Source organism: Myotis myotis, unplaced genomic scaffold (genome assembly GCF_014108235.1).
Source record: "Myotis myotis isolate mMyoMyo1 unplaced genomic scaffold, mMyoMyo1.p scaffold_m19_p_43, whole genome shotgun sequence".
NCBI classification, from domain to species: Eukaryota; Metazoa; Chordata; class Mammalia; order Chiroptera; family Vespertilionidae; genus Myotis; species Myotis myotis.
The window spans coordinates 603,015-747,193 of record NW_023416350.1 but is presented as its reverse complement, the minus strand read 5'-3'; the positions used below and the strand labels follow the sequence as shown (position 1 = coordinate 747,193).

The following is a 144,179-nucleotide window of genomic DNA, read 5'->3' as shown; positions in this document are numbered from 1 at the left end:
TGCTCCCAGCACAGGCACCTCCTAAACTCGGCATCTTAAACGAGACCCAGGAGGCAGACACCTTAAAGAGCTGCAATGCTGAGAGAGAGGCCTGTGCACAAAGCAGCGAGTCCCTCATTTCAGGACAAGCCCGCTCCCCATCAGCCTCTGTGAGTTCCCAGGTACCCCGCCCATCAGCTGCCAGCCTCCCCACCAGGAAGCCCACCTGCTCCTCCCAGAGCAAACTTCACTCAGAGCTGCAGCTCTGCCCCAGCCACACCCCCTCGGCCCAGCCACAGCCCGAGAGCCACAGAGACATGAAGCTCGCTGACCTAGGGCAGAGCCTAGTGCCCTCGGTTTAATTCTTCTTACAGGTGATTTTTTAAAAATGTTTGGCAAGCCCTAGCCGGTTTGGCTCAGTGGATAGAGCGTCGGCCTGTGGACTGAAAGGTCAGGGGCATGTACCTTGGTTGCGGGCACATCCCCAATAAGGGGTGTGCAGGAGGCAGCTGATTGATGTTTCTCTCATTGATGTTTCTAACTCTCTATCCCTCTCCCTTCCTCTCTGTAAAAAATCAATAAAATATATATTTTTTAAAAATATTTGGTCAAATTTTAGAAAAACAAGACCCATTTCCAAAGGGTCTTAGAACAGAAAGTTGGTGCAACTTTGGACCTGAGGACACGCAGACAAGGCTGTTTCTGGAATGCCGTGGCCCGACCCCCACCACACCCACTTCTGAGATACAAGGGTGGCCTCAGGGTGTGGACTCCACTAAAGCACAGGGGCCTCTCCATCCAGAATAGCGTATGAAGCAGTGTCTTCTGTCTTCTGTGTTTGATGAGCAGACAATGCCACACCTCCGTGAAAAGCATCACGTGTTAAAAACCAAACATGATATTAAATCCCTGGATTCAAATGGCCAAATGCAACTGAGAGGAAATTCTTTAGAAATCCAAATGTCCAGGTACAACTTGGTACCTCTGCGCATCTTTCCATGTCGTCGCATCCCAGCTCCAATTTAGTAGGTCTTTCCTCTAAGGGTCAGTCCGCAACCCCAGGCTTAGCCACTTGGGTTAAGGTCACAGAGTGAGAGCTGAGGAGCTAGGGCAGGAATCATGGGGCAAGGGGGTGGATCAGGCAGCAGGAGGCACTGGAAAAGCAATGGTTAAATCAGATTTTGAATCAAAATACAGCCCGTATAGTCATCCACAGCCTGGCCAGCATCCCTCTCCTGCAACCTACCCCTCCCACACTCACCCCTCCCTCACATCCCGCGACCTCCTCCAGTCCCTGCCGTTATCATGCCTGCCTCCATCACCACAGTAGTACTCAGTGTCTGCCCAGTGCAGGCCCCCTGCCACCACTGACAGCAATTCATTCAGTTCATCCAGCAAATACTTACTGCACAGCTCCAGATGCCAGACTGTTCTGGGCGGGTCCTGGCAAGACTCAGAAAAGAAGACAAAGCCCTTTGCTCTCATATCCTCCTATATAATAAAAGGCTAATATGCAAAATGTCCCCACAACCAGGAGTTCGACCGGGAGTTCGACCAGGAGGCGGGGCCGGCCATCCAACTGTCCTCGGCTCCTCCCCCTATCCAGCCCCGCCCCCAATCGGCCCCAATTGGGGCTGGCCAGCAGGACCTCACCCATGCACCAGGCCTCTAGTATTTCCATAAGAAGTAACGAAGTGCCCTGACCAGTTTGGCTCAGTGGATAGAGCGTTGGCCTGCAGACTGAAGGGTCCCGGGTTTGATTCCAGTCAAGGGCATGTACCTTGGTTGCGGGCACATCTCCAGTAGGGGATGTGCAGGAGGCAGCTGATTGATGTTTCTCTCTCATTGATGTTTCTAACTCTCTATCCCTCTCCCTTCCTCTCTGTAAAAAAACAATAAAATATATATTTAAAAAAATAAAAAATAAAAAAAGGAAGTAACGAAGTAACTTCACGTGGCGATAAGTAGCAAACAGGCAGGGTTCGTTAAGGGATAACAGAATGACGGAGGGTTACTTTATTGCAAAAGTTCACCAAATTCCTTGGGTAACAACTGACCGCTTAGCATCCACCGTGAATCTGCAAAAGCAATGAAATTCTTTCATAAACTCAATTGAACTAGAAATTGTTGGAAATGCAAGTATCTGAAATAGAAATGTTTTGTTAAAAGTTTCACTGTGTTTTGGTATTTTAATAAGGACCACATGATACGGAGCTTATTTCTCGGTTATTAAAAAAGAGGAAGGATGGGGGAAACTACTATTTTACACAAAGTTCCTGGCAAGGCCTGTGTGGTGAGGGACCTGAAGGGAATGAAAGGGCTAGTCATGCAGCTCTCAGGAGGAAAGTGCTCCCAAGAGAGAAAGCAGGTGCAAAGGCCCTGGGGCAGGTGTGTGCTTGCTTTTAAGGAATGGCAAGGTGTCAGATAAAGGAGAAGAGTGTGGATGGAGTGGACTGAGCCCGAGGTGAAGATCCAGGGGCACCACGGACCAAATGTGCAGAGCCTTGTGGGCTGTGGGATGTTATTCTGAGGGAAATGGGGACCCATGTGAGCACTTTGAGCAGGGGAGTGACACGAACTGACTGGCTTTTAGAGGGTGGGCAGAGCGACCTGCAGTGGGGCCGGGGAGAAGCAGGGAGTGCAGTGGCCCAGACAGGGTGGGCGTGGTGGTGGCTCTGAGTGCTGGTGGGGGAAGCGGGTGGATTCTGGGTATGTCAAAGGGAGCCCCGATCTGAGGGATCACGTGTCAGGGGTGAGAGGATGCCAGGGTTTTCACCCCTAGCAGCTGGGAGATAGGGTGGCCTCTTGCTGAGGTTGGGAGGGTGGGGCCTGGAGGAAGAAAGGCTGGGAGGGAGGGTGAACCAGGGCTCAGTGTGGGAGTGCTGAGCTCAAGATGCCCGCGAGAGGTCCAGGCGGAGCGGTGGAGCGGCCGCTGGCTGTGGCGTCTGGGGCTCAGGACAGACTCCAGATGGGAGCCTGCGCTGACCGGTGAGGAGCAGGGAGCGGATGAGCGGCACGAGCGCACGCACACGTGCACGCACACACACACACACACACACACACCCATACAGACACACATGCACACGCACATGCACACCCACACACACGCACGCATACACACACGCACGCACACGCACATGCACACGCACATGCACACGCCCATGCAAACACATGCTCACACACATGCGTGCGCGCGCACACACGTACACGCACGCACACCCACACATACACACCCACACACACGCACACGCACACCCACACACACGCACACGCACACACACACGCACACCCCCACACACACACGCACACCCCCACACACACACGCACACACGCGCGCACACACACTCCCATCGGCAGTGCACACACTTGACTCCAGTAGCTGACGGGACAGAGGCGCCTGACAGCTTCCAGGAGGCACTGAGAGTCGACGCAGCTCCACTCGGGGTGAGCCTGGCCCCCAGCCGTTTGCCTGGCACGGAGCTTCACTCCTCCTCCAGAACCATCCGGACGCTGCTGCCCCACCGCTTTGGGCAGCGTCCACGGGGTGGAGCATGGTCTCCGCTGCCATTCCTCCTGCCAGAGCCTTCGGAGGCCGGGCCGCCTGAGCGCCAGGGCACCGCTCGCCTTCGTTTCGAGGGCCCATTCCTGTCTGCCGTCGAGCCCATTGTGCCCAGAAGTGCTGCTGTGAGCCTGCCCCACGGCGCCGTGGTGTCCCCTCCCGGCCCGGTGTCCCCCCCCCGGCCCGATGTCCCCTCCCGGCCCGATGTCCCCCCCCCCGCCCGATGTCCAACATCCCTGGCCCGATATCCCCTCCCGGCCCGATTCCCCCCCCGGCCCGATGTCCCCTCCCGCCCGATGTCCCTCCCCCCCCCCCTGCCCGATGTCCCCTCCCGTCCCGATGTCCCCTCCCGGCCCGATGTCCCCCCCCCGGCCCGATGTCCCCTCCCGGCCCGATGTCCCCCCCCCGCCCGGCCCTATGTCCCTCCCGGCCCGATGTCCCCTGCCGGCCCGATGTCCCCCCCCGGCCCGATGTCCCCTCCCGGCCCGATATCCCCTCCCGGCCCGATGTCCCCTCCCGGCCCGATGTCCCCCCCCGGCCCGATGTCCCCCCCCCCGGCCCGATGTCCCCTCCCGGCCCGATGTCCCCTCCCCGGCCCGATGTCCCCTCCCGGCCCAATATCCCCTCCCGGCCCAATGTCCCCTCCCGGCCCGACGTCCCCTCCCGGCCCGATGTCCCCTCCCCGGCCCGATGTCCCCCCCCCCGGCGCCCCCCACCCCGGCCCGGGCATGTCACGTGCTGCCCTCAGGCGGGCTCCTCTCCTGCCTCTCTGTCGGGCTCCTCCACTGGGCACCGCCCCCGCCTGGCATTCACAGCCGCAGCCGCGTGTTCCCAGTGCTGAGCGTGTGGGCGGGGGAGGGCCCCACGAGGCCCCGGGGTGACCAGTGCCCCCCACAGCCCTGCGAGGCCCAGGCCCAAGGCCGCCTTTCGGGGCTGGCAGAGCTAGCTCTGGGACTGCCCTCTGGGTGTCTGCGTGGGCTCCCCTGGGCCCCTCACAAGCCTGGGACCACCTTCCAAGCAGAGGAGTGCCCTCCCCCCCCCCCCCCCCCCCCCCGCCCCAGTGGAAGGCCTCCTCTCACTGTAAATCACTCTGCATTGTGTGCCCCGGGCAATGTGCTCCAACAGAAAGAAAACGCTCCTGCAACATCACAGCCACTGTGTCAGCAGCTCCCAGCTGCCCGGCGCCTTCCCAACCTGCTCATTGGAAAGAGAAAAACCCTGCCGTTTCCGTGTCCTCTGCGAACGGGCCAGGGGGAGGGCAGGCGGCCACTTCCCCCCGGGAACCTGGGTTAGATAAAGCAGGGGCACTGCAACGGCTCTTCTGGGGAGATTTCAAAAGTGGGTTTAGGTGGTGGTGGGGCGGGGCGGGGGGGAACACCCACACAGGAGACAGGAGACCCTGACCCAGGGGAGACATGGCACCTGGGGGTCAGAGGGCTGTGCACCCCAGACGCTCCCTGGCCCGCAGGCCGCTGGGGTGGCCCTGCAGGTCTCCCAGCGCTGGAACAGGAGCTCACACCTTGGCAAAGGTGGAGCCTCTGTCCAGACATCCTAGTGTGACATTTCTAGTGAAAAGATAGAGACACCCCCAATCAGGCTTCAGATGGGGGACCTTACCCTCCAGGTGTGTCCCCAGCTGAGGCCTAGGTTCCTACTGCTGAGCCAGGAGTGAACGAGGGGTCCCGCAGCCACCACGGCCTCCGACACGCATGCGAACAGTGAGGCAGTGCCGAGCGCTCAGGACACTGAGAGCGCCTTCTCTTCAGAGGCCGGTTTGACCTCGTGACAAACAGCAACACGGTCAAGTGCCACCGACCCCATGATGTGGGGACACCAGGAGGCCCGACACGGTGCGTGCCTACCATGCCGTCAGCAAGCTCACACCCACAGCCCGCCCTGAGGCGGGTGAGGGGCCGGGAGGAGCACCCAGGTCCCCGGGAGGCACAGAGGCTTGGCGAGCAAGTCTTCCCAGGGAACCGCCCGGCGGGCTGCACAACCTCCAGGGCCGTGGGTTCTGACAGCCTTGCAGGAAGTTCTAGCCCAAAGCCGGGTCCGCCGGTGCTCCCAGCCCCGTAACTCCTCTTAGAACTGGGAGTCGGTGTCACCAGGTGGGAGGCACACAGCCACTGGCCCCCAGCCAAGCCTGGACAGCAACCTTGACCCAGACACTCGTCATTGGGCCTGAAACCTGACCCCGCCGGCCCTGCCGCACAGGTAGAGGCAGGCAGGACAGGTCAGCGTGCCGGGCCGGACTCCATGAGTGATCACCTCCCACCTCACTTGACAGCCTCAGATAGTCTTCCCTCGCTTCCAGGCGCGAGCCCAGCCCAGGGCGAACCTGAAACGGGCACTGGAGGCTCACGTGCAGAGCGAGCACGCGAGGGAGCCTGCCACACGCGTGCCACGCCATGTGCTTGGTTTCCTCAGGAGGAGACACAAACCTGGTACAGCCCCCAGAGCTCAAAACTGGGGCCATCTCCTTTTCTCTAAAAGCCATTGGCCTTAATTACACGTGGACCCCATACAGCTTCTCGAACCATCACATACACCAGTGGTTCTCAAGCTTGGCTGCACATTAGAATCACCTGGGAATCTTTTTAAAATCCTGATTTCTGGGCCCCATCCTCCGGAAATTCTCTTTCTTTGTTACTAATATTGTGGCCCCACCCCATAACAAAGAAACAGAATTTCCGGAGGATGAGGCCCAGAAATCAGGATTTTCAAAAGATTCCCAGGTGATTCTAATGTGCAGCCAAGGCTGAGAACCACTGACATAGACAGACACCCGTGGGTGTCAGGAGGCCAGTTGTGTGTCCTGGACTGAACGTGGCCATTTTGGAAACATAGCTACTATGACCCAGAAAATCTTGCATTTGCCCTCGAGAAATGGAGACAGAAGTCCACATTCATCGTCACCAAACACTAGAAACAGCTCGGATGCCCCCCAGCGGTGAACGGGAGGTCCCACAGTGGTGCGTCCCTACAATTCCAACTGCTCAGCAATGCAAAGGACTGACCACTGACACAGCGATAAGTGTGTTAATCCCACTGAGTGACAGAGGCCAGACACAGACTACATACTATCTGGTTCTGTTTGTATGAGAAAAGGCAAAACTAGTGATAGGAAACGGGTCACTGGCTGCAGGGGCCAAGCAGGGGTGACACCAGAGAGATGGAAGGGAACTTCTTGGGGCAATGAGTGTCTGCATCTTGACTTGGTGACGGCTACACGCCTGTGTGGAAATAGCCCAATACGCCGAGGGTGCACTTGAAATGGATCAGTTGTATTTTATGTCAATTAGGTCTCCACATTTTTTAAGAGTCCCACCTCCATTCTCCAAAAAAACAGTCTTTATACTGTGTGCCTCTCCTCCCTTATTGCACTTGCTGTAGATGAGTTCCGTGGGACGAGGGGCTGGGAGGGAATCCTGGTGACCTGACCCTTTCCCGGCAGGACAATGACACCCCTCAGAAAGCCAGGACAGAGCCCTCGGCCTGGCCTGTGCTCCCCAGGAAAAGCCAACAGAGACGAAGCGCTGACCCCAGAGATGATGAGTTCATGACCCACAGGAGAGGGGTGTGTCCTGGCCAGTCACACGGTCAGCATCACCTGCAGGTGTTCCAAGCGTCCAGAGGGGGACACTGGCCTCAAGGGTCAACCCCATGAGGAGCCTGGACCATGAGAGAAAGGTCAGCATGACCTTGAGAAATCCGCCAGAACTAGCATGAAGGACAAAGAGCGCGAGCCATGAACATCGCAATTCAAAGGACCGGGACGAGCCCGTGACGGCCGAGAGGCACAGGAACCCAGAGAATGAAGGACTGAGACATGTCGCCTGGAAGTTCGGCCAGGTTCCGGCCCAGAATCCTCTCTTCCTCACTAGGAAACAACCAGGAGCTTCTTACTTAGGGAGCAACGATGAAGGTTGACTGTGTTATTTCTGCAAATTTACACAAACACCGAGCCTGGGAAAATTCTTGAGCAAGAATACGAGGTGCCCACGGTTGGAGTTTGCAGGTCAGCAAACTGACCACACTCCCTCCCCACTGCCTCGCCCTCCTGGAAAGCTGCTGGGCAAACAGGAGAACCAACGCCACCACATTACATGCCAACCGCTGGTACCCGTTTCTGTGAAATCACAAAGAAATCATCGCAGATTTTCCTGAAGCCAAACCCCTGAATAACACCAACAATACCACAACAGTCCCCAAATGAAAGGTTGCAACTGCCAGGCCTGGAGGAGCTTGGGCCCCTCCCTCCCCGGCCCCTGGCCTCTGTGAAACACCACCCACGCTCCCAATTTCACAAGTCGCCGGAAGGTCCTGGGCCTTTGCAACTGAACTCCAGTGAATCTGCAGAAAATGCCCCGCTCAGCAAAAAGCATCCAACCTCCCTATTTCCCAGGGCTCCTGGGCAAGCGACTGGCCCTGCGAGCTGCTCCCCCCTCTTACGGCCTCACGTTCCTTCGCCCTCCAGGAGAGAAACGGCCCTCCCGCCTGCCTGGTTAGTTAGCAGAAGAGCTGTGAGACGGGGAAGGCCTACACCGCAGGATAGAGCGGGAGGGTCGTGGAGCCCATGGGAGACCCCCACACCTGCCTTCGGTCGGCCCTCTCCCTGCGTCCCCCTGCCGACAGGAGGAGGTCGTATTTTAAACCTAAAGCTGAGATGCAGACTCGGCGTCTGTCCCAGAAAGGGGGCTTCCCACAGGCCAGCAAGTGCATCTCAGAGCCACAGCCAGACAGGCCGCGTGGCCCGGGTTAGGGATGGTGGGCTGTGGAGGCTGCGAGCAGATGGCACGTCCTCGAGAGCCGAGGCCTGCCCAACCGCCCCTCGCAGCCTTCGTCCCAGCCTCAGTTTCCCCATCTGGAAAGCAGGATGCTCTGCTGTCACACGGGCGTGTCATAAAGAGAGAATGAGACAAAATCCAGGAGAGGCAAACTGTGAACTGGACGGCTGATCAAGATTATGACTGGACCCACCTTATTAACGTCCACTTAATAAAGCCATGAACACAAGTGGCCCATTACTAGCCAGCAAACATCTCAATGCTTACAATGCTCAATAAGTTAGTAATCTATAATAATAATATGCTAATTAGAGCAGACAGCCAAACGACCTTCTGGATGAAGCCGGGGCTGCGAGGGTCAAGCCCCTTGCACGAATTTCATGCATCTGGCCTCTAGTTATTTTAATAATAAAACTGGCATTCTCCTGCCCCTGAATGAGTTGTGACAGCCCTGAGCAGCTGCCCCGTTGGCCTGCTGCAGGAATAAAGCAGAATCAGGACAGAAGCCTAGGGAAGCTGAACCCTCCCCCAGCCTAGCCCCGAGGTGAGCCAGGAAGTGAGAGCTTCTATGCGGGGACCTATCCCTGGAGGGTAGGGGGAGAGTCCACCTGAGCTGGAGCCGGGCTCCCCGTCTCCCTCCCCCACTGCAGGGAGCATGTCTGTCCACCTGCCAGTAGTGGTCACTGTTGGCTGTCACCTGAGTGCGGGGGCGGGGAGCAAGAGGAGGCTCTCACACCCACCTCTCGCCTCTCTTTGCCAAACTTGAGCTCAGCAACACTCTGCTCCCATCTTGTGCTGAGCAGATGACTGGAGGGGGAGGGTGGCAGCACCGAGATGCCCCAGACACTACACGAGTCATCAGTTCACTTAGATCTCCTGACAGCTCCCATACAGCTACATTACCCTCTTGTGTGGAGGAGGGAGCGGAGACACAGAGAAGGGGAGGAACCTGCCCAGGGCGCAGAGCAGGGCCCAGGTGCAGGCCCGGGGGCACCAGCTGCCCCCAGCGATCCAGCACGTGGCCATTCCCTGAGGAACTCTGTACCAACCACGCATCTGCCTCCTCCCTGACCTCGGCCCCTGCCTGACTTGTGTGGGTCACAGAGTGTGTCTCTTAAAGACACGTGAGAACATCTTACTAATAAAAGCCTAAGTGGCTCTCACGCCATCACTCCGTCACAAGATGGCTGCACCCACAGCAGAGGCAGGATTCCCATAACACAAGATAGCTGAGCCCACAGAGGAGACGGGGTTCCCGTATCGAGCCATAATGAGCGATCAACAGGGACTTGAGGCTGTGCCCCTCACCCCTGCGCCGGGCTGGGGGACCTCAGCCACACCCCCTGCCCGGCAGGGCTTGACGGGGGACCTCAAGGCACATCCCTCCGCCCAGTGGGGCTTGATGGGGGTGGGGCCAGCTGAGTCTGGGTCTCGCACAATTTTGAGGCTCACGGGTGGTGGGGACTTGACTCTGGGTCCTGTGGCACACCCCAGACTCTGACTGGAGGAAGATTTTCATACACATTTTACTAACTTTCATCTCTGACACTTCTATTATAGAGAAAGGGCAAATAGCAATATTAAAATATTTCCTCAAATTAATTCCCCTTTAACGTGCACAAATTTCGTGCACCAGGCCACTAGTTTTTAAATAAGTGAATCTAGAGATAAGAGGCCAATCCACAACAATGATGGCAGGGGACCCCAAGAGAATTGGGAGTGACCACACTCCGAGGAGGGGACTCCTGGGACCCCATCAGCCTGATGTCTCCTGTCCTCAGACGATCTGAAGCCACATTCTCCTCAAAGCAGTGGCCTGGTGAAGCCTCGGGAAATGCCAGGGACCTGAGATTGGTCCAAGTGAAGCCGCCCTAAATTGTGTCCCTGGGTGGAGGAGCCGGATGTGCCCACACCCAAAACTCTGAGGAGAAGGCAGGGGCAGAGGGCTGTGGGAACGTCTTCTTTACCATCATGGAAAGATATCGGGGAGCCTGGCCCACACAAGATAAAGTCCTGGAAAACAAAACAAACTTAGTGTCCACACACCAGCGCACAGCCATTAGGGTGGCCACTATCCCAAAAGCAGCCCAGAAAATGACTGTTGGTGCACTATTGGTGGGAATGTAAAATGATGCAACTGCTATGAAAGCAGTATGGCAGCTCCTCAGAAAATTAAAAATAGAATTAACACACGGTCCAGCAACCCCACTTCTAGGTACACACCCAAAGCAACTGGAGGCAAGATCTCAAAGAGATATTTGTACATCCATAGCAGCACTGTTCACAGTGACTAAACCATGACAGCAACCCACGTGCCCTGAACACACGCATGGATAAGCACAGCGTGGCCTATACGTGCAATGGAATGTTATTCTGCCTTAAAAAGGAAGGGAATTCTGACACGTGCTACAACATGGGTGAACCTTGAGGACATCATGCTAAGTCAGATGTGAGTCACAAAAGGGCAAATTTTAGACGATTGCACTTATATAAGGCACTTAAAATAGTCATATTCACAGAGACAGAAAGTGGACGGCGGTGCCAGGTGCTGAGGGGAGTGCAGTGGAATCACTGTTTAATGGAGACAGTTTCCGTTTTATAGGAGGAAAGCTCTGGAGATGCAGGAGGTGATGCCGCACAACGATGCGAGGGCTCTTAATGCCAGGGAACGGAGCACTTAACAGTGGTTAGGGTGGTCAGTTTCGCGTCTTGTGCATTCACAGGTCTTCAGTGTCCACACCTGTTAAAAACACAGGTGCCCAGTCCTCGCTGCCCCGCCAGTGATCACATTCCACTTTTGTTTTGCCACGGGGTGTCACCCCTTCCACTTCATTTCCATCTGCTGCCAATTCTATTAATGGCAGAATAAGATTCAGGTTAACTTTTCTCCCAAGAAAGGACCAACCCCAGAAGCAAGCAACTTGCCAGGAGCAAAGATAGGGACATAAGCCCAGGCCAGTCCTAAAGGTGCGTCCCTGCCCGAAGGGAGGGGATCTCATCTCCCCGGAACCTTGCCATTTGGGGCGAGGAAGGGCAGGGTAGACGGAGGGCCAGGTTACAACCCACAGCATGCATTATCGCTGTCCTTCCTGGTTCTAAATGTTCCTTTGGATGAGTCACAAAGGTTAACTGCAGGCTCTTAAATTAAAAACCCGCAGCGTGTTCCTTTTATAGCCTGTCCTCGGGAGACCTCTCACTGTGTTCCTCTGTCCTCATCCCCCCTGGCAGCTGCTCCTAGCACGCGTGTTTACAGAAATTCCAGTAGTCATTGCATGTTCCTTCCATGTGATTAAGTGTTGCCAGAGAAGGGCTGGTTGCATAGATCTTCCCTCAGGCAGCCGGAAAGCAGCACAGCCGGTGTGCCGCCTGTGCCACCTACTGGTCAGTGCTGGGATCACACACCCAACGCCAAAGGGGTGAACTGGTCAGATTTGCAGGGGTGGGCAAACTTTTTGACTCGAGGGCCACAATGGGTTCTTAAACTGGACCGGAGGGCCGGAACAAAAGCATGGATGGAGTGTTTGTGTGAACTAATATAAATTCAAAGCAAACATCATTTCATAAAAGGGTACGGTCTTTTTTTTTTTTTTAGTTTTATTCATTTCAAATGGGCCGGATCCGGCCTGCAGGCCGTAGTTTGCCCACAGCTGGGTCAGAACCACTGTTCCACCCACCCTGGAGGACAGAGGTGACTAGGAAATGACCCCAGCCAACTGCCCCACACTGGACCCGGTCCCCAGACCTGTGTTCCCGTCAAGGGAACTGATAGCCAAGGAAGCAGCCGTGGTCCCCTGCTCCCAGGAGAAGGGCCCTCGAGACATGGGGGCCTTGCGTGCTGGGACCTGGTGATGAGGGGAGAAGACCCACTGCGGCCTGTCACTGGCCATGCGGCATTTGACAAATACTGTCCAGACCTGGGCGTGATCAAAGAAGGATCCTGCACAAGCGGCCCCTAGGGGTTGGGCTTCTGAGGGCTTCACCAAAGCGGGAAAACACACCACATGACCAGGTAGCACTAGTGCTGCCAAGCCCCAAGTGACAGAGACCCGCAGGGCAGAGCAGACACAGCCTCTGAGCCAGGACCATGCCGTGCTGAGCCAGGGGGCGGGCTGCAGGAGGCAGAAGAGGAGAAACCCTCCCTCCGACTCTAATTCTCCTCAGGCTGCTTATCGCCCCTGCGAAAAGGCAGTCCACTTCCAAGAAGCCGGCCCCTGATACGGTCCTTGTCTCCTGGCCGACAGCAGAGCCGCCCTCTCTGACCTGCTGGCACCACAGGGAAAAGATGAGATGTCACCAGACGGGATGAGGTCCTGGACTTCCAGCTGCAACGGGAAGAAGGTAGAGCAACGCGCGGGGAGAGGGTGGCTTCTCCCCGAGGCTGTTGCACTCGAGTCGGGGCCTGGCCACTTCCCGGGGCGCGGCTTCTGGCTTCTGCGCGGGCCTGTTAGGTTAGAGCTGAGAGTGAAAGCCAGTGCCGCTCAGGGCTCCCCCTCTGCATACCAGAACCCCGGCTGGTTTAGGAGTAAACTGCTCGTTACAGGATCAAGATAGCAAGCAAATCACTGCGTCCTGGAGAAAGGCGGACGCAGGGGCAGCCCTGGCCCATCCTGAATGAGAAGATGACCGCCCAGCGGGTGGTCGGCCTGGCTCTCCATCGCAGCCACTCCCACAAACGGTGCCTGCTCAGGTTCTGAACCTTGAGTGGGCACACAGGACCACCGGCCCCCAATCACATTGGCACCTTAAAAGCAAGGAAGGCTGTGAATGCAGTACTTTGGGATTCGACCCTGGGAGGCAGGATTTACACCGGGGGCAGCTAACAGACTGCGAAGAGCATGTTGAAAAGATGTGGGGGAGCTACAAAGGCCACGTCACAGGAGGAAAGGGGACAGCAACACTGAGGAATGGGGCTCAGAGCCCCTGCCTGCCTTGGGATGACAGGAAATCAGCGCCTGACCTTGGGGAACGCAGGAAGGACGCTGTTCACCAGCAAAATCCTCCCCACGAAGAGACTCCATCGTCGGCAGTAACGGGGCGATGCTGGGGCTCCCCGCCTATGTCCCCCTCTCGCAGGGACCACTGCCCTGCAGGGCCGATGAGCAGTGCCTGGAGACTGGTCTGTTTCACTTTTCCATACACTTTGTCCTCGTTTAGTTATTTCTGGTGGGGGTACATTCAGTCCCCGTTGCTCCATCTTTGGGGGAGTGGAGTGCAGAGTAACGGCTCCTGCGGCTTGGGAACTGGGTGAACACTATGGCCTCCATCTGTCAGCCTCGGAGCCTCAGAGGCGGCGACTCCACCAGGTGAGCTCTCAAGCCTCCACCACATGGGTTTGGTTGGGTTTTGTTTCTGTTTTTGATTTTAGAGAGGAAAGTAGGGAGAGAGGGATAAAGGGGGGGGGGGGGAGAGAGAGAGAGAGAGAGAGAGAGAGAGAGAGAGAGGGAGAGAGAGAGAGAGAGGGAGAGAGAGAGAGAGAGGGAGAGAGAGAGAGAGGGAGAGAGAGAGCTTGTTGTTCCCCTTACTGATGCATTCACGGTTGATTCTTAGATGTGCTCTGACCGGGAGTCAAACCCGGACCTTTGAAGTATCAGGACAACACTCTACCCAACTGAGCTGCCCGGTCAGGCCAACACGTGGTGACTTTCAATCTGTGTGACAGAGTATGATGGTCTGTTTCTTCAGGCGTCCAGTTACATAGTCACATCCTTGTCATGCCTCAGAGTGGACGGAGTATACCGTTAACCCTTGGACAATGCGGGGGATAGGGCACTAACCCTGCACAATTGAGAATCTGGGCATAACATTTGACTCCCCCTCACTTAACAACAACTCTGCTTCAGGATCCATGTGGATTGGTTCCAGGATCCCCAGCAGATACCAAAATCTAAGGAAGCACATATATATCCTTATATAAAACTAGAGGCCCGGTGCACGAAAATTTGTGCACTCGGGGGGAAGGGGGGTCCCTCAGCCCGGACTGTGCCCTCTTGCAGTCTGGGACCCCTCGGGAGATAACGACCTGCTGGCTTAGGCCTGCTCCCGGGTGGCAGAGGGCAGGCCCAATCCCTAGGTGCAGCCCCTGGTCGGGCTCAGAGCAGGGCCGATTGGGGAGTTGGGGCGCTGCCCCCTGTCATGCACAGAGCAGGGCGATCGGGAGGTTGTGATGCCACCCTCAGTCACGCTCAGGGTAGGGCCGGTTGGGGGGTTGGGGCACCGTCCCCTGTCACACTCAAGGCAGGGTCGATGGGGAGGCTGCGGCGCCACCCCCTGTCACGCACAGAGCAGGGTCAATCAGGGGGTTGGGGCACTGCCCCCTGTCACTCACAGAGCAGGGCACATCAGGGGGGTTGGGACTCTGTACCCTGTCATGCACAGAGCAGGGCCCATCAGGGGGTTGGGGCGTCGCCACTCTCACACTCAGGGCAGGGCCGATGGGGAGGTTATGGCTCTACCCCATCACACACAGAACAGGGCCCGTGGGGGGGGCGGGGTTGGAGCGCCGCACCCTGTCACAGAAAGTGCAGGGCTGATCAGGAGGTTGGGGCACCTTCCCCTGTCACGAACAGAGCAGGGTGGATAGGGAGGTTGTGGCCCCGCCCCCTGTCACACACAGAGCCACAGGGCAATCAGGGGGTTTGGGCGCTGCCCCTTGTCACGCTGATCCCGGTGCCGGGAGGCCTCGTGGCTCCGCTGATCCCGGTGCTGGGAGGCATATTACCCTTTTACTATATAGGGTAGAGGCCTGGTGCACGGGTGGGTGCTGGCTGGTTTGCCCTGAAGGGTGTCCTGGATCAGGGTAGGGGTCCCCACTGGGGTGCCTGGCCAGCCTGGATGAGGGGATGATGGCTGTTTGCAGCTGGTCACACACCCTTCAGGGTGGGGGTCCCCACTGGGGTGCCTGGCCAGTCTGGGTGAGGGGCTGAGGGCTGTTTTCAGGCTGGGGGTGACTGAAGCTCCCAGCCACTCCTTTTTTTCTTTTTTCTTTTTTTATTCTAGGCCAGCTTTAGCTTTGAGGCTTGGCTCCAGCTCTTAGGCCTCCGCTGCTGAAAGTAGGTTTCTGGCCTTTGCTTACAATGTTGCGATCCTGCTGGCTGAAGCCTGGCGGACTAAAGCAGGTTTCTGGGGTTTTGTTTAGCTTCTATATTTGTTACATACTTACTTAGAGTTGCAGCTCAGAGGCCTGCAGCGGCAGGCGGGGAACGTTGGAGTCCTCCGTCACTGAAGCAAGCAAGCCTAATGTTAGTTTCAAGCTGCCTGGCTGCCGGCCGCCATCTTGGCTGGCAGTTAATTTGCATATTGCCCTGATTAGCCAATGGGAAGGGTAGCGGTCATATGCCAATTACCATGTTTCTCTTTTATTAGATAGGACTAGAGGCCTGGTGCACAAAAATTTGTGCACTCGGGTGGGTCCCTCAGCCAGCCTGTGCCTTCTCGCAGTCTGGGGCCCCTCGGGGGCCCCTCCCACTGACTGCTGGCACCAATTTTCCTCTGGCACCAGGAACCCAGGCCGGCGGGCTTTGATCTGCGCTGGCCGCTCGGGCCCCGGGGGCGGGGCCAGCGCGGCGGCTCAGTGCTTAGCTCTGCGCCGGCCACACGGGCCCCAGAGGCAGTGCCAGCGTGGCGGGCAAGGGGCTTAGCTCTTTGCAGGCTTTGCTCTTCGCTTGCCATGCCAGCCTTCACTCACTGCACCTGCCCAGGGCCAACGGGCTTCGCTCCATCACTTGGCGCCTACATATACAAATTAGCCACCATCTTTGTTGGCGGTTAATTTGCATACCACGCTTATTAGCCAATGGGAAGCGTAGCGAAGGTACAGTCAGTTACCCTTTTTGTCTTTTATTAGATAGGATGGCATAAGAGTTGACCCTCCGCATCCACAGATTCCCAACCATGGATGAAAAATACTGTTTCTACCTGCAGTTGACTGAATCTGCAAATGTGAACCTCAGGAATACAGAGGCTGATTGAAACAGGGCCCTAGAAGTGGACCCATGCCTTCAGTCCCTGCTGCTCAAGGGTCCCCTGGGCTTCGTGAGGCCCTCCCAGGGGAGCGGTTCACGCAGGCATCTCCATGTCCTGCTTCACTGCACCATCAGGATCCACAGCGTTACCCATTTGCCCAAAGCCACTCAGACTGGTTAGATGCCTTGAACCCAGAACCCCTGGCATCTGGCCTGACGTCTGTTGGGCCCTGCCTTGCTGCCTCCCTGTGCAGGGCAGAGTGGAACTCACTCGGGGCAAAGAGCAAGTCCCGTGGGACTGGCGCCCACTCACCCTCTGCTGTCCCTACTTGCCTCCTCTCCTGGTCAGCAGAGAGCACTGAGGAAGTTTCACGCCCGAACCCACCCCCCCCCGCCCCCCGCCGCCCCGGCCCCCCATCAAAGATGCGTTTCAGGAGATCTGATTGCCTTCGCCACATGCAGCCAGAGTAGCAGTGGCCTCTGCCTAACACACATGGGGCACATGTCTGTCCGCTCCACAGCTGCTGTTTGGTGCCTACCGGGGTCTTCAAAGGGTCATGCCCCAGTCACCCTCCTGACCCCTCCTGGACTCCCAGCAGCACCCCCATGGTGAGAACATCCTACTGCCAGCACCCGCGCCAGCAGAGATGGTCAGATAACACATGCAGAGGGAACCGGGGATGGCAGACAGAGGGCACACTCATCGGCTCCCACACACCCTACCAAGAGGCAACCCACAGCCACCTTCTCAGGATCAGCAGCCAAAGACAGAGCCCAGCAGCACCATTGCTAGCAAACCCACAGAGGAGGGATGCAGAGCCCACACCAGGGTGGGCACCGTGACAGTCCCACCACCGCCGCCACCACAGGAAACGAGCTTTTTGATGCCACTATCACAGGAGAGTGGAAATGGAGCTGGGAGCCTGCATGACAGACCAGGCCCTGCTCTTCCCTTCCAGCACAGGCCCGGCCTGGTGAAGAGCAGGAGAGGAAGACCCTGCAGCTCCCATCCCAGCCGCCCTCCCCCTCCCCCTCCCCCGCGGTGCGGGCTCAGTGCAGGTGTGTCCTCTGCATCCTCCATAGAGCACTCTAAATTTCTTAAGATTTCTCACTATTGTTTACATTTGGAGATTTCACATAACAGTTGGGATTTCTGGTTTCTTTGGAAATTTCACAAGACCCTGACCCTAGAACCTGAGCCAACATACAGAACTGGGGAGGGGATGGTGACAGCAATGCCCTTGACCCAGCTGCCCTCAGGCCCGCTAGCCCCAGCTCTGTGTGGGTGCTGACTGGTCCCAGGAGGCTCCGCATGGGGCCAGCTAGTGGTGATGCCCAACTGCTTCCCCTCCCCACATTCCAGGATACAGAGACTCCACAAAGCAGCCCCTGCTCCCCTTCCACTCTCCCATATCACACACACACACACACTCACACACACACACTCACACACACACACACACACACACACATTCACACACACTCACATACACACACACTCACACACACACACACACAGTCACACACACACACTCACACACTCACTCACACATACACACACACTCACACACACACACACTCACACACACACACACACACACACACTCACACACACACACACTCACACACACACACACTCACACACACACACTCACACACACACACACACACACACACACACAGTCACACACACACACAGTCACACACACACACACTCACACACACACACACACACACACACACACACACTGTCCTCCAAGAGTAACTCTCACTTGGAGAAACATATCTGGTGTGTTTCCAAAGAATATAGGAGCAGGAACCTGCCGTAATGCTGAGGGTAGCCTGGCTTCAGTGATGACCCCTGAAAGGGCTGGAATTGGGGATGGAGACCATGGACCCACCAGGGTCAGGAACACTGTCACAGGGAGGAGGAGACGCTGCCCCCACCTCCCTCAGGCCTGGCCCCACAGGGCAGGCTTCCTGGGGCGCCAGTTAGAGGGAACCTGCAGAGCCTGTGGCTCACTCTTTGCCAATGCCTGGCACCCAGGCTCCCGGTGGGAAGAGCACCTTCCAGGGACCTAGCTCTGCCATGCAAGGCTCATGTACTATCTTGGGCTGGAACCTGCTGCTCTCAGAGCCACTGTTTTCTTATTCATCAATAATAAATAAGTTTCAAATGACTTTTAATAGTCAAATCCAATTTTTTCAAATTAATCTTTCAAACTAATTCCTCTACTGGTCCCCAGTAAACAAAACATACACAGATGGAACTACTTGCAATGATGGAGGAAGGCAATTCAACCCTCCTTTCAACTTGACTCACACACACACTCCTGCCACCACCTCGCAAAAATCACACACAAGTTAGAAAGCCCGAGAGAGAGAGAGGAGAGAGAGGAGAGAGAGAGAGAGAGAGAGAGAGAGAGAGAGAGAGAGAGAGAGAGAGAGAGAGAGAGACCTCCGCCCATCTCCTTCCCCATGTCCCTCACATGCCTCAGACAGGGCATCTACACCTCACCAGACAGCCAGTTCCACTATGACCACTATTAGTTCCACTGTTATAGGGGAAAGACTCTCTTCAACAAATGGTGCGAGGAAAACTAAGTATCTACATGGAGCTGGACCTCTGCCTCCCACCATATACTACAAATGTTAACTCAAAGACCGAAGTACAAGAGCTAAAACTATTAAGCTCTTAAAAGTAAACACAGGCACCGTGGCTGGGTGGCTCAGTTAGTTAGAATATCATCCCTTACACCAACAGGCTGTGGGTTTGATTCCTGGTCAGGGCACATACCTAGGTTACAGGTTTGATCCCCGGTAGGGTGTGTATGAGGCAACAGATCGCTGTTTCTCTCTCACATCGATGTGTGTTTTTTCTCTCCCTTCCTCTCTCTCTAAAATCAATAAAAACATATCCTCTGGTGAGGATTAATAAATAAATACATGAAAACATAAGCATAAATCTTTATGACTTTGGATTAGGCAATCGTTTTTTAAATATGACACCAAAACCACAAAGAGAAAAAGAGATAAATTAGACATCATCAATTTAAAACTTTTGATGCTTCAAAAGATACCATAGCTATGGCCAGTGTTTCTCAGGTGGTTAAGAGTGTTGGCCCACACACCAAAGGTTCTGGGGTTCGATTCCAGGTCAAGACCTATACCTGGGTTACAGGTTCAATCCCCAGCCCTGGCTGGGACGTGTACAGGAGGCAACTGATCAATGTGTCTCTCTCTCTCTCTCCTCTTCCTTCCTCCCTTACACTCTCCCTAAAAATCAATGGAAAAAAATACCCTCAGGTTAGGATTAACATACACACACACACACACACACACACACACACACTAATAAAAGGGTAATATGCTAATTAGACCAGACATCTTCTGGACGTCCTTCTGGACATCCTTCTGGACAAAGCCATGGTGGCAGGGCCGAGGCAGAGGCAGTTAGGGGCGATCAGACTGGCAGGGAGAGCAGTTAGGGGGATCAGGCTGGCAGGGGAGTGCAGTTAGGGGGATCAGGCCAGCAGGGGAGTGCAGTTAGGGGGTTCAGGCTGGCAGGCAGATGAGCAGTTAGGAGCCAGTGGTCCCAAATTGCACAAGGGATCCTGGATTGGAGAGAGTGCAGGCCGGGCTGAGGGATTCCTCCCTGCACTCACCCTGTGCATGAATTTCATGCACCGGGCCTATAGTATGTGTGTATGTATGTGTCTGTGTATGTGTGTGTGTGTGTGTGTGTGTGTGTGACAGAAAATATTTGCAAATCATATATCTGATAAAGAAATTATATCTAGAATATATAAAGCACAATTATGATTCAATCATGAAAAGACAAATTACCTAATTTTAAAGTGGTCAAAGGAGCCCTGACCCGTGTAGGTCAGTTAGTTGAAGCGTTGTCCCATGCACTGAAAGGTCATGGGTTCATACCCAGGTTGTGGTCCCTGGTTGGGGTATGTACAGTAGGCAACTGATAGATGTTTCTCTCTCATATCCATGCTTTTCTCTCTCTCCCTCTCCCTTTTTTCTCTCTAAAATCATTAAAAGCATATCCCCAAGTGAGGATTAAAAGAATAAAATAGCCTGGCAAGTGTGGCTCAGTGGTTGAGTGCCAACCAATGTACCAAGAGATCACCAGTTTGATTCCCGGTCAAGGTACATGCCTGGGTTGCAGGCTCAGTCCCCAGTTGGGAGCGTGCAGGAGGCAGCCAATCATTTCTATCTCTCTCTCCCTCTTCCTCCCTCTCTTTGAAATCAATAAAAACATATTTTAAATATATTTTATAAAAGAATAAGATAAAATGGTCAAAGGATCTGAATAGACATTTCTCCAAAGGAGATATACAAATTGTCAATAAACACTCTACCACTAGCCATCAGGGAAATGTAAGTCAAAACTCAATGAGACACCATTTCACACCCAGGAGGATTGATAGCCAGCCATATGCACTATACTGCTAAACTGGTCATTAAAAAATTGAACTGCTTTCTTATACCTTACACCAAACAGCTGTTGCCCTTAGAACTCCTCCTCATCCCCCACCTTAGGTTCTGCCTTCGCAGTTCATCTAGATTAGGTTCTGATTGGTTGGTTTCTATTCCAGTCAGCATCAAAAGCTCCGCCTCCTAGCCAGCCATTGGCTCCTCGCAGTTCACCCAAATTTGGTTCTGATTGGTCAGTTTCTATGCCAGTCAGCGTCTCTGGGCCTATCTCCAGACCTGATCAGAGAGGTGGGGTTGATCAGTAGCCCCAGCACTGCTGGCGAGGCCTGGAGAGAAAGAGAGAGGCAAGGGCTGATCAACAGCTCCATGGAGGCTCTGGATCAGATCCTGCTTCTCTCTCCAGGCCTCTCTCTGGGCCTGATCCACAGCCCCCTTTGACAGTCAGTGCTGGGTAGCTGCACCCGCAGCGGCAGCAGTCAGTGCTGGGTCGCCATGGCTGCAGGACTGACTTCTGGTATTTGGACGTCCATTTGGTCATTTTGGATGTTACAGACCTTGGCTCTTTATATATATAGTCATTGTAGAGTCTAGGTCCTATGTATACAGGTGTTTATTGTACAATTATTTCAACTTTACTGGATATTTGAAAGTTCTTATAATACAATAATAGTGATTTTTTAAAATTTTTCTGCTGAGCTAGAAAATCAGAACCTTATACCATCTCCCCACCAAGTTTAATTTAGCAGCTTCTCCATGTGGCTGATCCTCAAATATTTTAAAAAGTACTTCTTTAATTTCCAAAAAATCTTATCTTTACCAGGCTAAATATATTTCACTAGCACAGATTACTGCACTTCCCAAATTAATCTAAAGATAATGCAATTCCTTTCAGAATATAAGAAAATATTTTTACATACAGGGATAATTTTATTGTTAAATTTATAAGGAAAGACATAGGACCTAGAATAGCTTGAACAATTTTGAAAAAGAACAATAGCTTATCCAATGTGAAGGCTTACTCTACAGCTACAGTCACTGGGACAACGTGGTCTTGGTGGAAGGATAGAAATATAGGTCATTGGGACATAGTGGAGGGCCCAGAAGAAGAATCTGACAAATATGCAGAAATAATTCAATGGAGAAAAGATTGCCTTTTCAACAAATAGTGCTGAAGCAATAGAACATCCAAGTCAAAAACTCCAACCTGAGCTAAACCTCACACCCACACAAACTTCACACAATTAACTCAAAGTAGATCATGCAAAATGTACAACTAAATATAAAATTTAAAACTTTTAGAAACTAAACATATAACAAATCTTTGGGATCTAGGTGAAGTACTCAGACTAACACCAAAAACACATTCTAAAAAAGAAAAAATGATAAACTGGATCTCATCAAAATGTAAAACTTTTGCTCTGTGAAGAGGGCAAAAGACAAACTATACACAGGTAGAAAATATTTGCAAATCACATATCTCACTTGTATCTAAATATATAAAAAGCTCTCAAAACCCAATAATAAAAAAGGAAACAATTGAATTAGAAAAGACATGCATGAACAGACATTTCACCAAAGAGAAGGCAAATATGCACATGAAAAGGTGTTCACCATCATTATCTATCATGGAAATGCCAATTAAAACCACCACATGGTTAAAATAAAAACTAGTGATAACACCAAATGCTGGCGATGATGTAGAGAAACTGAAGAGCTCATCATTGCTGGTGGATATGTAAAATGATAGAAGAGTATGGTGGATTCTTACAAAACTATGCACTTGCCATAGGGCTATGGAGTACTACAAAGCACTGAGAAGAGTAAACTGTTCATGTATGCAACAACTGAGTGATTCTCAAGGGAACTATGCTAGGGATGAAAAGCCAACCTCAGAAAACTATAGACTGTTTCTATTTATATAATATTTTTGAAATTAGAAAATGAAGATAGAGCAGATATGAGTGGTCCCAAGGGTTGAGGGAATACTATAAAAGAGTAGTATCCTGACTGTTCCGCATCTTGGTGACGGTCACACAGGTGGTACACATGATAAAATCATAGATCTAAATACACACTAAACAAGCAAAGTGCATGTAACACTGGGGATACCTGAATAAGGCCAATGGATTGTACAGGGCCAATTTCCTGATGTGACACTTGCTATATAGTTCTGGAAGTTTGTACCACTGGGGAAATTTGGTGAAAGTCACATGGAATCTCTCTGTATTATTTCTTAAAACTGCATGTGAATCTATAATTATCTCAAAATATAATTTTTGTCCTGGTTGGTTTGGCTCAGTGGATAGAGCGTCGGCCTGTGGACCAAAGGGTCCCAGGTTCAATTCCCATCAAGAGGCTGGTTGCAGGCTCCTCCCCGGCCCAGGCCCTAGTTGGGGCTCAGGCAGGAGGCAACCAATCAATGTGCTTCTCTCTCACATGGATGTTTCTCTGTCTTTCCCTCTCTCTTCCACTCTCCCTAAAAGTCAATGAAAAAATATCCTTGAGTGAGTATTAACAACAAATAAATAAAAAATAAATATATGTTAGAAAAATTTTAATCTTAATATGCTCATAGCTAAACACAAATGAAATTACCTGAGTAACTTATTTTGTATTTTCTCCATTTTTTGATACATGGATGTATCACTTTCATTTGGAGTCATTAACACGAGATGAGTTTCAAAGTGGAGGTAAAGTTGGGATAACAGGAGGTGAGCAGGTGTTCAGGCTGAGACACTAACTCCCTACACCCATGGCTTCTCCTTGAGTGACTGACATACCAGAGCGCCACCTGGTGGAATGGCGTGAGGTCATTGTGACCCTGGCAAGGCTCTGGAATGTTGGGAGCCATTTGATCCCAAAGGCTTGGCTATGGCCAGCACTTTTTCACACTGTTCTGAGGCTACACTCTGAGTACGTGTGAGATCTTGAGAGAGCCACGAAGTGCTCACACAAGGTGGGCGGCAGTCATTCCTGCACTAGACTGAACGTGGATACTGAACTCACTCCAAGAAGTCCCAAGAGAGGTGGATGGGAGCCCTTGTGAGTCTCCAGAGGAGTGACTGGGATGCAATAGGAATAACAACAGGTCTCAAATTTGAGGGAAGAGATAATAGAATAAGAGGTGGGCAAAAGGGAGAAGGAAGTGGAAACAGGAGAGCAAATCGGCAGTCAGGGGCTGCCTTGAGAGCCTCGGGCGCCAGGACTGTGGTAGGAGCAGGAGCCCTCCACCAGTCAGGAGGAGCGTGGTCCTCGGATGGAGTGCGTGGCACTGGCCTTCTGGAGGCGGGCAGGAGGCACTGCCTCAATCAGCCTCAAGGGTCTTTTAGACAGGCATGGCCACTCTGGTCCTATTTTTGCCAGGATTGATTGCCCATGATTCTATAGTGGTTCACAAGGACATTTAGGTAGAGCTGATGACAGAAATATAAGTATGGAAGGTCATCCAGCTTGACCCTAATAGAAATATGTCTGAGCCTCAACTGTCCCGGCCACTAGCCATTCTCCCCTTGAGCACCAGGCAGACATGAGTTCTAATCCCAAATCCAAAGTGTCCCACCATGGTCAAGGAGCACATCCTATACAAGTCATCGGTTCCTCCCCTGTAAATCAAGTTAGTCACACACCTTCCCTCACAGAGCATTACCAAGATTGAATCAGGTAATTCTTAGCACACTGACCAATATCTTAAGTTCAATAAGCAATTAGCAACTGTTAGCTATGCTTACTGCCATTTTAATTATAATTAGGTTTCACAAGGAGGTTAAGCAGAATCAGCCCGCTCAGAAACAGGTGGGGAACCTTCAATTGGTTTATAAACGAAGACAGGATCCCTCTGAGCTCCATGTTTGCTGCCCCAGACTCTCCAAGCCAAGAAGCGTCGAAGAAAAGGCTGCGCATGGAAGGGCAGGCAGGTGTGTGGTCATTCGTCCCTCCCCCTGGCCTCTGAATGAAAGTGTGGGAGCATCATCCCCAACCCTCATGAGTATGGGTCTGCGGGCGAGACAGGGAGGTCAGGATCTTGTTCATTTTGGTCACTATAAAGGACATCTGAGTACAGAATCTCTCACTCATCTCCAGAGATGTCCTCCGGACAGGATTCATGCGAAGAGACACAGGACAGCAGCAGCATTCCCTTGGAAGAGGAAGGTAAATAATAACTCAATTCCTATGCCTCTCTATAGACAAGTGCAAAGGGAAGGATGGTCATTCTTCTCATCCTTTCAGATGTCAAAGGCAACCCTCAAGGTGGGAGGAGCCCAGTATTTCCCAGGTGGGTCCCCCCGCCCCCCGCCCCCATGAGTCCACAGTCCCTCCTCTCCCTGCAGCTCTGTGGAATAGGAGCTCTCTGGCCTCCAGTTCTGCCTCTACAGAGGCCATCCCTAAGCACAGAACCAGGGGGACGAGGGGCCAGAACCAAAGGTTTCTGTAAGCCAAGGCGAGTATGTGTCCCGAGGCAACCCTCTGCTTCCCTGGCCTTGCACGGAGCATCAGTTACTGCTAAGTAACTTCTTGTCATCTTGTCCTCAGGAAGCTAGGTCCAGTCATCAGGAGGAGCTGAGGACACAGGGCCTGCAGTACCCCAGGTCCATGCTCACAGGGTCTTTTGTTCCTGCAGCTAGCCAGGAGAATGGCTCCTTGGCCTCCAGTTTGGCCTCCTCAAAAACCTTCTTTAAGCTGATGACCTGGAAGAGGGGGCAGAAAACCAGATGGACTATCAACTACTTCGAGGGAACAAAACTCTGGATAAAGAGGAGAAGATCCAGTTACCGCCCTGAGGACCAAGGAGCCTTCTACCGACTCCTGGGTGTGTGCTCAGAGCTATGGAGTGCACAGGGCCCTCCTACACTGAACTGAGGAGGACGGTGGCTCTGGGTCATACTTCAACCTCCTCCAGGTCCCCAACACCAGCTCTCAGCTGTGAGGCATCCAGGTGGCATCGAAGTAGAGGAACCCTGGTTCTACTGTGGTGCTGACAGGTTTTCCTCTCAGAGTCAAGTTCTTGGAGGGAGGGCTAAGAGGCTCCCTGCTGAGTGTTCAATTGTTAAGACATTTCAGCCCAGCTGGTATGGCTCAGTGGTTGAGGGTCGACCTATGAACCAGAGGTCAGGGTTTGATTTCTGGTCAGGCCACATGCCCAGGTTGCGGGCTTGATCTCCAGTAGGCAGGTAGCAGCTGATCAATAATTCTCGGTAATCATTGACATTTCTTTCTCTCCCTCTCTATCTGAAATCAGTAAAATTATATATGTATTTTTTAAAAGCCATTTTAGGACAAACCATACTGCTCACTGAAGTGCACTTTTCCCTCTAGTTAGGATTTTAGAGACAGGGATGAAAGGCAAACTAGAACTTGCTGGCTTTATGCTCAGAGAGGAGATGAGAAAAACCAGGTGGGCAGAAATAAGATGCTCTCAGCCAATGACACATGCAGAACAGGACATTTGTTAAAAGGCAATGACGCCTGGAGATGGGGCATGAACAAGGGTGGGAGAGCTTCGAGAACGGGGTACTTAGCTCAGGGAAGGCGCCTCTGAAGGTGACATCAAGACCAGAGTCAGGACTTAGGGACACACTAAGCATTGTCCAATACAGCCATGAACCACAGGTAGCTTTTTCAATGTAATTCCACATGAATTAAGCAAACTGTTGAAGTTCAGGTCCCCAGTCTCACTAGCCACACTCCAAGCACTCAGTAGCTGCACCTGGCGAATGGCTGCCACAATGGACAGCAGACACAGACAATTTCACCTGCACAGAAAGTGCTGTTGGAGTGGGGCAGGGAGGGCTAGTGGCCTCTTACCCCAACTTCCCGCTGGGCAATGTCGTAGCCCTGGGCCTGGGCAGTGCCCAGGGAAGGTCAGTGAGGACCCATCATCCTCAGGTCTCCCCTGGAAAATGGCACCTCCAGGAAACAAGTCTAATCCCAGATGAGCCTGCAATTCCCCTGCCAGGTCGCTGTCTGGAAGGGCGAGGGAGACCAGGAAAGGGAGGCAGGATGCTGCCAACTCTCTACTCCACACGGGGTGCTCTCTTACCGATGGGGCAGCAGTCACAGCACAATGAAGTTCCAAAGCCACAACCAAGCCTTTGACTTAAGGCAAATGTTTAACTTTGAGAGCCGAGTCACATGCAGCAAACACACCGCTTCCCATGTGTAATTGAGTAAAAATCGCAAAACCCACACCCCAGTTGAAACTCACTCAGCGTGTTTCAGTGGAAGGAGCAGCAGCTGTTTCTTCTAAGGCTCACAGCTCTCACTGCCACCAGAGGGCGGGAGGTTCTGGGTCCCCCTCCCCTCTGAAATGTCCCACAGCCATGCTCACTTCTTCCAGCAGGCTGCTCCGAGCTCTCATCCCTCTCCCTTCCTTTGCAGAGGACCCCGTTATCCAGAGCTTCCTGGAAGCTGACATTTTCCTCAAAGTGTCTGACAAGGTATCGGCAGCACAGAATGATGAAGGACCGAGGGGTCTGCAGTCACCAGACTATGGGGGGCCGGTGCAGAGTAGGATCCCTGCCTGGGCAGAAGCATCCCTGGAAAGAACTGCTTTTGGTGCCATCTCTTCCCCAGGCCTCCCCTCAGCTCATCCCAACCCCCCGTCCGAGGGCCCTGAGACCCTCGGCTGTCCCCCGAGCGTCCTCCCTCACAGCGCTGTGCCCACAGTACCTGCTGTCCATGGTGGTGGAGTACTTTGGCCGTGTCGGGCTGCCCGGGCATCTCTACAACAAGATCCACTTCTTCCTGGCCCTGTGAGTGCCTCCTTGGAAACTGTCCCCAGTTCTGTCCAATACTCCCTCCCCACAGACTCCCCCAGTTCCACTGCCCATGTCCTGACAGTCTCAAGAGGGGGTTCCCCTTGGCCATGAAGAAGGCAGGCCACGAGTAAGGTCCTGGGATAAGGAAAGTAGCCAGGAACCACACTTGCTGCCCAGAGATGAGGCACTGAGGGAAGACATGAGGGAAATGGGAGCCAGGAGCCTGGCCTGGGCTAAGCCCAGCAGAGACCCATCAGGCTTGCATTGAGGACAGTCCTGCTGCCCCTAGACCCGGGGCCCCTACAGAGAGAGCTCCCCCAGAGCCTCTCTCCTGGACAAACTGCCCGGCACCCTGTGTGCCGAGGCTGGAAGTCGTCACTGGGCCCATATAAGGTTCCCTCTTTCCCTGTGGCAGCTACATCGCCTCCGACATGGAGGAGGACAACCCCACCGCCAAGTGCAGCATATTCCAGTTCCTGCTGGGCAGGGAGCACTGGCTGGAGCTCTACAGGGAGTTCCTGGGTCTGAAGGTGAAGTTCTTCCATGCGATGGGGCACCAGGCCTGGGTCACCCAAGAGCTATGTGAGGAGGTGTGGCCCTCGGGAGGGCCGGGCCACCTGGGGTGCTGGGCTGGGCCCTTCCTCCAGGTGCTCACTCCCTTTGCTTCTCTTTCAGATCCAGGCCCAGAATCCACATCACTGGGTCTGGGGTCGGGGTCGCCAGTGTATCCCCTAATCTCCCCGGGAGTGAGCAGGGGGCTGCTGGTGGTCGGGTGAGTGCAGGCGGAGGCTGGGCTCTGCAGAGTCAGACAGCCCCACCTCTGTGTCCTATAGTCACCTCAGCTGGGCTGGCGGCCTGAGAAGGAAGCTACTAACTTCCTCAGTGCTCTGAGAACTCCTATGGTAGGAAAAGTACCTGTGTTTACATCAAAATATTCCAAATGAATGGTCTGTGGAATCATGTACTATGCAACACAAGCCCCAATTTGCATATTAATTGTTTTCTTTTAAGAAGTCTTAGAAATGCTGATCTAAGTAATGAAAACCTCTGCAGGGTTTTTATCTGCCTTGAAAGTTTTGAACATAAACACAAGAGAACACTGAGGTCACCCTTTCTGGAAAGGGGCTATGGCCATGGAGACTCTGGGAGGAAAGAGAAGATGGGCTCCGGCACTGCATTGCCGCTTGTGTTCCTCCCAGGTGAAGCGAGCGCCCAAGCTGCGCCCTGAATGAGGTCAGGGACAGGGACGGGGGTCCAGGGCTCTGGGCTCTGAGAAAACAAGATTGCTGGGGAGAGGAAGCAGGTGCACCATGAGCTGTGAGAAGAACACAAGACAACACATTTATAGAGAACGGCCTCCTCTATCATCACTCTTTGGAGAATGTGTTCTTCTTGGTTTAAATTTTGGTTTTACATTTGTTCTTACTTGAAGTGGGGAAACCCTTTCCCTGGGCAGAGGTGGTGCTGGAATAACCACGTGTGGGAGCCACGCTGCACAACAGGAGTGCTAGAGCCTTACTGGCCCTGGAGAAGGAAGGCAGGCCAGGTGCTCTGACATAAACCACAAAGTTTAATTCATCCACAGGCTTTTTATTGAGGACCAAGAACTACTGTATGTCAGGAATCTTAAAATTCTAAGAAAACAGCATTTTTAGCACAATAAAAAGAAGAAGCAAACAGAGGTAAGGGGGCCCCGCTGGGGTCTGGTCATTTATAGGAGCAGGAAGGCGATGCTGATTTTCCAAGCTTCCCAACATGCAGCCTGTGGTAGGGTTTGCCTTCCCCTCTGCTCTGGTCTCACTTTCTTGCTTTTCTTATAGCTCCCGCCCCTTCTCCCCCTTCCAGATATGGAAGCTGCTGCCTCCTTCCCAGGCTCCAGGTGGCACCAACAGGGGGCCTCCAGCTTCCTCAGAACTGCAGGAGGGACGATGCAGGGAGCACAAACCACAGCAGCCGTGCACAGTGGCCCCCAACCCCCCGGTAGGTGTCAGTCAGCAAAGGTCCCTAACCCCAGATGTCCCGGAGGGTCGGCAGCAGTGTGGAGGGGCACCCAAGGGAACCGAGAGGCTGGAGCAGGCACCTCTGTGAAGACTAAGGACCTGCAGAGGAAGAAGGGATGGACTACCGAGGAGGAAGAACCTGACGGGGGAGGCCAAAACATGACTGGAAGACAGTGAGGAAAGAGGAGATGGGAGTGGAGAAACACAAGAGAGAGGAGGCGGCCCACCCACTCTACACCATCAGCACGGGGACAGCTGTGCTGGAAGCCCCTCCTGACAACCTGCACAGCAGTCTTGTCCAATGGTGAAATTTCAGCCACAGGACTAATGGACACTGGAGCCTACTTACTGGTGTGTCCATCTGAGGCTGATAAAAGAGTGGGAATAAAAGGGAGAGACTGTGTACCATTGTATCCTCTGGCATTGTAGAAACAGCACGACAAGTGGAGGAGTAGGTACATGAGGTGGAGCAGCATGCCTACTTCCTGCCAACAGACTATGACTGGAAGTGCCGTGGCCACTTCTGGGCCAAAGCCCTAGAGAGGGGGGTGTTGTCCAGCTCTTCCATTGCCATGGCTCTGAAAAGGCTGGGATGGTGAGAGCTACACTCAAGATTTTTTGAGAACCCATTAAGTAGCTGGACTTGATTCTGACAACCCTGGCATGCCTGCCCAAGAGCACGCTGCCCAGAGTATCATTTTTGCTTCCTACCAACTAATCGCAAGGCCCAACATAGAGACAGGGTTGTCTCCAGATTGTGCAATCTTCTGCTCTGCTCCTGTATAAAGCCCTGTTTTTGCTTTTGTTGACAACATTGTAATGACCATTTTCCCTCACACATAAGAGTTCACATGGGTTAAGTCACTGTCTCTCAAGTCGTTCTTCAATCAGAGAAAAGCATACAAATTATAAACAATTGAGAGTGCAGGCAAAGCAACAGTAGTCAAGATACTGAGTTCTTTAAATCTAGATTGAAATGGAATTTCTATAATGTACCATTTTATCTCTTTTTAGGTAAAGAAGAAAAACTAAGCGTGAAGGGAAGCACATTTCGCCTTTGGGGCCAGCTGCATCTCGCCCACTGCAGGAGCAGTCACTGGGGCAGGAGAGCAGATGGAACCCTGAGCGTCAAGGGAGCCAGACCTGCTGCCTCTAGATGCATGTCTGGGGAATGGCAGCACCCGCTGCAAGAACCAAAGCCACGGGATTGTTGCCAAAAATCTCCATGGAAATGTTTCTATTTGCTCTAATTTTCACTTTTAAAGCTAAACACCACAGTTCAGGAAGTGAACATGTGATGTGACTACAGCTTCTACCAGTTTACGGTCCAAGTGGCCTCAAGAAGCACAGAGCACAGGTCACAGTGGAGACAGCAGGAGCTGGAAACACCTCCATGAGTACCTTTCATCTTCTAGTCCAGAGACCCCTAATACAGATGAATATTCTCTACATCTTGGATGGAAACAGACAATTTCTGAAGCTATATCTATAGTGGAATGTCATATTTTCTCTATCTAGAACAGGCTTCACATTGGGTAATTCTTCCTTAGGATATAAATCTCCCATTTAGATGATCAATCACACTTTCTGGTACAAACTAATTTAAACAGGACAACTGCGACATCTTAGAAAATGCTGAAGGACTTATGTTGATGGAGAAAATTTTAAAAGCTTTAAAAACTGCATTTTTGAGCATGAAGTCACTTCACTTGAATCACCACAGATGAAGGACTTTAGAAACCAATGCCCAGCCCAGACTCCACTGCTCAAATCTCTGGAACCCCAAATGAAATCATCAAGAGTTCTGAAAACAAACCAAAAAACTTTATTTAAAAAAGTAAATTCTAACTCACTTTTATAGATCATGTGTTAATGCTGACAGCAACAGTCTAGAATATTTAAAACACTAAGGTTTTAAAATACATTGAGGTTTGTGCAGCTCATTTCCCCTGATTATATTATAACACTTACAAATGTTTCTTTAGCTGTGTTGTTTGGTCATGTTTTTGTGCAGAAGTCACATTGCAGGACAGTTTTTCCACCAGAGGCAATCACATAACCATTGGCTGTGGGTTTCCAAGAAGCAAAGGAGCCAATCTTAGCAAAGCTCGCACAGGCATTTTCAGCTGCTTGCATTTAAACAGTAGTTCCGCAAAGCTTGTGCTCCCTAAAGAGAGGCAAATGGTGGGAAAGGTCACACCTCTCAATAGATTCAGCCCACATCCTCCTTCAAGGAGACAGCCTCAGCCAGGTTACAGTTGGCATTCTTCCCTTTAAAATCAACTACCCAAACACAACATTTAAATTATGAATTTCCCTAATGCACTGTAAAACATAATTTAATGTAAACATTTAAATTTATTCATTCTGTACTTCAGAAAGTGACCTATAACTAACTATATGTGAAACTATTTTTTTAATTACATATATTATTTAAATACAATTTAAAAACTAAAAATAACTTTAAAAAAATCAATTAAGAGAAAAACAATATGAACATTTAGTTTGTTGGTACGTACAGGTTGTTTGGGCTCTGTGAGGAAGAACCCAACCTTTTTTTTTTAATGCTTTTTTTTTTTTAACTTCTTTATTATTAAGTTATTACATATGTGTCCTTAACCCCTCATTACCCCCCATCCCCCCCACTCATGCCCTCACCCCCCTGTTGTCGGTGTCCATTGGTTAGGCTTATATGCATGCATACAAATCTTTTGGTTGATCTCTCCCCCTTACCCCCACCCTCCCCTACCTTCCCTCTAAGGTTTGGCGGTCTGATTGATGTTTCTCTGTCTCTGGATATGTTTTTGTTCATCAGTTTATGTTCATTATATTCCATAAATGAGTGAGATCATGTGATATTTATCTTTCTCTGACTGGTTTATTTCACTTAGCATAATGCTCTCCAGTTCCATCCATGCTTTTGCAAATGATAAGAACTCCTCTTTCACCACAGTGTAGTATTCCACTGTGTAGACGTACCACAGTTTTTTAATCCACTCATCTGCTGATGGGCACTTAGGCTGTTTCCAAATCTTAGCTATGGTGAATTGTGCTGCTATGAACATAGGGGTGCATATATATATCCTTTCTAATTGGTGTTTCTAGTAACCCATCTTTTTCTGAATGTAAACAAAAGTTTATGCACGTGTAAAGTTTAGAGAGTTTTTATCAGAAAAGGTTCTAAAAAGTAACATCCACCCATGAATGAAGACAAAACCCCCTAGAGAAAATAACTCACTAGATATGTCTCCTACCAAGAAACTAAAAACTTAAGTGATACTGAAAGAGGGATTTAGGTTTGCAGTACCTTCCAGTCCTACTGATGGCAGGTGCCGCGGAGCTGGTACCGAGTGGTAGACAAGGAAACAGGCCAGCATACTCAGCTGAGACTCTTCCCAGGGCTGCCCACTGAGATAGGCATGCAGGCACACATCACCCCCAGCTGTAAGAGAAACACAAATGAAACTACATACCTGACAGGCAGAGGGAATGCCTTCTTTTTATTCTTTTTCATCAAGAACTCAATGAGCATTTACCATACACTAGCACATTGTTTGCGGGTAGTTTTTATCGCGCGCTAACAGGTGGCGCTGGCCATTTTTGCTAATTTTTTGCGCAAATGGCAACATTCAGTAAAATTACGATAACTTTAGTTTACGTATTTATACGTTACCCGCATTCTACTGCTAGTCTATAAAAAACGTATTAATACGTGTCCCGCGCCACTCTACTACCAGTCAACGTAAAACGTATAAATACGTTTCCCGCATACAATGTGCTAGGCAGGGACTGTCGCTGTGGAGTTTAGAGTTGGGGGGAACAGAGAGATCACACAAACAAATGCATAACTGCAAATTGTGATGAGTGCTATAAAAGTACAGTGGCACACTAGCTGTCTCCACAAACACCCACTTTACCACACTTCTCTCCACTGTGTAGCACTGGAAGGGACTGACTTCAGCTCCAAGACTAGATTCTGATTAGTCTTAGCCAGAGGTTCTCAAACTTGAACCCAGAGAGCTGATAAAAACACATCCAGAATTTCTTGAATGAGACCAGAAAACTTGCATTTACAACAAGTGCCCAGGTGCTGCTGCTCCAGGGACCTCACTTACAGAACTAGTGGTCTGGGCACCAGGCAATCCCATTCTCCCAACAGGACAGGGTCAGGAGAAGGACATTCTCTGTCACGGGAACTGACTGAGGAACGTCCAGGAGTTCCAGTTCAAGTCCCAGATGTGAGATGCTGGATAACCTGTTAGGTGAAGGCTCTGGGAAACAAAAATGTCCTAATTCCTGTGGCAAAGCACCAATAAGCCATTCTGTCCTTCCTCTGAGCAAAATGCTGAGCCTGAGGCAAGGAACTGTTAGTCACTAATCGAAGTTTTTGCTTCAAGAAAGTAGAAAAAGAAAAGCCTGCTTTAGGTTTATTTTGCTTTTCGTTTTCTAGTTTCTTAGAGCAGGAACTTAGATTAGTGTCTTGAGACTGTTCCTCTTTCATATTGTAAGCATTTAGTGCTATAACTTTCCCTCTCAACATGATGACTCCTACTACCAGATTTCAGATTTTACTCTGAACCTGCAGTAATTAGGACAGTATAGTCCTGGCATACAGACAGACTGACCAACCAAGGGTACAGCACTTATAGAAACAGATTCACAATGATTATTCAGCATATGATTTTCAACAAAGTCTCAAAGCAATTTTATTACAAAGAAAAGTCTTTTCCACAAATGGTCCTGGAACAACTGGACATTGTATTAATTTTAAAAAAAATTTCAACTCGTACCTCATACCACATAAAAGATTAATTTGAGATTAATCATATACCTAAATATCCTATATAATAAAAGCTGAATATGCTAAGTGTCCAGTCGTCCATTCAACCAATCAAAGTGTAATATACTAATGATATGCTAAAGCCGCTCAACCACTCGCTATGACATGCACTGACCCCCAGGGAGCAGACAGTTGATCATCGACTAGTTGCTATGAGGTGCACTGACCACCAGGGGGAAGATTTTCCGACAGATAGGTGAGCTTGCTGCTGGGGTCCGGCAGATCAGGACTGAGTGAGAAGGGCTAGACACACCTTGAAGCCCTACCGGGGTCCCTTCCCGGCTGGCCAACCTCCCGCATCCCTCCCCAGCCTGATGTGCACCAATGGGGTCCCTCGGCCTGGCCTGCATCCTCTCACAATCTGGGACCCCTCGGGGGATGTCAGAGAGCCCATTTTGGTCCGATCCCACAGGCCAGACTGAGGGACCCCACTGGTGCATGAATTTGTGCACTGGGCCTCTAGTAAAAGATAAAATTGCAAAGCTTTTAATAGAAAACTTTAAAGTGTTTTCATGACCTGGAGTAGGAAAGGTTTCTTGGACAGTATTTGCAAAGTAATAACTATACAACAAACTGAGAAATTAGACCTCATCAAAACTTAAAACTTCTGTTCATCAAAAATCACCCTAAGAAAAGGAATAGGCAAAACGTAGGAGGACATATGTGCCAGCCATCTCACAAAGAACTTGTGGCCAGAATTTGTAGAAGCTCCTGCAACTCAATAACCAAAAGAAAGACAATTTAAAAATGGGTAGAGGTTAAACAGACACTTCACAAAGGGTGTATGAGTAACAAAGAAAGCACATGAAAATAATCAACACCATGAATTACCAGGGAAATGAAAATTAAAACTAAATGAGATACCACGACATCTTCACCAGCAGCCTAACATTAAACGGACTGACAATGCCAGAAACTGCACTGCAGCCCACTGCTGGTGGGGACAGAAAAATGGCACAATTTGAGAAATAACTGAAGGTGGCAGGTACAGATGACAGAAGGATGGCAGAATGCTGGTGACTGCTGAGGCCAGGTGACAGGCTTATTAAACTACTGTTTACTTTATTATGTTTTAATTTTCCATAATAAGATATTAAAAAGTTAATAAAACTTCTCTACGTTCTTAACTTAAAATCCATTTTATTTTGCTCAGTTTAAAATCTAATTGAGGAGACATATACACATCTAGACAATATGGTAAACCCAATGCATTTTTGGGTGGATGAGTGATCTGGGTTATTACTGAGTGACCTTAAAAGTAAGGCAAAACATGAGGACATTTCCATGATGATGCATACATCAGTTCTACATCTTCATTGAATTTATTGTGCTTTATCCCAAAGCCAACAACTAGTTCTTCTGAGAGTGGAGATCATAGATTTAAGAGTTTTAAAAAATGATGGTTCCTCACTAGAAAATAAATACACATTTTTGGGAACTGAGGCAGCAAAATTTGGTGGAGACTCAGAGCAATGCTGGAACCATCAAGTGTCCTAAAGAGCAATAGGACGAAAGCAGTTCAGTGCTGTTTTAGAGAATGCTCTAGAGCAGTGGTCGGCAAACCGCGGCTCGCGAGCCACATGTGGCTCTTTGGCCCCTTGAGTGTGGCTCTTCCACAAAATACCACGTGAGGGCGCATACAGTGCGATTCAAACTTTGTGGCCATGCGCAGAAGTCAGTTTTTGGCCTGGGCGAGTCTATTTTGAAGAAGCGGCGTTAGAAGAAGTGGGGGGTGTCGGTCGGGCGCGGCGCAGGCAGGCGTGGGATATGCAGCGCGGGGGAGGCGCGCGATTCATGTTGAGGACGGGAGAGGTGGAAGGGGTCGAAGGCAGTGGACGTACCTCAATCAGACTGAGGACGTTTTTAGCAAAGGCCAGCTTCGGAGTACCCTAATTAAGTTAATAACAATGTACCTACCTATATAGTTTAAGTTTAAAAAATTTGGCTCTCAAAAGAAATCTCAATCGTTGTACTGTTAATATTTGGCTCTGTTGACTAACGAGTTTGCCGACCACTGCTGTAGAGTCACTGCCAAAGTTTCATTTCATTCTATGAAATCTGCAAATCAGAGATTTAAGGACATATTTCTTAACAACAGCAAAGGTCTGCAGTACATGATAAAATGCTAAATAGAAACAAAACAAGAAAGCCTATAAAATAATTTGTGTTTTTCCCCAAAGTAAGAAAAAATATATTTAAAAAAATTTGTGATCTTTTAAATGACAAGAGGAAATGATAGGGTACAAGTGTTAAATATAAGCACTGGGAGCTTGAAATTACTGTTTCCCAAATCTGGCTTATAATTTAATTTTTTTTCCAGAAATTTATGTCATAGTATTTTATGATAGGTAGGTAGCTTATCTTTGCTGTTTTTTCTTTTTAATATATTTTTATTGATTTCAGAGAGGAAGCAAGAGAGAGAGAGAAATACAAACATCAATGATGAGAGAGTATCATTGATCAGCTGCCTCCTGCACACCCAACACAGGCATGTGCCCTGACCGGGAATCAAACCATGACCTCCAAGATTCATAGGGTCAACACTCAACCACTGAGCCACACCAGTTGACCTAGGTAGATAGTTCTTAATTATAGTTAAACTCTTAGGTTCTTGATCGCTAGTACATGAAAAAATCAAGAATGTTACCACTAATGTTACTAGGGTTAGTATTTACCCAAAGCAGATTGCTGTCAGAAATGTTTAAGAAGTATCTGAATGAACAGAAAAGACTAAAATCAAGGAGTTAACTACTAAAAACCAATCTCAGCCATATGTCACACACAGACAGCTCTCCATAAGTCAAAAGGCTCCATCATTTGTCTCAGGGGGCAGACTCACTTTGACACTGTTATGAGTAATGTCACAATTTCCTTTCAATCACAAGTCAGTACTTCCACGGATAGAAGGCCACTGTTACATGATGTCCCAGGTTCTCATAGACTTAAGAGTTGGTAAAACAAGCATTTGCTCAATATGCACACACCAAATTTTCAGTGTACAGTGGGAGTGGGGGTTTGGGGGTCTAGGGGGTAGAGAAGAGGGAAAAAGACAGCTGCTGGCCTCAGGGAGGCAATGCCACTCAGAAACAAAAGACAGAGGCCAGAAAGAAAACATGATCTGCCACTAGAGAAAGGTTCTTAAGTGTCAAGTGCTATTTAAAATGCTCTGTATGTTCTCTCCAGGGTTTACAAAGCAGGGTCAAATACATTTTTAAAGAAGCTGAAGGCTGAAGCAAGTAATCAGTCTACTTCATTAACCGGAAACATTAAATCCACAGGCGTTCTGGTTTCTCCTCAGATTCGTCTTGCTTTCCAATGAGAATGTTAGAACAGAAAAGCTGAGTCCCAGCATATCTAAGAAGCACAACGGGCACAGGCTTTTATTACCTTGTAGCCACTGGTCCAGGGTGTTATCAATAGAACATTTCACGACGGGCAGGAACTCAGAGTTCATGAAGAGCCCTCGCTTTGGGTGGGTCTGCAGCCGCTCCTGATGGCTTCTGGAGCTGAAAAACTCCAACACCAACTTTATTTGCCAAAGTTCAGATGTCTCGGACATTTCTCTTCTTCCCAGTCTTCTTACAGCCTTGAGGAGAGAAAAGGAACAGCTCTTAGGTAAAAGCCACAGGGAAATGAGGTCACTGAAAAAAATGAAAAACACAACAGGTCCACAGCCAGTCACCACTGGGAACCCTGGTGGGTATCATGGCATGACTGGGGTCAGGCCAGAAGGCAAAAGCAACAATTCTGATAACACTGCTCTCAGGACCCATCTGCAAAGCCGCCATGGTGGCAACCATACAGGACATTCCCTCCATAGAGACCTCCTGAGACAGCAACAAGGAAGGTTCACAGCCGAAGGAAAGCACATTCCCTGCCACAATGGCAACCAGCACCAGTGTGCACTTCCCACATTGACACTTCCTACTCAATATTGTCGGAGACCAGGCAGTGAGGCATTCTGGGCCTATGTAATTATATTGGACATTGCCTTTTAGTTAGCACATTACTCAGCACGGTGTGATTTTCAGGTCTGGGAGATTGTTCCCTGTCTAAATGTATTTCCCACTCTGCTTTTCAGTAGGGACAATTATGCCATTAGATGATTTACCAGATGCTTATCTGTAAACTCACGGTATCATATTCACCTGAAGAGCCCTTTAAAACTATACACCCTAGACCTCATCCCAGAAATTCTGACCCAGTAGCTATAAAATGGGCTTTGAGGAACTGTGTTTTTAAGATTTCCCAGATAAATTTTAGCCAAGTTAGAAAACTACTGGCTTAGCTTAACTGCAAATTTGAGTCTGAAAGATATACTGCGAAAAAGCCTTATGTGTTACTAATAACCCAGAGTGAATCAATTGCTTCCATCCTGTAGGAAAGCTGTCAAGCATCATTTCCTGCACTGCCCTTTTAAAACAGCAGGAACACACACACACAAATTAAAAACGAATTTCCACTCCCTAAACTATAAACTGGTCCTGTAACCTCTTGCTAGCTTCAGCTCACAGGTGTGCACATGACTGCCAGCAGCAGGCACAGTTGTTCACTCACTGCTCACTTACACCGTCTCCTCCACGGAGAGGCTCTCAGGAGGGAGGTCAGAGGCCACAGAAGGAGGTGAATGGGAACCCTGGAGTAAGGTAGCCCAGAGAGGGCACTGCTGTCATAAAAGATGCTGAGCTTTTTTGATAAACACAGAGCTTTCAACTTTGATAAAGCTTCATTTTCTGAATTTCTAAATGCAGAGAAGTAAAAAGATGAACACTGGGAACCGTTTCTCCCCGTTCAGAATACGTCTCGTCAGAAGTGAAATAGGTTTCGGAACCACACCTGATCCATTGCTATGTATGCAGGCAGCATCTCCGGGGTCTCCTGAGTAACACACTCGTAGAGCACTGAAGAAAACAGATCCAGAAGTTCCTGCTTCTGTGAAAAATCAGAAGCTGTTTGTAACACATCAGTGTACATTCCAGAATCAAATCAAGAACAACTGTATACCAACTAAATGGCCCATTCTTTTTTTTAATATATTTTTATTGATTTCAGAGAGGGAGGTAGAGGGAGAGAGAGAAACATCAATAATGAGACAGAATCATTGATTGGCTGCCTCCTGTACACCCTCTACCAGGAATTGAGCCCGTAACCTGGGCATGTGCCCTAATGGGGAATTGAACTGTGACCTCATAGGTCAATGCTCAACCACTGACCCACACTGGCCAGGCTACATGGTCCATTCTTAAGCTCTGCAGTGAATAACAGAAAAGGGTAAAACAGCTGGCTCTTTATAAAATCACAGAACTAGCAACATTAAACATCAATAAAATACAACCAAAATTAAGTCTCAAGGGACAGTTATGGATGTAAGTGCTATGAAGGAGAGAAGTGAATCAATCCTTGGGTTGTGCTGGCAAGGGCAGGATCCAAAAAGGGAACCCAGCACCCAAAGATGTAGTAGAAACACTAAGTGGAACAAGTCTGGGGGAGGCAGCAAAGTCACACCCAGCTGAGGTTAAGGGCACGTACGAGTCCTGTGGCCTTTGATGCAGTGCCCGGTCTTTACTTAGTTGCGATCCTGAGCATGTGACATCTCTGAGTGGCAGTTTCCTCATCTGTAAACCCCGAATGATAAAGTACCTACCCTCAGGGTGAGAATTAAATGAGAAAATTACATGAAGTACTGAGCAGAGTGTCTAATACAGGCATCCCTCATTTTACTGTACTTGCTTTACTGTGCTTCACAGGTGTTGCACTTTTTTATGAATTGAACACAAGACCCTCCTCCAGCAAAAATATGATGACCTACATCACCATGAGACCCACGTCACTATGGCACCTGTGTCATCACGGTGGTCTGGAACCCAACCCACAAAACCTCCAATGTATGCCTGAATACAGTAAAGATTCAATAAATTAGAGGGTACAGGTTATTCCACTTTACCCTCTAAACAAGAATGTAAGGTAGGTTCTCTTTTAATCCCACTTTTAAAAATGAGGTAACTGCCTCTTGGAGAGGTTAAAATTTTTTTTAAGGCCACACACACTCTTGTTGGCAATTGGCCATCAATCCCAGATCATCTAATTCTACATCGAGTCTTTGCCATCTGCAACTATTGAATAAATCAGTGATCTGGGCAACCTGTGAATCCTGAAGAGAACAGTTTTATGGTCAACAGAAAGAAGGGTTATAAAATACACAGGAAATAAAATAAAATTGCATAAATATAAGAGGTTTGTAAACACTGAAAACATAAATCAGTGTAAGAACAGACATAAGAAAGTTACATCACCTATTAAAATTAGTGTCTTCAAAATTTTAACTTGCTTCTTCTATCAAGGTAGGAAATTACTAAATTTTATAGTTTTAGACTTTGTAAGGGTACTATAGATTTTCTTGGTGGCATCCACTGATAGACATAATAACAAACAATATAAGCAAATCATATAATGCATACCTGACCCATGTTCACAGTGGGTTTGCAAAAATACTCAGCAAATGACAGAAGTGCTGGATCAGAAGTGAATGCTGAAATTGTTTCAGGCTAAAAATTAAATAACAAGAAATATAAGATCAAAGGATCATTTCCTTTATGCTTCAAATGGCAACGTATGCAGTTTTAAGAAATCTACCTCATTTTTCTTCAATGATACCACAAAACCCAAGATTCTACAAACTTGCTAGAGTTTCATCAACCTGTTCTCAGGAGTTATAAGAAAGCAAAAGGCCAATAATAAGCAGGTCTTTCTTACACAACTCACCCCCAAAAAAGGCTTTCACCTCATTCATTGACTAACTGAAAAGCAAACTAGATTGTTGCAGAAAAGGTATGGGAGGGAAATGCCACTCAAGCCACTTGCAGAAAGAAAAATACTGGATCTATCATTCCACTTACACGAGATAATAAGTCTTCAAAATCATAGAGACAGAAAGTAGAATGGAGGTTACCAAGGGCTGGGGATGGGATGGAAAGTGGGGAGTTACTCTTTAATGGAGCCAAAGTTTCCATTTTGCAAGATGAAAGGAGTTCTGGAGATGGAAGTGATGACTATACAATACGAATGTACTTATAACACTGACCTGCACACTCAAAGAAGGTTAACATAGTAAATTAGAAGGGAAAAAGAAAAGAGTATTTCCCAAGGTTCAAAACTGAAAATGAAATATGAATGTATATTACATGTTATCATTTTCCACTAAGGGTTTATATTTTACTTCTGAACTCCCAGAAGGCAGAAAATTGAGATGTCTTTTAATTGTTATACACTTTCCCCATTCAAACTCAAGTCTAAATGTACCTATTTTCTTCACAAACTGGATTAGGGTCTTTGAGATGGGCTCTAATTAATATAAGAAGCAACAGTGCTAATAAATTAAGTTAAACTTTGTCCAAAAGTCCTACAAAGGCATTTCTTAGACAACCTATCAAATAGTGACAAACAACATTCCCTGATGTTAACTGTATCTATTTAAACCTGGGGAACTTTTGTATTTAGCCATACGTAACTGACCTAAAATGAAACATGAGTTGAGTTAAAATAAACTGCTAACTCCTTACTTAGAAAAACAAAGACGGACTCTCAGTCCTCTGCTGCCACTGAGCCAGTCTGTGTGCCATGTTTTTGCTGTATGTAACTATCCTTAGGGGTCCTGACATCTTTACACGGCTTCTGATGTATCTCCCGTAGAAACATATTTGTTCATGGAATTCCTGAAAACTGAGTTAAATTCTGAAATTCTGATGGTAGATCATGGGATATATTTCCAGTGTGGAAGCTTATTTGACTTCAGCAAAATATGCACTGGCCCCATGGGAATGAGATTGCTTCGTATACCCTTTAACCATTTATTCATTCCAAATACTACTGTGTTAGCATTCAGATACTTGGAGGATAAGGCCAATAAAATAAGGCTAAACCTGTCACCATCTTATCTTCACCAAGATATAAGCAACAAATACAAATTTAAAAATGGTACCAAGTGCTATCCTGCAAAAATATTTTTATATTTTTGCCATGAATTAAGTAAATCTTGACAGAGTGGAGGATTAATAAGTGAAATTATTAAACTAAATATTTTTTTTTATTTTTTTTTTTAATTTATTGATTTCAGAGAGGAAGGGAGAATGAGATAGAAACATCAGTGATGGGAAAGAATCATCGATCGGCTGCCTACTGCACGCCCCCTACTGGGGACCGAGACGGCAACTCAGGCATGTGCCCTTGGCTGGAATTGAACCTAGGACCCTTCAGTCCGCAGGCTGACACTCTATCCACTGAGCCAAGCCGGCTAGGGCAAACTAAATATTTTTATAGCGTTAAGATATATTGTGACTATCCTTGCCGTTAGATGTGAATCATCCTTAGAGTCCGGCGCATGGCCCATATTTTACTATGGTTGCCACTTAAAGCAGCGGAAGGGTCATTCACTCCTTACACTCTGCAGTGATGAGAGGAAACAGGTCCATCTACACCATACCATCAGTGCTATCACAGAAGTAAGTTTTTAGGTGGGCCAGAGGAATGTGGAACTCTCCCCTCTCCTTCAGTTTTTACCAAGCCACACTACCTTGAAAGCCCGAGCTTCCGAGTTCCTGTTAGCAACCGTCTGGGCCAACAGACTCTGCCATCCCATTGGATCGTCCTTGTAGGAGAGCTGGCCTGCTCTAAGCTTCACATATAAAACCCCATCCTTGGAAAGGATCGACCTGAAAGGAAATAAGAATGAACTTAATATGAGGTATTGCTGGCAGCTCTTGCTTAAAACTTCATGTTTCCCAACACCATGTTCCCATGAGATGAAATCTTGACCATTTTCCACTAAGATATATGGTTATTTATTGTGCCTAAAATCAAACCAGTCCCTACAAGAAAGCCAAAATAAAGCTCTGTTTTTCTTTGGTGTTTAGATTCACAGAACTTGTTAAATAAGAAGGCATCCCGACTGTCCTCAGGAGTGAGCTTCAAAGGCAGTATTTTATCTGACACGTCTTCATGTTCTCTCTATCCCTGAGTCCTATGAGTCCGACACAGAAGCACCAAATCACTACTGACTGGTTGCAGCAAAAAGAAAATAAAGCTGCAAATCTAAAGACAGAACAACACAGAATACAGCTATTATATAGAAAGTTGGGAGGAAATGGAAAATGAGACTAAAATTATAAAAACTTTTGCAAGCTTGTTAAATTTTCTGGAAATATAAAGACTTAATTTACATATCGCCATAGGTATAAAACTATTACATTAACATTCACTATTCATTAAAGAATTACTTACATATGGTGATTTCAACCCACAACCAGTCTATCATAAGCTTAATTTTATGACAACAATCTAACAAGAGAAGGTAAAAAGATGCAACGGAAATGTCATCTGACAAACATCAACTCAACTGTCATCAAGCTCCCTTTGTGGGCATACACATCAGCCTTATTTTCTTAAACTAAATCGTTCATTATTGCTCCAACTACAGTTCCATTACTGCCCCAATTTAAGTCACTTCAAGTTTCTCAATGAATAAACATAAACATTTAAGGTTTTATTTCTAAATTAAAATTTTCACTTTCTCACACAAATGTTTCAAAGATATTGTTCTGAATGAGATAGAAGGATGACAAGAACCATTCTAGATATTCATCTGTAATTTATGTCTTCCCATGTGCTTCTATTCACTTTACAGATATGTCTGAGAAATTCAATAGACTTACTTTAAGTGCTGCGTTCCCTTGCTTAAATCTATGAGCAGTTCCCAGTATCGTGGACCTTTAACTTTAATCTGCCAAGACAAATATAAATACAGTCAACCCAATGCTGAAAAAGTGCTAGTCTGACAAAATGAAACCCATGGTTCACAGAAGAAATAAGAATAACTGGACTGGAAAGAGATATTGAAAGGTTAACAAACTCCATTTCCAAAGGTGTGTGTGAGTCATGTTCTGAGGCCATCTAACCCACCAGCAAAGGCCATCCAACTCCCCATGACACCTCCTGGGACTGCTTTTCTATTTCCTGCAGAAAGCAGGAAAGGGGTAGCAGGCACCGTGTCTGCCTATGAAGGTGGCAAGAAGCAGGCCAAAGAGATGGATGAGGATGGCAAGGCTTTCAAGCAGAAGCAAAAAGAGGTGAAGAAACTCAAGGAGCTAAAATCAAAGGCGTGGGAAAGGTTCCCTGGTTACATGTAGAATTTAAAAATCTGGCAAACTCTGGTGTGGCTCAGTTGGTTGAGCACCATCCTGTGCACCAAAAGGTTGCCAGTTCTATTCCTGGTCAGGGCATATACCCAGGTTGCTGGTTTGAACCCCAGTCAGGGTGCAGGAAGCAACTGATCAATGTTTCTCTTTCACATAGATGTTTCTCTCTCTCCCTAAAAAGTTAATAGGAACTTTTTTTTTTTTTTTAAGAAATCTAGCAAAAAAGTGAGCTGCTCCTTAGGCCGAGGGCAATGGTGATCCTTAACTCCATTTCTGTTTTAACATCTGGATTCCCTGTCATAATATCTGCTGCCACCTATCGCTAGAATGATGTGCTCTCTTAGAGCCTATAGTACATTTAAGAATAAACTTTTGTAATAAATAATAATCATGCAGTGGCTCTCTAGTTCTTCTCTGCCATTTCAGCCTTAGCTGTGAGCTCAGAGTAAACCCAGCCCAGAATCCTGCCAAAATGTGTTCTTCAGTCTTCTACCCCGATTCTGTACCACCTGGCATTAAACCTACTCATTTGGAAAGAAAACAAAACAAAAAAACACAGAGAAAGCTAAGGATTTTGTGTAACTATTTTTTATGGTATGCTGCTCTGGTGACTTTATCCCTTGGATAGACCTCCCTAAGTCATACCCAACTTACCTGCTTTAAAAGATGGAGCTCGGGAAGAAGGGTGGGAGCCATCAGTTCTTCTTTGGTTTGCTCATACCACTGAGTGCCCTTCACAAATACAAGAGCCACATTCACGATAGAGTTAGGGCAATGATTTTCAACCTTTTCCATCTCATGGCACACAGAAACTATTTACTAAAATTCTATGGCACACCCAAACATATTTTTTGCCAATCTGACAAAAAAATAGGTATAATTTTTATTCGTTCACCCCGGACTGCTATTGTTGTATTGGCTGTAGTCATTTTTAAAATTTGACAATCTAAGGGAAAAGAGGTCCGTGCACCTGACCTCTAAATAGTCAGGTATCGCATGTTTTGAAAATTCTTGCGGCACACTTAGTTGGAAATCACTAAGTTAGGGGGAGCTACAAAGAAGAAACATCTCCACTCTACACTTCTCCTGCCCTGCAGTGTGTACAGACTATCAAATAGCACAACATCCTCTGATACTCAAGTCTCAAAAAGCTCAAGCCTACAACCCACTGGGGGTCCACACCACCTTTATCACGTGGAGCATTGCACTCCGATGCTGGCGATACTGCCAGTCTGCACTTGACAGGCCTCATGCTGTCTTCTCTGCTGGGACCATGTCCCTGCGGTTGGCACATCTCAGCCCAAACACAGTGGTGGCCTTAACTGTCCTCCTGTCCTGCTGCTCTTAACCCCCCAGAGATAGATGGAGCACTTCTCTGCTCCCCCTGCAACCCATGCATACCTCTGATTACCACTCTATTCGTACAGCACCCATGCCTGGCTCCCCAATGGTGGACAAAAAATATGACAATGTCATATTTTGTATCCCAGAGCCTAGCATAATTTTGACACATAAAAGGTACTCAATCATTTCTGAATGAAAGATACATTATGTGTAATCTAGACCTGCATCTAAATCAAAGATCTCTTCTCAAATACAGGACTGTGGGCTTTCATGCCCTTTGCTAACCAATCTTACAACAGTTCCAACTCAGTTCATTTTTTAGAACACTACCACCAGCCACATACAGTTAACAGGGACACTTTCAAACAAGCTCTGAGTATGGAAGGGCAGCTGCTGATCTCTAAGAGTTTAGACTCACAGACTGTAAATGAGCCTGGCTGGCTGGCAGGATGTGTGAGAACTGTGGAGGCTTCAGTTTTTATGAGAGTTCAACTCATTACTGTCATTTTTTAAAGGACACTTCTGAAATACTTTGACCTGCAAAGATGAATGAGTGGTAGTAAAATTACAAATAAATGACAGGTGAAAGTGTTACCTTGTAGGTAACTTCTAAGAGGGCATAGCAGGGGGTGTTTGTGTCCACATCCACAGGCACCAGCAGCCGTGGTTCTGCAGCCAGCACGTACAGGTGCCGCAGAGCCTGGAGGTGATACCTGTTCACAGAAAACAGACAGGAGGTAACCAACAGGTGACAACAGCAACAGCTCGAGCTCTACACTCTGCTGTGGCCGACAGACTGAACCAGAAAGACGCTAGCATGCTCTCTTCCAATGACAGTTATCCTGAAGGAAAATAAGAAAATCCAATTAAAATGTCATGGAGAAATTTTTTAAAAAATTATAGATATTTGGTCCTTTACCAATGAACTCTTTACTTGAGTTTCCAGTTACAAGGTTTTATAGGGTTGTAAAATTTACCTAACATGAAAATATGTAGTAATAAATTGATCATTTATAAAATCAGATTTCAAATATCCTTTGCTGCTCAAAACAGGCATCCCTTTTCCCCTCCTAAGCTATTTATTTTCAGTTCTTATTTTTTCCTTAAGTACTCGTAGGGAAGAAGGGGGAATAAAGAGTGCCAGCTTCCTCAGACAGGAAAGCTCTCCTACAAGGATGTTACACCAAAAAATAATGGGTGAGATTATGACAATATTTTTTAAAATTTATATCTTAGAATTTAAACACACAAAGAAAGCTTTTATATTTCAAGATCCCAGAAAAAAAGGATAAAATGAAACCTCATTATATTTTAAATTTTAGTTATAGCAATACCCTCCCCCTTCCCACTAAAATTTACCCACCTCTACAAAACTATTTGAAATAAAATCAATCATGGCCAGAAAAAAACTACTATTTATCAGTTATATAAAGGTTCTTAGTGCTTAACACCAAATTGCTTTTTTTTTAAACAGCTAAACCAACTTATAATATAACCAGTAATGTGTATGGTTTTCCACTATACTCTCACCAATAGCTGACCATAATGACTTTCCTAACTTATATTACTTAACAATAATGTTCTTACGCACCACCTATCATTAAAGTGTGGGCTTCGTGTCAGGCCACTTTGTAAAAGAACTTGTGCTATGGGCTACAAAGCAGTTTAAAGTGATGGCTTTGCTCCACAATGAGGCTTCATCCCTGGGTGGCTGGGGTGCCTTCAGTTGAGCACACTGGTCATCTCAAATGTCATGGGGTGCAAGCAGCTACTTCCCTCCCTTACGCCATGCTATACCTGATGTCTAGAGAAATTGGTTTCTTGTGCTCTGAAGGCAAAGTGTTTGTATTGTCAGACTACTCCTATGTGTTTAAGATTTACTGCTCGCTACCACTTTTAAATTGACTGGTTTTTTGCTTCATTTTGCTTTTCTTGTCCTTCCCATGTCATTTATATAAAACTTCTTGGCACTCATGTAAAAGAGAGAAAAAAGTGATTCATATAGACATTGCCACTAAATCAGACAAATTTCTCTCTTGGAATTAATTATAGCACAAAATATATCATCTTCAGCTCCTCTTGGATCAAATTTTCCCTAAAGATAACCTTGGCAGTCTACTTCCAGGTCTAGAGCAATTCTAGTGACTGAAGTACCATGAAAGACAAACCAATAATCAGATGTCCAAAGTTCTCTTCTGGTCTAATACTTTGTAAGAGAAACTTTAAAAAATAGCCCGAAAGATAACTAAGTTCAAGAACACAATAAAGTTAATTTGGAAATGAGTTCCTAGAACCCAAACACGACCAAATTATCCCCTTAGAGAGTTGCAGAGAGATCATGTGGGTCAGAATTACTGGACTCACCGATTGTCAGTGCTGTGAGCTGGGAAGTGTGGGTAAAGGGCACAGAGGAGAGCAGCAATGGAGGAGTTTGAGGTGCTCAGCGAGTACCTGGGAGATAAATTCAGGCAGTACAGACATAATTAATGATACTGTCAAACTTTCACAGCATTCTTGAAAACCAGCTATTGGAGTATTTATTATGGCAAGGCATACCAATGGCAAGGCCTTGAAAATACATGTCGCCGAAACCGGTTTGGCTCAGTGGATAGAGCATCGGCCTGCGGACTGAAAGGTCCCAGGTTCGATTCCGGTCAAGGGCATGTACCTGGGTTGCAGGCATATCCCCAGTAGGAGATGTGCAGGAGGCAGCTGATCGATGTTTCTCTCTCATCGATATTTCTAACTGTCTATCTCTCTCCCTTCCTCTCTGTAAAAAATCAATAAAATATATTTAAAAAAAAAAAAAAAGAAAATACATGTCAATGCTGTGAAAATTTCACTTCTTAGTAAGTATGCAAACTACTTCAAGATCATGCACTACTTAAAGCAGAAGCAATATCCCACAAATGCTAAATTACAAAATTTGAACTAATAAGCAAAGCCTTAACCTAAAATAGCATTGTACTGTGGACCATGAATGCAATCCTAGAGATTATGGACATTTAAAAAGTCATGTATAAAGTACACGCCCTTCTTCTCCAGTTTTATAGATAGCTATTTTTAAAATTATGAACATTACTTTTAAATATACAAGGTTTTTACTGGGTATCTAAAATTTCTATTTCTGTAAAGCATGAGCATTTCCATAGAATATTTAACTCAGTGAAAAAGGAAAAAGTTAGTATTAAAAAGTTGCAATGATTGTGTAAACAACTACTTCTCAAAATAAAAATGGTTTTTCATTATCAATGATAAACTTATTTTATAAAAGCCACATACTCTTAGTAAAGTAAAATCTTCCAAATTATTTTAATGTTGTTCAAATTCAGCATGGCAAACAGGCAGGTTAGTCTAAAGTTCTGGAGTTTTTCTTACAAATATTTTAAAATAAAGATGGTACAAGACATCACATAAAACCACTGTTGAAGCTACTTAATATACAAACATATTTTATTCCATCCACACACACACACACACACACACACACACACACACCCTCCAACCACTGTTCCTGCCTGTCTTTAAATTAGGGTAACAAGTAAGAACTTAGCATTTATCATACACACATATTTAATGAATTTAGAAAGAAAAGATTTCAAAATTTAAGTAAGAAAATATTTGACAGGTGCATAAAATAGGCCATTTTCTCCTTACCATTACAATAAAACTAAAATCCAAATGTTGGCTATTAACGTCAGGAATTTTGACATTGAATGTAAGGGCGTAGCTGTACTATAAGCGTAAATGTTGTCACAGAGTACACATAACCATGAAACGACCAGGAATCACTAAAAGAGCAGAGGCAGCCTGGGAGAAAACCTACTCAACATGAAAGACCAAGTAGGGCTGTACAGTACGGAATGGTGAAAGATGGCATTGAATAAGAGATTAAAATCAATGTAGGATCTTATTTTGAAAGGAAAATAGTCTTTCAAAAATGATGAAATAAGAATATTTATACTAATATTTCTACAGCCATTCTTAATTCTATACAATTAAAGAAAGAACAAGTGTACAAAGCCTGTTCAAAGGGCATGCAACCTTTCTGATAACCTCTGCTTTCTATGCTCTGGAAAGGCAAGTTCCAATGTTTACTTCAGTCTTAAAAAAGAGGACAAATAAACCTACGTGACTTTAGAAAACATGTCAGTAAACCAAGGTCACACACACTAGAGCTAAGTGCTGGGATGCATCACATTCACAGACTGGAAGACTCAACACTGTAACAGATTTCCATTCCTTCCAAACCCATGGAGAGACTCAGTGCAATTCTGATCAACATTTTATCAGCTTATTTAGTGTGAAAATCACAAACAAATTCCAATACTGATATGGAAGTGAAAAGCGCCAAGAACAGAAAATACACTATTGAGAAATCAATCCCAGTTTGGAGGGTTTCCTCTACCATACATCAAGAACCACTACAAAACTACAATAATTAAGACAGTGTGGTACTGGTGCAAGAATAGATACATAGACCAATCGTACATAACAGCACACAAATAAACACAAGTATGTGAACACTTAATTTATAACAAAGGTGGTTCTGCAGAAGAATGAAAAAGGATAAACTTCTCAATAGCATGAGGCCATCAGTTGGGGGGGGGGGGGGGGGAGAAATGCAGAAAAATCAGTTCCAGGTAGATTTTAAATGCTAATGAATAGAAAAGCTAAAAAAACTTCTGGAAGACAAATAGGACAAAAAAGTACAAATCAAAAAAATAATAATTCTGCTCATCAAAAGATATCATTAAGAGAGTTAAAAGGCAAGCCAAAGAGTAGGAGGAGATAACTACAACATACAAAACTGACCAAGGCCTCAGGATCACAATGATAAACCAATATGGAGTAGACAATTTGATAGAAACAGAAAGAAGAATAGAGGTTGAATGAGGCTGGGATAAGGGGAAATAGAGGAGTTGTTATATAAAGTGTCTGTAAGTTTCAGTTTTGCAAGATGAAAATGTGAATATACTTAATGCTACTGAACTGTATATTTAAAAATACTTAAGGTGGCAAATTTTATGGTATTTTACCACAAATAAAATTTGAAAAACAAATAAACCAATATGAAAATAAGTATCAAGAGATTTGAACATTACACAAGGAGATTTCTAGTTGGTCATTATCATTTCAGGGAAAAGGAAATTAAAACCACAATGAGGTATTATTACCAGAAGGCTAAAATTAGGGTGACTAGCAAGTGTTTACAAGAATGGGGAGCAACTAGAACATCACAGGTACTGATGAACATGTGACAGGATATGAACACATAGGAGCACTGAAGGCACTGTCTACTGAAATTGATCATACCTATACACCCTTTGACCCAATTCCACTCATAGATCTATATATAACAAATCAACGACAAGTATAAGAATAGACATAAGAGTATTACTCAGAGTAGCCCCACACTGGAAATAACACAGTATGTCCACCAACAGCAGAGTAAATCAGTAACTGTGACTATTGATTCCTATCATACAGGAATTCAACAACACTGAAACATGACCAATATCCAACAGGGATGAATCTCACAAACGTAACATTAAGCAAAAGAAGTCACAAAAAGATACATAGTGTACGATTCTATTTGAATTTTAAAAACTGGTAAAACCAATCTAAAACTAATTAGTGGTTATCTTTGGGCAAAAGTAAAGTACCAGTGATTAGGAGGGGCATGGCTGGAGTGAAAACAGGTGATATGAGCTATATCTTCATCTATATGGTACTATTGCAAGTAGTTAATTAAGCTGTGCTCCTGTAATTTGCACAATTTTTTGTATGCTTATTTTTATTCAACAGAGATCATTAAAAGCCAGGAAAGTCTTATAAAAGGATAAGGTGGTCAGGAATGACAGTAATGGAAAAAGAGTGAGAAGTTAAAAACTAAGGAAATCCCATAGAATCTGTTGGCTATAGTGTTCGCGACTTTTACGAGAAAGCACTTTAGTAAAAGGGTAAAATCCTTAAACAGTGGGGAACAAGAGGATTAGCAATGAAGTGCTAAGTTCATACTCTCCTGAGAAATGCAGTGATGCTAACTATGTTAGAATGAGGACAGTAACTCTACTAAGTAGGGCATAAATTAATGGTCAAACCATTAAAAACCCCTTTTAAAGTGTACTAATGCCTTCAGATAAGCTAACAGCTAATCAGAATAAAAAATTTTCATCTTCAAATTCAAAATAAGTCACTCTTATAGGTCTTGTTCATGAGATCTTCATTGAAGAAATATATACTCATTTACCTTCCTCCTCCCAGAAATAGAATTCCAAGGGCCATGTGATGGGCTAAGTGGAAACCATAGTTCATTTCACCACCTGTTTTCATGTGCAAGAAACGACAAAGCTGCAAAACCTTTAGGTTCCCTGAGCCAGCCATAACCATGGCCAGAGACAGCAGCACCACACTCAGGCATGTTTCCAGGTTGTAAGGACCTGTCTGGAAATATGAAAAGAAGACTGTTACATTTCTTTATTATCAACTTCCATGTTACATTTCTTCATTATCAAAAACAGGTAATAAAAAACAAATGTTCATGACTTTTTAAAAAACTATAAAAACAAGTATTTTCTCTGATTGTGAAATTTAAGTTCAATATAGAACACTCAGGAAATAAAATATACAAAAGGTAATAACTATCACTTGGAATAGTAACACCCAAAGAGAACTGCTGTAAAGTTTGCCTTTATTTTTCTCCAAATCTTTTCCTATATTTATATACATTTTTTTTTCAAATTGAGACATTACTATACACAATATTTTTAACCTTTTTTAACCTATTATAAGCAATCTCACTCACAACAAAGTCTTCTAGAACACGGTTTTGATAGCTCCATTGTAAAACAATGTATAGATATATTCAAACTTATTTAACCACTTTTAGACTTTTTGATGTCTCTAATTTTCTCATATTATAATGTTGCATAAATCTGTGTGGTTTTTAGCAAGAAATAAAAATCTTGCAGTGTTCCTGTCATAAAGCAGCAATGCCTCAAAAACAACTGCATGTTTACTAAATACTAATTTTTAAAGGCAATTATCAATATTGAGTACTGAGACAGAATGGGGGACAATATGGTTTTTCTTATTTATTCTCTTGTCACAAGAATTAGAGAGAGACCTGTGCATCCTTCTAGAATTATCATATTCTCATCTAAATATCCCAGAACAAAAATGCAAAGATAAACCAAACTTCAAATCTCCCATTCTAAATTCAAGCAAACTACAGAAATTAAGAACATATTAAGTCAGGGGTCCTCAAACTGCAGCCACATGCAAATACAAATATTGTATTTGTTCCCGTTTTGTTTTTTTACTTCAAAATAAGATATGTGCAGTGTGCATAGGAATTTGTTCATAGTTTTTTTTAAAACTATAGTCCGGCCCTCCAACGGTCTGAGGGACAGTTGAACTGGCCCCCTGTTTAAAAAGTTTGAGGACTCCTGTATTAAGTAACTGAATTATTGGTGAATTTCCTTTGAGTTTAATTTTACTCCCAAGGAGACTCATCATGAAAAAAACTTACCACAGAAGCATTAGGTGCAGACAAATAAGTCATAAAATCTTTTGCAAATTTATGCTGGAAAATCAAAAGAAAAAATTTAAAGTTAAGAGGAAGCATATTGAGGCTTTGAGAAAAAAGGAAACAGAACAGAATAAACTAGGATACTTCTTACCAAACAGTTAAATGCTGATAAGTTTTCTGAGCCAGCAAATCGAAAACCCAGGGACAAACAGGCTCCTGCAATTATGTAGACATGTGCCTGCCTAGAGAAAGATTACAAGAAATTTACTATTGTCAATATTCTGCCTTAATATTCATTATTAGTAGTATCTTGGGGTAAAAATAGTAATTATTTCTGTTTCTGTTCTTCTGGGGATGCTCAATTGTGCCTCTACTAAATTAGCAGGTTCCTATGCCCTTTTCTTCAGCAGAAACACCAGGTGGCCCTTACTAATAAAATACACTCTTGCCTGCATATGTTTCACATACAGCAAAAGAAGATAATTTTTAAAAACACTGCCATTCTTTTAATGGAAAGGATAAGAAAAGGAGTATGTATAAGTTAAATCTCCAATATTGGTTTTTGAGGGCAAGGACACTGTATTTCAGAAACCTAAACAAAAGCAAACAAACAAACAATTCATCTTTCTGAACATCTAATCAGCAATGGTTAGAAACAAAGGAATTCAGAATTATTCAAAAGTTAAGGGCATTACTGCTCTTACAGAGTGCATTTCTATTATTTATCTGACAGATGCTAGGATAGCTCGTTTCTATTCCTCATTTTATAACTTACGACAAAGTTTCCAAATTCAAATCCTCTGAGCAAGGCAATTCAATTTCACTGAGAGAGATACTATTTTCTCTTATAATCTGTGAAAATACAAACCAAGAATACCTGAACATTAATATTCAAGTAATAAATATTTAATGACCTGAAAATAATATACTGCTTATCATGGCCATGTTATATAAAACAAGCTTTGCCAAACGATTTCATTTTCAAAGGCCTATATTATATTCACATCCATGCAACCCAATTTTAAATCTAAGATGGCCCAATAAAAACAATAACTGAATTGGACTGAATGAACACAAACTAGAGGACTTAAGTATATTCTGAATCAATAGCAGAGTAATACTTCAGACCAGTGAGCTGAAATAAAGATGATGGCTGTAGAGGAGAATTGGGGCAGGAGTGCCGGGAAGCAGCAGGAAAGAGTTAAAGCACTTGGAGAGAACTCAGTTCAGACACATACACTTCTTAATCATGGGATGTTTCTAGCATTAAGGTGAAGTGAGGTAAGTCACTAAATTACCTGAGTTAAAGTGAACTGTCAATGTGTTAATCTGCAACTACTATGTAGAAACATATCCCTTTCGTTTTAGTATAGGTAGTGAACAAGAATTTTTTTAAAATAGAATATCTATCTAGCTTTAACAACAAAGAAAAGACTTGATCTGCTTCACTTAAAAAATACAAATAAAAAAGAAAAAACTACATATTTTCTAAACATATGAAAGCAAGTATACAGAACAGAGGAACTCAAGATTTATTCTTATTCTTTTTCAAAGACTGCTCAGGAGAATAACATTACAGGGTGCTTTCTACAATAAAACAATAAATACTCAGAAGTCACTTATGATACAAACTTCTTATGAACTAAAATAAATATCACCAAATCAAAAAACTCCAAATACCTTTGCTCTTTGATAATCTCAATAAGGTAAGCAACTATGCTCGCTGTGTAATATAAGCTAGTAACTACTTCCATCGCTCTTCCTCTCATCTATACTTTTAATGTTGACTACTATTTATTCAGAAATTGAGTGACATTCTGAAAACTGATAGAACTCCAAAGTGATACATATATGGATAACCTGATTACAACATTCATGTAAATTACAGTGTTTTAACTACATCATTATACAGGAATGAAATGCTTCTATTTTGACAGTAGGCATTTGTAAGCTCTTTTTTTGTCTTCAAAAGCAGCTTGAGGGCCTAGGTTTGAATACCACAGAGCCACATTAGCTGTGTGACCACAGGCAAGTTTTTTGACTGCTCTATGCTTCCCTTGTAAATGAGCATAATAGCGGTTCCTACCTTCTAGGTTTCTGTAAGAATTAGAAGGCTTAATCCACTCGAAAACCTCTTAAAATTAATGCCTGGCACTTAGTAAGTCCTTTATAAGTATTAGCCATTATTATTATTATTATTATTATAATAACTGATCTGTACCACCTCTATCATAACACCACATTGATCATACACCATTTCAAAGCATCACTAAACCTGTGATGTAAGTAACTGTATGGAAGGAGACCCTTCTTCAATTTGGTCCTTGTCACCTTTTCTATCGTCTCCTAAAGTGGTGTTTTTTTTTAAATCATATAAAAGAGTAACCAAAGGAAGAAATGTAATTCTTCAAGGACAAGTTGAGGCACACAGGAAATGAATAAGAAAAGACCACCAAACTCCTCTGTCCAAGGCAAAATCTTAAAGATCTGAAGTCCTACAGCTAGTTTCAGTACGACCCTTATTAGCCAAGTGAATTTGAACCAGTCTGTCCTCTTTCAATGTAACAGTAATATACTGAACTCTAGCCAGTGTGTACTAGTTGCTAAAAACAAAACGATGGAAAAGAACACTAGCTGACTTTGAGGAGTTCATAGTAGAAGGATGCACAGACATTTGGTAAAGAGTTCATTGCTCCCACACACACACAGAGGCAATACCAAAACAACGTTCAGTACAACACTGCATCAGACACACAGAATGGAGTCCTTTTGAAAAGAAAAAATTACAATAAGATAGACCTAACATAATACTTACCATTTTAACTATTTAACTAATATGTGCATTTAAATGCCACAGGTTAAAAGGTTGATATACAAATATCAATTTCATATTTTATATCAGTTGTATAGCAGCAAGCAATTAGAAAACAAAATTCTACATAAAGACTCCACTTACTGTATAATAAAAGAATATAAAATACTTAGGAGTAAACTTATTAAACTGTTGACGACCCTGATTTTTTCTGAGAAAAAACTTAAAAAAGGACTAAAATAAATGGATTCTCTATTCTTGGACTACAAGACTCAACTATTTAGTTATCTATTCTCCGTACATTTATTTATAGCAGGGGTGGAGAACTTTTTTTCTGCCAAGGTCTATTTGAATATTTATATCATTTGAGGGCCACACAAAATTAGCAACTTAATAATTAGCCTGCTCTATTTGGTCAAACATTTAATTAACTCATCCCAATGCCTTGGCAAGGGCAGACCAAATGATTTCGCAGGCCTTATACAGATCACAGGTCAGGTGTTCTCCACCCCAATAGATTCAACACAATTTCAATTATAATCCATCAGACTTTCATATCAATACTGATAAGCTGATTCTAAATTTTAGATGGAAATGCAAAGGACCTAGAGTATTCAAAGAAATTACAAAAAAACAAAAATGGCAGATACGCAATACATACTTGCTTTCAGGACTTACTATAAAGGTACAGTAATCAAGAGTTTGATACCAGCAAAAGGACTGTCAAATAGATTAGAAGAACAGATGCAGAGCACATAAATAAACCCACTTATGTGCTCACCTGACTTTGACAAGAAATCACAGGAATTCAATAGGGAATATGGTGTTTGTATAACTCAATAGCCATCTATATATATAAAAGCCTAACCGACCATTCGATCGTTTGACCAAGTAGCTATGACACGGGGATCGAGCCGAATCCGTGCACCGGGCCTCTGACATCCCCCGAAGGGACCCGAATTGCGAGAGGGCGCAGGCCAGGCTAAGACACCCCACCGGTGCACAAATCCGTACACCAGGCCTCTAGTAGTTTTATAAAACAAAAACCTCAATGCCTACCTTATGTCATAAACAAAATTATTCTGAGATGGATGTCAAACTATACACAAAAGCTAAAACATTGGAGTTTTTAAAGAAAAAGAAAACAACAACAACAACAAAAAACAAGAGACAATCTCTAGGATTTGGAGTTAGGCAAATGTTTTTTTCACAGGACACAAAACACAATAACCATAAAATAAAAAACTGATAAACTAGTCATTATCAAACTTTGAAAATCTGCTCAGCAAAAACATTACAGACAAACCAAACACAGGGAGGAATATCTGCAAAGCATGTATCTGAGAAAGAATAGGCTTCCAGGAAATATTAAAAATCCTAGCAACTCGATAGTAAAAAAAAAATAAATAAATAACTTTTTTTAAAAAAATGGGAAAGAGATAGGAACAGACGCTTCACACAAAAGAATATATGAAGGAACAAATGAGAAGGTTCCCTTGTCATCAGTCAGCAGGGAAATACAAATGGAAACTACATATTTACCAACATAACTAAAATTTAAAAGATTAACACCATCAAATATGGATGAGGTGTATAGCACCAGTACTTTTAAACACTGTTGGCCAAAGTGTAAAATGGTACAAAGTCTGGGAAAAGACCCACCAGTTCTTATAAAACCAAATACATTATCTATTCTATGCCTCTGTAATTCCAATCTTAAATGTTTATTCAAAAGAAATTAAACATAAATGCACAAAAATATTCATATAAGATTATTTATGGTAGCTTGATTCATAATGGCTAAACCTGGAACCAGCCCAGATGTCCAACAAAAGAGAATGGAAAAAGAAACTGTGGTAAGTTAATAACAATGGAATACTACTTACAATAAATAGAATGAACCATTACTATCACACAATCATCCTGAGTGAAGGAAACCTTATACAAAGGGTTTACACTACATGTGAATCCATCAATATAAAGTTCTACATCAGGCAAACTAATTTATTTTGGGAAAACATCAGAAAACTGGTTGCATTGGGGGAGGGAGGGAGTGAACAGACTGAGTGGGTAGGGGAAGGAAGGAACTTCTGTTCATTTTGAAGGAGGTTTGTTTCCATGAGCATAGACATTAGTCAAATCTTATCAAATACTATAGTTAAGATCTGTGCATTTCATTGCACATAAATTTTATCTTAAAGGGGAAATATAAAATTCTAGTTATTAACACACATGCTAAAACATTTAGGGAGAAATTCAGTACTGTCTGTCACTAACTGAAATATATTTTAAAAATGATGGATTGGATAGAGGAAAAATGGAGATATGTGGTTAAACGAGTTTTCACAGTAAAATATTAATTGTAGAATCTAATTGGTGATATAGGTGTTTCTGTGAAGTTCTTTAAACCTTTCTTTATTTTGAACCTTTTCTTACTCAAATATTAGGGGAAATACTATCAAGCATTCCCAAGGATAAATAGATTTATTTTATAAGTAAAATGGAACTGACCACCAGAAATGGACTGTTGGTTAAAAGGGTAATATTTATTGATAATATCTGATTTGGAGTTATTATGGAGCCTGCTTATTTATAACGATTTGGCTTATTGAATAAATATGTCATAAAGTAATTAAAATAAGTTATTAATAAGAGATTTAAATTGTCACAAGTATATAATAGCATCTTAGATAAATGTGTACCAATTCAGATAAAAATGACAAAAATACTTTAAGGTACTTTGGTATATTTAATTTTTAAAAACTACAATTTCTTGGGATCTTGGGTCAGAAAGGAAGGTTAATCTATCATAAGCACACAATCTTAAAATGAAAGTTGCTATGTTTTCAAGAGATACCATAATCATCAATATTGCCTTCCTAAGAAGAAGTATTTTATGGGGTTTTGGAAAGTCCATAAGAAATCATAATTTTATGCCATTAAAGGTATAACAATATTTATCATATGTACTTACCTGAGGAACATTGCTATCAACCCACTTGGAATTTGGTAAAATATCATCCCACAAAATCAGGCATCGAGCAAGTGTCTTTAAAATGTAATACAGATAGAATTAATTAGAGCAAGCAAAGTTCACAGATTTTATAACAATGACAATGTTAAAGAGAATAATTTAGAATCAGTTCCCAAATGACGGTAATTTCAAAAAATAAAATTAGTATATAGTATCAACCTAAGACAATCATGAAAATAAACCGATGATTTAGATTTTAACCCAAAAATCTAAAATTGAGTTGACTGGCATCAAAATCTGGAGAAGCTAAAAGGACGTTTTAAAAGAAAGGAACCATACCCCTATCGACGTAATTTCAAGGCTTTCATAGGCTAAAAACAGACAAGTTTAAACATTATAGAAGGAATAATTCAGGTAGTTATGTTATACAGTTATTGTCATTATTTATACGCTTAATAGTAATACTGCATCCTTAGTAATGAAGCAGTGGTAAAGCTCCAGTCACTTGCTATTTAACAGGAAGTTTTGAATAATATGTGAGCCCTGAGCAGTTCTGTTCAATGGTTAGTGTCGGCCCTTGGACAGAAGGGTCATGGGCTTTATTTCTGGTCAAGGGCACATACCTTGGTTGCAGGTTTAATCCACATCTACCAGCAGCAGCAGCAGCTAGAGGCAACCAATAGATGTGTCTCCCTCCTCTCTCCATCCCTCCCTCCTTCTTTTCTTTCCTCCCTCTCTCCCTTCCTCTTTTCCTCTCTCTCTCTCTCTCTCTCTCTCTCTCTCTCTCTCTCTTCTTCCTCCCTCCTTCCCACTGCCTCTTAAAAAAAAATCAATGGAAAAAATATCCTCTGGTGATTAAAAAATAATAACAATAATGTGAGCTGAAATGTCAACTCCAAATATTACATGTCAAAGTGGCTGCCTTTTCAGCATTCCTACGGCTAAATGTGGGAAACTTCAAAAGAACATTGTCAATGATATGCGCATATTGAATTAATAGTAAAAGGTTCCCTTGGAGTAACATGTACATTTGCAAGATAAACCTGCACACCACATACAGACTCCTCATGTTAACAGAAATGAGAAAGTGCCAAGGACCATACCCGAAGCAAGAGGAACTCTGGTTTCACAAAGTCCAGCAGATACATAGTGTCGGGAGCTCGAAGCCAGTCGGCAATGGACCTGTTAGTGGGAGATGTTAACAGTGCATTGCTCAGGAAGAGGCAAGATAATCAACAAGTGCGAGACAGATTTCACAACATTTCTTCCCACTCCACCCACTGTCCTTGTTTCTTTGCATACATAGTACTTCACAACCACTAGAATAACATTCATTATGTGTCTTATACAATAACATAGCTCCAAGAGGGCAGATATGTTTAGTTCTGCCTTGTTCCAGTACCAAGAAAGCATTGACATACACATTTATCCAAGTAGTAGATGAACAAATGCCTGTTCTGACCCATTTTGTTAATTTTGCATACATTTACTTTTCCTAAGAGGAAGAATTTACAACATTAAAAAATGTCTTGCCCTAGCCAGTTTGCTCAGTGTATAGAACATTGGTTTGCAGACTGAAGGGTCCCAAGTTAGATTCCAGTCAAGGGCACTTGCTCTGGGGTTGCAGGCTCAATCCAGTGTGGGGCATGCAGGAGGCGACTGGTCAATGATTCTCTCTCATCACTGATGTTTCTATCTCTCTCCCTCTCCCTTCCTCTCTGAAATCAATAAAAATATATTAAAAAAAAAATTCTTGCTTTGGCCAGTGTGGTACAATGGTCAGAGCGTCTGCTCACAAACCATAGGGTCAAGGGTTCAATTCCCGGTTAACAGCATGTACCTGGGTTGCAGGTTTAATTCCCAACCCTGGTCGGGTGGGTGCAGGAGGCAACCAATAGATATATCTCTCTCACACTGATTTGGAGTTTTTACAGAATCTCTCTCTCTTTCTCCTCCTCCCTCCCTCCCTTCCACTCTCTCTAAAACAAACAAAATCAATGGAAAAAATATCCTCAGGTAAGGATTAACACACACACACACTGTTAGTGTATTTTTTAAAGTAAAAGAGCTAAACATGGTATAATATCTCCTATCCAACCTACATTCCTATGCAAAATGTAAAAGAATAAATGCCAAAGGTCTATTTTCAAGTGTCAGCACTAATCGTGGGGGTTGGGAAGATAGATGGTGTAGTCACAAGAAAAGCTTAAAGTAAGCAGAAACCATTTTTATAAATAGGAACAAAGAATAGAATAATGCTAAGTATTTCTGGCTTCACCAGTCCTCACAACATTCAAAATTAATGAAAAGCAATTTGGGCATTTTTTTTAATAGTCAGTGACAGCAACCAGAAAACAGAAATGAATAAAGATTGGCAATTAATTATACTGTCAAAAATCATTAAAATAGCAAATTCTATTATTTCTAGATAAAAATCTATATAATCTATTGTGGACAAAAGGGGCCACATGCTGACCTGACAAGCTCAGGGGAGGCCTGAATGGCAGTCTTGCAAACTCAGAGACTTAAAGTAACCACAAAGGATGGTCTGAAATTAAACTTTAACTAAAGCAGTTATGGTGGGCAGCTATGTCCTAGGCCAGTGATGGCGAACCTATGACACACGTGTCAGAGGTGACACGCAAACTCATTTTTTTGGTTGATTTTTCTTTGTTAAATGGCATTTAAATATATAAAATAAATATCAAAAATATAAATCTTGCCGAAACCGGTTTGGCTCAGTGGATAGAGCGTTGGCCTGCGGACTGAAGGGTCCCAGGTTCGATTCCGGTCGGGAGCATGTACCTGGGTTGCGGGCACATCCCCAGTGGGAGATGTGCAGGAGGCAGCTGATCGATGTTTCTCTCTCATCGATGTTTCTGGCTCTCTATCTCTCTCCCTTTCTCTCTGTGAAAAATCAATAAAATATATTTTTAAAAAAATATATATATATATAAATCTTTGTTTTACTATGGTTGCAAATACCAAAAAATTTCTATATGTGACACGGAGTTAAGTTAGGGTTTTTCAAAATGCTGACATGCGGAGCTCAAAAGGTTCACCATCACTGTCCTAGGCCAGTATCTTCACTGACAAGGTCAACCTTTACCTTAACTGAGCCTACCTGTCTTTTTGCATCTACTATAACATACCCTTGAAATGTCTGGGTAACTTGTAACTTCCTTTTCAGGAGCCCCTGGGGTACAACCAAATGTGCTGAGTGCCAGGACAGATACTACAAATTCCTTCATTATCATGTTAATTGATCCTGCACCCACCTAAGTATGTGTCCAATCCCAGGGGTTTCCCCTGCTTTGCTTTATCCCTCCTCCTTAATCTATCACCAATGAATTTCATGTAACCCACCTACGTCCCTCCTTGATTGCAAATGTATAAATACAGATGTAACCCCTCCATTCTTCGGAGCATTATCTCAATTCGTTGAGGTTCTGCTTCCTGGCAAATGTTGACAGTTTGGCTCAAATAAACTCACAAAAATTCTTTACAGGATTCAATGGTTTTTTTACGTTAACACTGTACTATTTGTGAGAATTAAAATCAGGTTAATCTAGGACAGTGATGGCAAACCTTTTGAGCATGGCATGTCAGCATTTTGAAAAACCCTAACTTAACTCTGGTGCCGTGTCACATATAGAAATTTTTTGATATTTGCAACCATAGTAAAACAAAGATTTATATTTTTGATATTTATTTTATATATTTAAATGCCATTTAACAAAGAAAAATCAACCAAAAAAATGAGTGTCATAGGTTCGCCATCACTGATCTAGGAGATGGGAAATGAACACATTAAGATACTTTAGTTTTACTACTGAGGTCAGAAAGGAAGTCACACTGTCTGGCCAGGAATGGGGTCAGAGATGCATTACCTGTTATTGGTTTTTAAGTAGATCATAGCCAAAGCAAGAGTGGCACCAGGACAAGTTACATCCACATTTATGGTATCTCCTTCCTATGAAAAGAAAAGATTATTCACATAAGAGTTATGAATTATTATAAAAACCTTCTGAATATTAGCCTATGCTTAAAATTAACATATTTGTAAGGTTGGTATAAAAACTATTTTCAAATTATTGCTCTAGCCCTAGCTGGTTGGCTCAGTAGATAGAGCGTTGGCCTGTGGACTGAAGGGTCCCAGGTTCGATTCCAGTCAAGGGCACATGCCCAGGTTATGGGCTCGATCCCCAGTGGAGGGCATGCAGGAGGCAGCCAATCAATGATTCTCTCTCATCACTGATGTTTCTATCTCTCTCTCCCTCTTCCTTCCTCTCTGAAATCAATAAAAACATATTTTTAAAAATTACTGCTCTAATTTGGACTTACTTTGATTTGATAACTTGGAGATTTATGTTTCTCCCTGTGCATTCCTGCTTGAAAGCGCCTATGACCTCCAACCATGTACTGATAAAGCTGCTCAGGCACATTGAGGTCAGACATACCTATCAAGTTACTGCCGTGCTGGAAAAGTAAATAACAGACATGTGAAAGGAAATCTTAGGAAATAAGGCCTATAATACATGAAAAAGAAAAGAGTGAACTTCAAAACAGGGTGTTATGAGTTAATAATTCACATTAAAATTACAGTATATGTTCAAGTTAATATTTTCATGTCACAAAATACATAAAGGTTTCAAAATACAGTTAATTGCACTAACAAAGATGAACTTACTTAGTATGACAATTCTATCAAACAGCTACTCTTTTATAGGTGAGGAAAGTGAAGCACAAAGAGTGAAGTCCAAGGTGACACAGCTGGCAAGTGGCAGGGCTGGATATGACTCAAGGTAGTTTTGCTCCACAATCTATGGAGTTGCATAACCACTAGACAATGCTGTAGTTAAATGATAGGACTACCTGGTCAGGACCAGAATTCAGGTGTCAATTCCCATTATGAAGCTTTTCCACTGAATCATCTGCCTCTTTAGTTCACATGTAAATGTGAAGATTCAAACACCTAACAGTTAACTTGTTTTGTATAATCTAGTTTCAGTGTATAGGTGGTTCTTCAAGGGACCCACATTCCAGCTGACACAGTCAGCCGGATGAAATGAAATGCTTTTGCTAATTCTATACCATTTCTTATGGACGGGGTTAAAAATGGGTCAACTTGGTATTGCATTCTATCACAAAGCAAACGCTATATTGGCAACATTCTGCCAGACCTCATGAACACCAGGGAGCCAAGAAAAGGCTATGGTTTCTCTCCAGTAACTAATACAGACTCTTAAATTTCCCCATCATATACACGTTTTTCACTATTTTCTGACTGATTAGGCTGTCACACTTCTTCATCTTATGTCTTAAAATCTTGACAAGAAACCTCATTCCTTAGTTCATTCATAAATACTTCCATCTAAGACAGGGAAAAGAAATCTTAAAGCCCCACTCTGCTACAATTTCTCTCCATTTCCAAATCTAACACTTTGAAAAACATCCAGAGAGAAGAAAAAGTTAAGATTTAGTTTAAATCAAGTCACAGTATGCAGAGCAGGATTCAGTATTCATATTCACGTCAACACGCAGACCTCTTCCCTGAAGCCTTGGAAGACAGAGACTGTGCTTACCCCCAAGCAGACCATGCCCAGGGCCAAGCCAGCAGCTAAAGAGTAGGACTCTCTGTCGGTGCAGTATTCCATCTCAGGACCAGGGGGCCTTCCTGTGAAAGAGGAAATAACGAGGTTCAAGGTGGCCTTTTAAAATCTTAATTCATAGGAGCTTTAGAGTTAACTTTCTGTTTACTACAAAAAAACTCCAAAATGATCCTTGTAATTTTCTAATTTAAAAACAATGCCTTTATTTTATTTATTTAAATTTAGATATATTTTTAATACTTATAGTTGAAAGTATTACATATCTCCTTTTCCCCCGTTGACCTCTTCTAGCCTGCCAATGCCCCCACCCCTGCCCCAGGCTTTTACACCCTACTGTCTGTGTCCATGGGTTATGCATATATGCATATAAGTTCTTTGGTTGATCTCTTCCCACCCATCCACCCTCTCCCACGTTCCCTCTGAGAGCAATAACTTTAAAACACTGCAAAATATTAGGTTTGACTTTTTTTAATTACTAAGAAATAGGAAAAAAAATTTTTATAATACAACTTTTTTTATGTATATATTATTGATTTTTTTACAGAGAGGAAGGGAGAGGGATAGAGAGTTAGAAATATCGATGAGAGAGAAACATTGACCAGCTGCCTCCTGCACAGCCCCTACTGGGGATGTGCCTCCAACCAAGGCACATGCCCTTGACCGGAATCGAACCTGGAACTCTTCAATCCGCAGGCCAACGCTCTATCCACTGAGCCAAACCAATTAGGGAGAGGGGAAAAAATTTTTAAAGGGAGGAGTGATCAACAAGAGTTTTAATTTTTAATCTCTTACATTTGTTTTTGCTTTATTATTTTCAAATCCATTTATTAGATATGGTGAAAACATGTTGAAATACAGGATGGATACTTCCCACAAGTTTTAAGCACATGAAATATTTTGCTTCCAGACACCTGTTTTGAACCTACATAATAATAATACTGAGCTGCTCTACTATGGTAGAATTTCTGTGTATTGATCCTAAATGCTTGGCTTGATGCAAAGTTTATACTTATAAAAAGCACCACATAACACTAACTCTACCCTTTAAGGCAGCAAACTGTATTATATATAAAGACCTCTCCCTCCAAAAAAAAAGTTCACATTCCTGAGATTTTATCTTCAGGGGGAAAATACAATTAAAAAATAATAAATATTACACAAAAGTAATCAGCATAATGTTTATGCATAACAGCAAAGAATTAGAAACTATTTAAAAGACCTGAAAATAAAAAATAATTAGGCAATTTTATTAGTAAGATCATTCTATCCTCACATCAGCTACTATTTTTCCTTAATTTTAATAATTTCACTATCTTTCTCACTTTGTTTCCTGTGGGATGCAAAATGTATGCTAATGAAGACACAGCACTATTGATGCCATACCTATTTCAGCCAGCAGGACTTCTGCAGTATGCCTGTGAGCTGTCCCTTGATATACAAGGCCGATGCCGACCACCGCAGCCACCTGGACATTGTGAGGAACATCAAGCTCTGTGGACGTCGGGGGTAAAAGAGCAGGAATGTGGATGCTAAGCAGCCGGGTAATGGACATATCCATAGTGCCCAGCTTAGCAGCAGAAACACCAAGTAATAGTCCAATGCTTGTCATTTCATGACCCTAAGATAGAGAGGAGAAACTTAAGCCACTACCAAAACAGATACCAAGTTTTAAATAAAACAGTATTTTCAACAAGTACTTTTATGTGACAGGCACAGTGAAAGGCACCAAGAACACAATAGCAAACTTCACAGACATGGTCCTTGCCCTCATGAAGCTAGTGCCCTAATGGGGAAAAAGTGTTAAACTAAAAACATACAACTATACTATTAACAAGTATGCATTGAGCCCTAGCTGGTTTGACTCAGTGGATAGAGTGTTGGCATGCAGACTGAGGGTCCCAGGTTCAATTCCAGTCAAGGGCACATGCCTGCGCTGCTGACTAGATCCCCAGTAGGGGACATGCAGGAGGCAGCCAATCAATGATTCACTCAAATCATTGATGTTTCTCTCTCTCTCTCTCCCTCTCCCTTCCTCTCTGAAATCAATAGATATATTTAAAAAAAAGAAAAAGTAATACATTGAAAAAGTACAAAGTAATATGAAAGAGTATTATTAAGGTGCCTAATTTAGATTAGGAAGGGCTGAAGAATTATTAGGAATCTTTAAAAAAGTAATATTCACAATAGAACCTGAAGGATGAGTATAAATTAGCCAGGAAAGTGGCAGAAAGGGAGGCCCTCAACTTTAGAAAGGGAGAATGTCAGGTGAGAGAACAACATGTAAATGACTTTGAGGTGATCCAGAAATAAACCCTCACATGGATGATTGACTAACAAGGGTGCTGACACAATCCAATCGGAAAAGAAGTCTTTTCAAAACACAGTGCTGTGATAAGTGGAGAGCCACATGCCAAAGAATGAAGTTGGACCCCTTCTTTATATTACGTACAAATATTACTGTAAATTGACCACATAACTCAATGTAGGGGCTAAAACTATAAAACTAATTTAAATAAATAAATAAATAAATAAATACATACATACATACATACATACATACATACATACAAACTATAAAACATGTGCCCTAAACATAGGTGTAAGTCTTCGTGACCTTGGATTAGGCAATGACTTGGATACGACACAAAGTATAGCAACCAAAGAAAGAAGTGAACTGAACTTTGTCAAAACTAAAACTTGTGTGTTTCAAAGATGCCATCAGAAAGTGAAAAACAACTGAAAGAATGGGAGGAAAATGTACAAATCTTTTATCTGTTAATGGACTACTATCCAGAATATACAAAGATTTACAACTCAATACGATAACCCAGTTAAAATAATAAGTATATGAATAGACATTTCTCCAAAGAAAACTTATAAATAGCCTATGAACACAGGAAAAGATACTCAAGATCATTAGCCATTAGGGAAATGCAAGCCAAAACCACAATGAGATATTGTGGAGAAATTGGAACTCCTAGGTACTGCTGGTGCAACTGAAAAATGGTGCACCCACTCTGAAAAACAGTTTGGTGAACCCCCAAAAATTTAAACAAAGAGTTACCATATGATGCAGTAATTCCACTTCTAGCAATATGCCCATGAGAAATGAAAATATAAGTCTACATAAAGACATGTACATGCTAACACCAGCATTATTCATAATAGCCAAAAAGTAGAAATAACCCAAATATCTATCAACTGATGAAAGGATAAATAAAATGCAGTATATCCATACAACAGAGCTTCTATTCAGCAATAAAAAGAAATTAAGTGCTGATATAAGAAATAACATGGTCGAACCTTAAAAACATTCTGCTAAGGGAAAGCAGCCAGTCATAAAAGGCCACATATTGCATGATTCCATGTATATGAAAGGTCCAGAATGAGCAAATCCACATCCACAGAAAGCACATCAGTGGTTGTTAGGGACTGAAGGGAGAGAGGAACAGAGGGTATGAGGTTCCATTACAAGGTTGTAAAATGTTCTAAACTCTGTGAATATACTAAAAACTACTAAATTGTATACTTGAAATAGGTGAATTTTGCCCAGCCGATGTGGCTTAGTGGTTGAGCATCGACCCATGAATCAGGTGGTCACAGTCTGATTCCTGGTGAGGGCACATGCCCCGGCTGCAGGCTCGATCACTAGTAGAGGGGGTGCAGGAGGCAGCCGATCGATGATTCTCTCTCATCATGGATGTTTCTCTCTGTCCCTCTCCCTTCCTCTCTTTGAAATCAATAAAAATATATTTTAAAAAATAGATGACTTTTTATAGCATAAAAGTGGAAGAGTTTATGCCAAGAGGAAGAGTTTACGCCAAGGAGTAAAAATAGCCAGTCCCCATGGTTGGAAGGTGGTAGCAAGGGGAAAGAGTGGTACAAAGTAAGGCTGGAGAAGTGAGTAGGATCATGAGGCTCTTAAATGTACCTTAAGAGCAATGGAAGACCATTACACAGTTCTGACCAGGGAAGTGATATATTCCAGTTTACACTTTAGAAAGATTACCCTGTCTGCTATGAGAAGAATGGATTTACAAGTAAAAGTATAAAGAAGGAAGAGCAAATAGAACCATTAGAAGATACTGCAACAGCCCAGGTGAGGCACTATCCCAAGAGCTGGGAGCACCACCTTTCTCACCTTTGTCAGATAGTCGTGGATATTGAGAGTGGCCAGCTTGGTGAGGTGCCCATTCAGTCCCAGGGCCATGAGGAAGCCAGCATACTCATTGGCTAACTCAGCATGCTTGGGCTTATTGTAAACAATCCACGCGGAGTCGATCTGGGAGGCCGGGGCTATCTTCAGTCCGGCAGCCACACCATTATGAAAACTGGCCCAGCTTGTCATGTTGGGAGGCACATCAATGTTCCCACTGTTAAGGTCTACTGTTGTGTTCCGAGGAGGGGCACGCCCTATTCAGGCAAACAAATTTAAAACTGAGAGAATAGAAATATACAAAACCAAAGTGGTTAAATTTAGATTTTTGAGAACAGAGACTGTTTTTTCTACATTTGAAATCCTTAATATTAGCTTACTATGAGTTCTGAAACTTTTATACATGTGAGTCACACTCGATGCAAGGTGGAAAAACCTTAATTGCTTAAAATAATTCATTGTCTTTTTTGCTAAAATACATGGGGCTATAAGATAACTGATACAAATTTAACTTTATACATATCTGATTAGGATACCCACTGCTTAAAAATCTTTCTTTCAAACAGCAGGAAGCTTATTAAAAAATAAAACAAAGACTAGTGTCACAGTTAAACTATACGAACAATAAATTCCAACATGTGGTTAGTGACACTGATATTAAATATGCCACACCCTATTTTTCTCAGGACAGTAAGTGAAAATGACATTTTAAAAAGAGACTAGGACCTTTATAAATTTGTTCTGCCTCTTATCTATGTCTGTCTATACATATAATATAGATATCTAATTATATGCTATTGTTCACAACACCAAATTCATTCATAGATAGCGCTATAAAAAGCATCATTTTACAGACTTGAGTTACCCGTGAACCATAAGAATATGCACTAAATTTAATTTAAGAGCAACATAAAATTAAATGGTTGTGATGTTCTTTGAGTTCCAAGTCTGGTTTTGATCTACCTAATTAATAGGCAAATATTAAATTATTTTTATATTTTTAACTCAAGTCATGACTATAAAATAAATATCCTAATATTGCATAGAGTAATACAGTTCACTGGGCGTTTGAAAATGCTGTTTTAAATAAGTTCTGAAAGTTATGTAAAATCAATTTTAAATAGATGCACAATATCTTACTTAGAGTTTATGTATACATGCACTGAGTGGCCAGATTATTATGACCAGCCAGATTATTATGACCACCCCATCAGTACAATGAAGTGAATTAGTTATGCAAATAATAATAATAATAATAAAACCTTGAGAGTATTTGCTTAAGAAGTTTTCAATATTCAGTATTTTTGGAAGTGTCAATGAAGTACTGATGGGGTGCCGGGAGCCGGTCCATCCTTGCTGTTTCAAGGGACCCGGCATATATGGCATACTGTTCTTAATATGTTTGCTCACCTTCTTGGCACTATGTGTTTTAACCAAGGTCTCTGAGAAAGGGTGTTTCCCCAGGTAGGGATTTTCCCCTGAAGTTAGGGAGGGAATAAAACCTCTTAACTAAGTGCCAGGCGGGTAATTAATCACTTTAACTATGAACAATCATGCTTAAGCTACATAATCTTTACTCCCTGGAATGGAGATAAGAAACGCCCTAACCTTTGTAATAGAGATTGATAGGATTGAATCAACTGGTATAAATACAGATGTAATAAGACAGCAAGACACAGAACTTAGAATACAGGACTTAGAACACAGAACTCAGAAGAGAGAACCAGGAGAGACAGAACCTAGGCACAGAACCTACACAGAACGTTCTCTAGAGACAGCAGAACTTCGCTGGAGATCCAGACCAGAACTTGGCTGGAGATCCTGGCTAGAGATCCTGGCTAGGCTGCTGATCAACTGAACTCCGTCTCCGTGTCATTCCTTCTTCGCTGACTCCATCCACACCTTTGGGGACCCCTGGACCTGCTGGGGTTGGACTCCGGCAATGGGGTGGTCATAATAATCTGGCCAGTCATAATAACCTGGCCACTCAGTGTATATACATACAGTATAGTCACACAGAAACACATGCACAAAGTAAAATACATGACTGTACCATTTGCTCTTGGTACCTACAAATTAATTCAAATGTTGTTGTATGACAGCACTACATTGGTAACAAGTTCATGAGTTATACTCTTAAAAAAAAAAGGCATAGAGATTAATCATGAAAAACAAGTAAACTTACCAAAATAGCAATGCATCATATACATAACACTTAACATTTGCACACAATATAAAAGGCAAAGGGTAAAGCAGTAAGAATTCAATATATTATTCAATAACCAGAACAATATACATAAGTACAACAGGCCTATAAGTGTGAGAGTTAAGGGACTACTTAAAAAATACATTTTTTCCTAAATTAACTTATTATTAAATCAAGATTTTTTTCTTAGGGGTGTCTACCAGAATGGCTAAAAGAATAAAATTTTGGATTAATGTAATAAACACATTTTAAATCATGAAAATTTAACGAAGTGTATTTTTTTTTCAAAAGAAGACAATGATTCATATACTTATTTAACACTCACTCAAGTATTGCCACCCAGATTTAATACACAATAACATTTGCCAATTTTGCATGAAATTCTTTTCTAATCCAAGCTTTTTCTATGAAAAGCTCCAAATAGTTGAAAGGCTAATAAAATGAACACCTATATACCATGCCCTCCGTCAAGACTCAACAGTTGTTCAGATTTTGACATAGTTGCTTATCTCTAAGAGAGAGAACAGTTAAAATAGTGAATGTCACTCAGGTTGCTTTGCCTATCATGAGTTGGAAGATGGGCTCTTTACTCAGCTGGTCTCATTTTCCGCAACCACTGAAAACACAGTTCCTTACTAATCTGAGGGGACACTATATTTTTAAAATTACTTAACTTGAAATACACATTTTATACAAGTCTCATAAAAACACATGCACTACACTTTAAAAGATTTTCAAGGATCATTTTGACTATATGTGACTGTCACCTATAGAACACATTCAAACTAGTATCAGGTGAATGGGCACTATAAAACCCATTATAACGAATAACATGAGGAAAAGAACATACTCCTATCTGGCAGAAGTAAAAGCTCATGCATCCAATCATGTGCCAATCTGCTGCATCAGAGCCTTAAAATAGTGTCTTAGGAGTTATTCTAAGCAATTTCTAAATAAGTAAGATGAGTACACCCCAATATACACTTATAAAAGCAAAAAATAATAATTTCCAATACCAGGCTATTTATATAAATTATATCCCACTAAATGAAATACTCTGGAAAAATAAAAATGAAGTTGTCGATTAAACATGTGTATACAGCCTGGCCAGCGTGGCTCAGTGGTTGAGCATCAACCTATGAACCGAGAGATCATGCACGGTTCGATTCCCAGTCAGGACAGAGGCCCAGGTTGTGGGCTCAATCCCCAGTAGGGGGTGTGCAGGAGGCAGCCTATCAATGATTCTCTCTCATCATTGACGTTTTTAACTCTCTCCCTCTCCATTCCTCTCTGAAATCAATAATGTATATATATACACATATATATACATATATATGTACATGTCTATATTAAAAAATGTGTATACAATATCTACATACATACATATATGCAATTGTATCCATAGATATACTAGATATGGAAGGATGCTCATTACATAGTAAATTTTAAGATACTGTAATTTCTAAAACAGATTTAATATTTTCTGATAACTAAGCAAATATAAACTTATAAAGTGGAAAAATAAAATTCAGAAACATATGTAACAAAACGTTAACACTAGTGGGTCTTTAGCAAGTGAAACTACTGTAAGTAATTAAGTATATTTTCTGTTTTTGTAAAAGGATCATCTATATATATAAAAGCCTAAGCGAACGAGCAACCAACCGACCCATCATTACGATGCGTACTGACCACCAGGGGGCAGATGCTCAATGCAGAAGCTGCCCTCTGGTGGTCAGTGTGCTCCCACAGTGAGAGAGCAGCTCAGCTGACCTTCTGGTGCCAGGCGCCAGGCTCATGGCTAGTGAGCGCAGCTGCAACGAGGCGAGCCTCTCCCAGCTTCGCGGCAATGCTGAGCAGCAGCAGATGGCAGGCAGAGCGGGGCCTAGATGAGCTAGCGTGGCACCTGGCCTGGGCTCAGGCTCCTCTCCAGCCACCCACCGCCTCAGGCACTACTACATCCTTAGGGGGATGTCCGACTGCCAGTTTCGGCTGGATCCCCACAGGGCCTGGCCTGCAGGGATCAGGCTGAAACCAGCAGTCGGACATCCCCCGAGGGGTCCCGGATTGCAAGAGGGCACAGGCCAGACGGAGGGGACCCCATCGGTGCATGAATGGGCCTCTAGTATGTTCATAAAAGACATAAGACATTTTAAGACTAAATACTTCTACATATTATACTTTAAGATTGTTTAATGTTTAATAATATTACCATTATCCATAATATATTTCTAAACTTTTCCAATTACCTTTCTGTATCTTGAAATGGTCTCATTAAAAGCAAAAATTAGTAATGGGCTACGTTCTATTTCCCTAAACGTTTAGTCCGATTTGCTATTTGAGCAGCAATAACCACTAGAAGAGCTATTAACAATATGTAAGAACACTAAAGATAAAAAGAGCATTTCATTTCCTTTCTCATTGAGCCCAGAATTTAACATACCTGTCAAATTCAACTTAGGAATAGGCAATGGTTCTGTTGGAACAGGATGGTATGAAAACAAGGTAAACATCCCTCGTCCTACTGGAAGGGCCATAGTTCGCTGGCACAACTGGAGCAATCTATAAAAATTAAAACCAAAATGTGAAAAAATTTTAAGCAAATAAATTGGAATGCAATCTAGAACAAGTATTTCAAAAGAAGGCATGCTGTATAAAATGAAGTCACAGCCAGGAAATCCACAAAGATGTGGCTGAATCATCCCAACATGGTCATTCTCACTTTAATATTCTTGCCTCCCTTAGAAAGTCTAAGGCAGTGGTTCTCAACCTTCTGGCCCTTTAAATACAGTTCCTCATGTTGTGACCCAACCATAAAATTATTTTCGTTGCTTATTTTCGTTACTACTTCATAACTGTAATGTTGCTACTGTTATGAATCATAATGTAAATATCTGATATGCAGGATGGTCTTAGGCGAGCCCTGTGAAAGGGTCGTTTGACCACCAAAGGGATCGTGACCCACAGGTTGAGAACCGCTGGTCTAAGGGGAGGCCCAATTCCCTTTTTGTTTCATATTTGCTTTGAATGAAAACCATCTGGTGCAGACCAGCCAGAATGGCTCAGTTGGTTGAGCATCATCCTGTGCATCAAAAAGTTGTCTGTCTGTCTGTCTGTCTAAGCATGTGCTCAGGTGAGGATTAAAAAAAAAACAACAACAGCTGATCTAAAAACCAAGCCAACACTCCCAGGTAACCAAAAGGAGAAACCGAACGTTCTACTCTGTTGTTAACACTCTCATAGAAAAATATTATACTCTTGGTTCACTGTGTTATTTTCAGTCTAGCTGCCCTCAATATATCTGGGTTCCTACTCCCATCCTTTTAGCAGAGAGACTCCATGGCCTATACTCAAGGAAGGAAAGGAAGATCCTACAGTGAAGGTCAACAGATTTCATGGCATCTCTAGGAAAAACACAGAATCAGTTTCCCTTATATGACAGTTAGGATTTATCAGAGATGTTCAAGGTTCAAATGGCTTCTATGAGCTACTTGTTTTTATTTTTATTTTTTTAAATATATTTTATTGATTTTTTACAGAGAGGAAGGGAGAGGGATAGAGAGTTAGAAACATCGATGAGAGAGAAACATCGATCAGCTGCCTCCTGCACTCCTCCTACTGGTGATGTGCCCACAACCAAGGTACATGCCCCCGACCAGAATCGAACCTGGGACCCCTCAGTCCACAGGCCGATGTTCCACCCACTGAGCCAAACCGGATAGGGTTACTTGTTTTTATATTAAAGTAAATCACAGTCTGTAGAGCACCTTAAAACAAAACAAAATCAAACAAATTGTGAAAGCAGGGGCGTTATAACCAGGAAACACTTCACACAAGTGAAATATCTCTCCAGAGACTAACATTTTCTCTGAAGACAACGCTACTCACAAGCATGATCTCTCCCTAACTGTACACACTCATAGTTTTTCTAGTTCACTGGTGAGGAAAATTTTGCTGTCCTAAGATTCTTTGGGAACACTGACTACATTAATCTAGAATCATGGAAACTCAAGGCCAGAAGGCAACATCCCATAACATTTCCTTAGCAGAAATCTTACATATAATCCACAACATTATCATAATGGAAACAATTAATACTGTATCCCTTCCCTTTATGATGCCACTGATTACAAGATACATCACTATTTCCTGAGGTACTAGGAAAGAAAAAGCATCGCCATTTAAACTGTAACACCTATTGACTGAAAGACATTCTCATTTCAGAGACAGTAAAAGGTTAAATAGAAAATAACCTCACAAAATGAACTCTGTTCATGATGGACTGCATGGAGCTTTACTACACACTGGGCAGTGTTACCAGCATTATGTAGAAACTAGAAGCCCGGTACATGACATTCGTGCACTAAGGGAGGGAGGTCCCTTAGCCTGGTCTGCACCCTCTCAGGAAGCGGGCCTAAGCTGGCAGGTGGACATCCTCCGAGGGGTCCTTAGCACTGCCGCAGAGGCAGGCCGCTGTGGTCACCAGCCAGAAGCCAGGCTCACTGCTCCTTAGCGCTGTCTCGGAGGCGGGAGAGGCTCCCGCCATCACTATGCTCACCAGCCATGAGCCCGGCTTCTGGCTGAGCGGTGCTCCCATCGAGGGAGCACACTGACCATCAGGGGCAGCTCCTGCATTAAGCATCTGCCCCCTGGTGGTCAGTGTGCATCATAGCGACCAGTGGTTCTGCCGTTCGGTCGATTTGCATATTAGGCTTTTATTATATAAGACTAGTGGCCAGGTGCATGTATTCATGCACACTGAAAGGAAATTAATTCTCTATAAAAGAAGTGTCAACCAAGTTCATGATCGACAATGACAGATCAAAACAGATGTGCATGACTGGCACCAGAGAGAGCTTTATATCTATACTAGAGGCCCGGTGCACGAATTCATCCACTAGTGGGATCTCTCAGCCTGGCCAGCGATCAGGGCCAATCAGGGCATGGGAGGTTGGCCAGCCAGAGGGAGGGGACGCAGAGGGTTGGCCAGTCAGCTGGGGGGAGGGGCCACAAGAGGTTGGCTGTGGGAGTGCGCTGACCACCAGGGGGCAGCTCCTGCGTTGAGTCTGCCCCCTGGTGGTCAGTGTGGGTCATAGCGACCGGTCATTCGGTCATGCAGTCACTTACGCTTTTATACATATATCTACACTAATAAAAGAGAAAGATGCAAACTAACCATCACTCTGCTATGCCCACAAGCCACGCCCACGAGCCAATCAGGAGCAAGTATGCAAATTAACCCAACTAAGATGGCAGCGGCCACGGAGCTGGAGCAAGCAGGAGGCTTGGGTTATCCCCAGCGATGGAGGAAGCCAAGCTTCCTGCCCACCGTGGCCTCCACTGAAGGCTACAAAGTTTCAATTATAGAAGATAAATAAATCCCAGATACCTGCTTCCCTCTGCTCAAGGAGGCGCTGAAAAAAAAAGAAAAAAAGGGGCTGGAGATTGGGTCGCCGGGGGCCAAGGCCAGCCTGCAAACAGCCATCAGGCCCTCACCCAGGCTGGCCAGGCACCCCAGAGGGGACCCCCACCCTGAAGGGGGTGTGGCCAGCTTGAAAACAGCCCTCAGCCACTCACCCAGGCTGGCCACCACCCCCTCAGCGGGGACCCTCACCCCATGGGGGCGTGGCCGGCCTGCAAACCACCACAGGCCCCTCGCCCAGGCCGCCCCACGCCCCAAGGGAACCCCCACTCTGACCCGGGACACCCTTCAAGGCAAACAAGCCAGCCCCCACCTGTGCACCAGGCCTCTATCTATACTAATAAAAGGGTAATATGCAAATTAGACTGGGAGACCTTCCAGGAGACTTTCCGGACATTTTTCTGGAGAAAGCCATGGTGGCGGGGCCAAGGTAGAGGCGGTTAGAGGCCAAGAGGGGAGGGCAGTTGTGGGTGATCACGCTGGTGGGGGGCGGGGCCGTTGGGGGTAAGCAGACCAGCAGGGGGGCCAGTTGGGGACAAGCAGGCAGTCAGTGGGGTCAGTTGGAGGTGATCAGTACAGCGAGGGGGCAAGTTTGGAGTGAGCAGGCCAGCAGGGGGGCAACTGGGGGTGAGCAGGCTGGCAGGGGAGGCAGTTGGGGCGAGCACACTGGCACGGGGACAGCTGGGGTGATCAGGCTGGCGGGGGGACATTTGAGGGCAAGCAGGCTGGCAGCAGGGGGCAGTTGGGGGCGAGCAGGCCGGTAGGCAGAGTGGTTAGGGGCAATCAGGAAGGCAGGCAGGCAGGTGAGCAGTTAGGAACCGGCAGTCCCAGATTGCGAGAGGGATGTCTGACTGCCAGTTTAGGCCCGATCCCTGTAAACCAGCAGTAGGACATCCTTCGAGGGGTCCCAGATTGGAGAGGATGCAGGCCAGGCTGAGGAACACCCGCTCCCCCATGCACGAATTTCGTGCACTGGGCCACTAGTATGTATGTGTATGTGTGTGTGTGTGTGTGTGTGTGTGTGTAGAGAGAGAGAGAGAGAGAAGGGTAATACGCTAATTAGATTGAACATCTTTTGGACATCCTTCTGGACAAAGCCACGGTGGCAGGGACCGAAGCAGGGGTGGTTAGGGGCGATCTGGCCGATAGGGGAGAGTAGTTAGGGGCGACCAAACTGGCAGGGGAGGGCAGTTGGGGGTGACTTGACCAGTAGGGGAAGGGAGTTAGGGGCAATCAGGCAGGCAGGCAGTGGTCCCGGACTGTGAGAGGGATGTCTGACTGCTGGTTTAGGTGGGATCGGGCCTAAACTGGCAGTCAGACATCTCCCGAGGGGTCCCAGATTGGAGAGGGTGCAGGCTGGGCTGAGGGACACCCCCCCCCCCGCATGAATTTCATGCACCGGGCCTCTAGTAAATATCTAAAAGCCTAAGCAACCATTATAACTGGTCAGCCAGTAGCTATGATGACACACTGTCCACCAGGGGGGTAGAGGCTCAATGCAGGAGCTGCCCCCTGGTCAGTGCACTCCCACAGCCAGCCAAGCTCTCACAGCCCCTCCCCCCCGGCTGGCTGGCCGGCCAACCTCCCACAGTCTCTCCCATCCCCTGGCTGGCCAGCCAACAGCCCTGATTGGGGCGGCCAACCTCCCGCGGCCCCTCCCCCTAGCCAGCCAACCTCCCACAGTCCCTCCCCGCTGCCTGCCGGCCCTGATTAGCCCTGATCGCTGGCCAGGCCGAGGGACCCCACATGTCCATGAATTTGTGCACAGGGCCTCTAGTATAAAACTTGTTTAATTAGACCTGCTTCCTGATTTAGCTAAACTTTTTCCAGCCCAGTGAAGCACCCCAACTTCTCTTTCAGGTAATTGTCAGCAACACAGCAGTAAATATCAACATGAAGCACATTATTATTGTAGGTCATGCAGGGAGAACAAGAGGTAAAATATTTAACTGCAGCAGTGTTTGACTATATTCTCCGTAGTGAGAAAACCTGAAGTCATTTTCAAGGTCCACCATTTCTTACTTCTTTTCAGTCAGGTAAAGTTTCTAAGCTTTCTAAATCTCCATTTTCCAGCTAATAAAAAGAAAATAGGATTCCACCAAGTCTCCTATCTACCTATTCCAGAACTTCTGTGAGGATCAAATGAGATGAGGCACGGGAAAACGCTTCACAGACATTTGGTCAAAGTGTAAAATGTTTCCACCTGGCTATAAAGCAAGTCATGCTCCTGGGCTGAAGAAACTACAAGGAGGCTGGTCGGTAGGGAGAGGAAGGCGGGCGTTGCTACGTGATGTCATTACCCAGATCAGGGTCCTCAAACTACAGCCCGCGGGCCACATGCAAATACAAATATTGTATTTGTTCCCGTTTTGTTTTTTTACTTCAAAATAAGATATGTGCAGTGTGCATAGGAATTTGTTCATAGTTTTTTTTAAACTATAGTCCGGCCCTCCAACAGTCTTAGGGACAGTGAATTGGCCCCCTGTTTAAAAAGTTTGAGGACCCCTGACCCAGATGGTCGCACACTTAGCATATTAGCCTTTTATATACAGACTAGAGACCTGGTGCACAACATTCGTGCACTGGGGGTCGGGGGAGATCCTCAGCTTGGCCTGTGCCCTCTAGCAGTCTGGGACCGCTCGGGGCATGTCCGTCTGCTGGCTTAGGCCCACTCCCCACAGCAGTTGGACATCACCCAAGGGATCCTTAGCGCTGCAGTGGAGAGAGGAGAGGTTCCCACCATCACCACTGTGCTTGCCAGCATGACCCCGGCTTCTGGCTGAGCGGCACTCCCTCTGTGGAAGCACACTGACCAGCAGGGGGCAGCTCCTGTGTTGAGTGTCTGCCCCCTGGTGGTCAGTGCATGTCATAGCGACTGGTTGTTCCGTCGTTCAGTCGATTTACATATTAGCGTTTTATTATATAGGACTAGAGGCCCGGTGCATTGAAATTCGTGCACTGGGGGGGGGGGGGGGAGGTGTCCCTCAGCCTGGCCTGCACCCTCTCCAATCAGGGGCCCCCTCAGGGGATGTCTGATCCCTCTCAAAATCCAGGACTGGTGGCTCCCAACCTCTCGCCTGCCCACCTGCCTGATTGCCCCTAACCACTTCTGCCTGCTAGACTGACCGCCCCCTAACTGCTCCCCTGCCAGCCTGATTGACGCCTAACTGCTCCCTTGCTGGCCCAATCGCCCCCAACTTCCCTCCCCTGCAGGTCCGGTCAGCCCTAACTGCCCTCCCCTGCTGGCCTGTTCACCCCCAACTGCTCTCCCCTGCAGGCCTGGTCCCCCCAATGACCTCCCCAGCTGGCCTGATCGCCCACAACTGCCCTCCCCTGCCGGCCATCTTGTGGCCACATAGGGGCAGTCATCTTGTGCAAGGGCATGATGGTCTTTTTGCGTATTACCTCTTTATTATATAGGATACATAACTCACTTGATACACAAAACCTTGTGAGGTATGAACGCTACAATTGTGCTTCTTATAGAGGCAGCAACTGAGGCAGCAAGAGGTTAGTAATTTATTCAAAGTCACCCAGCAGATACTGGCCAGGCATAGCCCAGAGTTCATACTATAGACTATGCTCTCACACAGCATCTCTTGTCACTCCATTTCCTCATTTATAGTGACAAATAGCTGGGTCCATATGGGAAGGAAATAGAGATAGGGAGTTATGACTGACTCAGACCTTCACCAGCCTGAAGCTAAGTGTGGATGGTCCTTCCCTAAAAGTTTTAAGTCGCAGAGTAAGAAAGGAAAAAACAGTGGCAGAGATGACAGGTAACAGAGAGCAGGCAGATAAAGACACTGGAGAGAATTTTAAAATCTAAATTGAACTATCAACAAAACAAAAAGACAACCTACTGAACAGAAGAAGATATTCGCCAATGTACATCTGATAAGGGGTTAATATCCAAAATTTATAAAGAACTCATACAACTCAACACCAAAACAAACAAACAATCCAATTAAAAAGTGATTAGACACTTCTCCAGAGGACATAATGGTGTTTTTACCACCAATATACAAGAATTTATTTGTAAATTTCCAAACCTGCCAGAAGTGGCACTTTCCAAGCCCTAAGCCCACCCTTCTTATCAAGCTCCAAATGGCAACGAGTTCTCTCCACTCCACCAAGCACACCCATACCTTAGGCTATGCCAGAGAACTTGAGTGTCCCCTTCCTCTAGAAGGCTTTATATTCCTGAGCCCAAGAGCTAGGGTGGCAGCTCTCCAGCATCCCAGGAGATATGGCGACCAGAGCCGCTTGCATAGATTGAGGAAAGAAAATAACGGAGGCACCAAATAGGGCTCCCTGAAAAACCCCAACTTACCCCCTGTACAAAAAAGCTCCCACATAAAAGAACCTACTCCCTAAATAGTGCAAATACCCAAAGAAAATGAATAACATATGAAAAGATGCTCAAAGTCACTAATTGTCAGAGAAATGCATATTAAAACCCAATGAGATAGCACCTCCCACCTGCCAGTTAGAATGGCTGTCATCAATAAATCAACAAACAACAGGTGCTGGCAAGGATGTGGAGGAGAACCTGGTGCACTGCTGGTACAAATGCATTTGTGCAGCCACTGTGGAAAGCAATATGGAGGTTACTCAAAAAAATTAAAAATAGAACTATCTTATGACCCAGCAATTCCATATCTGGGTATATATCCAAAGAAATCTAAAACACTATTTCAAAGATATATGCACCCCTATGTTCACTGCAGCATTATTTACAAGAGCCAAGATATGGAAGCAACCCATGTGCACATCAATTGATGATTAGATAAAGAAGATGTGGTACATATACGTAATGGAATATTACTCAGCCATAGAAAAGAATAAAATCTTGCCATTTGCAACAACATGGATGGACCTAGAGGGTATATTAAATGAAGTAAGTCAGACAGAGAAAGACAAAGACCATATGATTTCACTTGTATGTGGAATCTAAAAACCAAAATAAACAGACAAGCAGAACAGAAACAGACTCATAGATACAGAAGACAAAATGATGGTTGCCAGAGAATGGAGAAGATGGGGTGGAAAAGGTGAAGGGATTTAAGAAGTGCAAAGTGGTAGTTACAAAATGGTGATAGGGTGCCGGAAACCAATTACAGCATGACAGCAGGGCTGAATCTGGGAATGGCTGATGGCATTTCCCCAAACCTGAATAGGATACATTAAATTGTTTGCTGCCGGAGAGCTCAGGGCATCTTAATCTACATGTTATTGCCTCCTACTGGCCAAACACTTGAACAGCCATAGTCTAATTCTCCCCAATCTGACAATGGACTCTGTATACGAAATCCTGACCCGTTGAAGTGTGTATCTCTGCCTCACCTCAGGACAATTTGTGTTAATAAAAAGCATGGGGTCCTGAGACAAAGAGATCTTCATTTCCTTTAAACTAGGCTCCTCTGACCCCCAAATGCCTTTCAAAATTATATTTTGTTTCTGGACTATTTAATCTACACACAGCCCCTTCTCCAGATTTCCTGAACCCTTCTTAATACTGAAACAAGAACCCCGGCAACAGGGATATAAAGTACAGCAGAAGAAATCAATAATCTATATGTATAAAAGCCTAAGCGACCAAACACAAAAACGATGTGCACTGACCACCAGGGAACAAACACTCAACACAGGAGCTGCCCCCTGGTGGTCAGTGCACTCCCAAAGCCAACTTCCCACGGTCCCTCCCCCTAAGAGACCCCACCTGGGCACAAATTCGTGCACTGGACCTCTAGTATTATAATAACTATGTATGATGCCAAGTGGATGCTAGAATTATTTGGGGGATAACTTCATAATTATATAGTGTCTAAGCACTATACTATATATCTGAAACTAATATAAAATAATATTGAATTTCAACTATAATTGATAAAAATTAAGTTGAATTGCCCCAAGGCAACAATTCTGGAATGTTATATTGATTACTACTGAATCGTACAAGTTATCAAGGGATAAATTAGTATTAGCAATGTAATAAAGAACATAAGTTTTAGAGAATGGCAAAAGAGAAGGCTTATACAATATTACATATCACTATTAGAGTTTCTAATGGGAGCAAGGAAAAAATACTGGTGTAAGTTTATACTGAAAATAACACAAGAAAAATTCAAAATATTTTCCTGATCAAGAAGTCCAAGGATGAGTTCAGTGTTTTCCTTTATAAATTCTTAAGGTAACTAAGAGCAGAGAGCTGTATTTCAAGAGGATGAGGGTCTGAAGTACAACATTTACCTCATTAAACGCCAAAATATGTTGAAAATGTATAGAGTATTAAGGTTGGATAAATACTTAAAACATATGATACTTTTAACTTTAAAGTATCCATTTTGGGGGTTTTAGCGTTAAAAAAAAAATCCCCGAGAGGTAATTCATGCTTTCAATTACCTGTTTTCCTTCTCTTCAATGAACTCATGGTCACTGAGCTCTGGGTACTGCACCACATTGACACGGACAGGATGCGCACTTTGAAGAAGCCTCCGCACGTCCTGCACCCTTAAATCTTCACTCCATATGAGTGACATAACCTCCTGATTCATGTCGTTCATGCCATCATCTTCCTCCTCAGTCTCTGTTCCTGAAGGAACATCTGATGAGAGCACCTGAGTAACAGACTTGGTTGTAGTGACAATTTAAAAACCAGTCAACACACACTGACTGACATGAGCATGTCCAGGATGACATATCTGACCACCAACAGAGAAAAACTATGCATTCAAAAGCAGGCGAGCCTGGATTCCCTTACGTACCAGGACTCTAACGTAGAACTCTCTGTTACAGCACAATTAAACTGCCCACTTAAAAATTCTTTATTGAGCCAAGAGAAGTTTAAATTTGAGATAAGAGTCAGGAGGAGGATTCCTTTAAAAGGATCTAATAAATTATAAAAATCTAACTATATCCTAAACATCTTGAAAACAGATATGACACCCCCCATTATTATTTAAGAACCCACACTAATTTAAATATTATATTTTATTAATATAAGCAGAAAAGAAAAACATGCAGAATATGCAACAAGGGTAGCTGAACAATACTTTCTCCCTTTAGAGTTTTAAATACAATGGATCATGGCTGGTTTTCACTTTTGTTTGTAAATATGTTCCAAATAAAAATTTCTTAAAAGGGAGGAGACTGATGTAACAAAACAAATGAAAAGGGTTCAATCCTTGATTATCATTCTGTCCTCATAAGCTCAGTGTATGCTTTTTAGTATGAGTCTTCCAGTCCAAGTACAGTCAAACCTCAGCTCTCAAACTTCTCCCATTTTGAACAATTCGATTCTCAACCAGGTTGTTCATGGAAAAAATGCCTGGGTTGTTGAATAAACTTTGGTTCTGGACCTGACAACCCTTTCATGCTGATACATCAGAATGACAAAAAGTGTCTTTCAGGCCATAAACAAAAGAGAGAATGCAAGTCAGTTTACTGCTAAATCTAGGATTATTAACCTCTCAGGAAACAGTGCTGTGAATATTTTTGTGTTGTTTTTTTGTTTGTTTGTTTGTTTGTTTGTTTGTTTTGCTTTTGTTGCTGACTAAATGGAGGACTGGCACAATTTTAAAACTTACAGAGGCCATCAAGAGTACTAATGTTACAAAGGATGTGAAAAAAACAATGATCACGGACAACTGAAGAGGTAGAAAAACTGTTGGCTAGAGGAAAAGCAGGTAGCCAATGACAGCATTTTGGAGGCGGAAATATGTAAAAAAGCAGATGCCACATACTGACCTCCTTGAAAGAAACTGGGGAACCAGTGCTGAAAGTGATTCATTTAAGGCTAAGGGGGGGGGCTGGGGGGGGGGGGCCCGCAGGGGTTGGTTGATAAGTTTAAAAAAAGAAGTCTTTGTTTATAGGTTAAATAGTACATTAGACATGTATTGTATATAAGAAAGATCAAAACGGAATCATTTGGGGGTTTGGAAAGAATTAATAAAATTTACATTATTTCTAATGGAAAAAAAATGATTCTGTTTTCCAGCAAATCACTTCTCGAAACAGCCTTCTGGAACAAATTAGTTAGAAAACCAAGGCTTCACTGTAATTCAGACTTCAACACAGATTTGAATAACATGAAATCTTCTTTTCTCTCAATGTTTTATATTCTTTTAACAAAAGGTTAACTTCCAGTTAAAATGCTAGAGTTCTGTCAACATTTAACATGGAAACAGTATTAACATGAAAAAAAATAATGGCAGATAGGGCTAAATAATCACTTTTATTTAGTTCATAAAAATTTATTACAGTTCCTATGAACTATCTAATTTTAAAAAGAAACTATATTCTAATGGGTGGGTTAGCTATAAAATATAGACCCAAATAGCTGGTAAGTTAAATTTAGATGAGTTATACAATACAACCTCAACTAACTGAACTGAGTTTAGACAGAATTACTTAAAATGACAAATACAGCTGAATGATTATCAATACCATTTGGTTTCAGTGCTAATGATGTTACACTGCTCTTACTCTGTGAAAAGAGGTCTAAATGCTAAAACTTATCTTGGCCAAGGGAAGAATAAAAATTGTATTAACCCCCCCCCCTCAAAAAAAAATTGGTTTTCTGTTTAAGACAAAACAAATACTAACTCAAATAAGAGTTGTTATGTAGGTGCAGACTGAAGAGCACTATCTGGTCGGACCCTGCTAAAGATGGATCCCCACGGAAACAGATTCTGTCACAGTTACATGAGGCAACACTAATGTCAGGAATAAATTTTGACACAGGTTCTAAAGCATCAGTAGCCTAAGACCTGATGTGGATTATAAATAGTCAAAATGTGTTGATTATTATCTGTTGGTTCAAAGGCTAATAAGAGATTAGGCAAATTTCCACTGTCACCTCTGGACCCTCTGGGATGCTCACAGTAATACAGCACTACCATTTATGATTTTAAAGTTAACTCGAGTTTAGAAATTTTAAAAATTCCATTTTTAAAGAGGCTGATTTTAAAAGAAATAATTGGAGAGTAATGATGTAATTCACTTTCTACCTTAGAACCCATTCTTTAAAAAACAGACTTAAAGACCGATGAAGGATAGTATTCAGAAGGGATAACATTAAGACATCTTTCAAACCTTAGTGCCCTCTGTCCCCTTCCCCCAAAAAATCCTTTTCTTGGGGCTTCAGTTTGATGTGATTAAACAGATATATTTACAATATTCAAAGGTTAAATTCAAGAAAGCCAACTCATCAGAAATGTATGAAACAGAGAATAGTTATATATTAACTATGAAAATTCAGGATCTATGCTCTTGCTTTTCCCACATAATTATAAATTAGTTAATTACCAATACAATTACCAATATAAGTAGGGAGTCAGCCATGGTAGCTGCTCTAGTGATCACTCAAGGTGAAGAAAGTTCCAGGAAAGACAAAGCATTCCAAAATCTCCTGTTCTCATGTTTAATTTACAATTAATAACATTTGTCCAATTATAAATGCCACCTGGCACATAATATGAAAAAGGTAATGTAATATACATGCTTGCAGAAAGACAAAAGAAATGTAGAACATTCCTACTTTGATGTTACTAAGGCCAAACTGAACCTTGAACTTTCGGTGTTGACACTCACAGATTTCCCTTTGGGTAAGTTTCCTTCACAGGCCTGCTTGGATAGGTCCTGGCGTCCAATCAAGAGACACACAGCCTCTGGCCAGTCTGCAGCAGGCTGCTCTCGACAGTGATAAATTGCATCTCTAATGGGAAGAGCAATTCCAAAGGGAAGAGTTTCCAAGTCTCTTAAAGTGAAACCTGATGGTGAAAGGAAAACATTTTTCATTTGCATTTAGACTTGCCACTCTCCTGTTTAGCCTCTGACTAAAGTTAACAAATATCTATTCTGACAAGAAAGAAATTCATTTTATTCATCTTACTACCAGGCTAGTGTCTTGACATCAGGGATTAGCAGAAAAGGTCTCTACAAAATTCTAAAAAACCTTAAGAAAAAGACAACTAAAACAATAGGAAAACCACCAAGGACTTAAAAAACATTCCACAGATTAAATACAAAGAGTCAATAAACATATGAAAAGATTGTTTATCCAATGAGTGATCATGGAAACGCAAAACTAAAACCACTAGAAAATAGAAGTTCACACTAGCCTGACAGACAAATATTGAAGTCAATCAATATCAAGTATTGGCAACTATGCACAGCAACAGTGCTTCTCGACCACAGTTGATGGTGGTTACTTATGTACTGGTACAACCATGCCGGAAAACACCTGGCATGTACAGATAGGCCGAGTCCTATGGTCCAACAACAGCCATACAGAAACTTGTGCACATGTGCACCAGGACACAATATTAAAATATTTGTTAGCAATATTGTTTCACTATGGCAAAAAAAGGGAAGGGAGGAAACATCCCAATTGCTTGCATCAATAGAATGGATAAATAAGGCCCAGCCAGTTTTGATGAGTGGAAAGAGCATTGCCCAAGGACTGAAGGGTCTCGAGTTTGATTCTGGTCAATGGCATGTACCTCGGTTGCAGGATGGATCGCTGGCCCCCACTGGGGCATATTCAGGAGGCAGCCAATCGATGTGTTTCTCTCACATGGATGTTTCTCTCTCTCTGTTTCCCCTCCCTGTTTCCCCTCCCTTCCATTCTCTCTAAAAATCAATGGAAAAATATCCTTGGGTGAGGATTAACAACAAAAAAAGAATGAATAAATAAGTTTTAATATTCAAACAATGAAGTATTTAGCAATGAAAACAAGTGACCTACTGCTAAGTGAGTCAACATGGATGAATCTTTAAATATTGAGTCCAGATGGTGTGGCTCAGTGGTTGAGCATCGACCTCTGAACCAGGAGGTTCAATTCTGGGTCAGGGCACATACCTGGGTTTCAGGCTGTGCAGGAGGAAGCCAATCAATGATTCTCTCTCATCATTCATGTTTCTATCTCTCTCTCTCCCTTCCTCTCTAAAATCAATAAAAATATTTTTTTCTAAATTTTTAATAACAATATTGAGTGAAGAAAATAAGATAGCAGAAAGTTTTATTTTATGTTTACATAAAGTTCAAAAATATAAAACATTAAGCAATATATAAAGATGATAAAACATGAGAAAAGAAATACAAAATTTAGGTAGGACAGTGGTTACCTCTCGTGGTGGATTATGTGGGAGGACACCATGCAGAAGTAAACACACAAGGGTCTTCAACCACACTAGCAATGTTCTGTTTCTAATGGTGGGTGGCAAGTACATCAATATTCACTTTATTGTTATTCTCTAAACATGTCAAAAATTCTTTTGTATGTATGCCACATTTCATTTTTAAAATTTTTAAATCTTCACGTTAATTAAATTTTTATTTTTCCTAAAATAGTATCTAAATTTTATAAATTATATATTATCTATTAATATAGAACCTTGATTAATTTTTAAGGTAAAATTGGTTCCTCATATGAAAATAACAATTTTATTAAATATTATGTAACATATAGATAGAAGTTGGCCACTATTTTTTCAGCATAGGTATCTAATCTGTAATACTAATGACAATTATTATAATTTTGAAGAGGATATACAAAAGAGTACAATGAAAAACTAAGTCATTTAGAGCAGTCTTTAAGAATTCAGGAATATCCTGTAACATTCATTAGAGCATGACTTTCTAATATAGAAACAACTTCATTTTTTTTAATATCTTCATATAAGTAATTTGACTTTTTTTTAGTTATTTTTGTGAAAAATTTCTTTAGTACTTTACTCAGTTTGAAACCTAGGCTCACAGGGTTAGGATTGGAGAGTAGAAAACTCTTTTCTTCCCCACTCCACCTATGAATCTTCATCTTGGCACCTCAAATCCCTGGCCTATACCCTTCCAAAGCACACCTGCAATGTTTATACAATTACTTTTAGGTTTTGCCAGGAATACTCCCTTCTGATATCTGAGTATGACAATGGCTTAAGGTCTGGTGTGCAGTGATTGGTGCTCTCCATTCTGAGGCCCAGAGATCAGAAGCTAATATTGCTGATGTCATATGAAAGTTGTGAAACTGTTAGGGAAAGGAAGTGTGGCTAGATAGGCCATAATCTCAACCCTGTGGGACTTTCTCTCCTCATGCCTCCAGATCTAGCTTGCCTTGAGGAAGATGGGCTTTGTGAGGGTGGAGTGTCCAGGGAAGCAGAGGATTCTCACTGGCAGTTCAGTAGCACATAAAGAGTAAAGACAACCTTACCTACATTAGCCATCCAGACAACCAATCTTTCAGCCAGACTAGAAACTGATGGAGAATGCCTGAAACTAAACCTGTAGGAAAACAAAACACAGTTATTGAACAGAAGAGTGACACATAATCGAGTTTTATATATTTAATATAAAAGCACAATCTGAATAAAAGTCACCTGTTTTCCTCTTGTTCTGCTTGTGACTTTTGGGGGGCTACAAGATAACAAAACGAATTTTTATTTTGATAGTCTTCCTGGTAAAAAAAATACATAACATGCACAAGAAATTTGGAAATAAAGCTTTAACTAACAACTCCTAGAAAATAATAAAATAAGCAGGCTGGAAAGTATAATTTCCCTGAAGTTAAAATAATCCTAAAAATAATAATCATCCTTCTAAAAGTATGAAATAAGGTACATTAAAAGTATGAAGTTAGATTTTTAAGTCATCCTGGTCTCTGAAATTCAGTTGTGGACTTAGACCAGAACAGTGTAAGATAAAACCTCTACAATGAGGTAAGATGTGGTTTCTAAACAAACACGAAACTATTTTCTAATTTCAACTCTGATATCAACATTTATAAAATTTTGTTTGCAGAGCCTAACATTACACTGACTTACCTAGAGAAATTCTCGATAAATAGTGTGAGGATTCGTCACAAACAGAGCTTTCATCACCAAGAATGTAGAGCGCAATACTCTGCACAAGGAGGAAATTAACATCTTTTTTAAATGACTGGGTTATCATTACATATAGGACAGTTCATCCACTTTAGGTGTACAGCTCTGTGTTTTGACAACAAATGTTTCAGTCCCATCACCACTATCACAATCATGATACGAATACTGTCCTCACTCCAGAAAGGTCCGCAGTGCCCTTCGTGGCCCATCTGCTCCTCCCTGCACCAGCACCAGAGACAACTCATCTGTGTTCTGTCCCTGTAGTTTGCCTCTTCTACAGTGTCATGTGAATGGAACCACAAATGTGTGGTCTTCTGTGTCCTACTTCGTGAGTATGCCTTTGAGATCCATCCACATTAACCACATCTATCAGGAGCTTGTTTCTTTCTACTGCTGAGCAGTATTCCATTATACAGATGTACCAACTTTGTTCAGATGGGCATTCAGGTCATTTCCAGTTAGGTGAACCCTAACCCTCTAACCCTAACCCTTTCCCCACTTCTGCCATCAAGAGTCTCTTTTTTTGTTATTGTTGTTAATCTCACCTGAGGATATTTTTTCCATTGCTTTTCAGAGAAAATGGAAGGGAAGAAAGGAGGGAGGGAGAGAGAATGAAACATCAATGTGATCGACTGGTTGCCAACCACATGTGCCCCTACTGGGTCTGGGGAGTGAAACCCACAACCCTGATATGTGCCCTGTGTCCTGACTGAGAATCGAACCTGTGACCCTTTGATTCGAGGGCCAACCACTGAGAAACACTGGCCAGGGCCATGGTTCTCTTTTGAATATCTGTCCCACCACTAAGATCTGTACCTGCAGTGGCACTTTCTTTTTTTGAAGGAGTAGCATGATTTTACTGAATTTTAGTACAAAACTGGAAGATCTTAAAATTCTATATACCAGGCATCAAATCTAACAAAGAAAAGTTATAATGTGAATATCTGTAAGTTGACTAATGTATTTAGGTTGGAGGTTGAAGAATTATGGCATATCCATAATTCTCTGGCTCCCTTTTTTGGTTAGAAATACACTGGGTCCACCCCATTGAGCAAGACCAAAAATTTGGTGGTTTAACTTAAATGCTTCCACACAATCTGCAAGAAATGCAAAAGTTCTGGGATTAAGCTGTTCTGAATACACTGTGGATGTATTTAATGCCACTAAAATGTACACCAAAAAAGTTAAAATAATAAATAGTATGTTAGATTCTCACATTATCATTTATTTAAAAGAGCAGAATCACCATTCTGCATGTCTGTGTCAGAGCACAGGGGTTGTGAAGCCTTCCTCAACATGAAGGCAGAGGCAGAGTGAAGAAAAGATGGGTGTGTCCACTGACATGTGGGAGGAAGACAAAAGCACACGGCTCTCCTATGAGCCTGAAGGGTCCATAAAGGACCTGTGCGCAGGCTGCTCGAGGGCCAGGGGACTGAGAGACAGGTGCTGAAAAAGCTCACCTTTCCAGATGCCCTTTGGTTCTTACTCGAAGATTTGACCATGGACATGTCCTAACTATGCAAAATGAACTAATTTTTAACAATAAATAATGTACTTCTCTGGGGGGGGGCGGGGGGGGGGGGGTTGGTACCTGGGAAGCTACAGACAAACTGGTTAAAAAATTTAAATGAAAAAGCAAAGGAACTAAAATAGCTAAAACAATATTAAAAAAGAGTTAATGGGAGGAGTCATACTAATCAGTTTTAAGACTTACTTTTAAAGCTACAGTAATCAAGACAGTGTGGACTGCAACACAGATCAGTGGACCAGATTAAAAGGCCCAGAAATTGACCCATAAGAATGTGGTCGCAGGATTGGGGGGATGAGGGGACATTGAGGGGATAAGGACACATTTGTAATATCTTATGCAATAAAGGGAAAAAATATTTTTTAAAAAAAAGAATGTGGTCAACTGACTTTTAACAAAACGGTAAAAGCAACAAAGAAACAATAATCTTTTCAACAAATAGTGTTAAAAGATTTGGACATCCAGATTGAATAAGAACCTCAACTTAAACCTCATGTCTTATAAAAAATTATCAAAGTGGATCGTTGCTCTAAATGTAAATCATACAACTATAAAATTTCTACAAGGAAACAGGGAGAAAGTCTTGTGTTCTGAAGTTAAACAATGAATTCTTACATATGACACCAAAAGCACTATCCATAAAAGAAAAAAACTGGATAAACTGGCTTCATCAAAATTGAACAGTTTTGCTCTACAAAATAAACACTAAGAGAATGATGAGACATGACAAGATGCAAAGTAGGAGAAAATATTTGCAATCCGCATATCTGACAAAATTTCATTATCTAGAATGCTCAAAATATCACTAGCCATTAAGGAAATGCAAATTAAAACCAAATGAGATATCACTGCACATATACCAGGATGGCAAAAATTAGAAATCATGACAATAGCAAACACTGACAAAAATGCAGGGACACTGGAATGCTCACACACTGCCGGGGAAATGTAAAATAGTACAGTCAGTGTGAAAATAGTTTACAGTTTCTTAAAAACTAAATATATACTTACTACATAACCATCAATCCCACCTCTGGGTATCTACTTTAAAGAAATGAAAACTTATGTTCACACAGAAACCTGAATGATTACAGCAGCTATATTCACAACTGCTGGTACAGGGAACACCGCATGAATCTCAAAAGTATAAGGGAAAATTTGTTGGAAGGGAGGAGGTCTATTCTGTATCCTAGTTATGGTGGTGAATACATAAATCTACATGTTTGTTGAAATTCACAGAACTGCACACCAAATTTTTAAAGTTAATTTTACTGTATAATTTTTAAACCATATTTTAAAAGAAAAAGAGAAAAACAAACAAGTTAGGCAATAGTATGAGTACATACCAAAACTACAAGTCGGCTTCTTTCACAGATGCCAGGGAGGTAAGGGTAGGGTGGCATTTCTTCACCCTTCAGACAAGAACTCACCCACTGGTAAATACTTGGTGGCTCAGAAGTAAAAAATGATGGATGATGCATAAACCCTGTTTGACCTTTAAAATTAGATAAATGTTTATAGACATACAAGAATACATTAGGAAAATGATCTTTTATTCTAAAGGGAAAATGTTTTCAAATGACAGATACTGTTATCAATCGGAAAAACATTTTTCCCTATTTTCCAAAATGTTCCATTTTTCCTGCAACAGTAAGTAAACTGTCTATATTATAATATGTAGAATTTGAATGACTATTATTTTATCCCCTGCTAGATAGAAATTCAGCAAATTTTTATGCTCAAGGCATATAATCTAACCAAAATTTTCTGCCCTAACCTGAAAGGTGAGAAAACAGAAGAGACAGTCAGGATTCCTCTCTGTTCCTACACTGGGCCCCAATCCTGAGTCCCTTTAGCTCAGGGTCTAAGACAGTACAGTGGTAATGAACATGTTCCAATATGGCAACCACTAGCCCCATGCAGCTACTAGGCACTTGAAACGTGGCCAGTGCAACTGAGGAACTGAATTTTTAATATTATTAACTGGAATGACAAGCACAGGTCTTGGACACAGCATACTTCCCAGTAGAAGCTAAGCTTCTGCAACTCAGAACCTTAAGGATGAATATAATTTGCCAACATACTGAGGAAGTTATGGCTTACTGCAAATCAGAGATCAATCACAAACTAAAATCTGCCTAGTGGGAAGGCCCTGCCCCCTGACTTAGGGACTTATGGTAAGAAAAATACAAGCAAATGTCACTACACTGTTCATAAAATCTTTATCAACACAGATGCTTACCTTGATCAATTGTGCACACCTGTCCAGTAGTTCTGACAAGTGTTGGGTAATCCCTGTAGTAATGATCTAAGTAAGGCTCCAATTTTAAGTCCCTAAAACAATAAGAAAATATAAAATAGAAATAACAAGGACGGTATTACAAGATTTTCCCCCAAGATTAGGGTTCATCAATAGAACTTTCCATTTTAAAAACTTACCTATGAGAAAGAAGATAATCAAATCTAGAATCTCTTTATTCTATTTCTGAACTTTCCAGTGCCCAATATGATAAAAGCAACCTAAACTCCTTTTGCTAAACAAATTTTGTGGAGGTGAAACTACTGTAAAAACACTGAGGTCTAGGTTCTCCTCCATTACTTATTAGCTGTGTGGTCTTCAGCAAATCATCTCTAGAACCTGAAATTTTCTTCCAGAAAATGGGGAAACACCAGTAAATTCACTGTGAAGTTTTAAAACTAAACAAGATATGTGAAAAATATCTCATAAAATGTAAAACATTATATAAATGTTACTTATTTCAGAGAGCCCATGATTAGGGTTTGGAAATTATTTCATTTACAAAAGAATTTTCATGATAGTAATGATTTATCCTAAGAGAAATCAAACAATTAAAACTGTCATGTCTCAGAAAATAATTTCAGTATCTAAAGGAAGATCACAGTAATTAGAAAATGTGCTGTAACCTTAACTAAAGACATTGACATTTTGATAACACCCAAGTGTGACTTTTAGAATTCAGTGCGTAACTCAAGGCTATTAAAGAGCATTGTTAGAACAATTTAAATGTAGATCCACTAGGAACCTGGAAGGCAGGGATGATCACAGACAGTGACAACACAGCGCAGCAGAGCCCACAGCTAGCCAAAAGTCATGGTCTTGGAAACACACTCAGACAGGTTTTCTCATCATTAAATGGGGATCATGACTCCCTGGCTTGTTTGACAATTTATGTAGCTAAACTGCGATTCTCTGAACTGTAAGCACCATCAGAATGTAGGTATTGTTACAGTACTGCAGGTATTATTATAGAACTTCCACCACAGTGCAGCCAGTCATCTTGTCAACATGAAATGCTCAACAGGTCACCCCCGGTGTTTAACATATTTTGTGACTTCCCGCTGTTCATAGCAACCCTAGCATGATCCACAGGCTCTTACATAGCCAATATCTTCAAACAATTCTGTGGTTCTTAAAAAATGCTCAGGGTTCTTAAGAAGGCCAATTTCTGAGTCACCTGAGCACTCCTAGAAGTTTTCACTCTACACACAGTATTTACCTTGCCAACTGAACAAGGAGGTCAACAAGTGAATGAATTCCTTCTCCCATCAGAGTATTCAATTTAAGCTCCTCATAGACAAGGTGAAGAACAAAAAACATTGCAGGTATGTGAGAGAAGAGAAGTGTAGAAGAATCCAGACTGAGATTCTGTGACAAGTCCTCATCCTTTATCTGAGAAACTTCCAAAGGACTCAGACATAAAGATCTGTTCAAAAGATGAGACTCAACCTTCTGGTGGTAGTCTGAATTCAGTAAATACTCCCAATCCTGAGAAGAAAGAGATTTGATTTTTAAATCATGCCTCCTTGAAATGTTGTCATTTAAAAAATTCAATTAAAGCAATTCAAGTTCCATTTCACATTAAGCTGCTCTAAGAATATGAAAAAAAAAAGCACAATGCTGAAACATAAAAAGAATATCAAAACAGCTGAGTGATGGCCATGATATTCTAAGTCCTCTGTGTCATTTCCACAATCTCCGCAGCACTTTTCCCAGGAGGAGATGCGCGACTATTCCTTTCACTTGAACGTGGAGGCCTTGTAGGATTATTAGTTGTACCACAGGAAAAAGGGCAGCCCAAGGACAGGGAAACAGGGAATGGGAATGGCCAATCAGGGAAGTAGTCAAAACACACACATGTATCCAGTAAGTTCACCATCTCATATGGGTGCAGTTTGTAGAGACTCAAAACAATCACAATAGTAACATCAAAGATAACTGACCACAGGTCACCATAACAAATGTAATAATAATGAAAATGTTTGAAATACTGCAATATTTATCAAAATGTGACACAGGGACACGAAGTGAGCAACTCTGTCAGGAAAATGGCACCAGCTGACTTGCTCGATGAAGGGTTGCCACAAACCTTCGATTCTGAAAAAACGCAGTATCTGTGAAGCCCAATTAATCCGTAGGCATACCACAGAAATGAGAGACTAGTAAAAGTATCTACAGGGCAATTTATATTAGCAAGAAATAATACTTACCTCATCAGATCCCGTCTCAGAAGGCCTTGCTTTTTTGGGTGCAATTACTGGGGAAAGTGATCCTTCAAAGTCAAACTGGAAGATAAACCCAAAAGAGAAGACAAAGATCATATAAAGTTGTCACTGTCAACCGACTAAAAAGATTCAGAAATTAACCCTAGCCGGTTTGACTCAGTGGATAGAGCATCAACCTGATGACCGATGGGTCCTGGATTCAATTCGGTCAAGGGCACGTATCTCAGTTGCAAGCTCCTCCCCAGACTGGGCCCTAGTCAGAGCACGTGCTGGAGGCAACCAACCGATATGTTTCTCTCACATGGATACTTCTCTCTCTTTCTCTTTCTCCTCCATCCTCTCTAATCAATAGAAAAACATCCTCACATGCATGCGCACACACACACACACACACACACACAGAGTGGCCAGAGTATTATGACCACACCATCAGTACTTCGTTGGGCCACCTTTTGCCTTCAATACTGCGGCAAGATTCTTCTTGGCAGTGACTCCACGAGATGTTGAAAGGTGATGCGAGGAATCTGACATCATGCCTGATGAATAGCCCTGTCTAGTTCTGTGAGATTTGATGGTTGTGGAACCAGCTGCCTGATGGCGCTTTAAACTTCATCCCACAAATGCTCAATTGGATTGAGATCCGGTGATTGTGGGGGCCACATAAGCAAGGTGAAGTCTCCCTCATGTTCTTGAAACCACTCCTGCACAATATGAGCACCGTGGCATGGCGCATTGTCTTGTTGGAAGAAGCCACCTCCATTGGGATACACCATCAACATGATAGGATGAACTTGATCAGCAGCAATGCTTAAGTATGTTGTGCTATTCTGACGTTGTTCCACATGAATTAAAGGACCCAAATCATTCCAGGAAAGCATGCCCCAAACCATAACACTGCCCTCACCAGCTTGAAGGGTTGTACTCAGGCATGTGGGGTACATGCTTTCATGCTGTTTCCACCAAATTCTCACTCTGCCATCTGCATGATGCAACCGCAAACGTGATTCATCGGACCACATGACTTTTTTCCAATGCTCAACTGTCCAATCCTTGTGTTCCTGTGCGAAATGGAGATGTTTTATCTTGGTAACGGTAGACAGCAAAGGTGTTCGAACTGGCCTTCAGCTTCCATATCCCATACGATGCAGTGTACGGTGAACAGTGCATTCAGAGATCATTTGAGAGAATCCCTGATTAAGATCTGCAATAAGCTGATGCACTGTTGCCCTTCTGTTGTCTTGTACCAGTGTTGCCACTCTCCGTTCTGCCCTAACATTGACTAGTCGCTGACGGCTAGTCAGCGAATAATTCACATGTTCAGACCCAGATTTTCGGCTGACAGTCCAGTCTTTAAACATTTTAACAACAGCTGCTCTTGAACATTTAATGAATTCAGCTGTTTTGCTGATACTCGCTCCATGGATCCAAGCACCAACAATCATCCCACGTCAAAGGCTGTTAAATCGAACTGTTTACCCATATCTTCAGAAAAAAATCATTTCTACTGTCGTGGTAAACAACCTGCTTCCCTATTCATAATGGTCTGGCCCTCTAGCAACTTCAGCACGAAATTATAGCTAATTTGCCTACAAACATCAGGTGGTCATAATAATCTGGTCTCAATTTCCTCTGGCATGTGTGTATATACACACACACACATTCAGAAATCAGTTCCACCAACTACAGAAAGTAAGTAACCAAAACTCATTCTTTCACCTGGAAAAACATGATACAAATACCTTTCTTCTAAGATCACTGTGAAGAGTAAATGAAACCATGTATGTAAAGCACCTAGCACAGTGCCTACACCCACAGGCACTGCAATGGAACTTTCCTATCCTCCTGTACTTCTGTGATGGCACACATCTTCACTCCTTTAGAAGAACAATAACCATGAGCCATAACCAAATATGCCATGTCTCAAAGAGTCACCCCAATGTTAGCTACATACCAGAAGGAAACAGACATTTCCTTAGAGTCTGTTAACAGCAGACCGTCTAACAATTCTATGGCAGAGACAGGTAGTTCCTTTCTAAAACCTATGTTCTCCTCCTTCTCCTGGACCCACAGCCACGCTATATATCCCTGCTACCCTCAGAGTTAGGTGTGGCCCTGTGACAGTGTAACTCTGAATGAAAGTGGATGTCACCATTTCCAGGCCCAGTTCATGGAGACACCAACCATGAATGCTGCTCCAGGCACTTTAAACTTGAACCTGATTAGATGGAGACAACCCTAAGGCCACCTTTGAAGCCTCAAGTTAAAGGTGGCACATGCTCCATCAGCCTAGGTCTCTAATAAATGTGTGTCCTGTTTACCTGCTAAGAACTATCATATGAACAAGACACACATTTTTATCATAAGCAAGCAATTATATCTTTTGAGGATTTTCTGTGGGTTTTTTTTGTTTTTTTTTTAAATATATTTTATTGATTTTTTACAGAGAGGAAGGGAGAGAGATAGAGAGTTAGAAACATCGATGAGAGAGAAACATCGATCAGCTGCCTCCTGCACATCTCCTACTGGGGATGTGCCCGCAACCCAGGTACATGCCCCTGACCGGAATCGAACCTGGGACCTTTCAGTCCGCAAGCCGACGCTCTATCCACTGAGCCAAACCGGTTTCGGCAAGGAGGATTTTCTGTTTTAACAGTTAGCTGACCCTAATACAATTACATAAAAGCAACTTTCTAAAAGTTCATTCTTACTCAATTTCCTCTGGCATAGTATTTGCCACCTCTGCTACTTCTCATGGCCACATCATCAACTATAACTCTAGAAATGGTAATGCTATTTTCTTATGCTCAATGAAATTTACATATATTTACTTAATTAATCCCATTCCCCTAAAAGTTGATCTCTATATAAAAGCTAAATGATAGGTAGCAATAAAGTAATTTTTTAAACTGCATAAAGCAATTTTTAAAGCTGACCAAGAGAAAGATCTCTTTCTTGTGGAGCATTCAAACGAAACACAGTTCAACTCAAACACAATATTATCAAAAAAATAAAAATGAGAAGACTGAAATCAAAGAAACAGATATGATAGTTATCTTACCTACAAGTTCAACCAAAATACAGGGTAGGGCAAAAGTAGGTTTACAGTTGTTTGTATGGAAAATAACTATCCTATCTAATGAAAGACAAAAAGGGTAATTAACCATACCTCCGCTATGCTTCCCATTGGCTAATCAATGAGATATGCAAATTAACTGCCAACAAAGATGGCGGCCGGCAGCCATGCAGCTGAAGCAAACATGAGGCTTGCTTGCCCCAGTGATGGAGGAAGCCAAGGTTCCCCGCCTGCCGCGGCCCAGCTCTGGGCTCCAAAAGCAACAATGTTTCTATTATAGAAGCTAAACAAACCCCATATACCTGCTTTCAGCCAGCTGCGGCCTCAGAACTGGGAGCGCCAGTGATGGCAACAATGTTTCAATTATAGAAGGTAAATAAATCTCAGAATAAAAAAAAAAAAGAAAAAGAAAAAAAGGAGAGGCTGGGAGCTTCAGTCACTGGCCAGCCTGAAAACGGCCCTCAGCCCCTCACCCAGACTGGCCAGGCACCCCAGTGGGGAACCCGTCCCTGAAGGGTGTGTGGCCAGCCTGAAAACAGCCATCAGCCCCTCATCAGGACTGGCCAGGCACCACAGTGGGGACCCCCACCCTGAAGGGGGTGTGACCAGCTGCAAACAGACATCAGCCCCTCACCCAGGCTGGCCAGGCATCCCAGCAGGACCCCCACCCTGATCCGGGACACCCTTTAGGGCAAACCAGCCGGCCTCCACCCATGCACCAGGCCTCTATCCTATATAGTAAAAGGGTAATATGCAAACTGACCCTAACAGCAGAAAGACTGGGAATGACTGGTCACTATGACACACACTGACCACCAGGGGGCAGACGCTCAATGCAGGAGCTGCCCTCTGCTGGTCAGTGCGCTCCCACATGGGGGAGCTCTGTTCAGCCACAAGCCAGGCTGATGGCTGCCAGTACAGCGGTGGTGGTGGGAGCCTCTCCCGCCTCCTCAGCAGCGCTAAGGATGTCCAACTGCAGCTTAGGTCTGCTCCCCACTGGCAAGTGGACATCCCCCGAGGGCTGCCGGGCTACCAGAGGAATGTCTGATTGCCATCCTAGGCCCAATCCCCCGGGGAGCAGGCCTAAGCCAGCACGTCGTCATCCTCCGAGGGGGTCCCAGACTGCAAGAGGGCACAGGCTGGGCTGAGGAACCCCCCACCCCCGAGTGCACAAATTTTTGTGCACCAGGCCTCTAGTTAATAAATAATAATACAAGAATAAACTGTTTCATATATTCACAACGATATAGCACACAAACACACATACACAGTGCCTAAGTCCCACAATCAGAGAGAATGTCTCTGCTATTGTTCCCAGATTCGTAAGACCTGAAATTATGGAAACAAACGGCAGAAACTGTTGCTATAGATATCTCTTTGTGGTATATATAGATCTGCTTTATTTTCATTATTTTAATAATTCATGTCAGCCAACCCTGTTCTATAACCCCTATGCATCCCTGACCTCCATCTGTAATCACCTGTATGTAAAATATTTATTTATCTGCCTTCCCCTGACATAATCAATCCCATGAGAGGAACTATCTATCTTGCCTAATGCATATCTGAAATGCCTGGCATCATGCCTGACCCAAAGCAGGGACTCCATATCTCTGTAATGAAAATATGAGCATCCCAAAGCACATCAAAAGTTGGCCGCAGATGCAACCGTTCACCAAAGAAAAACATCATCTGGCCCAGCGCTCTCATTTACCACATCAGTAAATTAAGAAAGATCCAAAAAAATGCCAAAATTCACATAACTAGTCATTGACAGAAATTTCATATCCCCTATTCTCCACCCCATTCTTTAAATGAAAAAAAAAAAAGAAAAGAAAAAGAGGATAAAGCAGGACAAAGTAAAAGAGAACAATCTGACAATGAGGACTGTTCCATCCTGAGCTCTGATTAGGACAGAAGATATCAAGGGGTGAACTATGTATGTCCTCTTATAAAATGAATGTCAAAGCAGCCTGGGCTCAGAACTGAGTCCTTTGTTTCTTCCTTTAGGGCTACCAATCAACAGGTCAGAGAGCCATATCCATCTTTACAAAATAAAACACCGTGGGTTGGGTGCTCAGTCCTCCTACAACATGGAAACCCGAGGAGGCACATGTTCTCTGCTGGAAAATGAAGCATAATGCTCTGTATTCAACAAGTTCCACTGAACACAAAAAGCTCAAGTGGACTTGATTTTTTTCTTAAGAAAATTACAGAGGGCAATTCTCTCATGCTACAACAGACACAAACTCTTAAAACTATCTCATTTAGACGGAAAGGAAATTTATTTGACAAATGTTCACTGAGCATCTACCAATGCCTGGCACGGCTATAGATCCTGGAGATAGTGAAGAAAATGAAAAATCTCCTGTTTACATAGAACTGACATTCTAATGGGAAAAGGAGAGATACACAAACAAAGTAAGAAAAACATGTAGCATATTACATTTAATTAGTGCTAAGAGAAAAATAAAACAGGTAAAGGGGATAGAGCATGAAGGGGAGGGAATGAATGGGGCAGACTGCACTACAGTGAGATCTGAAAAAGACCTAAACTTTCCTCATCCAGGGGACGGCCTCTCGCCTCCATCTACTCAGAGCAGGATGGGAAGGCACTGGAAGTTCTGAGCAGGAGTAATATGACCTGACTTTATCCGACAGGGTCACTTTGTCTGCGGGGCTTAGAAGAGACTGAAACATAGGCAAGAACATGTAATTCAAGTTAAAATATAAAAATTATAAATGACCAATGAGAATTTGGAAAAACCACTCCCATTTACTTATACAGAAATAATATAGAATTTCTCACTAAGTTGGCAAAAGTTCACCACACCACAATCATCAATATGGTAAAATAGGCACTTTTAAATTACGCTAGTGAGAATGTCGACTCGAAAACTCTTTCTGAAATCTCTTTCTGCATGTTATTTCACCTAGTAAACCCTATTGGGATTAAGGTTCAAGTCTTAGGAAACTAGAGATGTAAAGATCTACATGTAAAAGAATGTTTGCAAAATCCCTCTTTTAAGGTTCAAGTCTTAGAAAATGACTAGAGATGTCAAAATCTATGTGTAAAAGTAAGTTTGCAAATTACTAATAATTATTTTTAAAAATAGACATGAAAAGAGTGCTGTCAGAGGAATGACTGCATAGGAGTGCACCCTGTCCTCTCCCCCTGAAATTTCAACAAGTTAACCAATACAAGTCAACAAAGAAATCACTGCTCAACAAAGATGCACACCTAAAGACCTGCACATTGAAACATCTAAAGGTGGGCAATGGGGAATAAAGGGGGAGATGAGAAGGGAGGAAAGCACAGACACCCTGCAGACGCAGCCCTGCAGCCCAGAGCTCAGGGCTGGGCCAGGAGAGGAAAAAAAGCTGGTGATAGCAGGTGCTTCCTTCAGCCAGGAGGAACAGAGAGATTGGAAGGATTAGGGGGGAAGGGGGCAGCCCAGCAGGGGAAGCAGTGAGGGAGCAAACAGTACTTGAGTCAGCAGACACCTGACAGCATGGGGTTCTGCTGTGCAGTATTCCAATGTCTGGCCAGTGGTGGTGTTTCAGAAATGGAACCAAAGAATTCCCTCCCTTTTATAACTGTTATAAACCACAGGTAGCCCTAATATATCCTCCGCTTGGACCCCCAAGACTCGTCTCCTGTTGTCCTTAGAGTTGGAACCAGGAGCATATTATCTATAAACCAAGAACTGTTGCAGTAGAACCACTGTTTCCCTCTATGACTGATCCTAGGAGGGGTGCTTGGAGTGGGACCCCATGGAAGTCAGGGGTTGCCATTACAGTGAGGGCAAAATAAATGCCACGGCCAAACAAGGTGGCTGAACTGTCTTACAGAAGCTATGAAGGTTAAGACTGGGAGCTCACATAGTTAAAAAAAAATCTTGCAATTCAGCACCAACTACTGAAAAATAGCAGAAAGACCTCTTCAGAGTAAGCTCCTATATAGAAAGCCATTAATATAGACAAGTATTCATGCCTACGCAAAGGAGAATAGCAAATACCATGAATAACCACAGTAATGAGGATGATCAGAAAGGAAATGAAGAATCCTCAGAAAACAACCTGTAACATGGAAATATGTGATATGAATGATGGAGATTTCAAGACTGCAGTTCTGAATATACTCAAGATGCGAGAAAACACAGACAGGCAATTCAGTGCACACAGAAAACAAATCAATAAACAAAACAAGTACTTTACCAAAGAGACTGAAACTTTAAAAAGGAACAAATCAGAAATCCTGGAAGTGAAGCATTCAATTAAAGGGAGTAAGAGTGAACTACTGACACAGAAAACAGAGCCAACCAGGTGGAGGAAAGAATTAGTGATATCAAAGATAGGAATCAACAAATGATGCAGAGGAAAGAAGACAGAGACCTGAGCATAAAGAAAAACTAAAGAGCTCTATGAGAACTATCTGACTCCATTAGAAAAATATTAGCATTATAGGTACTGTGGAAAAGGAAGAAAAGGGGCAGGGAATGGAGAGTCTATTCAAATAGTGGATGAGAACTTTCCAAACCTATTGATCCTTGAATCCAAGAAGCAAACAGAACACCTAGATACCTCAATCCAAAGAGGCTCTCTCCAAGGCCCTTCGTTTTAAAATTGTCAAAAATTAATGACAAAGAAAAAATTCTCAAAGCAGCCAGGGAAAAAAAGGAAGTGACCTACAAAGGAAAACCCATCAGAATTTCATCTGACTTCTCAGCAGAAACTCTACAAGCCAGAAGAGAGTGGAACCAAATATTCAAACGTCTGAAAGAGAGAATTACCAGCCACGAATAATATATTCAGCAAAAATATACTTTAAATATGAAGGAGAAATAAAGACATTCCCAGTCATGAAGAAGCTAAGGGATTTTATCACCAGAAAACCTCCATTGCAAGAAATTATACTTAAGGGGGTTATTCTACCTTAAACAAAGAGCATAAGGTCACAACACTATGAGTAAGATCACCAAACAACTTACAGCATAAACAACGATAATTTGTGACAACGAAAACATAAAGGGGAGGAGATAAGGTCTGAACTGGCAAAGGAGGATGAAGATCAGGTTCACTCAAAAGAAAAAGAACTACACTATGTATGCAACTTTATTTCTTATTAATCTAATGATATCCACACACAAAAATCCCCAAACCAGGAAAACACAGCTTAAAAGGAGGAAAACAGAGGAAAGTATGGAATATCACCAAAACAATAAAAAATACATAACAGACAGAAACACAAAGAAAAAAGAACCAATGTAGGCACAGAGCTACCAGAAAACAAAAGATAAAATGGCTACAGGAAATCCTCACACACCAACAATTACCCTAAATGTAAATGGTCTAATTTACCGATAAAGAGAAACAGAGTAGCAGAGTGGATCAAAAAACAAAATCCAACCATATGCTGCCTGTAAGAGACACATCTAAGATGCAAAGACAAAGGTAGGCTTAAAGTAAAAAGATGTGAAATGATTCTGCAAGCAAATAATATCCACAGAAAAGCAGGTGTAGCCATACTTATCTCTGATAAAATACATTTCAAGATAACAAGAGACAAGATGGACACTTTATAATGATAAAGGGAATACCACATCAAGAAAACATAACAGTTCTTAGTATATATGCACCCAACCGGGGAGCAGTGAAAAATATAAAACAACTACTCACAGAACTAAAGGAAGAAACAGATCAAAATGCAATCATACTTGGGGACCACTAAAAGTTCTAGACACATCAACCAAACAGAAAATCAATAAAGAAATATCGGCCTTAAATGAAACACTAGACCAAATGGACATAATTGACATTTACAGAACCTTACATCCCAGAACACCAGATTATACAATCTTCTCCAGTATTATAGTCTATTCTGAAGAATAGACTATATGTTAGTCACAAAACTAGCATAAACAAATTCAAGAAGACTGAAATTATACCAAACATATTCTCTGACCACAATGTCTTGAAATTAGAAATAAACTGTAAAAGAGACCCACAAATATGTGGAGATTAAACAACACACTACTAAAAAATGACTGGGTCAAAGAAGAAATAAAAGATGAGATCAAAAGATATAGAGAGACAAATGAGAATGACAATACAACGTATCAAAAGTTCTGAGATGCAGTCAAAGCAGTAATAAGAGAAAAGTTTATATCACTACAGGCCTCGCTCAAGAAACAAGAGATCCCAATCAGTGTGGCTCAGCGGCTGAGCATCGACCAGGGACCAAGAGGTCGCTGCTTTGATTCCGGGTCAGGGCACATGCCTGAGTTGTGCGCTCGATCCCCATTAGGGGGTGTGCAGAAGGCAGCTGATAGATGATTCTCTCTCATCATTGATGTTTCTCTCTCTCTCTCCCTCTCCCCTCCTCTTTCTCTAAAAAAATCAATAAAACATATAAAAAAACAAGAGAAATCCCAAGTAAACAACATTAACATTACATCTTAAAGGACTAGAAAAAGAAGAAAAGCAACCCAGAGTCAGCAGAAGGAATAAAAATTACAGCAGAAATGAATGAAATAGAGAACTAAAAAACTATACCAAAAATTTAATAAAACAAAGAGCTGGTTCTTTGGAAAAGTTAAATAAAATTGACAAATCCTCTAGACAAACAATCAGCAAAGATACAGCAATCCTAAATGACTCACTAGATCAGATGGACTTAATAGACATCTTTAGAACACTTCACCCCAAAGCCATGGAATATACATTCTACTCAAGTGCTCATAAGACATATTCAAAAATAGACCATATATTGGGTCACAAGCAAAGTATCCCCAAATTCAAGAAGATTGAAATCATAAAAAGCATCTTCACAGACCACGATGGCATAATATTAGAAATAAACTACAATAAAAACAACCCAAAATACTCAAACACCTGGAAGCTGAATAGCATGCTATTAAATATTGATTGGGTTACCAATGAGATCAAAGAAGAAATTAAAAACATCCTGGAAACTAATGACAATGAAAACACAACAATCCAAAACCTATGGGACACAATGAAAGCAGTCCTGAGAGGGAAGTTTATAGCTCTACAGGCCTATCTCAACAAACAAGAAAAAATGGTAGTAAATCATCTAACTCTACAACTCAAAGAATTAGAAAGAGAGCAACAAGAAAACCCCAGAGTGAGCAGAAGGAAGGAGATAATAAAGATAAGAGCAGAAATAAATGACATAGAGACCAAAAAAACAATACGGAAAATCAATGAAACCAAGAGCTGGTTCTTTGAAAGGATAAACAAGATTGACAAACCTCTAGCCAGACTCACCAAGAAGCAAAGAGAGAGGACCCAAATAAACAAAATCAGAAATGAGAGGCGAAATAACAACAGACCTCACAGAAATACAAATGATTGTTAAAAAATACTATAGACAGCTCTACTCCAACAAACTACAAACCTGGAGGAAATGGACAAATTCCTAGAAAAATACAACATTCCAAAACTCAATCAGGAAGAATCTAAAAATCTCAACAGGCCAATAACTATGGAAGAAATTGAAGCAGTCATCAAAAAGCTTCCAGCAAACAAAAGCCCAGGACAAGATGGCTTCACAGGGGAGTTTTACCAAACATTCAAGGAAGAACTAAAACCTATCCTCCTCAGACTACTACAAAAAATTCAAGAGGAAGGAACACTTCCAAGCTCATTCTATGAAGCCAGCATCACCCTAATACCAAAACCAGGTAAAGACAACACAATGAAAGAGAATTACAGGCCAGGATCCCTCATGAACATAGATGCCAAAATCCTCAAGAAAATCTTAGCAAATTGGATCCAGCAGTACATCAGAAAGATCATACACCATGACCAAGTAGGATTTATCCCAGGGATGCAAGGATGGTACAATATCCGCAAATCAATAAACGTGATACATCACATAAACAAATTGAAAGAAAAAAACCACATGGTCATATCAATTGATGCAGAAAAAGCATTTGACAAAATTCAACACCCATTTTTGATAAAAACTCTCAGTAAGGCGGGGGTAGAAGGATCATACCTCAACATAATAAAAGCCATATATGACAGGCCCACAGCCAACATCATACTCAATGGACAAAAACTAACACCATTTCCCCTAAGAACAGGAACAAGACAGGGATGCCCCCTCTCACCACTCCTGTTCAACATAGTACTGGAAGTGTTAGCCATTGCAATTCAGCAAGAAGAAGAAATAAAAGGCATCCAAATTGGAAAAGAGGAAGTAAAACTGTCCTTATTTGCAGATGACATGATATTATACATACAAAACCCTAGAGACTCCATCAAAAAGCTACTAGACTTAATACATGAATTTGGCAATGTAGCAGGATACAAAATTAACCCCAAGAAATCTGAGGCATTTCTATACACCAATAGTGAACTTTCAGAAAGAGAGATTATAAAAACAACCCCGTTTACCATCGCACCAAAAAAATTAAGCTACCTAGGAATAAACTTAACTAAAGAGGTAAAAGACCTCTACTCAGAAAACTACAGGACATTGAAAAAAGATATAGAGGAAGACATAAACAGATGGAAGAACATACCGTGTTCATGGATTGGTAGAATCAACATCATTAAAATGTCCATACTACCCAAAGCAATCTATAAATTCAACGCACTTCCCATTAAAATACCAACGGCATACTTCAGAGATCTAGAACGAACTCTCCAAAAATTCATCTGGAATAAAAAAAGACCCCGAATAGCGGCAGCAATCCTGAAAAAGAACAAAGTAGGTGGGATCTCAATACCAGATATCAAGATGTATTACAAAGCCACTGTTCTCAAAACTGCCTGGTACTGGCACAAGAATAGGCATATAGATCAATGGAATAGAATAGAGAGCCCAGAAATCGGCCCGAACCAATATGCTCAATTAATATTTGACAAAGGAGGCAAGAACATACAATGGAGCCAAGATAGTCTCTTCAATAAATGGTGTTGGGAAAATTGGACAGATATATGCAAGAAAATGAAACTAGATCACCAACTTACACCATACACAAAAATAAACTCAAAATGGATAAAGGACTTAAATGTACGACAGGAAACCATAAAAATTCTAGAAGAATCCAAAGGCAACAAAATCTCAGACATATGCCGAAGCAATTTCTTCACTGATACAGCTCTTAGGACACTTGAAACTAAAGAGAAAATGAACAAATGGGACTACATCAAAATAAAAAGCTTCTGCACAGCAAAAGAAACCATCAACAAAACAACGAGAAAACCCACTGTGTGGGAAAACATATTTGCCAATGTCATATCTGATAAGGGCCTAATCTCCAAAATTTAAAGGGAACTCATACAACTTAACAAAAGGAAGATAAACAATCCAATCAAAAAATGGGCAAAGGACCTAAATAGACACCTTTCAAAAGAGGACATTCAGAAAGCCAACAGACATATGAAAACATGCTCAAAGTCACTAATCATCCAAGAGATGCAAATCAAAACAACAATGAGGTACCATCTCACACCTGTCAGACTGGCTATCATCAACAAATCAACAAATGACAAGTGCTGGAGAGGATATGGAGAAAAAGGAACACTTGTGCACTGTTGGTGGGAATGCAGACTGGTGCAGCCACTATGGAAGACAGTATGGAGTTTCCTCAAAAAACTGAAAATGGAACTCCCATTTGACCCTGTGATCCCACTTCTAGGAATATATCCCAAGAAACCAGAAATACCAATCAGAAAGGATATATGCATCCCTATGTTCATAGCAGCACAATTCACCATAGCTAAGATCTGGAAACAGCCTAAATGCCCATCAGTAGATGAATGGATTAGAAAACTGTGGCACATCTACACGATGGAATACTATGCTGCTCTAAAAAGGAAGGAACTCTTACCATTTGCAACGTCATGGATGGAACTGGAGAGCATTATGCTAAATAAGCCAGTCAATGAAGGAAAAATACCACATGACCTCACTCATTCATGGATAATAGAGACCATTATAAACTTTTGAACAATAACAGATACAGGGGCAGAGCTGCCTCAAACAGATTGTCAAACTGCAGCGGGAAGGCTGGGGAGGATTGGGGGGCAGGTGGTAGGGGGGTAAGAGATCAACCAAAGGACTTGTATGCATGCATATAAGCATAACCAATGGACATAAGACACTGGGGGATAAGGGAGGCTAAGGGACTGTCTAGGGCGGGGGGGAAAAAATGGACACATATTAATACCCTTTGTAATACTTTAAGCAATAAAAAAAAAAAAACAATTGACAAATCCTTGGCTAGAATGACTAAGAAAATAAGGGAAAAGACCCATATAAACAAAATCAGAAATGAAAGAGAAGTCACCACAAATATCACAGATATACAAAGGATCATACTGGAATATTAGAAAAGACTATATGCCACCAAATTCAAACTTAGAAAAAATGGATAAGTTCCTAGAAATATATAACCTTCCTAGAATAAATCATGAAGGATTGGAAACTCTAAATAGACCAATTAGCAGTGAAGAAATTGAAACCATCAAAAACCTACAAAAAACCAAAAGTCCAGGAGCAGATGGCTTCACCAGTGAATTCTACCAAACATTCAAAGATTAAAACCCTATCCTTCTTAAACTTACAAAAAATTAAAGAAGAGGTTGCCGTAACCGCTTTGGCTCAGTGGATAGAGCATCGGCCTACGGACTGAAGGATCCCAGGTTCGATTCCGGTCAAGGGCATGTACCTTGGTTGTGGGCACATCCCCAGTAGGGGGTGTGCAGGAGGCAGCTGATCGATGTTTCTCTCTCATCGATGTTTCTAACTCTCTACCCTTCTCCCTTCCTCTCTGTAAAAAATCAATAAAATATATTTTAAGAAAAGAAATTAAAGAAGAGGCAATACTTCCTAAAACATTCAATGAGGCCATATCCCTGATACCAAACCCTGGCAAAGATAACACAAAAAAAGAAAGCTACAGACCAATATCTCTGATGAATATAGATGCAAAAATCCTAAACAAAATACTCGCAAATCAAATACAATAGTATATCCAAAAAATAATACATCACAATCAAGTGGGGTTCATTCCAAGGGCACAAGGATAGTTCAACATATGCAAATCCATCAATGCAATACACCACAATAACAAAAGAAAGGATGAAAATCATATGTGATCAATAGATGAAGAAAAAGCATTTGCTAAAGATATAAAATCCATTTATGATTAAAACACTCAATAAAATAGGAATATCAGGAAAGTATCTAAACATAATAAAGGTCATCTAGGATAAACCCTCAGCTAATATTATACTCAATGGTGAAAAACTAAAAGCTTTTCCTCTAAGATCAGGAACAAAACAAGGATGTCCAGTCTCACCACTCTTATTCAACATAGTGCCGGAAGTCCTAGCCAGAGTAAAAAGGTAGGAGAAAGAAATAAAGGCATCCAAATAGGGATGGAATAAGTAAAACTATCATTTTTTGTGGATGACAGGATTCTATATATAGAAAACCCTAAACACTCCACCAAAAAATTATTAGAAACAATAGACAAATACAGTCAAGTTTCAGGATACAAAATCTATGTGCTAAAATCCACTGCTTTCCTGTATACTAACAAAAACACTTCAGAGAAAAATAAAAAAGAAAACAATTGCTTTTGCAATTACAATCAAAAAAATAAAATATCTAGGAATAAACAAAGAACATGAAAGACCTATATAATGAAAATTACAAATCATTATTGAAAGAGATTGAAAAAGACACAACAAAATGAAAAACTATCCGGTGTTCATGGATTGGAAGAATCAACATAATTAAAATGGCCATATTACACAAAGCAATATACAAATTTAATGCAATCCTCATCAAAATCCCAATTTCATTTTTTAAATAAACAGAATAAGAAATCATCAGATTTATATGGAACCACAAGACCCTGAACAGCCAAATCAATCCTGAGAAAAAAGATGGAAGCTGGAGATATCACACTACCTGATTTCAAATTATACTCCAGGCAGGGGTCCTCAAACTACGGCCCAAGGGCCACATGCAAATACAAATATTGTATTTGTTCCCGTTTTGTTTTTTTACTTCAAAATAAGATATGTGCAGTGTGTATAGGAATTTGTTCATAGTTTTTTTTAAACTATAGTCTGGCCCTCCAACGGTCTGAGGGACAGTGAACTGGCCCCCCGTTTAAAAAGTCTGAGGACCCCTGCTCCAGAGCTACGATAATCAAAATAGTATGGTACTGGCAGAGTAACAGACACACAGATCAGTGGAACAGAATTAAGAGCCTAGCAATAAAATCACATGTATTTGAATAGATAATTTTTGACAAAGGAGCCAGAAACACATAATGAAGTAAAGATAGTCTCTTCAACAAATGATGCTGAGAAAACTGGAAAGCCACATGCAAACCAATGAAACTGGATTATAGCTTGTCCCCATGTATAAAAATTAATTCAAAATGGATCGAAAAACTAAATATAAGACCCAAAACAATAAGTTATATAGAAGAAAATATAGGTACCAAACTTATAGACCTTGGTCATAAAGAACATTTTATGAACTTGACCCCAAAGGCAAGGGAAGTAAAGGCAAAAATAAATGTATGGGACTGTATCAAATGAAAAACTTCTGCACAGCCAAAGAAATTGACAACAAAACAAAGAGGGAGCCAACCACATGGGAGATGATATTTGCAAACAGTAGCTCCAACAAAGCTTTAATTTCCAAAATACATAAAGAACTCATAAAACTCAACACCAAACAACCCAATCAAAAGTTAGGCAGACAACCTGAAAATACACCTCTCCCAAGAAGACATAGGAACTGCCAACAGATGTATGAAAAGATGTTCAACCTCACTGGCAATTAAGGAAACGCAAATCGAAACTACAATGAGCCCAGTCGATGTAGCTCAGTGGTTGAACATTGACATATGAACCAGTACATGAGTCGATTCCTGGTCAGGGCATATGCCCAGGTTGTGGGCTCGATCCCCAGTGTAAGGCATGCAGGAGGCAGCTAATCAATGATTCTCTCTCATTATTGATGTTTCCATCTCTCTCTCTCTCTCTCTCCCTTCTTCCCTAAAATCAATGAAAATGTATTTTTTTAAAAATACAATGAGATACCACCTCACACCCATTATAGAGTGGCCATTATCAACAAGACAAGCAATAACAAGTGTTGGAGAGATTGTGGAAAAAAGAGAGCCCTCATTCACTGCTGGTGGGAATGTAGACTGTACAAACACTATGGAAAGCAGCCTGGCAATTCCTCAAAAAATTAAGAATAGAGGCCAAAACCGGTTTGGCTCAGTGGATAGAGCGTCGGCCTGCGGACTGAAAGGTCCCAGGTTCGATTCCGGTCAAGGGCATGTACCTGGGTTGCGGGCATATCCCCAGTAGGAGATGTGCAGGAGGCAGCTGATCGATGTTTCTCTCTCATCGATGTTTCTAACTCTCTATCTCTATCCCTTCCTCTCTGTAAAAAATCAATAAAATATATTTAAAAAAAAAAAAAAGAATAGAGCTACCATATGACCAGTAATCCCTCTCCTGGGTATATACCCGAAAAACTCGAAATCATATGTTTGCACCCCTATGTTCATTGCAGCATTATTCATGGTGGCCAAGACATGGAAACAACCAAAATGTCCTGCGATAGAAGACTAGATAAAGAAGATGTGGTACAAATACACAATGAAATACTACTCAGGTATAAGAAAGGATGAAATAGTGTCATTTGCAACAAGAATGGACCTTGATAAAATTATGCTAAGTGAAATGTCAGTCAGAAAAAGCTAAAAACTATATGATTTCACTCATATCGTATCTAATAAAAGAGAAACATGGTAATTGGCATACAGCCACTACCCTTCCCATTGGCTAATCAGCGAGATATGCAAATTAACTGCCAGCCAAGATGGCGGCCGGCAGCCAGGCAGCTTGAAACGAATATGAGGCTTGCTTGCTTCAGTGACGGAGGACTGCAACGTTCCCCGCCTGCCTTGCCGGCCTCTGAGCTTGCAGTTTAAGAAACATTGTAACAAATATAGAAGCTAAACAAAACCCCAGAAACCAGCTTTCAGCCGGCTGGGATCTCAGAGCTGGAGTTGATACAGAGTTTCGATTATAGAACCTAAACAAACCAGATACCTGTTTTCAGCAGCTGAGGCCTCAGAGCTGGAGCCAGAGCTAAAGCTGGCCCAGAATTAAAAAAAAAAAAAGAAAAGGAGCAGTTGGGAGCTTCAGTCCCAGCCTGAAAACAGCCCTCAGCCCCTCACCCAGACTGGCCAGGCACCCCAGTGGGGACCCCCACCCTGATCCAGGACACCCTTCAGGGCAAACCAGCCAGCCCTCACCCATGCACCAGGCCTCTATTCTATATAGTAAAAGGGTAATATGCCTCCCAGCACTGGGATCAGCGGAGCTGAGAAGCCTCCTGGCACCAGGATCAGTGTGACAGGGGGCAGCGCCCAAACCCCCTGATTGCCCTGCGGCTCTGTGTGTGACAGGGGGCGGGGCCACAACCTCCTTATCGGCCCTGCTCTGTTTGTGACAGGGGAAGGCGCCCCAACCCCCTGATCACTCTGCGGCTCTGTGTATGACAGGGTGCGGCGCCCGAACCCCCCCACCCCACGGGCCCTGCTCTGTGTGTGACGGGGTAGAGCCATAACCTCCCCATCGGCGCTGCCCTGAGTGTGACAGTGGCGGCGCCCCAACCCCCTGATCGGCCCTGCTCTGTGGGTGATAGAGGACAGCGCCCCAACCCCCTGATCCGCCCTGCTCTGTGTGTGACAGGGGGCGGTGCGCCAACTCCCCTATCGGCCCTACTCTGTGAGTGACGAGGGGAGCTCCTCAACCCCCTGATGGGCCCTGCTCTGTTCGTGACAGGGGGGAGCTCCCCAACCCCGATGGGCTGTGCGTGACAGGGGGCAGCGCCCCAACCCCCTGATTGGCCCTGCTCTGTGCGTGACAGGGGGTGGCGCCGCAACCTCCCCATAGACCCTGCCTTGAGTGTGACAGGGGGCGGTGCCCCAACCCCCCAATCGGCCCTACCCTGCGCGTGACTGAGGGTGGCATCGCAACCTCCCAATCCACCCTGCTCAGTGCATGACAGGGGGCGGTGCCCCAACTCCCCAATTGGCCCTGCTCTGAGCCGGACCAGGGGCTGCACCTAGGGATTGGGCCTGCCCTCTGCCACCCGGGAGCAGGCCTAAGCCAGCAGGTCATTATCTCCCAAGGGGTCCCAGCACCGGGCCTCTAGTGTGGTATATAAAACTGAAACTCGTGAACATAAATAGCAGTGTGGTGATTGTCAAACGGAAACGGGTGAGAAGAGAAGGGAGTCCTAATATATGGGGACAGATTTGACTTGGGTGATGGGCACATGGCACAATAAGCAGATCTTGTAATATAGAAAACCACACCTGAAACCTATATGTTCATGTTGACCAATGTTGCCCCAATTTAATAAATAAAAGAAAAAAACAGATTCAACAATGTTCAATTAATAGCTATTGGTTAGGTGTGATAAAACCACATGGTAGCCTTTTATGAGGATGATGAAATTATGGGTCATATTTGAAGGATGTTTTAAAAAGATCATTGATATCATATTTATCTAAAAGGCAGTAACAAAAAAAATTTACAGTGGCCATCTCTGTGTAGTGTTATTCTTCTTCTGAATTCCTCATTTTGAAAGTTTTCCTCAGTAAACATATATTCTTTCATAATGAAGAAAAACAAACGATCTTTAAAATAGATTTGCCAACACAAAACTAAAATGTACAGACAGGGACAGCTGAGTTACCTGGACAAGGAGTGATTTCTGCAAAGTGACCCAGGCAAGGTTGTCCTGGGAGTCATCTCCAGAGCCAAGAGCAAATCAAGATGAAGGCATGCCCTTGCTGATTGTATAAATAACTCTGTAGGACCTTCTAAGGAAGTCTCTGGGGCAGGAGATGAGGGACACAGCTCTCTCTCATTAACAGAGTAGACACTGAGGCTAAAGCACTTTCAATCCCCCTCAAATCAAGCCTCCCTTCTCACAGATCAAGAACTTTGTGTGTGAAAATAGTCTGGGCTTCGGAAAGGAATACAGAGCCACGAGTCAGCAGACATAGACTGTAGGCCCAGGTTTGAGCAAATCTCCAGTATGTGATTGCTTTGTGAATCATTTCCTTCTTCAGTAAAACCAGCCTATTACTACTAATCCTAGCATAAATTGCAGTTATTTTACAAAGATGAAATGAGAAATAATACTCTAACATGCTTTGCCACATTATAAAAATGTAGTAATAATAATTACTAGTAAAATGTTATTAAATATGAAATGATATTTGATTTAGAATACAGACACAATAACCCTTAGTATTATTCCATTTGTTGAACAGGGTACACCTATTAAACTGCTCTGCTACATAGTCTGAAGGTTGTATTACTATTTATGTAAACATTACATTGGTAACAACAGAATAACTCAGGAAGAAAAACAATTGGATGTACTTACATTTCGTGTCCACGCTAAGCGGTCTGTGTTATAACCCATCATGTTCATGAGACAAATCACAAATAGATTCCACTCTGAGTGATAGCTGGGTCCGCCTGGAGCACTGTGGACACTGTACCACTTGACAAGCATCTGAACCGCTATTTCTTTTGGCAGGATAAACTTAATTGCTTGCAAACATGTTTGTACTGTTAAAAGCAAAGATTACGCTCAGTATGGTTCCTATGCATGCATTTCTCTTCCCCTTTTAATATGAAAGTTTTTAAACTATGATGACTATATAAAGGCCAATTACTGTAAAGAGAGAACTGTCATGAAAGAGCCAATAAGATGCCACATTACCTAACCCATCACTGGAAACCTAAACCCACTACTAAAGTCCACAGGATCTGCAAGAGGTCTCGGGATAGCTTTTCAGTCATTAATTTTCTATCAGAAATAGGTAACCAAATAGCCCACATAACCTGAGACAGAAGTGATTGACATCCACTGCCCCAACAATTATTAATCGCTCCCCATTTCAGCCTCAAACATTCCTAGTATGGACAATGAATTAAAGGTCACTATATCAAAACACAATTTCTACACAAATAAATTCATATGAAATAATTGCTTTAATACTTCAGATGCATATAACAGTCAACATATGCCTCTTCTACTAGCACAAGAGATTTCTCCATTAGTGAACACTCCTATTGACCAAAGCTTTACAACACTGAACAATTTGACAGCATTCAGAGTCTAAAATGTTGTCCAGGCTCTCTGTCTCAGACCCTTCAATACCATGTTTCTCTTAATGACCCGGTGTCATTTGTATGAGTGTCAGTTTCAGTGCCCCACTGGCACTCAGTGATACCTCCAGGTGGTGTGGGCTGCTACTGTGAAGGGCCTGGGTCTGCTTTTAGTAGCAATGTGCTTGTATTCTCCTAGGTTCTCTTCAGAGGATTCTTCCCTTCACACTGTCACTGTCACTGTCACTGGGCCCATCCTCAGCTGCATATCCTTTTTCTCATCAATTTGCTATGTGCATGTGCACACAAAGGTTGAAATCAAATGAAATAAATGTTAGAAAAACAACCAAATCTGTCACGGCTGAATCCAAAATAAGTGTAAACCAGATACTGCCCGAGGAGCTAAGAAGCACTTTATAAAGTACAAAAACTTCTATTTGGCTGTGGGAGAGCAGGATTTCATTTTGGTTTTAATTTAATCTGCTATTAACTTACGTATATTTTGTTTAGGCTTGTACTTCTAGGTACATAACCTTGGGATTACTGGCTACATATCTTTGAGAGAAGCAAGGTTATCTCCGTACCAACTCAGAATATCACTTATCACACCAATGAAAGGTATTTCCTACAATAAAAAAGTCATTCTGGCCTACTTATCAAATTCCAGAAACCAGACCACCTGCCAGCGCTTTGCTTTGGCATTTACATTTTGAAACTAATACATGTCATACATTTTCTTTTGTCACACAGGCATTCTTTTAACTTTTGTTTTTTGGCAAATTCTTTCAATTCTAGTTATACTATTCCATGTTCAGAAATACTCTCCACCTAGTACTTTCCAAACTGCATTTCAAAAATAATTCAAGCAGACTCCAATTGTATGAAAAACACTTCTAACTGCATTTTTACTATAATGTTTTTATTCAATTAAGGCAATTATGTTCATGTCTCAATTGAGAGATTTAGGATTAAAACCATCAAGTATGCCAAAAACTATTTTAGTTGCTTAGCCTTCCTTATTGTAAGATTTTCTTGCAAGAAGCGTGTTGTGCCGGGAGCCGGTCCATCCTTGCTGTTTCAAGGGACCTGGCATATATGGCATACTGTTCTTAATACGTTTGCTCACCTTCTTGGCACTACGTGTTTTAACCAAGTTCACCTCTCTGAGAAAGGTTGTTTCCCCAGGTAGGGATTTTCCCCTGAAGTTAGGGAGGGAATAAAACCCCTTAACTAAGTGCCAGGCGGGTAATTAATCACTTTAACTACGAACAATCATGCTTAAGCTACATAATCTTTACTCCCTGGAATGGAGATAAGAAATGCCCTAACCTTTGGAATAGAGATTGATAGGATTGGAATCAACTGGTATAAATACAGATGTAACAAGACAACAGGACACATAGAACCTAGACACAGAACCTACACAGAACCTAGAGACAGAAGAACTTCGCTGGAGAGAACATGGCAAAAGATCCTGGACAGAAACTGGCCACAGAACCTAGAGACAGAACCTAGACAGAACCTGGCTGAAGAACCTAGAGACAGAATCTGGCTACAGAACCTGGATAGAACATGGCAAAAGAACCTGACTAGAACCTGGCTGGAGAACCTGGAAAGAACCTGGCTGGAGAACCTAGCGAGGGAACATGGCTACAGAACCTGGCTGGAGAACCTGGAAAACCTGGCTGGAGAACCTAGCAAGAGAACATGGACACAGAACCTGGCAATAGAACCAGGCAAGAGAACCCAACCATGCTGATCAACTGAACGCTGCCTCTGTGTCATTCCTTCTTCACCAACTCCGTCCACACCTTTGGGGACCCCTGGACCTGCTGGGGTTGGACCCCAGCAATGTTGTATGTGTAATCTCACTGTGTGGTATCTTCCACATAAAAAAAGGCCGAGAAACAGAACCAGCATCTCCTTCAAGTCACGCCCAGCCTCACAGTACCCATGAAGGGGACGTCACAGGGGTGCTCCTGGCTCTTCACAGTTATCCACAAAGTAAAAAACGTCATCCTATGGCTTCAATAACAGCAAAAAATTTAATATCCCTAATTACTAAAACAAATCAACAATGACTCCAAATCTTTACAAATCAAACTAAGAATACACAGAATTCAGGCTTGCTCCTCAATCGCACCTAATTCAGACGTGGCGATTTCAGGGAGAGTGATCCTCACCATAGAGCCATTACTCAACTCCTAGAAAAAGAAGGGAACAAACCAGAATTAGTCAACAGAATCTGTGCGTCTAAGTCTCTGAATTCTTAACAATAGCTGATGCTTTACAAGATTTTGCCTGCCAAAGCAAAATTCAATAAAATAAAAGAAAATAAACAATATTTGCCCTAGCTTGTTTGGCTCAGTAGATAGAGCGTTTGTCTGTGGACTGAAGAGTCTTGGGATAGATTCTGGTCAAGGGCAAGTACCTGGGCTGCAGGCTCAATTCCTGGCCCCAGTGGAGATAGATGTACGCAGGAGGCAACCAATCAATGTGTCTCTCCCCTTCCCTTATACTCTCTCTAAAAAAAAGAATCAATGGAAAAACATCCTCTACAAACTAAGTAAATAAATATAAAATAAATATAAAAATGAACATTTTCAAAACAGAAGCGAATACTTCCAAAGTTCAGAAACTATAAATGTGCGTAATTGTAAAACATTTACAAAAATTCTGTTTCTAATAAGTGTCTCACTTTCACTAAAAAAAGAGACTTACATGTAAGGAAAAGAAAAAAATGATGTCAATACAAAATTCAACTTATTGAACAAGCTGTTTTGATACATTTTTAATAATATAAAAACCTTCAAAAAGTTGAACAGATTTACTTCACAGTAAAGTAATGCAAAGAAATAACATATCACAAAATATTTTAAATGTCATCAGAAATGTTTGCTTTTGATTTTCAGACAAATTCTGCATTCTAACAAATTTGAAGTGACAGCCGTATCTCACAGAGAGCCACCTAATCTACATATACTTACTAGAGTCACTCTGTTTCGAACAGGGTCTCTTATAGAATGAATGTAAGTTCCAAGCTGTTGGAAAGTGCAGTCCTCATTATAGAGAGAATCGTGGAGTTTTGAAGAATCCCTTAGTTCTGGAACTGGGGACAATAGAACAACCTATAAAAAGTCATAAGTACAACACATATCAAGTATTTTTTGAGAAGTGAAGGTTATTTCTTTTTGCATATAGTCTAACAACTGTACATAATGATTTACAATCATTCTGCTCATGGGGAATAGGGCTAGACTGATGTGCAAACAGGGCCACAGGAAGAGAAGGCAGGAACACTCTTGGCAACCCAACAGGGCTACAGATGTAACTGTAAGGTGAGAAAGGCATGACAGACAGGATTGGAGGGTCCAAGATGAGGGAAAGAAGGAAAAACAATGAGAGAGCAAAGAACTGAGACAGCTTAGTGATGCTTCAGAAAAAGCAAACGACTGATAAAGAGCAACATTTTTTCTCAACTGTAGATATGCAAACAAAAATTTTAAATGATTGTAGTTACTAATTACGTGCAGATGCTTCCTATTTTAAATCTATTCCTGACCACCAACCTTTTTGTATTCCTATAACTCAATTTACAGGAAATTTCTAAGTCACTATCTTGTCAATACTAAGAGCCAAACCAGAATAAGATGTATTTATTATTTCCAGCTTCTACCCTAATAGCTGCCCCAAAACTGAGCTTCATTGGTTCTAGAAATGGGAAAGTAATCAGCCAATATGTTAGACTGAGCTGTGATCTGACAGCTACCATTAAGCCACTAACCATTCCTAGGTTTATGAAATTCCAAGAAAGCGAGGAATCATCTTATGTTATAAAAGAAATTCTTGCAAATCACACAGAAATTTGATAGTTCTATAGCCCTCTCCCAAGGATTCTGCAAGGGTCAGGCTTAATAGGAAACAGCTCAACACTGCATGTGTTTAAAAAAATAATGTTTAGTAAGCAACGAAAGAAAAATATAAATAGGACTTCATTAAAGTTTAAAACTTTTGTTCACTGAAGAACATAAAAACAAAAATAACACTCCGGGCCTAGACACTATGCAACACAAGTGCAGCACTAACCTGCACTTCTGCCCCTAAACATGTGCACTCAGGTGTCTCTGAAACACCCCCTGCTTTTCTCAGGCTTCCTAACCTGGTAAGTCTGGGGATCCACTCAGGTTGCTCAGAGAACCCTGAGTCTCCTTTCCCAGCACCTGCCCCAACACAGCACAGATCCAACCGGTAAACGCTATCTTCCCACCTCTCTAGACCTCTCGTGTCACTCCCCTTCTTTACAATGTACTGCCCTAGATCAGTCTCCCTTTGCACCTCTTAAACTAACACAAACAATGCACTTGGAATCTAACTGGTCTCTCTATCTTCAATCCCAAGATAAAATTATCTAAAGCATGATCCCAGCACTCATAACTCCATCCTCAAAAACTGTAATGCCCTGGTGACTGCATTCAGAATAAATACCACCTTTTCATCCTTTCTTGTATTAAGGGCTTATCTCTAAATAGAGTGCAAATCCCAGCACCACCATTATTAGCTACAGGTCTCCCAACATGTAACCTCCTTGTATCGCTATGTACCCATTTGTAAAACAGCAATCAGTAACTTTCCAATAAAGCTGGTCTAATAAATTAAATAAGTTAATGCATACAAAACACAAAGAACAGTGCCTAGTACACAGAAAACACTCAAAAACAGGTTACCGTGACAATCCCAAGAGACTCCTTGTACTTGCATAAACACTCGTTCATTCTACCTTCAGACGTGTTGAGTCTTAACCTGTGCACTAGGAGATGCAGATGCGAACACACATGTACTGCACTCTCCTGCCTCCTCGCCAGTGCCCCTGTGAGCCCTCTCCCCAAATGTTCCTTCCCACCTGCAGACATCCCACTTATCCTCACAGGCCAACCCTAGTCAGACGGGCCTCTCCAAGATGAGAGGTGGTTCTGCCACACTGACCCTCAGAATGTATCTTATCAGTACATCTCCTCAGGACATTTTATTAGTCATCATAAGTGTTAATAGTCTACTTTAAATATAATTTATTATGCAGACACTTCATGTTTCACACAAGTAAATGGTGAGATCCCTGGATGGGAAAGAATGCCTCATTCTCATCTCTGCCGCACCTTTCATTGTACCTTCCACATACACAGAAGGTCAGTGAGGTTGACTGAGACACTGGTACTTGGAAACATTCATATTCTACAAGTATCAGCTAAACTGCCAATTCTGTCATTTTTAAAACAGAGGGGGAAAAGGTAATTGTGGAAATTACATCTGACCAAACTTCTTTAAAACATTACTCATTTTTGACAACACCTAATTCCTTTCTCACCTCATCCAAGGTTCCAAGCAGTTTACTCAGAGGTGTAGGAGTGCTGACGCTGTCAAGTGGAGTGCTGGGCCGAGGCATCGCATTGGACATTGTCAGGGAAGGAGCAGGAAGTCCAGGAATAAAAACCTTTCCCACCTTAAAGCAATAAAAGGATGTAAAAATATACATGTACTTTTGGTATTTCAAATTTTATGCTCAAACACTAAAAATCAAAGAAAATTAAAATTTTAGTAATGTATCAAATTCTACCATCCAACTGCACATATCTTGGTATAATTTTTCTTGGCCTGACTCCTTCTCTTCATTAGCTGGAGGTCTCTGATAGCTTGTTAAAAGCATTATATGTATACATGGTGGGACAAAAGTAGGTTTGTAGTTGTTCGTATGGAAAATAATACATAAATTAATAAATAATAATACAAAAATAAACTTCATTTTGCATACTCACAACCGTAAACATACTTTTGCCCCCACCCTGTATGCATTAGTTTTCACTGTGATTTTTGTTTTTTAATCCTATGGATTTTATTTCGGCAACTTTTGTAATTTTATTAGCTTGGGAGGTATATTGACAATACATATGTATATTGTTAAAATTTCTCTTTAGTTTTGAGTATTTTCCACACTTTCCTGCAAAAAATAATTCTTTTCTCAGTAATGAAGAGAAGGAGTCAGACCAAGAGAAATTATACCAAGATATGTGTAGTTGGATGGTAGAATTTGATACATTACTAAAATTTTAATTTTCTTTGATTTTTAGTGTTTGAGCATAAAATTTGAAATATCAAAGGTGCATATATATTTGGAAAACTATCTGGCACCACATGGCCAAAGTGAAAGTGCATATACTCTAGAGCAAGGGTGGGGAACATCCGGCCTAAGGGATGTATAAGGCCCACAAAATCATTTGGTCTGGCCCTGCCAAGGCATTAGGGGTGAGTTAATTAAATGTTTGACCAAGTACAGCAGACTAATTTTTAAGTTGCTAATTTTGTATGGCCCTCGAATATTATAAATATCTAAATGGCCCTTAGCAGAAAAAAGGTTCCCCACCCCTGCCATAGAGGCTAGGAGATATATATAAGGATTTTTTTTTTTTTAATTACTGTTTACTAGAACTACAGCAGAAACAACAACCAACCTTAGTGATAGGTAAAATAGTGAAGGTTTGTATCATCATACAATGGAATATCATGTAACAGTGAATGGGGAAACAACTACACATCAAGATACATAAATCTAAAAATAGCACAATGTTGAGCAAAATAATCAAGTCAGAGAAAAGTATATGGCATGGTGTCCTTTACATAAAAATTCAAAACGAGGAAAACCAAACAATTCAATCTTTAGTGATACATACATATGTGCAAAACGAGTAATAAAAACAAGGGACTGATTTATGGCAAAAGTCAGGATAGTGTCTATCTGGGTGAGGTGGGGAGATGAGGACACAGTCAGGAAAGAACTCCCAGGAGACAAGTGATACTGGCAGCACCCTATTTCTTAACGTCAGTATAGCTTACACAATGTTTTGTCATTCTTCAAACTGTGTGTATGTACTAAATTTCATAATTTAAATTTGCAACATTTACATTATTCATATATAAATTTCACAACTGATAAAAGATCCACCCAACACAGTATACATTTAATATAATAGAACTTTACAAAAACTTTGAGAATTATCAAAGGTACCCGTGTATCAATTTCAACACTTCAATTCATAAAACATCAGCTTAACTCTTTTTTAAAGTATCTCTATCCTCACTGAAGGTTCCCATCTATTCTGGGTTCCCAGTGCCAACCTATCTAATGGCAGTGAGGCAACCTCCCACTTAGGACCAACCTAAATTGGGAACTTCATTTTCAGCTCTTACAAAATAAACCTTCTGCCAAATCCTACAAATGGGAGTAAATATTTAAATATCAAACTAAAGCAACAATACAAAATCATAACTAAGGAGGCAGCCCTACAAAAGCACCAAATACTGCTTCTGACTCACCCGAACCACTCCTGTGTACAGCACCAGGTTTCCACTGCTTTCCAGAACCAGCATGGTGTCTATCTTCTAAAAGAGGACACACATTTTATTTTAAAGTCTGTGAAAATTACAAAGCATAATGATTTTCAATTTCTCAAGAAAAGTGCCTGCATTTACCTCCACTGGCGCTGCGTCCTTTGCCTGTATGTTGGTGATGGAGCCAAAGATGAGCTGGGTCTTATCATTACTCTCTTGAAACTTTACACAGCTAAAGATTAAATTTAAAAAAACACACAAAGTATTGACACATGTAATAACCTGTACTGATCTCAAGGGTACTATGCAAAAAGCCCAGCTCCAAAGGTTTCATATTGTAGCATTCCTTTTATATATCTTGAAATGACAAAATTATAGAGACGGAGAACAGATTAGTGGTTGTCAGGGGTTATGATGGGGGTCGGTGTGGTGTATCCTATATAATAAAACCCTAATATGCAAATCAACCAAACAGTGGAACAACCAGCTGTGACATGCAATGACCACCAGGGGGCAGTCACACAAGAGCTTTCCCCTGGTGGTCAGTGCACTCCCACAGGGTAAGCACTGCTCAGCCAGAAGCCGGGCTCACAGCTGGCAAGCACAGTGGTGGTAGCGGGAGCCTCTCCCACCTCCGTTGCAGGCGGGTGGTAAGGAGTAAGGGGTCCCGGACTGGAAGAGCCCCGGACTGTGAGAAGGATGTCTGACTGCCAGCTCCCCCTGGAGATAGGGCCTAAGCCAGCAGGCGGACATCCCCTGAGGGGTCCTGGACTGTGAGAGGGCACAGGGCTGAGGGACTCCCCACTCCCCACCCCCAGTACACGATTGTTGTGCACTGTGCCTCTAGTGTTACTATAAAGGAGAAGCACAAGGGAGACCTTTGAGGTAATAAACAAATTCTATACCTTGATTGTGACACCTGCACAAATTTACACACTGAGAGAACTTCCTGGAATCACACACATACATACATGTACACACACACACACACACACATCCATGTAAACTGATGAAACCTGAATAAAGTGTGTAGATTATACTGATATCAACTTCTTAGTTTTGATCATGCACTAAAGTTATGTAAGATGTTAACTCTGAAGCAAAAAGAGTACAAGGTACACAGGACTCCTCTAGTATTTTGCAACTTCCTGTGATTTATAAGTATTTCAAAATAAAATTATAAATAAATGTGCAAAAGACAGGAATATACATTTCATCTAAAAAGATAAATGGCTAATAAACACACAAGAAGATGCTCAACATCATAAATCATTAGGGAAATGCAAATTAAAACCCTTCACACTCACTAGAATGGCTACAATCAGAGAGAATGACAATACCTGATCTTGTCAAGGAGAAACTGAAAGCCTCAGATGTGGCTGGAGGGAATGGAAAACAGTTCAGCCTACTTGGAAACAATCTGGCAATTCCTTAAAAATTAAAAATGAATTTATCATTGGACCAAACCATCCACTCCTATCTATCTACCCAAGAAAAAATAAATCATGTATGTCTACACAAAGACTTTAGCTCCAATGTTCATAGTCCCCTAACTCACAAGGGTCCAAAAGTAGAAACAGACCAAATGTCCATCAACTGCTAAGGGATAAACCACACCTGATGTATCTGCACAATGGAGGACTACACACTCACACACATTACAACATGGTGGGTCCTAGCAAACATTATGCTAGTGAAAGAAGCTAGCCACAAAAGCTACATTCTGCACAAATCTATAAAATGTCCAGGAAAGGCAAATCCAAAGATGAAAGCCTACAGAGTGGATGCCATAGGCTGGGAATGGGAATGAGACTGACTACAAATCATGCACAAAGGATCTTAAGATTAGAGAAATTTTAAAAACTGGATTATGGTGATGGCTGTACAACCCTGTAAATTTTCTAAAAATTGTTTAATTGTATACTTAAACATGTCAACTTTATGTTATATAAATTACTGCAATAAAGCTACTCCAAGGAAAGAAGGATAAAAGGAAGGGAGGGAGGGAGGGCGGGCAGCCCTAGATGTATTTACACAGAATATCAATGGGAATACGCACTTACCGTAACTGGAGCTGGGACTCTACTAAAAAGCACAAGAACTTTTGCCCACATAAGTCAGATGTAATAAACACTTTTGAGGCCTGTGAATTTTTCTCCCTGAAATAGATATATTAATAAAGTAACTGTCAGCATTGGCTCAAAAGTCTACCACAGCAACCATTAAAAGTCTTTGAAAATATTCTGCCAGAAACCTAAAACTACATGGGTCAAGCAATAACCTGGAAGACCCAAAAACACTTCTAGGATTTGAATTTCATGATTCCTGAGTAAGTGCATCTGTAGTTCCCTGAACATACCACACGCTCAACCTTATGAACATCTATTCTGAGGCCCTCTGACCACTGTGCTCTCTCCATCTTTCCAAAGCCCTACCGGAACAGGGAATGTCTCCTGTGTCACCATCCTTCCATGTCTCTTTGAGGCCAGGGACATGATTAATTTGCCTTACCCGCAGCCACTAGCACACACACTGGGATTGGCAGATTAATGAATGGATAATTAATGCGAACATAAAAGGAGAAAGGTCCCACAGAACAGATCTGAACTGTGTTTCCCCAGAACAGGCAACACTCAACTAACATAAAGAGAAAAACATTAAAAACTGTTATAAAAATCCCAAGTTTCCTAATCTACAGAAATTAGTTGTTTCTCGCTATACCATCAAACACCTCAAATCTGAGAGATTACTAAGTTAAAAAAGAAATAACAAATGACCAAAAAAATTTTTATGATCACTTTAATGTCATTAACATCCTCTCCTGAAACAGAGGTGGCCTTAATATGTGTCTATACATGTTTATAAGTATTAATAACTGAACATATTAAAGGAAGTTTAGGCAAAATAACAAGTATCTTCTAAGACTTTTAGCAACATTTTTCTTTGAACATAAAATACATACTACAAACCTTATATTAGTAATCGCTTCCGTCCATAAATGGTCAATACAAAGTTCAGGAACAATTGGCTCTGTTTCTGGTGCAAGAAAAGAGCTATTCGAATTACTATCTGGAGAATGAGAAATACTGTGTCTCCTTGGAGATTGATGATGGCTTGAAAGGTTGAACCTCTGCACCCCTGTGAAAGAGTGCACTCCTGAAGCAGGGGAATGAGCACGACTGCAAAACAGAGGAGAGAGGGCATCACAACCACAGTGCAAGATGGTATCACACGCTTTCCAGTAACACTTTCCAAACTTCTGGGTACAAAGAGCATTCGTGATGGCAAAACCCCAGTCAGAAAAACAATTTCTTGAAAAAGGAATAACTACTTCATGTTAATGTGTTCTATTATATTGTAAAGATTTCCAATTCTTCTTAGAATTCCTTCTTTTAAAACTGAAAATCAGTTCACTTTCTACCTCAAAAAATGAATTGTTTATATCATTCAAAACGTCTAAACTATGTTCCTGTATGCTCACATTTGCACACCAACAAAACTACATTACTGTATCAATACATAGATAATAGCTAGAGAGACAACCAAACAAAAGAAAAACTAATTCGAATTAAGACAAAATAGCATCAAAATATTTTTGCAACCAATATTCATCGAACTGCTGCCACTTAGCACAAATGAGATAACTAATTTTATGACAAACACAGGCTGCCTCCAAATATGACTCGTTAAAAACGGGTAACACAGTAGACCTGGAAGTCTTTTTAACACAACTGGAATAATGGCTGTCTTCCCCAAAACTATCCAAGGGCTGGCAACCGAAATTTTAAATTCCTCAAAACTAAGAGAAAGTTTCAAAAAAGTTATGTTTTTCTTGGTCTATCTTGGTAAAACAAGGTAACACCCAGAGTGGATCCCCACCTTAGAGCCGCCATGTTGGAGATGGAAGGAGAGCGTGAGTGCAGGCTGGGCGAGGAGGTGGAGCGGCTCTGACTGTGGATGGAGGAGTAATTCTGGAAAGGCGAGGCCACGGGGGAGTCTCCTTTGGAGAGGCTTCGGAGGTTTGCTGTGAGGGAGCTACTGGGGGCCACGTTCTGAGGGGTGCCCCCCTGTTCAGAGAATTTTAAAACAGCATTCTCTTCCTTAAGGCAAAATTATGAGAGGGGAGAAAAGGTTATAATTAGATAAAAAGGATAATTTCCTTGTGAAAATTCAGGGTGGATATGAATTCTTAAGGACACCATCTTTCTTTTTCCCTAAGAAGCTCAAATCTATTTCACAAAAACATGTGAAGGTTTTCAGTATTAACTACCCTTTATTCTTACCTCTGCTTTGACTCTCCGGAGAACCCACACAGAATGCAGACACTGAACAGTGTCATAGGTCATTACAATGGAGGGGTCAGTGCTGAGAAAAACTATTTTCATCGCATGATCTACAACGTATTGAACCCGTGATGAACCAAAAAGACCTGAAAGATCAAACAGAAATGATGAGGTTTTGAACAATAAACTTTACAAATCTGTTCTTTATAAAAAGATACCTTGCAATTCCTAAAGATCAAGAGAAACCAAACCAATTAAGGCACAAAATCCATTAATATATTAATTAACCCTATATTTTTAATAAATTTACTTTGAGCATCAAATTCCTCAGAATACGTTAAAGATGAGAGAGTTACCAGTTTCAATTTCACATACATACAATTAAAAGATGAAGATTTGTGCTGATCCACCATTAAATTCATCAGCCATGGGTGAAAGGTCCACTCCTCCAATAACCAACTTGTTTATCAATTTCAATCAACTATTCTGCCAAGTTTGACTTCCTTATTGATTCTCTTCTTCTGTATGAAATTAGTCCTTCATAATAACCATTCAAACAGTGAAGAGTACACCTGTTTCTGCTTTACTAATTATACATGCAAAATAAGGCTTAGAGTTCAGTTTCTGATAGTACCAAGAATTGACTTCTCTGTCCCTATTTAACAACATATTAAATGCTCCCCTTTCAGTTAAATTAGAAAATAAAAGAATGCAATTCTTTTATAAAAGTGTTTTATTTAAAAAAATAAAAAGCACTCATATACCACCATCTCAACAGCCACATCAGGGAGTATTTTTTCTAGTTTCCCCTATACATATACATACACTTCTCAGGTCTTTTCAAAATCAAAATCAATTTGTATTGTTTTACATCATACTTAACATTATGAATAAGCAATTCCTGAGTTTATTATTCAAAAACGTGATCAATAATGGCCACACACAATTCAATCACAGGTGCTAACATGTTTATTTATGTTGTAACTGTTACCAATACAATATAGAATTATCAAATTTTTTTCTGTAAAAGACCAAAGAGTAACTAGTTTAGGCTTTGTGACTGACTCTGTTACATAATCACAATTACCAATTATCATGTTTGGCCATACTGAACATTTTAAAATACTCATATATTAATACCTGTAGCAAATATTAAAAGTCTGAGCCCCAGCAAATCAGGTTTTTATGAGCAGGGAAAATGAAATATTAAAATTTACACAGTACAGCCCAGCTAGCGTGGCTCAGTAGTTGAGCATCGACCTATGAACCAGGAGTACCCGGTTCAATTCCCAGTTAGGGCACATGCTTGGGGTGTGGACTCGATCTCCATCCAGTGTGGGGTGTGCAGAAGGCAGCTGATCAATGATCCTCTCTCATCATTGATGTTTCTATCTCTCTCTCTCCCTTCCTCTCTGAAACCAATAAAAATATATTTTTTAAAAATATAAAAATAAAATTTACACAGTAGGGCATAAGAACCTATATTTTTCTCTTCAAAGAAGTAATCAATTTTACCTCATCTAAGTATCATTCATTTACTTATTAATCACTAAGGAACAGAGACCAAAGTCTTCTACAGAGAGATTAGCAAATCTATCAGCAATCCTGATCAATTTATAAGCCCTATTTTCAGTAAAAGAATAGCTGTTAAAATAGTTAATATAATGGTATTCAAGAAGTTCTTACTTTAATATGAACTATTTTCATAATAAAAAGGTTATTTTTGTAAAATGTTTAAATTATATTATTTTTATGAAAAGAGTTAAAGTTTTATAAGAGCCTTCATTTTCTCCCCACCCCCAAATTCCAAAAAAAGAGCTATGTAAAAGAATGTCTAAAAATACACTTACTTCCAGATTTACAAACAAGTGGAGTTATTTCATCTAGTGGATGCAGCATGCTGAACATAGTGGGTAAAGGTTCCCTAGTAATAAAAAAAAAATAATCAATTGCCAATACAAGATGACTCCATTTGGGCACAAATTCTGCACCTTCCTTGCAAAGAAATATCTTCTCTAAATTACACTAAAAACTAGAAACCTATCCTCTCAAAAAGAAGCTTTCTAAACTTTCTACAGACTGTTTTTTAGTCTCTCCTATTTCATTCCTAGAAATCCCTCTTATGCAGGAGACTCTAAGCATACCCAACCCAGGAAAATCAATGCAGCCCAGAGACAATCTGCAAACAGCAGTCATCGCATTACGGAACAATGGGGTAATGGGCATAAGGCAGTCTGTTTTTTTGTAACCACTGTTAGCAGCAGTGTCTTTGGAAGCTAAGAAAGAAATTTTGTCTCCTACACCTATTTACACAGGAGTGTACTTGAAAAGAAAAACTTCAAGTAAATAAAGAGGCTACGTGTTTTAAAGAGGAGAGGGGAACAGACCTTCTATCTAAACACAGAAAGAGATTAAAATCTGTAAGCAATTTTCTAAAACCATAGTATCTACTACTTGCACCACACTGTGATAAGGCACTGCATGTCCCTGCCCTTCAGTGAGCTCATAACTGATTCATTCAGAGACAGGTAAAGACACCATCAATGAGCACCTACCATTTCTTGCGCTTCTAATACATACTAAGCCCTGTGTCAAAGGTTAGATACTTTAGCCCTGGCCAGTATGCTCAATGGATAGACTGACGGCTTACATACCAAAGGGTCTCAGATTTGATTCTGAGTCAAGGGCATGCATGTACCTTGGTTGCAGGTTCGCTCCTCATCCCCAGTTGGGGCATGTGCGGGAGGCAACCAGTCGATGTGCAAGAGACACATGGATGTTCCTCTCTCTCTCTCTCTCTCTCTCTCTCTCTCTCTCTCTCTCTCTCTCTCACTCACTCTCTCTCTCTCTCTCCCTTTCCCCGCCCCTCCCTGTCGCTCCTCCCTTCCTCCCTCCCTCCCTTCCACTTTTTCTGAAAAGCAATGGAAAAAATCCTCATGTAAGGGTTAACAACAACAAACACAGGTTGTATACATTAGCTCACCTAATCCTGCACAAATCCAAGAGGTAGAGTATTTCTATAACAAATAATAAAACTAAAGCCAAGAAGGCTCAAATGATTTGCCCCAAGAAGCACAATAAAAAGATGAGAGAGTTAAGAATTGAGTACTGTTATCTTTAAACCTTATGCTTGTTCGATTTTACAACTTGGGGGGCTGGGGGAGGAACTGTAGGTGACTCAGTACCCAAGTAAGAAGAAGACTCAGGAGTGCCCATCGCTGAGATGAGAGAAAGTGGCATAAATCTATGCTGTTTTCATGAAAATTATCGTCACCCCAAATTCATAGGGATTTCACCTCAGAACCAACACAAAAAAAGCGCTAGTAATAATATTCTGAACTGAGTAAACTGGATACCTGGGTGGACCTGGAGGTATCTCATGTGAAGAACTGCTTCGTTCAAACAACAATCCATATTTGGTGGGCCAAACATTTGCAACCTGCCAGGTAAAAGGGTGGGGAAAACAGAAGTAAACTACTCTTTATAACATGTTTTCAGAAAACAATATAGAAAATTAGATATTCTTCTAATTAATAAGAGCTTTACAAAATAACATGATCGCCTTGGCTGGTTTGGCTCAGTGGACAGAGCGTCGGCCTGCAGACTGAAGGATACCAGGTTCGATTCCGGTCAAGGGCACAAGCCCGGGTTGTGGGCTCGATCCCCAGTAGGGGCATGCAGGAGGCAGTCGATCAATGATTCTCTCTCATCATTGATGTTTCTATCTCTCCCTCTCCCTTTCTCTCTGAAATCAATAATAAAAATATATTTAAAAAATAATAACATGATTATTAACTAAAATATTTTTAAAAAGTAATTCTAATAAGCAAGTGTAAGACAAAATCAAGTCTACTGTAAGGAAATATTCAACCCAAATTTTCTCCCAAGGGCTGCAAATATCAGTAGCAAAGTTACAATGTGATAAAACTTCAATGTGATGAAGAGAAACAGGGAAAAGACTAATACTATCATGTGCTTACTATAATCAAAATTATTTCCTGTGTACCACTTCAATTGAAAAAGAAAAAAAAAAACTCAGAAAAGACTTCATTTCATTCCACTAAATTACTTTTTATGCAAAGAATGGGGAAATGGTAAGCAACTAAAGCTGCTTAGTTATTTTGAGTAAAAATAACATCCTTGATAACTATAAGATATAAAAGTAGTAATACTTCTGAAACCAATTAACTAAAAAGTATTCTCCAACCAAACACAACAGCATGGAAACACTCAAGTTTACCTGAAAAGGTAAAGAAGCTATGTAATCCTTTCCTTCTATGCTATGCATGTTGATACATGAGCTTTGCAATATACATATACATTTTTCTACTTCAGCGCTACCTGCAAAAAAAGGATATAACAACATGTATGCTTTTTTCCCAAAAAAAAATTCCCATCAAAATTACAATTCCCAATAACACAAATTCTTTAATGAGCAAGATAAAAATACTTAAGCAAAACCACTATTATTAGTGACTAATTATTTTGAAGAAAAAAACAATGAGGTATACCTTTGGAATCAAAAAGTGCAACAAAATTTCAAGAAACTTACTGTAGGCTTTTTCAGACTTATCCTGTGATATAATGAAGTCACACCACAATGCCTAAAATTAAAACAAAATGCTCGCCTAAGAAAATTGTATCTAAACAACAGCCTGTTAACAAATGGTATCTACATAATTATGACATTTACATCACTGTCTCCTCATCAACTCAACACATGCACCACGGGAACAAAAAAAAAGATAAAATAAAATTCGACTAATTAATGATAAATATTACAAGGAAAGCTAAACCATGTGTGGAAATAAATTTTATGAAAAGGGAAGACAAAAATTTAAAAAATCTACTAGATAGAAGCCTTGCCACAAAAGTGACCTCAAACAGCAGCTTAACCTGTATTAGACCCTATGTACTATATAAAACTAAAGATTATCAGAAGAGCTATTTTATAATCTACAGATTTACTTAACAATCTTAACATTCTTAGACATTCCTAGAGTCACTTCAGAAAAATCTTTGGAAAAACTAACCTTTCCCTTTTACCTTACAAAATATAAACTAGGAAATGCCATTCAACTTTCACTGGCATGCCTGACAATCACTTACTGAAATTACTTAATGGCATTTTATGGATTTTTTTCAATTGTGGTAAAATATATATAACATAAAATTTACCATTTTAACCATTTTGAGGTATACAAATTCAGTAGCATCAAGTACAGTCACAAAGGTGTACAACCTCATTACTACCCATTTCCAAAACTTTTCCATTATCCCAAACAGAAACTGCCAATTCAACAATAACTCCCCATTCCTCCCTCCCCCAGCTAACGTTCTACTTGCTTGCTGTTTTTATGAATTTGCCTATTCAAAGCAAAGTACCTCATAACGGTGGAACCACACAGTATTTGTTGTTGTGTCTGGCATTATGTCCTTAAGGTTCATCCATGTGTAACATGTCAGAATGTCCTTCTTCCAAAGGCTGAATAATATTTCATTGTAGGCATATACCACACACTATTTATCCAGTCACCTATCCTCACAGACTTGACTTGGACTGCTTCCAATTTTGACTATTGTGAATAACGCTGCTATGAACACTGGTGTTCGACTATCTGAGTCCCTACTTTCAATGCTTTTATGTATATACTAGAGGCCTGGTGCATGGATTCATGCACTGGTGGGGTCCCTCGGCCTGGCCTGCGCCGTCTCACAATCTGGGACCCCTCGGGGGATGTCGCAACTGCTGGTTTCGGCCCAATCCCCGTAGGCCAGGCCAAGGAACCCCACTGGTGCACAAATCCGTGCATGGGTCTCTAGTATGCATATAAGAACCTTGGTTACTATTCCCACCCTCCCCCCACCCCCCTGAGATTCATCAGTCTGTTTCAGCTTTCCATGCCTGTGTGTTGAGCATCTGCCCTCTGGTGGTCAGTGCGTGTCATAGCTACCGGTCGAACGGTCACTTAGACTTTTATATATATAGACTAGTGGCCCGGTGCACAAATTCATGCACCAGAGGGGTCCCCCAGCCTGGCCTGTGGGATTGGGTCGAAACCAGCTCTCTGACATCCCCTGAGGGGTCCTGGACTGCAAGAGGGCGCAGGCCAGGCCAAGGGATCCCACCTGTGCACAATTAGGGCTGGGGAGGGACACAGGAGGTTGACCAGCCGGGGAGGGCTCCAGAGCATGTCCGGCCCATCTCGCTCAGTCCTGATTGGCCAGACCCCAGCAGCAAGCTAACCTACCGGTCGAAGCATCTTCCCCCTGGTGGTCAGTGCCCATCATGGCGACTGATCAACTGGTTGACTATCTGCCCCCTGGTGGTCAGTGCACATCACTATGAGCAGTTGAGCAGCCTCAGCATATCATTAGCATATTATGCTTTGATTGGTTGAACAGCCGACCAGACGACTGGACACTTAGCATATTAGGCTTTTATTATATAGGATACCCACAAGAATTGCTGGATCACATGATGACCCTAGGTTTAATAACATTTTGAGTAACAACCAAATTGTCTCCCACAAAGGCTTTTTTTTACTCCATCACCAGCAATGCACAGGGTTCACTTCAAAATCCACACCAATACTTGCTATTTTTTTTTATACAACAGCCATCCCAGTAGGTATCTCATTGTAGTTTTGATTAGCATTTGCATAAGATTAAAGATGCTAAGCACTGTTTCATGTGCTCATTGGCCATGGGCATATCTTCTTTAGAGAACTGTCCATTCAAGCCCTCTGCCCTGTTATAAACTGAATTGTTCATTCTGTTGTTGAGTTAGGAAAAACCAGCATTAGAGCCTACCTGAAACATCTACGCTAAGTCTCAGTTTCCTTTTATGAAATCCCATCCTCCCAGCCTCTGAAAGCATAGTATTTTCACACTCTGCCTTACTCCTGATGTCACAGACATCCCTAGTCCCCTGCACACGTCCCTCAGCTCTGTCTTCTCTCTTCATGGCACCAATCTTTTTCCCCTGAACTATCACAAAACAGTATCACTGACAACAGTCTCTCTACTCTCCAGCCAATCCTACACATTGCCACCAAAGTATTATCTTCTCAAAATACAGAACTTAAGATATACTTTCCATTTTAACGTCCTTGGCAGGCTCCTTCTGCATACAATTTAAAATCCAAATTTCCAAGTACAAACAAGGCCCCAGTTTGGATCCACTCCACCCCTGCAAGCACCTCTCCACACCCAATGTACATCCATTCTGAACTTAGAAAACACCATGTTTTTCCATCTCTTTTGGCTGTGATTCCCTCCGCCTAGCTTTCCCCAACTTCCAGTTCAATCAGCAAATAACGTCTTTGAGAAATCCTTCTTATAGAGCCACTCCCCTTGGCTCCACCACACTGTGCACACAGCTAGTATATAGCACTTTAGTTTATTTGCATACAGCATTTTAGTTATCTGTTTATTTATTCATCCTTAACAGTATGAGTTCTTCGATGGCAGACAACAAATATCCATCTTTGTCGCCCTAGTGCCCAGCACCCTATCTGAAACAGGGATACTAAACACTTGCAGAATAAAGGATCAACTAAATCTGAGTCACATGCACCTGGTATTGTTTCTTAACCAAAATATAAAATTATCTTTCTCCATACTAGCAAGAAGACTAAAATAACAATATATTTTCCAGACCAAAAGGACTGAAATTACATATCTTATTCTACTTATCAATGATCTTAAAATAAAGGAGATAAGAGACAAAACCTCTAAATGCACATCCATGAAATCTAGTAAACAGGCAATCATTCCTTGGAGAATTTAAGATGGAAACATAGAAGCAAAGCACTAGTTGGATATCGTCATGCCACTTTTCAGAACTACACTAATCATATGGTTACATGGGGGTAAAAATATCATCAAACTATCACTGATCTCAACACTCCTGGACAGAAATGCTTTTACACATGCCCTCAAATTTCGGAGTAATTCAGGTTATCCCTTCCCAATATATTGTTAGAAGAGTACAATGTTCATCAGGAAACAGTTAATGGGTGGAAAGCAGTGTCCAGATACCAAGACCAGTGTTCAGTGTTTACCAATAAGTAACTTAATGTTAGTCAAAAAGCCTTGAACTCTCATCACTAGCCCAACAATTAATTCAACTACTATAAATGAACTATTTTCAGTAAGAAAAGCTGAAATAGTACAGTGAACACCTGTTTCATCTAAATCAATTGTTAACATTATGCCATATCTGCTTATGTGTATGAGGGGGATTTGGGTGGGGGGTATTTACTACCTGAAAATCCCCCACCTCATGACACATCACCCCCACACACTTCATCATGCATTTCCCCAAAATAAAGATTTTCTCCTATACACCATAAAACCATCATCTTGCCTAGGAAAAAAAACCTTCTAACATCACCTAATACTCAATTCATTTGCAACTTTTCAAATTTCCCCCAAAATGTCTTTTTTGGCCAATTTTCTAGAATCAGGGTTCAATACAAGTTCATTCAACAAGGTGCAAAAAATAAAATACTGCATTTGGTGATGTCCCTTTAGTCTCTTTTAATCTAGAACAGGCCCCACCATTTTTTTTCTCACGTGACCGACTCTTTAAAGAGACCACAATGTAGACTGTCCCATATTCTGGATTTGTCGAATTGTTCCTCATAGTGATTTTTTCTTTAAGCTTTTTTATTATAGAAAAAAGTCAACTATCTTACCCAATAATAGACAAACATGCAAATTGACCATACCTTCTCTACACCCACCAATCAATCGAATGAGCATGCAAATTAACCAAACAAAGATGGTGGTTAATTTGCATTCATAGGCACCCAGCAGCAATCGGAGCCTGAACCAGAGCTGAGGGGTCCCCTGCCAAGGCCCAATGCCTCGGCCACAGGCGTTAGGCCTGGGCAGGGGCAGAGCCGGTGATGGCGGGAAGAAGGGAGGGAGCCAGCAATGATGGAGAGCAGGGGCGGAGCCAATGATTGCAGGAGCTGGGGGTCCCCTGCCCAGGCCTAATGACTCGGCCAGAGGTGTTAGGCCTGGGCAGGGGCCGAGCCAGCAATTGGTGTGAACTACAGAGGAAACACCTTTTCTGACTGCTCATTGGCTAAGCTCCCTATATGCCACTGGTAATATTCTTAGTAACTTGGATAATAAGAATCCAATAGGGTGATCTAGGGTTTTTTACCACACTCCTGGAGAAAAAAAGGAAGGTCCGCTGCTGGAGGGCTAAGAAATGTCATATCCTGCCCTAGCTGGTTTGACTCAGTGGTTAATGCCTCAGCCTGCCCACCGCAGGCTTTGGGTTCAATTCTGACTAAGGGCATGTACCTAGGTTGCAGGCTCCTCCCTGGCCTGGGCCCAGGTCAGGGTTCATGCAGGAGGCAACCAAAGTGTTCCTCTCACTTTGATGTTTCTGTCTTTCCTTTTCTCTTCCACATGCTCTAAAAATCAATGGAAACATATCCTCAGGTGAGGATAAAAAAAGAAAGAAAGAAATGTCATATCCTATGAAAGACATATCTTGAAAATGCCTAAAGAAAGTTGTCATTTTTTCATGGAGAAGGGACTGGAGTCTGTGTTGATGAAAACACCTTGGTGGCTGTGGTGACTGGAAATGGCTATAGCAGCAGGGTGATGGGGCTGGTGCCTTCCCCTGATCAGCCCGGTCGCCTCCCACAAAGGGAAGCCAGACTGTGGCTTAGGCCCGCTCCCCAAGGGGAGCAGGGAGCGGGCCTAAGCTGTCAGTAGGAATCCCTGAGGGCTCCCAGTATGTGAGAGGGGGCAGGCTGGGCTGAGGGATCCACCCCCCCACCACCAGTGCACAAATTTTTGTGCACCGGGCCTCTAGTATACAAAATAAAAAAAGTAACGTGATGCATCCCCATCAGCCAGCTTCAATAATTCTCAACTTCTGGCTATTCTTGTTTCATCCATACTTCTACCCATTCCTCATCTCATTTTACAAACTGATCCTCTAGCCCCCATACTTCCTATAACTGGAAGTTAGGTCTACATATTCATGTCAAATATTCTGGGGAAGAAAACTGAGTAGATGACATCATGTCTCCATGCCACATTACAGCTGTAGGTATAAAAGAGTCCTCTGTCCCCTATTAGTGATGGTAAACCCACCAGGTTGAGGAGATGGAGAACAACATGCAGCTTCAAAGTAGAGATGCATTGGTTTCTTCACTTTGGGTGACACCTAAATACCTTTCACGCAACGGCATTACTATCTATTTACAATCTTTATCTGAATCAGAGGTTACACTGGAGAGTACAGATAGTGATTTTTAAATTCTGCCATTCCTTTTATATTTATTAGCTGGCATTCTTCTTTAAATAAGGGTTTTCCTTCATTAACTAGATATGAACCACAAAGCTCCTAAAAAGGCAGGGCAAATGCTTAATTCTGTCCCTTTAATTACTAATTTTTAGGACAAAATTAGGTGTAATGGCTAAGTGCAATGACAACAAATTAGATTTGTTTTCCTTTCCCTTACTGAGTACTACCATGAATCTGGTTTTTATTTATTCAACATTCTGCAATCAAATATAATCATGTGTTAATATATTCTTGTACCCTTAGTCCTATAAATTTTGACAATAATTTATTGAATTACTCAAGTGTTTAAACATTACCATTAAATTGAAAAAGAATGGTGTAAAAAACTGATGTAGAAAAATAAAGGAAATGTTTACTTCCCTACCATTATCTTCACATGTTAAAACATATACACAGCTACTGGGATCACTATGCTCTGTTTTTATCATTTCTGTTAAATATTAAGGCAAGAGCTTTGTTTTTAAAAAAAAATATGCAATAGTCAATCAAATACTAAAATTCAAATCAACTCACCTGTTGAACAGGACTATCAACTGTAAAGGCCTTGTAAACAGCCAATGCCTGGCTTTTACTTCCTTTGCTCCAGATCACCATATTTCCAGCCACATAGAGTTCCTCGTCATAATCCACTTCTCCAATTTCACTTCCGCCTCTCCTTAACTGCCAGCTTTCCTTAAAAATTTACATACGTAAGACATGTTTAAGCAGTTTTTATTTCTTTTTCAACATTATTGAGCAAGGTTAGTTAATTAAAATTGAACAGCAATCCAGATACAAGTCTCCTACTCTCTCTTTGCCTGTGGAGTAAGATTCAGTCCAAGTCCAACTCTTGGGTTGATTTCATAAATGAGAACATACTCAAGAATTCTCCATATTAAGTGTTTTATATTATATTACCATATTATGCTGCCATAAACAAACAAAAATTAGACCTTTCCTATATATCCCAAAATTAAACCAACATTCTTGGGAGACTAAAACGACATATTAAGCATATGGAGGGTGAAGCAGAGGGGGCAGTGAAGTGCACATGGGACACTGGGGGAGCTTACCCACCATGCAGATTTCCCTGCTTCACAACTGCATAAACATTCACCTTCCTGCCCTTGTGCCAACCGTCAAAATGAACAGGGCAGAGAAAGGTTTAGTTTTCTAACTACAGACTTCTCCACCCTGAAATGTTGGAATAAGATGAGAAAGACTGAATATTTAACATGCACTTACTTCTCATTCCCTATTTAAAAACTAGTACTAAATCTATGTGGCATTTCTTTTCTCCTCTAGAAACATGTAAGTTTTTGGCAGCAGGGATCATTTCTAACTCTACTATCTAATCATCAAATAACCATGTGGGGACAATGAAATCTGGTCCCCATATACTAAGTGAAGAAAGAAGTTTTAAATGGATCATAATCATAGTGACTGTCATTATAAATCCATGAGTTATATGTTTAAATAAACAGCCATGACACTATAATACAATAAGGTCGTTATTTTTAGCCTTGATTAAAATTACCAAATCTTAACCTGTGCCCTAAAAGTAGCATCATACTCATTTCTCAGTTGCATCTGGGTAGCCTTAAATTATAAATAGATCGCATCTCTTTACATTTCAAAAACAAACTGAGAATTTTAATAAAACCTTCTGTTTTTCGTGGATTGTAACCTCCTGCAGGGATCCCACCAAGCCAGCAGCACCATCAGACGACCACAACTCAGAGGCTGGCTGCAGCTGCCGAAGCTGAAGGTTCAAAGCATTAGGGTGGTGTTTGCAGTGGTCTCGACCAAAAGGAACAAATTCCTGCAAATCCCCAGCTGCAATCATTGTTGCCCTTTCTTCATAGAAGTTCGACATGGGTTTCAGATATCAACATTATTTCTGTATGAATTCAAACACATTCTGATCAGCTGTTGGGAGTCAAAGCCAGAAGAAAATTATCATAAAAGTTTACAGAAGAGCCATTAATCCTTAGATGAGTGTCACACATAGTAGGTGTACAAGTAATCATAACATCAAAGGGCATTCCAGATCTGATTCTTTCGGGTAATTACAGTTATCATTTTATACTTACCTTACACTATCCTATATAATAAACAGCTAATATGCTAATTAGAACGAATAGCCGAACGACTTTCCAGATGAAGCCAGGGATGCGAGGGCAGGCTGGGGCTGGGATGGCCGAGCCCCTTGCATGAATTTCATGCATCAGGCCTCTAGTCATTACATAATTAGTATTACAGCTACATTTTAGTTGCAAGTGAATCAATAGACAGGTAGGAATCTATTGGGTTGAGACAAGCACTTATGTCCCATAATAACTATCCTACCTTTCCAACTACTACACACTAATTTCTCCACACTTCACATTTTAAGTATTTAGACAAGTTTTACTTTATAGTAAAAGGCTCTAAACATTTAAGGGCATTTCTGTTCAGGTGCTGACACCTCAATTGAAAAGCACACCGAACAGATCACTGCATATTGAAATGAAACAAACAAAAACAACATATTACTTTTAATTCATCAAAAGTTGAAGTACTTAATGCTTTAGGAAACTACCAAATGTGATCAGTAATTTTGAGCCCCAATTCATTTTAAGCATATAATTGCAATCAATTCCAATTTCTGGTCCAAACCCAAAAGACCAAGGCATGAATAAAATAAGTCTGGGGATGGATCAGTCAGGCTTGTTTGCAAATTTAACAATTCTAGCTTTGAATTAACATAATTTATTCAGCCTCTTGCTACAAAGAAGTGGATGAGCTGTGGGTTGTGGGTAAAAACATGCACATGCATGCACATGTGTGCGCGCGCGCACACGCACACGCGCACACACACACACACACACACACCCCTCCACTACTTACAGAACATTTCTACCAAAAGTAACTGACAGCCAGTCAAGTTCGGACACTGTATAAGGTGGCATATAAGGGGGACGCCAGTTGTATCGGCGACAACGGCCACATGAAAATGGGTTTTGTGGCATCGCGGTTAAGCTGCAATCCTCAAGTACAGAGATCAAAACAAGCATTCATGTCAGCACTAGACAACCTTTAAAAACAGTGTTTGAAACAGCAATTACAACACAAACTGTTTAATTTGACTTGGTTTCTCCTCTGAGGTCTTTTTGGCACAAGCAGCTTTCTTGGCTGAAATATCTGAGCCTGTGGCTCCCATGCAGCTCCTGAGTTGTGGTTATTTTTGCTGTGAATTAAGTGTTATTCCTGAGAGAACGGTTATGTCACATTCATGACACTTTTTTCCTCCTTCTGATAAGTCAGTTTTGAGAACACTTAAACTTGGGTCATGACTGAGATAGTGCCTTATAAAACTTACACACAAAAACCCCACAAAATCCAGCCGGCCTTCCTATGTTCTAGTCAACAGGTTAACCAACATATTAACTCTGAGAGGAAGCAACAGAATCGGTAATTAAAGAATCGCCTGCACAGAACAATGACCACTTTGTGCTGATTAGTATATTTAGTTCTTTGCAGCCCCAACTGTGTGTGCGCTTCCCGGGGACCCTATAACAGCACCCCGTTGAACTGATGCGCTCGCAGGGAGACCACGGCCTCGCTTCCTGGGAACACGGACCTGCCAAGAGCACGCGAGGCGGCTCGGGGGGACCCGAAGGCACAGGAGGCACCGGAGCCGGGTCTGGGCGGAAGGGCCGCATCCGGGGCCTCAGGGTCGGCGAGACCCGCGGGCTGAGCTGGGGCCTCAGCAGCGCTGGCCAGGGGGCAGGCCCGCCCTGAGCTGCGGCCGCGGGGACACCGCGCTCAGCTGGGAAGGAGGCCGGGGGCGGCGCGGGGAGGGGCGGCGAGGAGCCCAGCCCCCAGGCCATGCCCCTCAGGGCGGTCGGGTGCGGGGACAGGGACACGCGGCGACCAGCAGCGCCGCCGGCCGGGCCTCGCCTGAGTCACTCGGGACGCGTGAGGCGCGGGAGCCCGGCTGCGCCCGCGGGGCCACAGCAGAGTCGGTCACGGGGACTCCGCCGCCGCTGCAGCGTGTCCTCCCCCTCCGTCCCCCGCTCCCGAGAAACGACGAGCGGCAGCCGAGGACCGCGGGCGTGAGGTTGCCCGCTCAGATCAGGCGTTCAAATGAGAGCATCCATCTTGGTGTCCCGTCCTGCTTTGCGCGGGGCCCGGGGGCGGGGCCTTGAAGCACCGGGTCTCGCGGGAGGCGCCTCAGCCCGCGGTCCGGCTCTGCTCGCCTCGGGGGAGGATGCTGGGTCCGCCCGCCGGTACCGCCTCCATCCCGAGAGCGGTGTGGAGCCCGGAAGCAGGACAGGGTCAGCTGGAGTCTGACTGTGACCAGACCATCCCGGCCTCTCCATCTGCGCCGGGTCCTGTCACTAGGAGCCTGAGCTGCCTCCACCCGGAGCTGCCGCGCTTCCAGGCCGGTTCTGCTCGCTCCCCCCTGGGACTGGGGCGGTGAGGGGCGCGCTGATTTCCTCTCTGCTGGTGCTCCTTCATCCTGTAGGGCCAGACCCTGTGAAAAGTGCGGGAAAGACACGGAGGTCCTCACAGAGACATGGCGTGCGATTTCTGAGCTTCACAGACACACCCCCAGGTGACCCCTAGACCTGGATGAAGCACCCCAGCTTCACCTGCCCTCCCTCTCCGTGGACTTAGCTGTACAATCTCACACTGATGGAAACTAGAAAACTTGAGCTCTGCTCTCCCACTGCATAGGATGTCTAGGTAAAGATATCAATGGAGCCCTGACCCCGTTGTTCAATTGGCTGAGTGTCCTCCTGTAACCAAAAAAGGTTGTGAGTTTGATTTCCAATCAGGGCACATAACTAGGTTGCAGTTTGATCCCAGGTGAGGGGGCATGCAGGAGGCAATCGATTGAAGTTTCTCTCTCTCTCTCATAAATAAATACATCCTCAGGTGAAGACTATATATATATATAATCAATGGACATCCTATTGCCTAAGAAATAAAGTTCAAATTCTTTATCCTGAAATATAAAATTGGCTGAAACCTATGTCTGCACTAAGATCATCTCCTGAGAGTCCCCAAACACTCCTTGCACTTTGTGGTCTTGGGATCTGGGTACATCCTCATTTCTTTATTTGGAATGCCAGCCCTCAGGGTTTAGCTCAAATGCCTCTTCTCAGAAGACTTCAATCCAAGAATGAGCGTGCTGAGAGGACTGAATACTTGTGCCCACCCCCCACCCCAAAATTCCCATGTGGAATCCATATGCTGTATGTGATGGTGTTTGGAAGAGGTGCTTAGGTCATGAGGGTGGAGCATTCCTGACAGGCATTAGTGCCCCTTCCACAAAGTGAGGACCCAGTGAAGGGAAGGTTGTCAATGAGTGAGAAAGCAGGCCCTCAGCAGACACTGAAACTACCAGCACCATGATCTTGGACTTCCCAGCCTGCAGAACTATGAGAAATAAATTGTTGCTTATAAGCCATGCGGCTTATGGTATTTTTGTCATAGCAGCCCGAACACTAAGACAGAGTCACTCTTAGAATTTAGAGTGGCCTGCCGTTCTCCACGGTCATTTCCCTAAAAGCAAAATCTCCATGTATTTCCCTGGCCTGAGGATACAGTGGTCAAAGTTTGATCCATAGGAATAAGGCAGGAAGGAGCCAGTGAAGTCTCATTTCTTCTCTCTCGGGTGCAAGGAGATTGTCCTGTGTGACTGAATGGGCACACCTGCCACACAGGTTCTCACCCATTGCCCTCCACGGGCACGGGAACTTCCCTGCGGTGGCTCCAGGGCCCTGAACTGGGCTGCATGAGCCTGGGCCTGGGCCTGCACCTGTGCACAGGGCAAAGGGTGGAAGTCCATGAAGGCCCTGGTCAGGGATGGCTAGTTTGGGTGCTAGAGTGGGAGCTGGAGGAAACGCAAACCCGGACCCCACAGCTGCAGGACTCCTGCCCCCAAGAATCACAGATGCAGCCCCAGCTCTCAGGAGAACACACCTCCTCCCTGGTGGTTCCATGGACGGTGAAGCTGGGCTCCCAGCCAAGGCCTTTGGGGAAAAGCCCAGTAAGTGCTTCCTGTCCTGGGACCCTGCTCCACTTGCTGACCATCAGGGCCTTGGGCCAGGGAATGGTCAGGCTGTGGGACAGAGACACACCCAGTCAGATCACTCAAATGACAATTCAGCGGCCACTTCTCTCAAGTTTCTAAGTCCACAGGCACCTCGTGCCCACACCCTCCTCACACACACACTGTCACTCAACCCCAAATGGTGGCTTTTGGTAGGACACCCTGGCATCCACCCTACTGATTCTGATCCCATCCAGCCCCATCCAGGAACACATCTGAAGACAGCAGGAGAGCACATGTCCACCGTGGTGGCACCGACACATTGACGGGTTCCTCACACAGACTGCAGTG

The 144,179-nt window shown here is 42.7% G+C and overlaps 1 protein-coding gene across 8 annotated transcripts; it reads right to left on the bottom strand.

The window, feature by feature from the left end:
* Positions 1–31,292: 31,292 nt before the first annotated feature.
* ANAPC1 (anaphase promoting complex subunit 1) lies at positions 31,293–141,936 on the bottom strand. 8 transcript variants are annotated; one of them, XM_036306752.1, is made up of 48 exons: positions 141,728–141,936; positions 139,449–139,685; positions 138,320–138,478; positions 132,020–132,071; positions 131,708–131,808; positions 130,824–130,906; positions 129,318–129,391; positions 127,468–127,613; positions 127,064–127,284; positions 126,154–126,363; positions 125,248–125,343; positions 123,326–123,416; positions 123,170–123,235; positions 121,167–121,301; positions 118,792–118,932; positions 117,948–118,008; positions 115,074–115,261; positions 95,500–95,574; positions 94,509–94,777; positions 93,233–93,324; positions 92,337–92,485; positions 89,403–89,481; positions 88,959–88,995; positions 88,793–88,863; positions 86,175–86,353; positions 82,986–83,212; positions 73,602–73,720; positions 68,938–69,209; positions 66,180–66,414; positions 64,770–64,861; positions 63,529–63,663; positions 63,075–63,157; positions 60,288–60,366; positions 59,185–59,259; positions 54,174–54,250; positions 53,550–53,640; positions 53,399–53,452; positions 52,118–52,311; positions 48,229–48,315; positions 46,460–46,577; positions 45,175–45,252; positions 44,038–44,105; positions 42,900–43,038; positions 40,789–40,875; positions 39,167–39,262; positions 37,718–37,916; positions 32,798–32,932; positions 31,293–31,657 (listed from the first exon to the last, which is right to left on the bottom strand). In XM_036306752.1, exons 2-48 carry the CDS (start codon positions 139,659–139,661, stop codon positions 31,542–31,544), a joined length of 5,844 nt encoding a protein of 1,947 aa, XP_036162645.1. In that variant the 5' UTR covers positions 139,662–139,685; positions 141,728–141,936; the 3' UTR covers positions 31,293–31,541. The 8 variants fall into 8 exon arrangements, 7 of the variants coding, with proteins under 7 accessions (XP_036162645.1, XP_036162646.1, XP_036162649.1 ...); XM_036306753.1 differs by having other exon boundaries at positions 39,167–39,259; XM_036306756.1 differs by having other exon boundaries at positions 82,986–83,200.
* Between the last annotated feature and the right edge of the window lie 2,243 nt (positions 141,937–144,179).

What these genes read in the sequence shown, in the direction of transcription:
- ANAPC1 (XM_036306752.1), bottom strand. Translation starts at nt 139,661, where the DNA reads ATGTCGAACTTCTATGAAGAAAGGGCAACAATGATTGCAGCTGGGGAT. An exon ending in TAGCTTCTTTACCTTTTCAG is followed by an intron (nt 130,907 to 131,707) that starts GTAAACTTGAGT and finishes TTTACCTGGCAG; the next exon opens with GTTGCAAATGTTTGGCCCAC. An exon ending in AAGGGAACGCAGCACTTAAA is followed by an intron (nt 43,039 to 44,037) that starts GTAAGTCTATTG and finishes ATTTCCTTTCAG; the next exon opens with GTCGATCCTTTCCAAGGATG.